The sequence below is a fragment of the Sorex araneus genome, chromosome 5, assembly GCF_027595985.1.
Source record: "Sorex araneus isolate mSorAra2 chromosome 5, mSorAra2.pri, whole genome shotgun sequence".
NCBI classification, from domain to species: domain Eukaryota; kingdom Metazoa; phylum Chordata; class Mammalia; order Eulipotyphla; family Soricidae; genus Sorex; species Sorex araneus.
Genome location: NC_073306.1, coordinates 33,829,771 through 33,972,506, shown reverse-complemented (window position 1 = coordinate 33,972,506; position 142,736 = coordinate 33,829,771). Strand labels below are relative to the sequence as shown.

Here is a 142,736-nt window from a genome sequence, read left to right as displayed (position 1 = left end):
TAAGATGTCATGGGAACATGAAAGTTTATTTCCCATGTGAATCTTCTAGCAAGATAACACCAAACATTAGCCAAGCGGCACAAATGCTGGCTGAATTTGAATGCGAGTTTGGAAAGGTCGGACTGCAGCTGAATCTCACCAAAACAATGTTCATGAAAAACGAACTAGTTCCTGACATTCCATTTGCTCTCAACAGAACAAACATCTCCGAATGCAGCAGCTATGTGTACCTGGGTCAAGAAGTCAACATGAGGAACGACTTGGCGCCAGAACTGCGAAGGAGGAAGAGAGCAGCGTGGAATGCCTTCAAGAGTGTTAAATAAGTGGTTAAGAAGGCAAAGAACCCTTGGCTCCGGGCATATCTTTTTGACTCCATCCTTCTTCCTGCACTAACATATGCCTCAGAGACCTGGGCCCTATGAAAACAGGATGAGAACAGCATTTGGGTATCCCAAAGAGAGATCGAAAGCTATGCTTGGAGTCTCACATTTCACCCAAGTGAGGGAAGGAATCTGGAGTTCCGACGTCTGTTGACGATCAAGAATCAGGGACACTCTCTCGTTTGCCAAGGCATTGAAAATCAGATGGGTCAGACATGTAATGTGATTCAGAGATGACTGCTGGACTAGAGCTGTTACCGACTGAATCCCACAGGCTGTCAAAAGACCTCGTGGCCGCCCACCTATGAGATGGTCAGACTTCTTCATCAAAACCCTGAACAAATGGTTTGAGGTTAATCGTGTTCCTGGAGTGAGTAGATGCCACTGGGCTACACTAGCATGTGACAGGGAGGAATGGAGATGTTACTGGCACCTGCTCGAGCAAATCAAAGGTCAACAGGATGACAAGTGATATATATGTGTATATATATTTGAATTTGAAATTTGATTTTTTTTTGCATTTGAAAATGTGGATTTTCTATTAGCTTCTTGGAATTCCATGGTCAATTCTTTCCATAGGTTTGGGGATATCTTGCTCATTATTTCTTTGAATAGGCCTCTATCTTCCCTTCTCTCTCCCATCATTCTTTATCCTTATGTTTATATACTCCCTTATGAAGTCTGATAATATCTGAGGGGCTATCTATTTTATAAAATTCTTCTCCTTTTCTATTTGTCAATAGAAACTTATCTTGAGTATCACTTAGCTTTTCCTCTGTGATATGGTACCTGCTTGTCATGCTTTCCATGAAGTTCTCATTCCATTATTGTGTTTTATTTATCCAGACTTGGATTTTGTTGTTGTTGTAGTTCCAATCTCTATGTAAAGGAGATCTGTTCTTGCATTTCCTTTTAATTGATTGGTGCTTCATTCAGTAGGATGTGTCCTTGGTGCAGTCTGTATCTCATTGACTTTATCCATAACAATTATTTTTAACTCATCATCTGCTAGACCCTCCACTTTCATCTCATTAAGGATTTTTAAGAATTTTTTTCCCTCATTCATTGTTGGAGGATTTAGTCTTTGGGTTTTTTTTTTTTTCCAGAATGAGGTACTATGGTTCTAGTTTGGGAAATCTGGCTTGGTTTTCAGGATTTTCTGGGAAGATTTGATGTGTCAATTTGTAAAGGGTTTCTTTCAGTCACCACTGAGGATTGCAAGGTCCAGCCTAAGTATAAAGTTCTTCTCTATTCCTTATCCTCTTGTGGCCACATTAGTTTTCTGTCTGATCTCGAAGTTCATGGTTCCAGATTCATCCTCTAAAGTCCAGCCTTGGGTATCTGCCGCCATTGCCGATTTGCTCTTAAGATGATTTCCCTGGAAGAGTGGATCAGAAGTAATACAAGGACAGTGATGGAAGATCTAGGGCACTTTGGTGGTGGTGAGTAACTGTGTATATCAAAACCATAAATGTTAATTCTATTGTAACTATGTTATCTAAAATATAATAACAACAATGAAAATAACAAAACAATGAATTACTATGGTTAGAAAAAAAGGATAGACTCCCTGGATTTCCAAGATAGGAGGATGGTTCTAAACTTTCCATGTTATGCCTTGTTAGGGTTCAATGTCTGGTTACAGCACCCAGCTAAAGGGAGCCATGTGAATCTATGCTTCTTTGTGAAAGAGCTCGAGGGAGTCTTGAGGACTAGTAAGTCTCTGAAGTCCTGAGGGGGGATAGTGGGGGCTGTGACTTCAGTCTGAACGAGTATGGACAGCAGGCTTAATTTACCATACTAGATATTCCATAATTACTGGGACTTTTTGTCCGATTAGAGAACACAGCCTTGGGTGGTTGTATGACTCCTTCTCTAGTGAAGAAGCATAATTCAGTCCTGAAGACTTGCACGTTCCCAAAGTTTAGGGTTTTTCTATTTTTTTTAAAGGTTTTATTATTGAATCACTGTGAGATAGACCCTTACTGATATAGACCCTTACAAAGCTGTTCATGATTAGGTTTACACACACACACACACACACACACACACACACACACACACACACACACACCACCCCTTGGGCACTGTGGTTTTCAATACAGAAACTGAATGGTTATCTGGTTCAGCCCATTGTAATAGCAAGCTGCTTAACCTTGGAACTCTTTGCTGGAGCCGAACAGCAGGTAAGTTTCTTTACCCTCAGTTTATTGCTGCTTCCTAAAGGCTAATTTACCTCCTGACGCCAGCGAAGAGGGAGAGGGAGAGAATTTAGCCTGCCTAGCTTTAACTGTGAAAATTGCTGGGGTGACAGACCTGGTTTCAGATGGTTGGCCAAGGTTTTCTTTGCTTAGTGCTGAAGCTCACCAGGATCTTGTAGGTTAAGAGCCACCAAAGTTGTCTCTCCTCCTGCGGGTCAATAACTGACAAGCAGCTCTGTGGCTCACTGCTTTGTTAATTTTGTGGCCAGAACTCCAACTCCCTCTTTGTATCTGCAATCATCAAGAGCTTTGGACCACCCACCTCAACAAACGCAACGCTTGAATTGATCAGAGACCCTCTGGTGACAGGTTTGCGTAAGTAGCATAAGATATGTAGTTGATTTCTGGTTGTTTGAGGGTCTTTGCCCTACACAGTCTATTTTGCTGTGTTTTGTCCTACTATTCACTTTAAAAAATGATTTTTCCCTTGTTACAAAAATTGCTCCAGAATATAGAAAAAAGTAGCATGCTCCCTAGGTTTCAAGATTGATACTGTAATATACTGTAAAAGATAGTACAAAATGCAAAAACTAAGCTAGTCTTTCTCTTACAAATAATAGATGTAAATATCCATTGTAAAATATTAATTTAAATGTAGCAGTATATTAAGTAGGATTTACTGAGGATTGTAAAAAGGACCTCAAATTAGAAAATGCATTAATGCAATGCATTACCTTAGTACTTTATTAGAGAATTAAACCATATATAAGAGGAACATGTAAGATAAAGGAAAAAATAGCTTCCAATCATCACCAGCATAATTGGAAAAATACTAACATTTGTCATAATCACAAATATTTTAAATTTCATAGAAATATGCTTATTCATAAACTTTTAAGATATACATAAAATGTTATAAAACTTTCCTTAAAAATAAAGACAGGGGGCTGGAGCAATAGCACAGGGGTAGGGCATTTGCCTTGTATGCGGCCACTGGGTTCAATTCCTAGCATCCATATGGTCCCCTGAGTACCGTCAGGGGTAATTCCTGAGTGCAGAGCCAGGAGTAACCCCTGTGCATCGCTGGGTGTGACCCCCCAAAAGCAAAATAAATAAATAAATATATAAATAAATAACGACAAAAACCTCTGAATGGGAAAACTTTATTGTAATGAGGTCTTTTTTCTTTAAAATGCATCAACCCAAATCCCAATATAAGTACGCAGAATTAATTTTTAAAAATATGATAAGCAAGTTCTCATGTCCATTTGAAAAAGAAAAGACACAAAAGTAGGCAAAGGAGTCCAGGTGCCTGCCCACTGTCCCTGCAGTCACACTCTGAGCCTGTTCTCTGAGTTTATTATTGCTCCAGTTTCTTCCAGGTCTGCCTTCTGCTGTCCTCAGCACACTAGACCAGAAAAAGAGAAGCAACCTGTCCAGAATCCCTGCAGGGCTGGAAAAGGAGGAGAAACCTCAACATGAAAAAAGCTTGGCGGGGCTGGAGCGATAGCACAGCGGGTACGGCATTTGTTTTGCATGCATGGGTTTGGTTCCCAGGATCCCATGTGGTCCCTGAGCACTGCCAGGAGTAGTTCCTGAATGCATGAGCCCAGGAGTGACCCCTGTGCATTGCTGAGTGTGACCCAAAAAGGAAACAACAAACAAAGAAACGGGGCTGGAGTGATAGCACAGTGGGTAGGGTATTTGCCTTGCACGCGACTGACCTAGGTTTGATTCCCAGCATCCCATATGGTCCCCCAAGCACCATCAGGAGTAATTCCTGAGTGCATGAGCCAGGAATAACCCCTGTGCATCGCCAGGTGTGACCCAAAAAGCAAAAAAAATAAAATAAAAAAAACCTTGGCTCTGAAAACAAAGGAAAATCTGAGAACCAAGGAAAGGTGGAAAATGAACATGTTCAGGATGCAGAAAAGACAGACATAGCTTCTACTCAGGAAGACAAGAAGACGTTAGAAATTGAGATAAAAACAGGAGATGGGGAATGCTCAAAGATAAAGAAAAGCAGGAGAGTGAGGCAAAGCCAGAAATCAAGGGAAATCCAGGGAGTGAGGGGAAATCAAAAGAAGAGTCAAAAGGAGAGAACTCGGGGGTACAACCTGTACCTGCCAACCTGTACCCGCCGGGCGAGTGCATCAGCAGCCTGATGGTGCATTCAGGCTTCCTGATACCCCAAAATTGCCGCTGTGCCTCTGGCCAGACCCCCAACAACTTGGGACCGAGTTTCCCAAGAAATTAAATGGCTAAAAGTTAGGTGTGTGGGAATCATATCCACAGACCACCTCCAGCTCAGCTATACAAGCTCATTTATCAGCCTTACTTCAGAGATCCATAAATAAATTTCAAAAGAGAGCAAAAGCAGGTCACTTTAGCACATTAATTGCTTTGTTTTAGAGACTCACAAATGAATATCGGAGGAGAGCAGTACACTGCAGAGATTTTTTTCTACTCCGTGCCAGGCTGATTTCACTGGAGCACTTCGGAGTGAGACAGGTGTGTCCCTCCACCTGCCCCAAATGAACCCTGGTAGCTGCCCTACTCGCTGCCATGCTCACGGCCGACCTTCATAGACTCATCCTGGGACCTCACACATGAGAACAAACCCACTAAAAACCCAGGTATGTGGGACCAGTGACTGAAAACTCCAGGGTTCATAGAGTCAGGGATGGGCAACCTCCCCCCATTTCCCGCCCTTTTGGTTTCCTGGCAGTCACACCCAAGAACTCCCTTTTGGAGCTATTTAAGCACATTAATAGCCATGATTTAGAGAATCACAAATGAATCTCACAAGAGAGCAGCATGCTGCAGATATGTCTCCAGATCCCCAATATGTAAAAATTTTAGAATTCCAGGAGTGCATGGTCATCTTCTCAGCTGCATGATACCTCATACCATTCATAGCAAGCAACCCAAAATAAATTATTTAGCATCTACCTAAGGGGCAGGCTGGGGTGGTGGTGGGAAGGTGCAATGGTGGGAGGATTGGTGTTGAAATGTTGAATAGAAACAATTATGGTGAACAAGTTTATGAAAAGTTAAAAAAAATTTAAAAAGAAAAGTAATGTGGAGTTCATGACTACTTTAATTAACTTAATCAGTGACTGAATAAATAGCAGTACTCCTACATTTTTTAAAAAAAGATCCTATATGGTCCCCTGATAACCTCCAGGAGCAATTCCTGAGTGCAGAGCCAGGAGTAACCCCAGTGCATTGCTGGGTGTGACCCAAAAAGTGAAAAAAATTAAAAAGAGAGAGAGATCAGCCACCATCCAGAGTTGTATATCCTTCTCTCTTGGAAGGGAGTATAACATGACACTTGCCATAACTGTGTCGCCGGACCCCATACCAGGCTGTTTCATTTGGGGCGCCCTGGAGGGGGGTGGGTGAGACCCCTCCCCACCCCAAGGGACCCAGCCCTAGCATCCGAAAACCTCCAGAACTCAACCACTGCCATGCTCAGGGCTGCTCTCCACATGCTTGAATGAGCCTCACCCACGAGTGAACCTGTTCCTGGACCACATGGCTACAGAGTGGCCGCACAGCAGTTTATTTGATGGGGTTCAAAGTAGGAGGCAACCAATCTTAGAGGAAAAAAAAATATATATATATATACTTTTTTTTACATATATATATGTATGTGTATAGGCACACAAGAGTCAACCTTTTTATTTTATTTTATTTATTTATTTTTTTATTTTTTGGCTTTTTGGGTCACACCCGGCGATGCACAGCGGTTACTCCTGGCTCATGCATTTAGGAATTAACTCCTGGCGGTGCTCAGGGGACCATATGGGATGCTGGGAATCAAACCCGGGTCGGCTGCATGGAAGGCAAACACCCTATCAGCTGTGCTATCGCTCCAGCCCCCAAGAGAGTCAACCTTTCATGACATGTTCGTGATCTCTCATAGAAGGGTTTAATGGCCCTTGGGTGAAATACAACAATCTTCACACTCTTTCCCTTAAGGAAACTTTTTTGTAGCATTTTCAGCTGTTTTTCATAATAAACAATACAAAATATATTATTTATTTCTGTTCTGCTTTGGGGCAGGAGTTGGGGCTCGGGATGGAAACACCTGAAATATGGTGGTGGGAAGGTACAATAGTGGTGGTATTGGTGCTTGAATATTAAATGTAATTAAATATTGTGTACTACTTTATAAAATGGACTGGAGCGATAGCACAGTGAGTAGGGCATTTGCCTTGCATGCGGCCGACCCGGGTTTGATTCCTCCGTCCCTCTCGGAGAGCCCAGCAAGCTACCGAGAGTGTCCTACCCGCACGGCAGAGCCTGGCAAGCTACCTGTGGCGTATTCGAAATGCAAAAAAAAAAAACCAGTAACAACAAGTCTCATGATGGAGACATTACTGGTGCCCACTCGAACAAATCGATGAACAATGGGATGACAGTGCTACAGTACTACTTTATAAAAAAAATTAAAAATAAAATAAATTAAATGGCCAAAAGTTAGGTATGTGGGAGTCACGCCCACAGACCACCTCCAGCTCAGCTATACAAGCTCATTTATCAGCCTTGCTTCAGAGACCATAAATAACTCTCGGGAGATCAAAAGCAGGCCATTTAAGTGCAATAAAGGCCATGATTCAGAGACTCACAAGTGAACCTGGGAGGAGAGCAGCATGCCACAGAGATGTCTCCCCACCCCGCACCAGGCTGATTTCACTGGAGCACCTCAGAGGGGGGCAGGTGTGTTCCTTCACCTGCCCCAAATGAAGCCCGTTAGCCACAAACCTCAGAACCCAATGCTGCCACGCTCACAGCCGACCTTCACAGGCTTGTCCAGAGACCCCCATCCATGAGAATGAATCTGCTGTAAAACCCAGGTGTGCGGGACAAGTGACTGAGAACTCCAGGCTTCACAGAGTCGTGGATGGGCCGCCCGCCCTTCGGGTTTCCTGGCAATCACACCCACAAACTGCCTCTGGGCACCTTTTAAGTGTATTAACAGCCATGATTCAGAGACTCACAAATGAATCTCGAAAGACAGCAGCCTGCCACAAAGATGCCTCCAGACCCCAAATATTTAAAAAGTTAAAAATTCCAGGAGCACCTGGCCACTTTTGCGGCTGCGTGACACCTCATACTATTCATGGCAAGCAATGCAAAATAAATTATTTAGTATCTGCCTAAGGGACAGGCTGAGGTGATGGTGGGAAGATCAAAGTAGTGGTGGTGGGAAGGTGCAATGGTGGTGGGATTGGTGTTGAAATGTTCAATGGAAACAATGATTGTGAACAACTTTGTGAAAATTTTTTAAAAATTTGAAAGTTGAAAAAAAAGAAAGACTTAGTATGGTCTTTGTCCTAAGAAACAGTAATGTGTTTTCCTCCTCTATTTCTTGTGAGAGAATCATGTGTGTTTCCTTGCCCATCATACGTCTAGCAAAGGAAGACCCAAGAGAGCGGGAGAGACAGATTGCAGAGATATTTGTGCTGAGCTGTAGCAACTCTGTCTCCTCCCCACTGTGCAATTAGACAGATACATCAAGACAGACTGAGAGACTGACATGTAGTCCCTGAAGCTTCGGGGATGAATTAAACTGGTGACTTCTTCCTTCCTGGAGAAAATTACATGAATGAGGGGCGCCCGAGAACCCTGTCAGGGCAGTAGGGGGGCTGCTGCTCTTTTGCACTCAATGTTGCAAGGATGTGTACATTTTGCCATAAGCAAATCGAATGCAGTAGTCTACCCCTGCCTGTTTGGGTCATGCTTTGAAACCTGTTTCTTTAGACTCTTCCAAATAAATAGAGACCTAATTGTTAGAAGCACTGAGGTGGAATGGAGCACGACTCTGCAATCATTTCCTCAGTCTTATTTTGGTCCAGGAAGGTTTTTTTTTCGTGGAAGTAACATATGGGATCCTAACGTGTAAGTTAACTATAGAAAACTGGTGAGGTTTTTCTTCTTCCTGCCAGTAAGGAAGGGACCCATGTATACCAGACTTTTAATGCTAGAAGTTCATGAAACAGAGGGAGGGTGGCAATTAAACAGAAAACAAGGGAGGAGCAGGTGTACATGTGCCAGTCAAACCACGAGCCTTTGGAGTCATCTTGAAGTTTTGGTCTTGATCTTACGTGCACTGGGAATTTAGTAAAGCATTTAAATTGGGGCGGTCAGAGTGATAGTGGATAGGGTGCTTGTCCCCAAAGCACCCTATCCCCAAACTTGGGGATAGGGTGACTGTCCCCAAAACAAAGGGAAAAAATCATTTAAATCTGGAAATATTGTTCTGACTTTATTTATTTATTTATTTATTTATTTATCTAATTTTTGCTTTTTGGGGTCACACCTGGCAATGCACAGGGGTTACTCCTGGCTCTGCACTCAGGAATTTCTCCTGGCAATGCTCAGGGGACCATATGGGATGCTGGGAATCGAACCCGGGTCAGCCGAGTGCAAGGCAAACTCCCTACCTGCTGTGTTATTGCTCCAGCCCCCATTCTGACTTTATTTTGGATGAATCATTCTAGTTGCAATGTGGAGAACATATTATCTAATAAACTTATACAAAGATAGCTTTTTCATTAATTTTTCCTTTACAGAGTGGGACCTTTTGATCTTTGGAGTACTTGGGATCTAGAAAGTTTTCATACCATTGTATTCTGTCTTTGATCCACTTTATCACTTACAGGATGGATTGCTGTAATTCACCTTTATTCTGTAACCATAATCTTCTTTATTTCTTTCCTTGCATTCTGGGAGTATTAAAAAATTTATGTAAGCACAATAAATGCAAGTACAATTTTTTTTCATTTACTGTTTTCAGTTCAGGCTAAATATTGAATACTTGCTGAATTTTATTTTATTTCATTTAATGCATTCTTCTATTTTCTTTTTATGGTCAGTTATGTTCTTTTTGTCCCTGTCTTAAATGACAAAACAGCTACTTAAAAAAGTTTTTCTTGTCTGCTTTTGGATAAATGCTCTTCTCTGACTCTTCAAGACCATAGCTTCTTCTCATGTTAGACATTGGTGATTGTCGTATGGTTAATTAATGGGCCCGTTTAAAACCCTGAAGAGGGTATTTATAATAATGACACTCATGATGATGACAGTGAGGTGATGAGTTGGGTGGTATATTGCGAATGACATTAGATTAGGGAAAGGATATTTGAGTGTGATGGGTGAGAGCAATGAGAATACTAATAGGATGGTGAATTTATGGTGATGTAACAAATGATGAAAAGAAGCACAGATGGTGGTAGTGAAAGGGAAGGTGCCTAGGGTATGATATTAGTAGCTAGTGTACACACTTGGGATAAAGTTAGGTGAAAGTTAAAACAAATTTCTGAAGATGCTCTGGGGGAGACTAAGTTATCTCTGCTCTTCCTACTTAGCTGCCGGTGTTGACCCAGCTGCCTAATAAGTTAAAGTTCTTAATGATGTTCATTCCATATTCTTAAGGGCAGAACTTAATGAGTCTCCAAGGGTATCTGACTTCAGAACAACTCAACTGAGGCTTAATTGGGCCAGAGCAGGAAGGAGGGCTCCTGGGACAGAGGGACCCAAGGTATCTCCCAGTATCTGGGGACTAAACTTAAAAACTCAAAGCAGGAGGGGGAAAGAGGAAGCATGATCAAGAGAGCACTTCTACCTTAATTGGGAGCAGAAGAGCGCATCTCCTGTCTCATTGACAGTTCTTACATCCTCCTGGGAGCAGTCTCACTAATGCTGGGTGTGCAGGGAATCCTCCGTAGCTCAAAGATTGGAGAATAAGATTGCATCTGGGAGGGCCCATCACAGCCCTAAGCAGAGGCTGGGATTCTGGTGGTACAGCCTTCCTGAGAACTTTTTCTCCACTTTAAAGTAACCTTGACATGCAAGTGAGTTACTGAAGAGCGGAGTTAAGATGATGAGTTAAGATGAGGAGTCTTAACGGCGACAGTGACAACCTGGCTACACTGGATAGTCTAATGGTTTTTATGGCTATTAATGATAACTGCTTTTATTTTTCCTCTAATTGTACCATTTAATAATATACTCATTATAAACTTTTGAATGATACATAAAGTAAAAGTACAATTTGACCCTCTTTTCATTTATTTATATATATATTTTATAATATAGGAGTACTGCTATTTATTCAGCCATAGATTAAGCTGATTGAATTGGGCATGAACTCCACATTACTTTTTAAAAATTCTATTCTGGATGTTAATTTTATTTTATTATTTTATTATTATTATTCCCCCCTTTTTTGATTCACTGTGAGATACAGTTACAAAGCTTTCATGTTTGAGCTTCGATCATACAATCATCAAACACTCATCCCTTCACCAATGCACATTTTCCACCACCAAAATCCCCAGTATCCCCCCTACCAACCCTTCCCCGGCCTGTGTGGCAGACAATTTCCCCCATACTCTCTCTACTTTGGTTACATTCTATATTTCGACACCAGTCTCACCACCACTCAAACCCACTGAAAAGGCAATGCTAGATGATTTATTTTGTATTGGTTGTTATGGATAGAATATAATGTCCAGGAAATTTTGTGTTCTCTTCTGGGAGCTTTAATTTATAGTCTCTTGGTCTTGGCTGTTGATGAGATCACATGGTGCTGGAGGCAGTTTGTGGGTGTGACTACCAAGTTTCTGGAAAACTGGGGACCTGGGGGAAGGAGGCCCAGTCCCAATCCAAGCGGGTTTGGAGATCTCAGTTGTGGGTTCCCACATACCTGGATTTTCCTGCCAGTCCACTCTCGGTGAGGTTCATCCCATCTTGTTGAGCCTCTCTTTAATGCCAGTTATCATTCCAGAGGTTAAGTCTGCTTCCATACATACATAACATAGATAAATATATAGAAATATAATACTTTGTTCTGTTTCTTTTGCTAAAGTGTAGAGGTATAATGATACCACAATATAAACATAACAAGGATATGAACTGTACTCCCATTGTTCATTGACTTGCTTGAGCGGGCACCAGTAACGTCTCCATTGTGAGACTTGTTACTGTTTTTGGCATATCAAATATGCCATGGGTAGCTTTCCAGGCTCTGCCATGCGGGTGGGATACTCTAGGTAGCCTTCCAGGCTCTCCAAGAGGGATGGAGGAATCAAACCCGGGTCGGTCGCGTGCAAGGTAAACACCCTACCCACTGCGCTATCGCTCCAGTCCGACAATGATATAAATGATATTATTCTTACTGTTAGGTCAAAATATAGTGATATCAATGTATTTGAATATACTTAATTTAAAAGTTTCAGACTGGGCTGAAGAGATAGTATAGAGGTAAGGCACTTGCCTTTGATGATTCTGACCCAGGTTGATCCCTGGCACTACATATGGTCCCCAAAGCACCACCAGGAGTGATCCCTGAGAAGAGAACTAGGTGTAAGCTCTAAGAATCATTGGGTGTGTCTGCCAAACAAACAAATAAATAAAAGTTTCAGCTATTATGCTAACTTTATTGACATAGAAAGTTGAAAGATTTTTAAAGTATACATTTTTTGTGATTTGATGTAAGTATATGTTGTAGATAGATTTTCTTCACCTAGTAAATTAATACATTGTTCACATTAATATATATATATATATACATATATATATAATGAGAGTTCTACAAGCAAATTTCAGCTCTAGAATGCAGTGTTAAGAATCCTAGTTGCAGGGCTGGAGCAATAGCATGGCGGGTAGGGCGTTTGCCTTGCACATGGCCAACCCGGGTTCAATTCCCAGCATCCCATATTGTCTACTGAGCACCGCCAGAAGTAATTCCTGAGTGCATGAGCCAGGAATGACCCCTGTGCAATGCTGGGTATGACCCAAAAAGAAAAAAAAACCCTAGTTGCCTTGGGGCTGGAGCGATAGCATAGTGGGTAGGGCGTTTGCCATGCACGCGGCCAACCTGAGTTCGAATCCCAGCATCCCATATGGTCCCCTGAGCACCGCCAGGAGTAATTCCTGAGTGCAAAGCCAGGAGTAACCCCTGTGCATCGCCGGGTGTGACCCAAAAAGAAAAAAAATTCCTAGTTGCCTTGTTTCACATAGTCCTCATACCTTATGTATCTTAAAGTGAAAATGTTGAAAGTTGGTTCATTAAACACTTTTTCCTCTCTTAAAATTTTTTAATTGTTATTTTTGGTGCACAGTCAGGGAATGAAGCCAAGTCTTCACTTGTACAAAGTGAGTGCTCTACCTCTGAGATACATCCCCAATCTCAAATTTGGAAGATTATTAGAAACTGTTTTATTTTCCTCATCTCAATTCTTAGCAGTCACTTTTGTATACTGTTTCTATATGCTTAGCTTTTCATTGCACTTCATTTAAAAAAAGATTTCATACACAGGTGATATGATGCAGTATTTGTCTTATTCACTTAGTGTAATGTCTTCAAGTGTCAGCCAAGTCACAAATGGCAGGAATTCCTTTTGCCTTATAACTGAATAATATTGAATTATATATATGTATACATGTATAGGACTATATACATATATATTCTTTTTTTTTTTTTTTGCCTTTTGGGTCACACCTGGCGATGCACAGGGGTTACTCCTGGCTCTGCACTCAGGAATGACTCCTGGCGGTGCTCAGGGGACCATATGGGATGCTGGGAATCGAACCCGGGTCGGCCGCGTGCAAGGCAAACGCCCTACCCGCTGTGCTATTGCTCCAGCCCCTATATTCTTAAATATGTTATGTCTTCATTGTTCATTCATTCATTGATGGGCACTTAGATTGTTTTCATATCTTGGTCATTGCGAACAGTACTGCAAAGAACATAGAACTGCAGATTTCTTACAATATCTTATTCTCACTTTCCTTGCATGTGTATCTAAATTTGGGATAACTTGTCCTACTGGTAATTCAATTTTTAATTTATTTAATCTCCTTCACACAGATCCTAGAATAAGAATCATCATTTATATTCTTACAAATAGTATCAAGGTTCCCTTTTTTCCACATACTTGTTAGCTCTTAACTTTTTGATAATGGTCAACAGGCATGAGGAACTGGATTTCTTATTGTGGTTTTGATTTGTATTTTCCTAACTGTCAATGATGTTGACCAACTTTTCATGTTCTTGTTGGCCATCTGCATATCTCTGGTAAAGGGTTTATTCAGCTCCTCTTTTCATTTTAAAATTACATTGTGTTCTTTTTTTTTTTATAAAGTTCTTTTAATATTTTGAATACTAATCCCTTATCAACCATTCCATTAGTTGCCTTTTCACCTGGGTATAGTTTCCCTTTCGTTTGCTGTGTAGCCACTTTTGTTGGTTTTGTTGCCTTTGCTTTTGGTTGCATATCTAGAAAATTGCCACAACTGATGTCAAGGAGCTTATCTTCTATGTTGTTGTTTTGTAGAAGTTTTATGTTTTTAGGTCTTATTTTGAAGTGCTTAATTCTGTCCAGTCTTTTCCAATAGCATTTATTGAAGGGACTATCCTTTCTCTCTCTGTGTGTGTGTGTGTGTGTGTGTGTGTGTGTGTGTATACTTATATTTTTTAGAGAAAAATATTACTCTAGCTTTAAAACCAAAACAGTAGGATTGAAGTGTTTCCACTAGCAGTGTGTTTGATATTCTTTTAAATAGCAAATTAATTAACTATTAATCAACTAAATTACCATAAATTAATTGCATGAAAATATTTCTGGGATTTCTATTCATTCCACTCACGTCTATGTCTGTTTTTATGATAGTATCATACTATTTTGATTATTTTCATTGCTTACACTGAAAATAAAATACAAAAAAATGACATAGAATTGGCAAGTTGTTTGATTTTCAATAATATTGAACATTGTTTCAAACATTTATGAACCAGATTAAATTTTATTTTTTGCAAGTTATTCAATCATTAGTACATTTTTCCTATTTAATGTTTCGAACATAAAAACACTAATGGTTTTGGGGGCTGGAGCGATAGTACAGAGGGTAGGGCGTTTGCCTTACACACAGCTGACTCGGGTTCAAATCCCAGCATCCCATATGGTCCCCTGAGCACCGCCAGGAGTAATTCCTGAGTGCAGAGCCAGGAGTAACCCCTGTGCATTGCCGGGTGTGACCCAGAAAGCAAAAAAAAAGTTTTGTATAGAAATCTTATGTCCTTAATATATTATTTGTATTATGCACATTTAAAATATGTATATATCTATATATTCTTTGTGGATTATGTATTTTGAAAACATTTTTTTCTCAGTTTTAAAATTGTTTTCTTTGGAATTATTTTCAAATCAGTCTTTGATCTTATGACCATATGTATGTGGTCTTACTTTGGACTGCAATGAACATTCTCAAATTTAAAAAATACCTTACCAGAGTAATAGTATAGCAGGTAGAGCTCTTACCTTGCATGAGGCTGACTTGAGTTTCATCCTGAACATGCCTTATGGTCCTCTGAGCAATGCCAGGTATGGCCCCAAGACAAACAAATACTCTGAATATTTTATATGTGGTTTTTGCTCTTGTTTGTTTGTCTGGTTTTTGGACACACCTAGTTGTGTTCAGCCACTCCCTGTTCTACTCTATGGGGTTGCTCCCTATGGGACTTTGCCAACCACGACCACGGAGTGCTGGAGATAGAATCCAGCTCTCTAACATGAAAAGTATGTACTTTTTTTTTTTAAAAAAAAAGGAAGGTCTGGGGGTTGGAGCGATAGCACAGCGGGTAGGGCGTTTGCCTTGCACATGGCTGACCCGGGTTCTAATCCCAGTGTCCCATATGGTCCCCTGAGCACTGCCAGGGGTAATTCCTGAGTGAAGAGCCAGGAGTAACCCTGTGCATCGCCGGGTGTGACCCAAAAACCAAAAAAAAAAAAAAATAAATAAAGGAAGGGCTGGAGCAATAGCACAGCAGGTAGGGCGTATGCCTTGCACTTGGCCAACCCAAGTTCGATTAGCAGCATCCCATATGGTCCCCTGAGCACCACCAGGAGTAATTCCTGAGTGCAAAGCCAGGAGTAGCTCCCGTGCATCGCCGGGTATGACCCAAAAAGCAAAAAAAAAAAAAAAAAGGAAAGAAAATATGTACTCCTGCTCTTTGGACTACCTCTTACACATGCACTGTACTTTTTGAATCTATCAATAGTTAATTTTTGTTGTGATGTGAGATCTAATATTTATATTTTTCTGAGTGCAAAGATAATTGTCCAATAATAATCACTGACCAGTATATTCTTTGCACCACTGATTTAAAATCCTGTAACAATATATTACATATCGCCATGTTATTATGAATTTATTTTGAACTCCATTCTTTTATTGATTTGTTCATCAATATATTTCATTATTTGCTAAGGCAAGTTTTCGGTTATGTCTTTTCCTTTGCCTATTTCTTTGGCTCTGCAAACTGTTTCCTTTTTAATTTTATAATGCACCATAAACATTTTTTTCATGCAAAGGATGAACATCAGCTTGAATCAAAGATGGCTGTAATGGGAAGACAGAATGACACCTAAATTATCTGCATAAGGTTATGTAGCCCAGGGCCCAGTGAAAGCCTGCTTGGGGCCCTATACAAAGCCCCTTTGTGGGACCCTGCAGTCACCCCTAACTTCCCTTGGGCACTTTGGGTGGAAGGGGTCCTTGTAAACTTTTGCATCTACATAAATCCATTTTTTTTGTCATTTTATTTATTTTTGCAAAGTTGTTCGTGATGATTAGTTACAGACTTTGAATATTCCAAGACCAATCCCACCACCATTGCAACCCACCCAATTCCTGTCTGATTTTCTTTACCTCATCCTCCATCCTAGCATCTCTTCAAATTCTTTTATCATCCCCTCATTGCTGAAATGCATACCATGCAAGGCCTCCTTATGTTCCTCGAGACACTGAACCAGCTCCTTGTTGGTTTTTCGTTTGGCTTCCCTGGATACTTCATCTTCCGCTGGACTCTTTCTGGCTGGTTCACTGGCTGGCTTTTCTTTTTCCCCTTACTATCTTGGACTTCCTCACTCTCTCGCTTTCCCTGTATTAACCCAAAGCCCAATATAAGTACCCAGACTTAATTATTTTTAATTGATAAGGCAAGTTCTCTCTTTTCTAATTTTTTTTCGATTATGAGCTTTATTTTCAAATGATAGACCCCATTTTCAAATGACAGACCCCAGAGCCTTGTCCAGGCAAGTCAGCATGATCCAGAGAGGCAGGTTCTTGCCAACAAAATAAATATCTCAACTGAACCCCATTAGACAGGGCTCCCAGGGGGGCTGGGGAGGGTGGTATGCAGGTGCCATCAACAATGTACAGAGTAAAGGGAAAGCCAAAGGGATAGATGCCTGGAGAACACCAGAACCAAAAGCTGAATCCTAACTCTTTTTTTTTTTTTTTTTTTGCTTTTTGGGTCACACCTGGCAATGCACAGGGGTTACTCCTGGCTCTGCACTCAAGAATCACCCCTGGCGGTGCTCAGGGGACCATATGGGATGCTGGGAATCGAACCCGGGTCAGCCATGTGCAAGGCAAACGCCCTACCCGCTGTGCTATTGCTCCAACCCCTGAATCCTAACTCGTGGGTGAGGCTTGACCTGAGCATTTGGAGAACGGCGGTGAGCATGGTATGGTTGAGTTACGGAGGTTTTCAGCTGCCTGGGCTGGGTCCCTAGGGGTGGGGAGGGGTCTCACCTGCCCCCCTCAGGGTGCCCTGAATGAAACAGCTGTTGTCTGTTTAATTTCTCAGCAAACTTGGTCCCAAGTTGTTGGGGTGGGACCAGAGGCACAGTGGCAATTTTGGGGCGTCAGGAAGTCTGAGGCACCATCAGGCTGCTGATCCATTCGCCCCACAGGTACAGGTTGACCTGCTTGAGCCACCATACCCCCTACTGAACCTTTCTATTTAAGGAACCTCTTTTTTTCCACATTAAATCTTTTTATAGTCTACTGATGAGGTAATGATGACAGGATTTTTTTTTTTAGTCATCCTGAAATTATAGTTATTCATGATTGGGTTTCAGGTATACAATGTTTCAATATCAGCTTTTACAAGTGGTGCTTAGCTTTGTTATATATATTTGCAATGGGTTTCACAGTACTTTTGCCAATAGGGCTTCATACACAACAATTTACCATCTTTCAGCACCACCTCCTACCGGTTTAATTCTTTTTCTAACAATTTATTTAAGCTCTTGGAAATGCAAGTCTTTGGTAGAACTTTTCACATGACAGGAAAAGTCCTAGTTAATATTCTGTTATGACTATTCTGAAACTACTGAAAGAGAAAATGTAAAGGGAATCAAACATAGTATCACTTGTCTAAAACCAATGACTTTTTTTTTTCTATTTTTTTTTAAATTTATTTATTTTTAATTAGAGAATCACCGTGAGGGTACAGTTACAGATTTATACACTTTTGTGCTTATACTTCCCTCATACAAAGTTTGGAACCCATCCCTTCACCAGTGCCCATTCTCCACCACCAGTAAACCCAGTGTCCCTCCCACCCTCCCCAATCCCATCTCCCCCCCACCCCACCCTGCCACTGTGGCAAGGCATTCCCTTCTGTTTTCTCTCTCTAATTAGCTGTTGTGGTTTGCAATAAAGGTGTTGAGTGGCCGCTGTGCTCAGTCTCTAGCCCTCATTCAGCCCGCAACTCCCTTCCCCCACATGGCCTTCGACTACAATGTAGTTGGTGATCGCTTCTCTGAGTTGACCTTTCCCCGGAACGTGAGGCCAGCCTCGAAGCCATGGAGTCAACCTCCTGGTACTTATTTCTACAGTTCTTTAAAACCAATGACTTTTTAAGTGTGTTTTCTTCCACTGTTTCGCCAAGTACATATTTTTGTATTAACTTGTATTTACTGTGTACTTATCATTTTGTAAACTGGTTTTTCTCCACTTCATTGCTTCAAGATGCCCCACATTCAATATATCTATTATGCTAAACTAATGCATAGTAATATACAATTTGACAAAACTTTATAACAATGCTAATATGAATATTTTGCACATGTAGACCTCTCCATCCTTGAACTAAGTTCTTAGCAATGATTGCCAAAATTGGCATTATGGAGTATGATATTAGACATTTCATTTTGGAGTCAGTATCTGTTTTTTACTGCCTCTAGTAATAACACCCTGAAGCTTTTTTTCTTACAAAGCTTATACAAGTCCATACATTTTATCATACTGAGTAGACTCTAATTTTCTACATAAGCAATCATGTGTCAGATAATAAAGACTATCTTTCTCCTTTTTCCAGTGGATGCCTTTATTCCTTTATTGCACTGATTAGATTCTCCAATACAAGGTTGAATAAAAGTAGTAAAAGCAGGCTTCCTTGTTTTATTCCTCATTTTAGAACAAAATTATATATTTCACCAGTGGGCACAATTTTAGATAGTTTTTATAAATGAACTTTATCAAGTTAAAAAAAATTTCTTTTATTCCAACTTAGCTAACAGTTCTACAATAAACTCTTATAAAAATTTGTTATGTGGTATATTAAGTCAAAACTTTCTGTAATTTGTATGGATCATATAGTTTTAAATGTGTTAATATGATGAAATATGGTGATTTTCTAATGTCAAGTTAGCAACGTTACATCCTTGTGGTAATCTAAGTCATAATAAATTTTACGATTTAATTTGTTAAGATTTGTTTAGAGCTTTGTTTTATTTTGTTTTGGGGTACTACACCCAGCTATGCTCAGAAATTATGCCTGTTGGGGCTGGAGCAATAGCACAGCGGGTAGGGCATTTGCCTTGCAAGTGGCCAACCCAGGTTCGATTCCCAGCATCCCATATGGTCCCCTGAGCATTGCCAGGAGAAATTCCTGAGTGCAGAGCCAGGAGTAACCCCTGTGCATTGCCAGGTGTGACCCAAAAAGCAAAAAGAAAAGAAAAAAGAAAAAAAAAGAAATTATGCCTGTCTCTACTTCTAGGGATATGAGTTCAGGGATTACTCTTGGAGGTCTTTGGGGTACCACATGGGGTGTCAGGGATTGAACCTGGGTTGATCACATGCAAGGCAAGCACCCTATTCACTGATTGCCACACTATCCCCACGTTTAGAGCTTTGAATTTATGTTACTAAGAAACCATTTGGCCTATAGTTCCACCTTTGGTTTTGGTATTGGGGTAAAATTGGTCTCATTCTCTTCTTTTCAATATCTTGGAGGAGTTTATGTTCTTTTGATGTTATTTCCTCCTTAAGTATTTGGTGATTTCACCAATGAAGCTCTCTGGATTAAGTTTTCTTTGTGATAGTGTTTTTAAGTAGATATTCAATGTAATTATCAAAGGACTATTATAGTTTTCTATTTCTTTTTGAGTGAATAATGTTCTTGGAGAATAATTTGTCCCTATTTTATTGTTTTCTGCTTTATTAATATCTGCTGGTACTATTTTATTCTAAACAGATGACATTTTAATTTTGAGTTTAATTTGCTCTCATGTTTCTAATTGAAGTGAAAGTAAGAGTCGTTGATTTAAGATCTTCTTTTACGACATAGGGATTTTATTTAAATAAAATATGTTTCTTCTACTACTTTAGCAAATCTCACAAATTTTTATATGTGATGCTTGTATTTCCATTTAGCTAAAAATACTTTTTAATTTACTATGCTGATTTCTTCTTTGGCCCCTGTTACTGAGAAAAGTGAATGTTCTTTTGTTTACAAGTACTTACAGGTTTTCTAGAAATGTGTCACTGATTTGTAATTTAACTTCATAATGACCAGAGAATATACCCAGTAGTATCTGAATACTTTTCAATTTATTGAAATTTATAATCCAGATGATAAACCTAATTAGCTAAGTGCTCCCCATAAAAATAAATGCTTGTAAGGTTTTACTTTACTATTGCTAGATAACATATCCTATAACTCAATTTGGTCAAGTTGGTTGGTAGTGTTGTTAAAGAATCTGCTGTTCTTCTGAAGTTTATTTATTATAGTGACTACTGGGTTAATACTTTATTGACAATTCTATTAATTATTGACTACAACTATTGACTAATATGATCCTAACTACAATTGTGAATTTATCTATTTCTCCTTGGAGACCTCTCAGTTTTGCTTCATGTATTTTGAAGGTTCTACTTACTAGACTACTTTCTTTTTTTAATTTAATTTAATTTTTTTTTAATTTTTTAAATTTTATTTTATTAGTTCACCATGTGGAAAGTTACAAAGCTTTCAGGTTAAGTCTCAGTTATAGACTACTTTCTTAATCCACCGTTTTCCCACCCAGGGGCCTCATCAAACTATACCTACACTAATCACAGTAACCGAAGGAGTGGGGGTTGGGGAATGGCAGAACCTCCTTGTAGGGGATAGAAGCACTCTTAAACCAACCTACCAGACTGTCATATTCTCTAGCTCTGTGTCTCCCAGGTAACCATGATGGAGTAAGCTTTGGAAAATGGAGCCAAAGAAAAGGCCAAAGTGGGAAAAGTGCTCCTCCCTGTCTGAAGGAAGGTGAGCTTCAATGAGTGTAAAGGTCTGCACACCCAATGTTGAGGTTCAGCAGGATCAGATCAATGGAACCAATGCAGCACTGAGTACTGTCTCTTTTTGGAGACAGCTTGCAGTTAGAGTTCTCATTGTCACCGCATCACTATCAGATGTCCCTGTCGATTCTTTCTTTTTTTTTTTTTTTTTATTGAATCACCAAGTGGAGGGTTACAAAGTTCTCAGGATTATGTCAGTTATACAATATTCAAATACCCCTTCCTTCACCAGTGCCCATCTTACATTCCCAACCCCCCCAGTCTATCTGCCGCCCCCTCCCACCTCCCTAGTCCCCACCCTTATACGTGATAGGTTTCACTTCATTTGCGCTTATCTCGATTACATTCCATGTTTCAACACACAACTCACTACCGTTGCTGGGGTTTCCCCCCAAAAAGAAAAAGACAGTCCTATTGCCAATGAGGCATTTGATAATTCTCCATTACTAAGCATATAGAGATATTAAGTCCTGCTGTTTGTTACATAACTTTTCTTTTTCCCCCTTGCCCCGCGCCACCGAGTTCACGCCTGTTTAGTAATCGCCACGCTGTCTGACAAAGGGAAAAAAAAAACCGAAGAGGATGGTTATTTCCCGTCATCAGCCGGCGTGGGGCTCTGGCTTAGTTGATAGTCTAGTAGAGTGTCTGGAAGCAGTTTCTGGAACCAAAGCTCTTGCGCTGATATCGGCTCCGGCTCGAGATACCACCAGCGTCCCGCTGGTCCATGTACCTAATTTTTCCCCTTATTTCCCATTCCCACGCCACCAGGTCTGTTTGCTTAATGGACATCACACTATGTTTGACACCACGCCACGTTTCTTCCCGAGAAAGAAGGATATTTCTTCTCAGCCAGCGTGGAGATATAGCTTAGTTCAGTCTAGAGAGATGGCTACCATTTTGATTGCCTTCAATATTTCAACAAAATACTTACTATTCTTGTTAGGATCACCCACAAAAGTCCGACCCATTAAGAAGGAACCATTACATACTGCTGATACTAAGATGACATTAAGTCGCGCGGCCGTTTTGGGTTTCTGTCTAAAGTCCAGGGAGAAAGTTGAAGGAGAGAGAGAGAGAGATTTCCGCACGGGGGACCTGGCGGAAACTCTCAAGTCACATACTGCAGGTTGCTGGTGGGCTGCCGGTGTCCCAAGCAGCTCCGTCCTCTTCGTCAGTCATTCTGGGGGTGCGGGCGCGGAGAAATGGGAAAGCCCACGTGGCTGCACTCTCTTTAAGTGTCCGATGTGGGCGGAGACCGGTACTTCCCCGCCCTCGATCCCCCACCAGCCGCGCCGCGCACTTGGGTGCGTCTCTCCATTTTGTGCTCAGAAGTGGGATAGATGCTGTGCTGTGCCCAGAGGTTGAGGGGAAGAGAGATAGATTAAAGAAAAAAAAAAGAGAAACGCCAGGCCCCCGCTTGGGGGACCTGGCGGAAACTCTCAAGTCACATACTGCAGGTTGCTGGTGGGCTGCCGGTGTCCCAAGCAGCTCCGTCCTCTTCGTCAGTCATTCTGGGGGTGCGGGCGCGGAGAAATGGGAAAGCCCACGTGGCTGCACTCTCTTTAAGTGTCCGATGTGGGCGGAGACCGGTACTTCCCCGCCCTCGATCCCCCGCCAGCCGCGCCGCGCACTTGGGTGCGTCTCTCCATTTTGTGCTCAGAAGTGGGATAGATGCTGTGCTGTGCCCAGAGGTTGAGGGGAAGAGAGATAGATTAAAGAAAAAAAAAAAAAAGAGAAACGCCAGGCCCCCGCTCGGGGGACCTGGCGGAAACTCTCAAGTCACATACTGCAGGTTGCTGGTGAGCTGCCGGTGTCCCAAGCAGCTCCGTCCTCTTCGTCAGTCATTCTGGGGGTGCGGGCGCGGAGAAATGGGAAAGCCCACGTGGCTGCACTCTCTTTAAGTGTCCGATGTGGGCGGAGACCGGTACTTCCCTGCCCTCGATCCCCCGCCAGCCGCGCCGCGCACTTGGGTGCGTCTCTCCATTTTGTGCTCAGAAGTGGGATAGATGCTGTGCTGTGCCCAGAGGTTGAGGGGAAGAGAGATAGATTAAAGAAAAAAAAAAAGAGAAACGCCAGGCCCCCGCTCGGGGGACCTGGCAGAAACTCTCAAGTCACATACTGCAGGTTGCTGGTGGGCTGCCGGTGTCCCAAGCAGCTCCGTCCTCTTCGTCAGTCATTCTGGGGGTGCGGGCGCGGAGAAATGGGGGTTGTCGATTCTTTCAACATGGCTGTTCAGCAACTCAATCAGGAGCCAAAGAGCAGACCTTGAATATTTTTTATGAAGGAGAATGCTGGTAGTAGATTCCTCTGTGTTATTCCCAACCACAAAGGAAAAATAATCAACATTTTTTTATATCATAGGAGTAGGTGGGCTTCCAAACAATCAGGGGCCACATGATTTTCTGCTAATAAGGCAAGAGAATTAAATGCTAGCACCAAGGATGTGATGTTGTTCAGGTCCTCTGGTGCTGGAGACAAGTAGGGGTCTCCAGGGGTCTCCAGGGCCAACAGCAGATGCTACTGGGCCCTTTGCTTTGACTCAGACAGGGCTCCCACACATGCAGGCAAGCAACCAAATCCCTGGACGATCCCTACAGTACTTGCCATAGGTTTTTTGGTTTGGTTTGAATTTTGGGCCACACCTTGGAGTTACTTATAGCTTATTCCTGGCACTACCTCAGGTATCAATCCTGGTGGGTTTCTGGGGACCATATGTGGTCCTGGGGATCAAACCCAGGTTGGCTGTGTACAAAGCAGGCACTCTAACCCCTGTACGATCGTTCTGGCGCTGACATATGTTTTTATAGATTTTTTTAAAAAAATCAGATTAAAGAAGTTATTTTCTGTTTCTAAGTTTTGCCCTTTTAGAGTGCACAGTGCCCAGGGGACTGGGAGCGACTCCCAGGGCTAGTGGGCCTGACAGTTCAGTACTTGATTTCCAAGACGCAGTGCTGCGCTGCTCCATTTCAGTCACAGGGGAGTCATCATGGTTCCATCTGGTGGGGCAAGGAGTCAAATCCAGTTCCTCACTCTTATAAGACTTGCATCCTGCCCTTTGAGCAATCTCTCTGGCCTTTCTTTTTTTCTTTTTGGGCCACACCTGGCAATGCTCAGTGGTTACTCCTGGCTCTGCACTCAAGAATTACAGCTGGTGGTGCTTGGGAGGCCATATGGGATGCTGAGAACGGAACCCAGACCAGCCACATACAAGGCAAATGCCCTATCTGATGTGCTATTGCTCTGGCCCCACGGCTTTCTATTTCCAAGTTTTTAAGAGTTTATCACAAATCGATGAGTAGTTGGACTTTATTAAACATTTTTTCTTCACCTATCAAAATGGCAATGACTTTTTGTTAGTATCTTGCTGAAATAAATCAATATTAATTGAATCTCAAGTGTTAAAACCATCTTAAAGTCTTAAATGATTCAACATGGTCCTGAGGGAATAGCTTTTGTGTTAGGCTTAAATTACTTAATACTTTGTTAAGAATTTTTACATCTTTGTTTAAAATTAATATTTCCCTGTAATTTACCATTTTTGTAATATCATTGATAGGCTTTTGGTTAACATGGCCTTAGAAGATTAATTATGAAAAGGTCTATATGAAAAGAAACTGAGATCTTCTGGAAATAGCCAACAAAGGAACTCAAATTTCTCATCAACAGCCATCTTGGAAGTGAATCCACAAGCCGTAAAGTGTTAGGAATTGTTGTCTTAAAAAGGCATATTAGGAAAAGAACACAGTGCCGCGGAATCATCCTAGGTACACCAGTCTGGGTTGAGGACTCTGAGGCCTTCTCAGAACGGAGGCAGGCAGATTCCCCTTTCTGCCTGAAGTCCCAGAAACGCCTCACCCCTACCTGATACCTTCCAGCATAAAAACAGCACAGTTCCACAATTAATCTCAAAAGAACGCCAGGCAGGTAAATTGTCCCAGGTGGAACATTCTCCAGGCTGAGAACCCTAGGGGTGGGCAGGTCCCCTCCACCAGCACCCACCTTCTCCCATCCTTCCGCCAAAACCCCAGCATCCCCTGCCCACATCCAACATCCTCCAGCATAGAAATGGCCCAGTTCCACAATTTAGAAAAGAACATGATGATGATGAATCATCAAGATTGAGAACTCCGGGGTCTTTTTGGAATGAGAGAGAAGGCAGATCCCCTTTCTGCCTGAAAGCCCAACAGTGCCAGCCACCCCCCCCCCTCACTCAACACCCTCCAGCATAAAAGCAGTTCAGCTCCACAATTGAATGTCATCAAGCAATCAGGCCACCAAACCAGTTCCATAGCTCCTGAAGTGCACACATACACAGCTGCATGACCCCTCAAGATTCTATAATGCTGACAGGCCAGTGAGAGCACAGCTGCTTTGATGGAAAAGTTGCTTAGAAGACCACTAAGCTCCAGGAGTGAAAACAATAACCTAGAAGGCTCAACTAGCACCAACCAGATCAGACAGTGACTTTAGTAACACCATTGTGAGAGGCAACAATGCTCACACATTTTTATGGTGTGTTTGATAATTTCATTTGCCTTTTTATTATAACAATGAATATGTAGTAAATTTGGTTGTGCCTTCTGAGGAGGCAGGCCTGAATGGTGGGTGGGAAAGTAGGAATATTGGTGGAAGGTCACACTGGTGGTGGGATTGGTATTAGAACATTGAATGTGTGAAACCACTGTATCATAAACAACTTTGTAAATCACAGTGTTAATTTTTTTTTCTTTTAGGGTCACACCCAGCAATACACAGGGTGCACAGAGGTTACTCCTGGCTCTGCACTCAGGAATTACTCCTGGTGGTGCTGGGGGGGGGGGGGCAGATGGGATGCTGGGAATCAACCCAGATCGGCCCCATGCAAGGCAAACACCTTACCCACTATATCACTCCAGTCCTGTTAATATTTTTTAAATAAGCACAGTCAGTGACACTAAAATTATAAGACCCAAACTTTGACGAACAAACTTTAAAAGGTGCCTGTCAAGATGACAGGCTTGGAATGAGGGAGTAAGGGTGGGCCCTGGGAATATTGGTGGAGGGATTGGTGCTAGACCATTGTATGTCTAACTTAGCTATGAATAACTTTGTAAATCACAATGCTTTAATCTAAAAAAAATTTAAAAAGTAGAAGCCTCCATGTAATGACGCTGACCCAGGGTGTAGGGATTATGTTTTGGTGCTCCGTGGCAGTCTTACAGGTTTTCTTGGGCCTCATAGTGTTGGAGCCATCAGGGTTATACCCACCGGTCCTCAAGGGTCATGAGGTGCCAGGAAGTCCACACGAGGTATGTGCTCCACCCCAATACTTTTTGTTATCTTTATTCCTTATTTTGTTTCTTTGTACCACGAAAGAAGGGTTGGTAAGTCAGTTTGAGGGTTCATTTTATGGTGAAAGCTAGAACTGAACTTTCGGTGGCAAATAGTATAGTATATACAGATGCTGATTTATAATAATGGATACCTGAAACTCATCTAATGTTATAACTGAGGATAATTTCAATAATTTTTAATATTTTCAGATTTTGTTTTTGAGTCACATCTGGCAATGCTCAGGGATTACTCCTGTCTCTGCACTCAGTTACTCCTGATAGTGCTCTGAAGGCCATATAAGATGCTGAGATTGAACCCAGGTCAGCCACAAGCAAGGCAAATGCCATACACTGTTCTATGGACCAAATAATTTTCTTTTTGGTCCATAGAACCATAAAATAATCTTTTTAAAAGATTTTTTAATTATAGGGAATTTAGAGGATTAAAATCCAAGCACTTTCTATTTTGTTACTTTTGTCCAGTGTTTTGTTTCACTTCAGTTGATATATTCCCTAAGTTCGTTTTTTTTTTTAATTATCACAAAATGAGTCTAGATTTGCCTACATTTACCAGTTTCTTTGATTTCTCATTGTCGCATCTGTTGCCAACTTATTTCTGTTCATCTCCAAGCACTCTCTGGATAGCTTCATTTTGTGATTCTGCCTCTGGACCTTGCAAACATTTCTCTTTTGCCCCCACCATAATGTAACATTAAGGTTTGTAGAAGGCACACACTGCAAAGGGTGGCATGCCTTCTGGTGCCAGTGTATGTCACTTTCCTAACTAGAATAACAAAAGGACTGCCAGGAATAGGCATGCATCTTGCAACAAATTTTGCTATATAGAAGTCTCGGTACTTTCCCATTGTAACCTATGGGCCTCTTGCTCTGTGACCATGTTGATTTTCTTTCTCTATTGTTTCTCTGAGCTCATCAAACATCCTAATAATGGTGTCCCTAGACTCTTTATCTGAGAGGCTCTAGAACTGGTTGGTGCTGGTAGTCTCCTGAGTTCTTATCTTCACTCTTTGGGCTTAGTGGGCTTTTCTGCAGTTTCTTCACTGTGTTTGCAGTTCTTCAGGGTAAATGTTCATACTTCACTCCCAAGAGGATGCTCTGATTTGGCCTCTAGAGGCAGTAGGGAGTGCTCTAGTATTGGGGGTATTGGTATCTTCAGAGTGGAGTTGGAGGAGTAGAGTTTGAGGCAATGTGGTTCAGAATATGGGCAGTGGAGGGTGCGGCTACTAACCTTTTTGAGCTTTTAGGCAGTGTTGGGGGTGGTATGATGACATGCAGGCAGTTGACACCCAGGACTTCTCCAATCCCGTTAATTTTCACATCAAAGATCTTTTCTTCCTTATCCTTCTCTCTAGTTTCTTTTTGTTTTGTTTAGAGGCCACACTCAGTGGTACTCTGTGCTCAGAAGTGACTCCTTCCAGTGCGGGGGGGATCATGTAGTACCAGGGGTTGACCCAGACCTCCCAGATACCAAGAATGTAGTATGTGCACAACTCATTCAGTTACCTTTCCAACTCTAATTTATCCTTCTTACACTCTTATTAGACATATACTGGACTTTAAACTCTATTTTATCTTCCACCCTTCCTTTCTTAACAATTTATTTGAATCACCATAAAACATTTCTCCAACACTAGCTGACGATCCTATCATCCAATTCCATTCTGACCCTGTCTACCCAGAAAGAATATCAGATACCACAACACAATAGACTGTTCTCTACTTCTGACCGAATGGTTCCTAGAGTCAATTCATTTGCTAGAGCAATTCTGAGAAACAACATTCTTGCTAGATTACCAGGTTGTTATAAAGAGATATGACTCAGGAACATCCAGATGGAGGAGATTCACGGGGCAAGGGATATGGGAAAGCCCCTGTCACACTTCCCACACCACTACAAGTCGACCACCAAGAAGCTTTGTGAACTCCATCCTTTTCTCTTTGTATACAGGCTTCATTATACAGGCATTATTGATCAAATCAATGGCCTTTGATTAATTGATTTTGTACCCCTCTACCCACCTCAGAGGTCAGTGGGGTGGCACTGAAAACTCTAACCTTCTAACCAAGTGGTTGGTTTCCCAGGAAGGGATTTCCTCCTCCTCAGATGCTTTCAAGAGTCACCTTATTCAGTCCCTCAGTGGTGGAAAGAACATCCTGAATAATGAAGCACCCATTTTACTTTTGTGGATCTGAAGCAATTTCAGAAATTGTGGGCAAGAGATAAAATATTCCAAGAAAAAGAGTCTTCCATTGCTCATATTGTTTCAGTACGTTTTTATTGTAGTATCATTGATTTATTGTATTATGCATTTCCGGTGTACAGCATTATAATTCCACATCTGAATACATTACATCACCAATAAAAGTCTCATTTCCATCAAAGATTCAAACAAAACAGAACGAGAATTCATTGTTCTTACTATTCAGGAAATATCCAAGGATTTGGGGACTGTGAATCAGCAAATATACAGAGACAAAACTCAAATGTATATGAGGAATATATTTTTGTCATTGGATTACCAAGCATATATTTTTATAAGTCACAATAAGACACATTTATTATCTCATTGTACCATCTCTTGATAATTTCTTTATCCATTTTCCCCTTTGTTATTGAATCACCATGAGATAAAGTTATAAAGTTGTACATAATTGGGCTTTAGTCATGCAATTTTTTCTTCAAAAAATTTTTTTAATCGATCATCATGAGATACAGTTACAGACTTACAAACTTTCATGATTACATTTCAGCCATACAATGATCGAGTACCCATCCCTACCCCAGTGCCCATTCTCCACCACCAATGTTCCCAGTGTCCCTCCCGCCACTTATCTTTATCCTCTCTCTCTCAATAACATTCAATGTCAGGTTTATCCCATTCATTGAGGATTTGTTGTTACTTTTTCAAGGCCATATTTTTTATTTATATATTAAAAAGTGGTTTAGCATGGTTTATCCATATGCAGTGATTTTATTGTTGGTCTTTTACTAATATCAAATGACCATATTTTTCCTTTTTTTAAACTTTTTTATTGAATCACTGTGAGACCCTAGAAAGCTGTTCATGATTAGATTTCAGTCATACTGAATACTGGATTTCAGTATTCCAACACCGATCCCTCCACCAGTGTATATTTCCCAGCGCCAGTGTCCCTAGGTTCCCTCCCATCAGCCCCCACCCCTCACCTGCCTCTATGGCAAGCGCTTTTCTTCTCTGTCTCTGTCTGTCTGTCTGTCTCTCTCTCTCTCTTGTGGGCATTTGATTTGCAATATTGATACTGAAAGGTTATTAAGAATATCCCTTTACCTACTTTTAACCCTCAGATCTTGTCCAGCGTGATAATTCCCAGTTATTATTGTCATACTGAAATAACCATATTTTTTATTCTGGAATTTTTGGCCATCTGTTACTAGTGTCCTGTTGTTAGAATTTCAAGTTTTTATTTTGTGCCTTTTAAGAAATCTTTGATAAAATATAAATATGCAATTACTTAATGAAATTCCACATGAGACTTGTTTGCTCATGTGTTCTAGAATTTTTTAGCTTATCATCATCTAGTCTTTCCTGAGAGAAGTTCTTATAGTCTGAATTCAGGCAATGTTTCTATAGAGTAAAATTTGCATCTTTCAATCACCTCAGATTTAACATTAGCCTAAAATCAATTTAATTGTTGGCTATGAGTTTCTATAATATATGGTTTAAATTTTAGAATGAAAATCAACACAACAGATTCCAGTATCTCAAGAGAAACTATTTTAACACCAATCTCAATCTCTGACTTTGTCATTCTCTGTGGTGATAAGTAGTTGTTTTGGTTTTTGTTTGTGTCAGGTTTCATGTGGAGAGTCAGTAAAACTTACGCTCCTAAGCAATGACTAAATTCAATAATCCTCCATAGTACCACAAGTACTTAACTCTTTATCATATGAAATTTTTTTTTTCTTTTTGGGTCACACCTGGCGATGCACAGGGGTTAGTCCTGGCTCTGCACTCAGGAATAACCCCTGGCCGTGCTCAGGGGACCATGTGGGATGCTGGGATTTGAACCCGGGTCGGCCGCGTGCAAGGCAAACGCCCTACCTGCTGTGCTATCTCCAGCCCCTATCATATGAAAATTTTAATATTTTATTTTTATTTTATTGTTCCTGCATCATAACTTACCTAAACAATTAATTACAAACACTTAGATTGTTTCAAAATTTTACCTTAATAACATTGACATGAACATTTTCGTAGGTTTTGAGTATTGTGGGTATTATTTAGTAGAGAGGTTAAACCATTACTTTAGTACCAATCTTCTGGGTCATACAATGTTTTTCTCCAGCATCATACATTTCACAGGGAAGTCACAGACCAAAAATCAACCAAGTTGGAGATCTCCTAAGAAACACCAGGAAAGTATTCAAGTTTTTTTTGTTTTGTTTTTTGTTTTCTTTTTGGGTCACACCTGGCGATGCACAGGGGTTAGTTACTCCTGGCTCTGCACTCAGGAATTACTCCTGGTGGTGCTCAGGGGACCATATGAGATACTGGGAATCCAACCCGGGTCGGCCACGTGCAAGGCAAACGCCCTACCTGCTGTGCTATCGCTCCAGCCTCATCAAGAAATATTTTAACAAGAAAGTTTAGAACTAAAGTAAAATTTAAAAAAACACCAAAATTATGAATCATATCTTCTATCTTCAGTAAAAAAGTTTTTGAGCTATAAAGGTGGTTGTTTTATTTAAGTGGAAGTCATTGACTTGGAGGTCCCAGAGAAGGGGAGGGGACATGCCTGTACCCGACGAGGAAAGCTAAACCTCTTAAGGCTTCTATAGGTAGGAGAAGGGTTTCTAGGAACAGGAATGAACAAAGACAATGCCCCAGGCCTCCTGGAAGCAGCACACATTCTCACATGAGTACTCTCTGCCTAGAAACCCAGTAACTAATGTAGGGTAGAAAAACAAAACAAAATTGAAATGAGAGAGGAGAGAGCGAGAGTGAGCGAGAGCGAGAGAGAGTGAGCGAGTGAGAGAGAGAGAGAGAGAGAGACAGAGAGAGAGAGAGAGGAGAGAGAGAGAGAGGAGGAGAGGGGCGAGAAAGAGAGGGGGGGAGATGTCTGCCACAGAGGTGGGTGGGGGGCAGGGACAGGAGGGAAACTGGGACACTGGTGGTGGGAAATGTACACTGGTGAAGGGATGGGTGTTGAAGCATTATATAACAAATTCAATCATGAACAGCCTTATAACTGTGTATCTCACTGATTCAACAACAAAAATTTTAATACTGAGTAAATTTAAGAAGTGGAAACAGCTGAAGAGACTGGAAGTTTACATCCGAACACGGGACTGAGTGCACATGCCTGGAAATGCTTGAGGAATGAGCTCAGGTTTGAGGCACAGGGAGGACTACGGAGCTCAGCAGAAAAGTCCAGCAGACAGAAGGTTCCAGCATCCCAGAAGATAAGCACAGATGCTCCTGTTTATGACCAGGACCCAGAAAACAGGGGGGAAGCAAACTGCTTATCTAGCCATTAAGACCTTGGGGTGAGCAGTGGTACCACTGTTAAGGTTTAGAGTCAGGAAACAAACCAACGAACTCCAGACCAAGAAGACAGCCAAGCTGGCAAGAGTTTTCCCGCCTGGAAGTAAGGGAAGGGGCCAAAGTGAGTCAGAACCAGGTGCCAATTTGTGCCCACTCTGTGTGGCTCACTGCCACTGTGGACCCAAAATCCCAATTTCATTTCTTCTACCCTTCTGAAGGACTTCCCACTCTTCCTTCTGAATCCTGGACACAGTCATGTTACCTCCTCTCAATTCACCTAAGGAGTAACAGAATGATGGGCTGAAGCTTGGGATTTGCAGTAATATACACGGAAGGAGGGGCTAACCATTACCAGGCCTGCTTGTACCTCAGCAGTCTTCCCCTAGGTCCCTTTGCCTAACCTGTCCCACCTATAGGTAGGGCATAACACACTGACCACTGGGTGGCACAACTACAAGCTGTTCCAAGGCACATGTATGCCAGTCCAAACGTTTCTGCTCTCAGCTACATCTCGTGATCACTCTGAAGCAGAAAACCTACCCAGGCTGCTGTCAGACCTCTCCCAGGGGAGGGAGGGAGGAAGTCATAATGGGCGTGAGAGTCACAAGATGATGTCACAGAGAGAAAGGGACATCAAGCAGGCGCAGGGCCAACTCAGGCTCATTCGCTCCTGTGCACAAGAGTGTCTAGCCAAAGCCTCTTTGGAAATGTCCGGGAAGCTTCCTCGCATTGTCCCCAACCTTCCCCAGCTTCTCTCTCCTCTTTTAGTTCCTCCTGTCACTCCTCCGACCCACTTTCCTCAGCTTCCTCCCCAAACTGCGAAACCTCAGCCTCCTCAGACTCCTCCTGGGAACCCCACACCTGGTTCAGATTCCCAGTCTACCCACTTTCCTGAACTCTCAAGCTCTTTGGTTTCGCGTGACTCCGGCCCCGGGACTGACCGTCCCAAAACTTCCTCCCATCTTCCCAGACCACCCTCTCGCCCGCCTACTCATCTGCCTCCCCTTGAGCCCTTCTCCCACAGTTTGACCAGGAACCCCCGACCTCCCCCTCCTTACTAGGTTCCTCTCCCTCCACCCTCTGCAAATTCCCAGTCTACCCACTTTCCTGAAATCTCAAGCTCTTTGGTTTCACGTGACTCCGGCCCCGGGACTGTCTGTCCCAAAACTTCCATCTTCCCGGACCACCCTCTCGCCCGCCTATTCATCTGCCTCCCCTTGAGCCCTTCTCCCACGGATTGACCAGGAGCCCTCGACCTCCCCCTCCTTACTGGTTCCTCTCCCTCCACCCTCTGGTGACTCTGCTGCTCAACCAGACCAGGGTGAGTCAAACCGAAACCAGTAGCGGGAGTCGGATGCAGGTTGCTTGCCAGGATCTAGGGGAGCCAAGTGTCTATTGAGCTGGTGGTCCTAGTGGTCGGCAGGCTGAGGCCAAACCACAGCAAAGGCTGCTGCACACAGGCTCCCTTGCCTTGACCGGGTTCGGACCACATCACTTCTTGGTCTCACTTCCTTCCCATGCTTGCTCTTCATCCCAGGTCTGAGGCCACGCCAGGAGCCAGAAATCCCCCTTGAGCCGGTCCTTGCTGAGCCTCAGCGTTTCAGCTCCTGCCAGGTCCCTCTGTATATGCAGCCCGACGGAGTCACACAGGACTCTCTTCTGGCCAGTCACCAGTGTCCATTGTGAAACAACAGTGTGAGGGACAGAGGAGCGAGAGGAGGAGGAAGAGTCAGAAGCGTGAATCTAAACTGCTTCTGTGGAGGGTAAGTCCAGGTCACATGCTCCAGGTAAAAGGAGCACACAACAGTAGGTAGGGGAAAGGAATCACAGTGCTCCAGACACCCAGAGAGAGAAGATATACAAGTTTCTGTATGTTTACTGGCTCCTCAAAGATTCCCTCTTTGTGCTTCGTCCTCAAGGCCTTGCCTGGCTTACGTTGTCTTGAGACTCCTGCCCACAGAGAGGGGCCCTCCTTACTGATCCCTTCCAAGGAGCCCTGAAGCTTGAGCCCATCTCAAACTGCTGCTGAACCAAGAGGACCAGTATAATAATGCAAAGGTTAAGAGGGACACGGTCCTGATTCTACCCAGAGGTAGAATTATTCCTAATAGCTCTTATTATTCCTAACCTAATAAGAGAGGATGAATATTCTGGAAAAGTGCCTTCCTCTACTGATACGTAGATTCAGTACAATTTCAAAATCTTAACAGACAAGCTAAAATCATTTACTTTATATGGGTAAGACACCTTGTTTGAACCCAGAACTGCCAAACAAATGATAGTCTAACATTTTGAGAAAAGCCTGGTCATAATTTAAATATTATGTTAAATAGCCACTCATAACCCAGACTTTTAGGTTAGGAATAATAGCTGTTAGGAATAATTCCTGCATGATCTGAGAACATTTTACAACAGTCACTACAGTTAACATAATACTGGGGCAAACAAAGACCAGTATAGACTATAGTACAGGGAAAGTCAACATTTTTATGCTGAATCTTTTTTTTTTTTTTTTTTGCTTTTTGCTTTTTGGGTCACACCCGGTGATGCACAGGTCTTACTCCTGGTTCATACACTCAGGAATTACTCCTGGCAGTGCTCGGGGGACCATATGGGATTCTGGGAATCAAACCCAGGTTGGCCGCGTGCAAGGCAAACACCCTACCCGCTGTGCTATCTCTCCAGCCCTTTATGTAGATTCTTGATTTAAATCGGCATCACAGCAAGAAAAACAATGGAATTCTTTTTCTTTTTCTTTTTGGGTCACACCCAGCGATGCTCAGGGGTTACTCCTGGCTTTGCACTCAGGAATTACTCCTGGCGGTGCTGGGGGACCATATGGGATGCCGGGGATCGAACCCGGGTCGGCCGCGTGCAAGGCAAACACCCTACCTGCTATGCTATCGCTCCGGCCCCTGGAATTCATTTTTGAATAAATAGGTTTATGACAATGGACATGCCAAGAAATGAAGCTAGTCCTATTTGAGACTATGTCAAAAAGCAAACTGCAGTGCCAGAGATAGAATACAGGGGGGAGGGTGCATGTCTTTCGTATGGTCCACCCTGCATTGACCCTCTAGCCCCATGGTCCCTTGTCATACTGGGATACAGTCCTGCACATGCCCAGTACCACCAGGGGGCTTGAGTGTCCCAGTACCGAAAAGCCCTGAATAGCACCATTTTCAAGGCTCAAATATTGCTTTCTAGCTCCCACAAATACCCTAGAATTACAGGTGGAACACAGATCGAAGTGTAAGAGGGTAAAACAACTATTATGAATTGCTTGAGTTGTGCATGGCATTTGTGTTCTTGAGATGTGCTATCAAACTATAGAGAAAGTTGATTGATTTTTTTTCTTTTTAAAAAGAGAAAGTCATTGAATTGGATGACCCAGTAAGGGGACTACTTGACAGTGTTCTGCTGAGGAAGCCCAAATGCAAGAGGTTTTGCAAGGAAGAGGAACCTGGGTTTCAAGGAGCAGGAAGGAACAAAGATGATGGCACAGTCTGCAGTTTCACACCAGGAGCACTCTGCCTTAGGAACCCAGTTACCATTTCTGCCAAAGAGGCAGGGGAAGGGTTGGGGTAGGGGTGGATATTGGGGACATTGGTGGTGGAAAATGTGCACTGGTGGAGGGATGGGTGTTCAATCATTGTATGACTGAAACTCAAACATGGAAGCTTTGTAACTGTATCTCATGGTGATTCAATAATAATGATGAAAAAAGGTTAGACCAAAGGAGGAACAGAAAATTGTGACAGCCTTAGGGACTGGAAGTTTCTGCCAGGATTCTGGACTGAGATGCATGCCTGCAAGTGTTGGGAGGGATGGAGACACAGGTGTGGGGTCTAGGGAGAGCTCAGAGCTCAAAGGCTCAGCAGGAAAGCCAGGGAGAGACTAGCCTCTCTCCCACACAGGAGACTCGGCAGAGACCCTTTAAAGTCTCTCACATGGACCAAGGTCTCTGGAGGGGAAGCATTTTCCTAATTCAGCTACTAAGAGCTTGGTGGGAAAGCCGTTTCCTCTGCATAGTTCAAGGGCAGAGTCACAAGCTACCAAAGAGCCCCATGGCGAGAAGACAAGCTGCCGAAAGTGTTGTGTCTGGAAACAAGGGAGGGGGACAAGGCCAAGTCAGTCGGGTGCCAGTTTGTGCTCCACCCACCTGACCCTGCACACCCTATGTGGCCCCAGATCCAGTCCCATTTTCCTTTCTTCTACCACCACTGCCTCCGGAGAACGTCCCTCTCTGCCTTCAGAGTCCCAGACACGGTCATAGTATCTCCTCAGGTCACATGTGAGGTAACAAGAGGGTTGGGCTGGAACCTCGGGAACTGCAGTAAGGTGAAAGGAGTGTGACTACTCCCAGACCCGTTCCTGCCTCAGCTGCCTTGCCTAGGTCCCATTTCTCCAACCATTTCGGGCTATAAACCCAGTGACCACTGAGGTACATACAGAGAGAGCATTCCAACACACACCGGGGCATTTGTCCCAGTCCTGTTTCTGCTCTCGGCTACTTCCTCTGACCATACTGAGCAGATACCCCCTACCCAGGCTAGCATCACACCTGGCCCTGGGGCAGCAGAGGAAAGTCATAATGGACAACAGAGACACAGGAAGAAGTCACAGGGACAAAGGGACATCAAGCAGGTGCAGGGCCAGTTCAGGATCATTCGCTCTTGTGCATGAGAGGAGTGCCTAGCCATAGCCTCTTTGGAAATGTCCAGGAAGCTTCCTCGCATTGTCCCCAATCTTCCCCGACTTCTCTCTCCTCTTTTTGTTTGTCCTGTCATTCCTGTAACCCTCTTTCCTCTGCTGCGTCCCCAAAATGTGAAATCTCAGCCTCAGCCTCCTCCCAAGACCCCACACCTGGTTCAGGTTCCCAGTCTACCCACTTTCCTGATATCTCAAAGTCTTCACTTTCCGGGTACTCCGGCCACAGGATTAACCATACAAAACGTCCTCCCATCTCTCCAGACCACCTTCTCACCACCATACTCGTCTGCTGTCCCTTGAACCCTATCCCACGGATTGACCAGGAACCCTCCAAAACCACCTCCTTAACTCCAGAGGACTAGAGAATCCGCTGCTAAACCAGACTTGGATGAGTCGAACGGTAGCCACTAGAGGTACACACTGGTGAGGCTATCACAGCAAAGAGTGCAGCACACAGGACCCCTTGCCATGACTGGGTCTGACCGCCTCACACTTTGATCCCACCTTTCCCTGCTTGCTGTTCACCCCAAGTCTGAGGCCATGCCAGGTGCCAGAGATGCCCCTTAAGCAGGTAGCTGGAAAAGCCTGAGCTTCCCAGCTCCTGCCCAAACAGTCAGCCTGAGGGAGCCACACAGGACTCTCCTCCCACCAGTCCTCAGTATCCACTGTGGAACAACAGTGTGATGGACAGAGGAGTGAGGGAAGCCGGAGGAGTCAGAAGCGCCCATCTAATCTGCTTCTGTGGAGGGTAAGTCTAGGTCACATCCTCCAGGTAAAGGGAGCACACAGTAGTAATAGCAGGGGAGGAGGAATCAGTGTTCTGGATACCCAGAGAGAAGAGACACAGGCTTGGTTGCACTTACCGGCTTGTCAAAGATATCCCCTTCTGCACCAAGCCTTTAAGGACATAGCTTGGGATTTTTTTTTTGAGACTCCTGCAAAAGAGTCAGGGACCCTTCTTACTGACCCCATTCAAGCCCTGAAGCATAGAGTGCCTCTCAGACCGAGCCAGAAAGATGACACGATCTGAATGCCAACGGCAAAGAAGGACGTGTCCTGATTCCTCCCGGAGGTGACAACTGAGGAAGAGAGGATGAATATTTAGGTTCAAGCGCTCTCTAATTGATACATAAGTGCTCTCTACATATACCTAAATTCAATGCAATCTCAAAATCCTAACAGACTAGAAAAGAAGAGCAAAAGATTTGCTTTACAAGGGTAAGACCCTCCGTTTGATCCAACAAATGAAACTTCCAAACAAATGAAACTAATGTTTTGAGGGAACCCTGATTATAATTTAAATATTATGGCAAAGCGATACTGTAAGCTATGTTCTTTTAAGAGCATCTCAGAATAATTCCTGCCTATTCTGAGAACCAGCGCCAGATAACCTCATCGGCCGCCTTCCAGGACTCACGGCTGCTTCTCCCAAAAGGGAGCATAAAATAAGACTCCTGTAACCATGCCACTGGACTCCGTGCCAGGCTGTTTTCACTTAGGCGCCCCAGAGGGGCGGGGGGTGAGAGCCCTCCCGCCCCTAGGGACCCAGCCCCAGCAGCTGACCTCCGTTACCCAACCGCTGCCATGCCAGGCCACTTGCCATGCCAGGCCACTTTACACAAGCTCGGGCCGAGCCTCACACATGAGTGAATGTATTCCTGGACCTCTCGGCCGCGCGACACATCATTGTAAAGGTAGAGCCTGGCAAACTACCGAGAATATCCCGTCTGCACGGCAGATCCTGGCAAGCTCCCTGTGGCGTATTCGATATGCCCAAAACAGTAACAATAACAGGTCTCATTCCTGTGACTCTGAAAGAACCTTCAGTCATTGGGAAAGACGAGTAAGGAGAGGCTGCTAAAATCTCAGGGCTGGGACAAATGGAGATGTAACTGGCGCCTGCTTGAGTAAATTGATGAACAATGGGATGACAGTGATACAGTGATTCTGAGAACATTTTACAGTTTATATTTTACAACAATATTGGGGCAAACAAAGACCAATATGCAGGTATAGACAAGAGTCCAGGGAAAGTCACATTTATGTGAACTCAACTTAGTGTTGTCACAGCATGATAAAGGATGGAAATCTCTTGTGAGTAAATAGGTTTATGAAAGAATGAAGCTAATTCCAGCTTAAGACTACTTAGCATTGTTGTAGCACTGTTGTCCCATTGTTCATCGATTAGCTCTAGCGGGCACCAGTAACGTCTCCATTGTGAGACTTGTTGTTACTGTTTGGTTTTTTTTTTTGTTTTTTTTTTTTGGGGGGGGTCACACCTGGCGATGCACAGGGCTTACTCCTGGCTCATGCACTCAGGAATTACTTCTGGTGGTGCTCAGAGGACCATATGGGATGCTGGGAATCGAACTCGGGTCAGCCACGTACAAGGCAAACACCCTACCTGCTGTGCTATCGCTCCAGCCCAACTTAAGACTACTTAAAAAAACAAAATGTGGTGCCAGAGATAGAGTACAGGGGCGAGGGTACATGAATTCCCTGTGACTCACCCAGCATTGATCCACCAGCCCATGGTCACTTGTCACACTTGGGTACAGTTGTGCACATATCTAGCACACTTGGTGGTTTGAGTATCCCAGAATTAAAAGATCCTTAATAGGTGGACATTCTAAGCATGATATTGCTTGCAAATTCCCAATAATAACAAAAATTAAAGGAGGAATTCAGGTTGAAATATAAAAGGGTACAAACAACTATTATGAATTGCTTGAGTTGTGCATGACATTAGTGGTCTTGAATTGTGCTCTAAAGCTATAAAGTTGATCGATGTTCTTTTTTTTTAAAAAAAAAAAAAGGTCATCTGCCCCAACAAGACCCCAAGTTGCCACCCACAAACGGCTCCTCTGGCTACTTGATAAAGCTGCTTAACGGTCATGATCCCAGAGACTCAGAAACAAATCTTGGAACCAGCGGCTTTTGGCAGAAATCCCTCCAGATTTAATTATTAAAATTTCAGAATCCCAAAATCGCGTGGCCGAGGCATATGCTATTCATAATCAGCAATAGAAAACAAATTGTCTAATGTTGCCTTTCCAGCAGATCTGAGTGTTGGGGCAAAATCCCAAATAATAATGGTGGGTCTGGTGTTGAAATATTGAATGTAATCAAAGTAGAGACAGAGTAATGTGGAAATCACCTGCCACCCAGGTAGGGGGAGGGTGTATACAGGGGTTTTCGGTGGTAGAAAATGTGCACTGGTGAAGGTACAGATGTTTCACCATTGTATAGGCAAGAAAAATCCGAAAGCTTTATAAATGCTCTCATGGTGATTCAATAAATAAATTTATTAAAAAAAAAAGTCATTGGAGGCTCCTGTAAAGGAATGACTTGACAGTGTTCTGCTGAGGAAAGTCAAATGCAGGAGTTTTTGCAAAGGAGAAGAACCTGGGTTCCTAAGGGAGGGAGGAAAAAGATGACTGCACAGCCCACCTGAGGCAGCGCAGAATCTCACATAAGGAGCAGTCTCTGCCTTAGAACCCAGTTAGCATTAGAGCTAGGCCAGAGGAGGAATGAACAACTGTGACAGCCGTAGGGACTGGAGGTTTCCACAGGCTTCTGGACTGACTGGCATGCCTGCAAGGGTTGCGAGGGACGGAGACTCAGGTGTGAGGCCTAGGGAGAGCTCAGAGCTCAGAGCTCAAAAACACACCAGGAAAGCCAGGCCGAGACACGTCTCTATCCAACAGGGAGACTCGGAGCTGACCCTCCTGAGTGTCTTGCATGGACCCAGGCCCTCGCGGGGAACAAATTCCTAATCTAGCTACTAAAAGCTGGGCGGGAAAGTCATCTGCTCTGCATTGATTCAGACCATTCACAAGCTAATGAGAAAAATTCAGAGCCAACAGATAGCCAAACTGTGAATGTCATGTCCAAAAACGAGGGAAGAGGCCAAGGCAAAGTCAGTTAAATGTCTTCCAGGTGACAACCCCACACACGGTGGCCCCAGATGGCTACTCCCATCTTCCTTCTACCAGCACTGACTGCTGGAGAAAATCCCTCCCTGCCTCAGAGTCTGCAACATGGTCGTATATCCTCAGGTCACTTCTTTGCTAACAGAGGGATGGGCTGACACCTTGGGAAATGCAGTAAGGTAAAAGGAAGGAGTCACCGACTATTCCCAGACCTGTTCCTGCCTCAGCTGCCTTGCCTAGGTCCCATTTCTCCAACCATTGATGGCTATAAATAACCTAGCGACCACTGAGGTACATACAGAGAGAGCATTCCAACACACACCGGGGCATTTGTCCCAGTCCTGTTTCTGCTCTCAGCTACTTCCTCTGACCACACTGAGCAGATACCCCTACCATGCTGGCATCACACCTGGCCCTGGGGAGGCAGAGGAAAGTCATAATGGACAACAGAGACACAGGAAGAAGTCACAGGGACAAAGATACATAAGGCAGGTACAGGGCCAGCTCAGGCTCATTCGCTCATGTGCATGAGAGGAGTATCTAGCCAAAGCCTCTTTGGAAATGTCCAGGAAGCTTCCTCACATTGTCCCCAGTCTTCCCCGCCTGCTCTCTCCTCTTTTTGTTCCTCCTGTCACTCCTCCGACCCACTTTCCTCTGATTTGTCCCCAAACTGCGAAACCTCAGCCTCAGCCTCGTCCCAGGAACCCCACACCTGATTCAGCTTCCCATTCCACCCACTATCGTGAAACTTCAAAGTCTGTGTTTTCCCTGGACTCTGGCCAAGGGACTGATCATCCCAAAACGTCCTCGCGTCTTCCAAGACCACCCTCTCGCCCGCCTACTCGTCTGCCTTCCCTTGAACCCTACTCCCGTGGGTTGACCAGGAACCCTCGACCTTCTCCTTCGTACTAGTTCCTCTCCCTCCGTCCTCTGCAGACTCTGCTGCCCAACCAGACCAGGTGAGTCAAACTGCAGACTCAGAGTGACAGTCGGTGCGGGTTGCTAATGCCTGGGTCTAGGGCAGCCAAGTGTTTACTGAACTGGGGTCCTAGAGTTGGCAGGCGGAGGACAAGTCAGCAAAGGCTGTAGCACACAGGCTCCCTGTGCTTGACCGGGTCCTGACCACCTCACTCCTTGATTACACTCTCCTTCCATGCATTCTCTTTGTCCCAGGTCTGAGGCCATGCCAGGTACAGGGACCCACCTTGAGCCGGTTCCTTAAAGTGTCTTTGCCTTTCAGCTCCTGTGCAACCGTTGGCCCGAGGGAGTCACAAAGGACTCTGCTCCGATCAGGAACATCACTGAGAGGGATACGGAAGCGAGAGAAGTCGAAGGAGTAGGAAGCACACGACTAATTGGCTTCTGTGGAGGGTAAGTCCAGGTCGCATGCTCCGGGCAAAGGGAGCACACAGCAGTGGGGGCAGGGCAGGAGGAATCACAAGCTCCAGACATGCAGAGAGAGACAGAGAGAGACAGAGACAGAGAGAGAAGAGACATAGGCTTATATATGTTTACTGGCTCCATCAAACATACCACCCGCTTCTGCGCCAGGCCTTCAAGGGACTAGCCTGAGATTTTGTTTTCTTGAGAGTCCAGCAAAAGAGGGAGGGGCCCATCTCATTCCCTATCCAAGTTCTGAAGCTGGAGTCCATTTCAGCCTGCTGCCAAACAGGAAGATGACACGTATCTGAATGCCAAAGGTAAAGAAGGACATGTCCTGATGCCACCCAGAGGTGACAAATGAAGAGAGGATGAATATTTAGGTTCAAGTGTTCTCTGATCCGGAGCAATAGCACAATGGGTAAGGCATTGCTTGCATGTGGCTGACCCGGGTTTAATTCCTCCATCCCTATTGGTGAGCCCGGCAAGCTACAAAGAGTTTCCTGCCCGAACGGCAGTGCTTGGCAAGCTCCCCGTATTCGATATGCCAAAAGCAGTAACAACAAATCTCACAATGGAGACAAAACTGGTACCCACTCGAGCAAATTGATGAACAGCAGGACAACATTGCTATAGGTCAGCTGTGCTATAAGTGCTCTCTAATTGACACATAAGCACTCTCCATTGATGCCTACATTCAATGCAATCTTAAAAGCTTAACAAGCTAGGGACAAAACTCAAAACCTTTAAGACCCTAGGTTTGTTCCAGTAAACTTCTACACAAATGAAACTAACCTTCTGAGAGAAACCTAGTTGTAATTTACATATTGTGGCAAAGAGAAACTAAATAGCAGGTTTTCTTGAGAGCATTTCAGAATATTTCCTGCCCCTTCTGAGAACATTTTACCATATTGCTGTAGTTAAAAAAGAGGAGCAAACAAAGACAAATATATAGGTGTGGACTAGAGTCCAGAGAAAGTCACATTATTGTGACTGAAATCCACATCACAGCATGACAAAGGATGGCACTCTGGGAATAATCACATTTATGAGAACGGACACTCGTACAAAAGAGTGAAGCTAGTCCTACTAGAGCGTACATCAAAATCCGAATAGCAGTGCCAGAGTGAGAGTACAGGGTAAGTGTATATGTCTTCCATGTGGCCCACCCTGCATGGATCCCACTACCCCATGGTCATTGTCATATTTGGGTGCAGTCCCGCACATACCCAGTATCAAGGGGCTTGAGGATCCCAGCACCCAAAGGCCGTTAATAGCGGAACATTCTAGGCACAATATTGCTTGCAGGTTTCCACAAATACTCAAAATTACAGGCGAACCACAGATTGAAATGCAAAGGGTAAAAAAAAATTATGAATTATTTCACTTATACATGACATTTGTGTTCTTGAATTGTGCGCTAAAGCTATAAAGTTGATTGATGTTTATTTTTTAAAGAAGTAGTCACTGAATAGAAAGATTAATAAAGGAATCACTTGACAAGTGTCCTGCTGAGGGAAGCTAAATGTAGGAGGTTTTGCAAAGGATAGGTACATGGGATTTAAGGGCAGGGAGGAACAAAGATGACTGCACAGTCCACCTGAGGCAGCGCAGACTCTCACAAATGGAGCAGCTAGCCTAGAAATCAGCCACCATTAGAGTTAGGCCAGAGGAGGAACGAACAGTTGTGACAGCCTTAGGAACTGGAGGTTTCCACAGGATTCTGGACTGAGTGGCATGCCTGCAAGGGTTGTGAGGGACAGAGACACAGGTGTGAGGCCTGGGATCATCTCAGAGCTCAGAGCTCAAAAACACACCAGGAAGCCAGGCCGAGACCTCTATCCATACGGAGATCGGAGCTGACCCTCCTAAGTCCCTCACATGGATACAGGACCTCTCAGGGAAACAAACTCTTACTTTTAGCTACTATGTGCTTGCAGAAAACCATCAGCTTTGCTTTAATACAAGACTGAGACAAAAGCTTACAGAAAAAAAAACCAGGGTAAAATTTGTTAGCCAAGGTGCCAACAAGTGCCATGTCTGGAAATGAGAAAAGAGGCCAAGGCAAAACCAGAGTCGAGGATTGGTCTGTGCTTCCTGTGTGTCACCCTACCCCCCATGGCCCCAGCTCTGCCTATCCCATTTGCCTATCTTCACCACCCCACCTGCAAGAACGTCCCTCTCTGCCTTCAGTTACAGACACAGTAAAATTATCTTCTCAGGTCAATGATGAGGTAACAGAAATATGGCTGAAGTCTTGGGAAATGCAGTAAGGTAAAAGGAAGGAGTCACTATTGCCTGACCACTTCCTGTCTCAGCTGCCTTGCCTAGGTCCCATTTCTCCAACCATTGATGGCTATAAATAACCTAGCGACCACTGAGGTACATAGAGAGAGCATTCTGACACACAGGGGCAACGTCCAGCCCCGATTCTGCTCTCAGCCACTTCCTCTGAGCCCTCTAGCCGACACCCTACCCAGGCGGGGCATCATTCCTGTCCCTAGGGCAGCAGAGGTAAGTCATAAAGGACAACAGAGACACAGTATGATGTCACAGAGACAAAGGGACATAAAGCAGGTGCAGGGCCAACTCAGGCTCATTCCCTCCTTGGAATACGACCTACGACAAAATGTCTAGGAAGTTACCTCGCCTTGTCCGTAATCTTCCCCGCCTCCTCACTCCTGGGATTTCTGCTACTATAACGACCATCACCCGCCTTCCTCATGCCAATTCCCAATCTTCCCAACTTCAGCCTCGGCCTCCTCCCAAGAACCTCAAACCTTCAACATCCCAGACTACCCGCTTGCCAAAAATTGTGAACACGTCCTCTTCCAAAGATTCTTCCCACAAGACTCACCGTCCCAAAACTTCCTCCCATCAACAAAAACCGCCCTCTCGCTCGCCTACTCGTCTGCCTTCCCTTGAGCCCTACTCCCATGGACTGACAAGAAACCCTCGACCTCTCCCTCCTTACTATCCCCCTCGCCGTTAATTGCTCTCAACCCCTCCTCTGGCAACTCAGCTACTCAAGACCAGGGTGAGTCAAACTACAGAGCTAAAGTCAGTGCGGGTTGCTAATGCCAGAATCCTGGGAAGCCAAGTGTTTACTGACCCCAAGGTCCCAGTGTGGGCTGACTGAGGCCAGAAGAGCAAAGGCTGAGCACACGGGCTCCCTTTGCTTGATGGGTCCTGACCTCCTCACACCTACTCATCCCTTGTTCTCACTCTTCTTTCTGTTTGTTCTCTGTGTCCCAGGTCTGAGGCCACGCCTGGTGCCGGTGACCCACCTTGAGCCGGTTCCTTAGAGTGTCTGAGCTTTCTGAAAGCTCCTGTGCAAACGGTCGGCCCGACGGAGCCACCAAGGACTCTGCTCCGACCACTCCTCAGCATCCCCTGAGGAAATCACTGAGGGACAGGGAGCGAGAGAAGTCGGACGAGTAGGAAGGACACAACAAATAGGCCTCTTTGGAGGTAAGTCCAGGTCACAAGTTCCTGGAAAAGGGAGCACACAGCATGGGGGCAGGGCAGGAGGAATCACAGAGCTCCAGACACTGGAGAGAGAGAATTTATATAAGTGGTGTGTGATTACGGGCTCCTGCGAAACTCCCCCTCTGTGCATTGTCTCAAGGACCTTGCCTGGGATTTTGGCTCCTACTCTCACTTCTTTGAGCCCCTATGCTCGGTAACATCCCCGTAAAACTGCAAAACCTCGGCCTCCTCTCAAGACCCAAAACCTTTGCTTGACTGGGTCCTGACCTCCTCACACCTCCTCATTCCTTGTTCTCACTCTTGTTTGTTTGTTCACTTTGTCCCAGGTCTGAGGCCACACCAGGTGCCAGTGGCCCACTTGAGCCCGTTCCTTAGAGCGTCTGCTCCGTTGGCAGCTCCTGCCCAAATGGCCGGCCTGAGGGAGCCACACGGGACTCTCCTCCCACAAGTCCTCTTCATCCACTGAGGGACACAGTGAGACGGACAGGGGAGTGAGAGAAATTGGAGGAGGCAGAAGCACCCATCGATTGGGTTTCTGGGGAGGTAAGTCCAGGTCACCTGCTCCGGGTAAAGGAAGCACACAGTAGTGGGGCTAGAGGAGGACAAACTGTAGTACCGAAGAACCCAGAGAGAGAGCGGGGACACAGGCTTGTGTGTGCTTAGTGCCTCACCGAGGATATCCCCTTCTGAGCTATGCCTTTGAGGACCTAGAGTGGGATTTGATTTTCCTGAGATTCCTGCAAAAGAAGGAGGGGCCCTACTTTGACCCCATTCCACCCTAAACCTTGAGCCCCTCTCAGACTACTCAGGAACCAGGAAGATGACAAGTAGCTGAACGCAAGACTTCAAGGACATGTCCTGATTACACCTAGTGGTGACAACAGAGGAAGAGAGGATGACTATTTAGGCTCAAGTCAAGTCTAATTGATACCTAGGTGCTCTGCATTGATAACTAGATTCAAAAGGACTAGGATCAAAAACTTTAAAACCCTAGGTTTGATCCACTACACTTCCAAACACATGAAACTCTAACAATTTGAGAGAACCCTTGTTGCAATTTAATGATTTTGGCAAAGAAAAAATCAAGTAGCCAGCATATCTTAAGGGCATTTTTGAATATTTCCTGCCCCTTCTGAGAACACATTTTCCTATCTGTTGTGTTGCAATATTGGAGCAAACAAAGACCAATATGCAGGCATAGACTAGAATCACACTTTGTGACTGAAATCCACATCACAGCATGACAAAGGATGGCACTCAGGGAATAACCACGCTTATGAGAACGGACACTCCTAGAAGAGTGAAGCTAGTCCTACTAGAGCGTACATCAAAATCCGAATAGCAGTGCCAGACTGAAAGGACAGGGTGAGGGTACATGTCTTCCATGTGGCCCACCAGCATGGATCCCACTACCCCATGGTCACTTGTCATATTTGAGTGTAGTCCTGCACATGTTCAGTACCACCAAGGGGCTTGAGGATCCCAGCACCCAAAGGCCTTTAATAGCGGAACATTCTAGGCACAATACTGCTTGCAGGTTTCCACAAATACTCAAGATTACAGGCGAACCAGATTGAAATGTGAAAAAAAAAAAAGACCATATGAATTGTGAATTATACATGACATTTGTGTTCTTGAATTGTGCACTAAAGCGATAAAGTTGATCGAATTTTTTTTTTTTTAAAAAGAAGGTACTGAAGATCCAGCAAGAGAATTACTCACTAAAGAGAATAACTTGCCAGTATTCGGCTGAGGGAAGCAAAATGCAAAAGAGAGGAAGCTGGGTGTTAAAGGCAGGGAGGAACAAAGTGACTGCACGGCCCACCAGAGGCAGCGCAGACTCTCACAAAAGGAGCAGCTCTGCCTAGAACCCAGCCACCATTACAGTTAGGCCAGAGGAGGAACGAACAATTGTGACAGCCTTAGGAACTGGAGGTTTCCACAGGATTCTGGACCTAGTGGCTTGCCTGCAAGGGTTTCAAGGGACAGAGACACCTGTGTCTGAAGCCTAGAAACATCCCAGACCTCAGAGCTCAAAAACACACCAGGAAAGCCAAGCCGAGACACGTCTCTATCCAACAGGGAGACTTGGATCTGACCCTCCTGAGTTTCTCACAGGGATCCAGGTCTTCTTGGGGAACAAATTCTTAGTCTAGCTACTGTGTGCTTTGGGAAACCATCTGCTCTGCATTAATACAGGACTGAGTCCAAAGCTTATCAAAGAAATCCATGAAAAAACTTGTTAGCCAAGGTGCCAACAAGTGCCATGTCTGGAAATGAGAAAAGAGGCCAAGGCAAAGCCAGAGTCGGATTGGTCTGTGCTTCCTGTGTGTCACCCTACCCCCCTGTGGCCCCAGATCTCGTCCCATTTGCCTATCTTCACTGCCCCTCCCACACACGCACGAAGGACTCTCTCTGCCTTCAGAGTCCCAGACACAGTCATATTATATCCTCGGGTCAATGATGAGGTAACAGAGGGATGGGCTGATGCCTGGGGAAATGCAGTAAGGTAAAAGGAAGGAGTCACTGACGACTCCCTGACCCATCCCCACCTCAGCTGCCTTGCCTAGGTCCCATTTCTCCAACCATTGATGGCTATAAATAACCTAGAGACCACTGAGGTACACAGAGAGAGCATTCTGACACACAGGGGCAACGTCCAGCCCTGCTTCTGCTCTCAGCCACTTCCTGAGCCCTCTGAGCAGATACCCTACCCAGGCGGGGCAACACACCTGTTTCTGGGGCAGCAGAGGAAAGTCATAATGGACAATAGAGACACAGGATGATGTCACAGGGACAAAGGGACATCAAACAGGTGCAGGGCCAGCTCACCCCTATCTTCTCATGTGCATGGTAGGAGTGCCAGGCCAAAGCCTGTTTGGAAATGTCTAGGAAGCTAGCAAGCTTTGTTCCCAGTCTTCCCCACCCTCTCTCTCCTCATATTGCTCCTAATGTCACTACCATAAGAGACTTCATCATGTGATTACACAACCTGTGAAACTTCAGCCTCAGCCAGCTCCCAAGTACCCCAAACATGCTTCAACTTCCCAGAGTACCTGCTTTTTGAAAATTGCAAACATCTCCATTTCCCAAGATTTTCCCACAAGACTGACCGTCACAAAACTTCCTTCCATCGACCAAAACCAACCTCTCACCCGCCTACTCATCTGCCTTCCCTTGAGCCCTACTTCGACAGACTGACCAGGAACCCTCAACCTCCCCCTCCTCACTGTCCCTCTGGCTTCATTCCTCTCCCTCCCTCCTCTGGCGACTCAGCTGCGCAAGCAGACCAGGGAGTTCAAACTACAGAGCTACAGGCAGTGCGGGCTGCTAATGCCAGAATCCTGGGCAGCCAAGTGTTTACTGACCCGGGGTTCCCAGTGTGGGCTGACTGAGGCCAGACCAGCAAAGGCTGCAGCACACAGGCCCCACATTCCTTGCTCTCTCTCTTCTTTCTGTTTTTTCTTGATGTCCCAGGTCTGAGGCCACCCCAGGTGCCAGTGACCCACAGTGAGCCGGTTCTTAGAGCGTCTGAGCTTTCTGAAAGCTCCTGTGCAAACGGTCGGCCCGAGGGAGCCACCAAGGACTCTGCTCCGACCACTCCTCAGCATCCCCTGAGGAAAATCACTGAGGGACAGGGGAGCGAGAGGTGTTGGAGGAGTAGGGTGCACACGACAAATCGGCCTCTGTGGAGGGTAAGTCCACGTCACAAGTTCCGGGCTAAAGGAGCACACAGCAGTGGGAACAGGAGGAATCACAGCTCCAGATACCCAGAGGGAGAGAGAATTTATATAAGTGGTGTGTGATTACAGGCTCCTTGAAACTCCCCCTCTGTGCATTGTCTTCAAGGACCTTGCCTGGGATTTTGGCTCCTACTCTCACTTCTTTGAGCCCCTATCCTCGGTAACATCCCCAAAAAACTGCAAAACCTCGGCCTCCTCTCAAGACCCTCAAACCTGCTTCAGCATCAGGCTACCAGTTTCAAAACATTTCAAAGTCTTCATTTACCAGGATTCGGCCGCAGGACTGACTGTCCTGAAACGTCTTCCCATCTTCTCACCCCACCCTCTAACCTGCTTACCCATCTGCCTTCCCTTGAACCCTACTCACATGGACTAACCAGGAACCCCCGACCTCCCCCTGTTTACTCATTTACCTCTCCCTCCATTCTCGGCAGACTCAGCTGCACAAGCTGACCAGGGTGAGTCAAACTGCAGAGCCACATCAGGGAGGGCTGCTAAGGCCAGAATCCTGTGAAGCCAAGTGTTTACTGACCCCAAGGTCCCAGTGTGGGCAGACTGAGGCCAAATCAGCAAAGGCTGCAGCACACGGGCTCCCTATGCTTGACTGGGTCCTGACCTCCTCACACCTTCTCATTTCTTGTTCTCACTCTTCTTTCTGCTTGTTCTCTTTGTCCCAGGTCTGAGGCTGCGCCAGGTGCCGGTGGCCCACTTGAGCCCGTCCTTAGAGCGTCTGCTCCGTTGGCAGCTCCTGCCCAAATGGCCAGCCTGAGGGAGCCACACGGGACTCTCCTCCCACAAGTCCTCTACATCCACTGAGGGACGCAGTGAGACGGACAGGGGAGCGAGAGTAATTGGAGGAGGCAGAAGCACCCATCGATTGGGTTTCTGGGGAGGTAAGTCCAGGTCACATGCTCCGGGTAAAGGAAGCACACAGTAGTGGGGCTAGAGGAGGACAAATCACAGTGCCACAGAACCCAGAGAGAGGCGGGGGGGACACAGGCTTTTGTGTGCTTAGTGGCTCACTGAAGATATTTCCTTCTGAGCTTTGCCAATGAGGACCTAGAGCTGGATTTGGTTTTTCTGAGACACCTGCAAAAGAGGGAGGGGCCCTTTGAGTGCATTCAAGCCCTAAAGCTTGAGCCCCTCTCAGACTACTGAGGAACCAGAAGATGACAAGTAGCTGAACGCAGGACTTAAAAGGACATGTCCTGATTACACTAGTGGTTACAACAGAGGAAGAGAGGATGACTATTTAGGCTCAAGTTCTCTCTAATCATACCTAGGTGCTCTGCATTGATAACCAGATTCAAAAGGACTGGAATCAAAAACTTAAAAACCCTAGGTTTGATCCACTCCACTCCAAATACATGAAACTCTAACAATTTGAGAGAACCCTGGTTGTAAGTTAACGATTATGGCAAAGAAAAACACCAGGAAAGCCAAGCCGAGACCTCTATCCATACGGAGATCGGAGCTGACCCTCCTAAGTCTCTCACATAGATACAGGACCTCTCAGGGAAACAAACTCTTACTTTTAGCGACTAAGTGCTGGCAGAAAACCATCAGCTCTGCATTAATAATAATAAAAAAAAGACTTAATCAAAACCTTATCAAAAAAAACCAGGGTAAAATTTGTTAGCCAAGGTGCCAACAAGTGCCATGTCTGGAAATGAGAAAAGAGGCCAAGGCAAAGCCAGAGTCGAGGATTGGTCTGTGCTTCCTGTGTGTCACCCTACCCCCCATGGCCCCAGCTCTGATCCCATTTGCCTATCTTCACCACCCCACCTGCAAGAACGTCCCTGTCTTCAGAGTTACAGACACAGTAAAATTATCTCCTCAGGTCAATGATGAGGTAACAGAAATATGGCTGAAGTCTTGGGAAATGCAATAAGGAAAAAGGAAGGACTCAGTGACTATTGCCTGACCACTTTCTGTCTCAGCTGCCTTGCCTAGGTCCCATTTCTCCAACCATTGATGGCTATAAATAACCTAGCGACCACTGAGGTACATAGAGAGAGCATTCTGACACACAGGGGCAACGTCCAGCCCCGCTTCTGCTCTCAGCCACTTCCTCTGAGCCCTCTAGCCGACACCCTACCCAGGTGGGGCATCATTCCTGTCCCTAGGGCAGCAGAGGTAAGTCATAAAGGACAACAGAGACACAGTATGATGTCACAGAGACAAAGGGACATAAAGCAGGTGCAGGGCCAGCTCAGGCTCATTCCCTCCTTGGAATACGACCTACGACAAAATGTCTAGGAAGTTACCTCGCCTTGTCCGTAATCTTCCCCGCCTCCTCACTCCTGGGATTTCTGCTACTATAACGACCATCACCCTCCTTCCTCATGCCAATTCCCAATCTTCCCAACTTCAGCCTCGGCCTCCTCCCAAGAACCTCAAACCTTCAACGTCCCAGACTACCCGCTTGCCAAAAATTGTGAACACGTCCTCTTCCAAAGATTCTTCCCACAAGACTCACCGTCCCAAAACTTCCTCCCATCAACAAAAACCGCCCTCTCGCCCACCTACTCGTCTGCCTTCCCTTGAGCCCTACTCCCATGGACTGACAAGAAACCCTCGACCTCTCCCTCCTTACTATCCCCCTCGCCGTTAATTGCTCTCAACCCCTCCTCTGGCAACTCAGCTACTCAAGACCAGGGTGAGTCAAACTACAGAGCTACAGGCAGTGTGGGTTGCTAATGCCAGAATCCTGGGAAGCCAAGTGTTTACTGACCCCAAGGTCCCAGTGTGGGCTGACTGAGGCCAGAAGAGCAAAGGCTGAGCACACGGGCTCCCTTTGCTTGATGGGTCCTGACCTCACACCTACTCATCCCTTGTTCTCACTCTTCTTTCTGTTTGTTCTCTGTGTCCCAGGTCTGAGGCCGCGCCAGGTGCCGGTGACCCACCTTGAGCCGGTTCCTTAGAGCGTCTGAGCTTTCTGAAAGCTCCTGTGCAAACGGTCGGCCCGACGGAGCCACCAAGGACTCTGCTCCGACCACTCTTCAGCATCCCCTGAGGAAAATCACTGAGGGACAGGGAGCGAGAGAAGTCGGACGAGTAGGAAGGACACAACAAATAGGCCTCTTTGGAGGTAAGTCCAGGTCACAAGTTCCTGGAAAAGGGAGCACACAGCATGGGGGCAGGGCAGGAGGAATCACAGAGCTCCAGACACTGGAGAGAGAGAATTTATATAAGTGGTGTGTGATTACGGGCTCCTGTGAAACTCCCCCTCTGTGCATTGTCTTCAAGGACCTTGCCTGGCATTTTGGCTCCTACTGTCACTTCTTTGAGCACCTTTCCTCAGTGACATCCCCATATAACTGCAAAACCTCGGCCTCCTCCCAAGATCCAAAACCTGCTTCACTACCCAGGCTACCCAGTTTCATAACATTTCAAAGTCTTCATTTACCAGAATTCTGGCCACAGGATGACTGTCCCCAAACGTCTTCCCATCTTCTCACCCCACCCTCTCGCCTGCCTACCCATCTGCCTTCCCTTGAGCCCTACTCTCTCGGATTAACCAGGAACCCCCGACCTGCCCCTCTTTACTCACTTACCTTTCTCTCCGTCCTCGGCAGACTCAGCTGCACAAGCAGGCCAGGGTGAGTCAAACTGCAGAGCCACATCAGGGAGGGCTGCTAAGGCCAGAATCCTGTGAAGCCAAGTGTTTAATGACCCCGAGGTCCCAGTGTGGGCAGACTGAGGCCAAATCAGCAAAGGCTGCAGCACACAGGCTCCCTATGCTTGACTGGGTCCTGACCTCCTCACACCTCCTCATTCCTTGTTCTCACTCTTCTTTCTGCTTGTTCTCTTTGTCCCAGGTCTGAGGCTGCGCCAGGTGCCGTTGGCCCACTTGAGCCCATTCCATAGAGCGTCTGCTCCGTTGGCAGCTCCTGCCCAAATGGCCGGCCTGAGGGAGCCACAGGGGACTCTCCTCCCACCAGTCCTCTACATCCACTGAGGGACGCAGTGAGACGGACAGGGGAGCGAGAGTAATCGGAGGAGGCAGAAGCACCCATCGATTGGGTTTCTGGGGAGGTAAGGCCAGGTCACATGCTCTGAGTAAAGGAAGCACACAGTAGTGGGGCTAGAGGAGGACAAATCACAGTGCCACAGAACCCGGGGGGGTGGGGGGCACAGGCTCTTGTGTGCTTAGTGGCTCACCGAGGATATCCCCTTCTGAGCTTTGCCTTTGAGGACCAAGAGTGGGATTTGGTTTTCCGGAGACTCCTGTTAAAGAGCAAGGGGCCCTTCTTTGACCCCATTCAAGCCCTAGAGCTTGAGCCCCTCTGAGACTAATGAGGAACCAGAAGATAAGTAGCTGAACGCAAGACTTAAAGGACATGTCCTGATTACACCTAGTGGTGACACAGAGGAAGAGAGGATGACTATTTAGGCTCAAGTCCTCTCTGATCATACCTAAGTGCCCTGCATTGATAACTAGATTCTCAAAAGGACTAGGATCAAAAACTTTAAAACCCTAGGTTTTATCCACTACACTTCCAAACACATGTAAGTCTAACAATTTGAGAGAACCCTGATTGTAATTTAATGATTATGGCAAAGAAAAAAGTAAGTATCCAGCCCTTCGTAAGAGAATTTCAGAATATTTCCTGCCCCTTCTGAGAACATTTATTCATATCGGTAGTGTTGCAATACTGGGGCAAAGACCAATATGCAGGCATAGACTAGAATCACACTTTGTGACTGAAATCCACATCACAGCATGACAAAGGATGGCACTCAGGGAATAACCACGTTTATGAGAACGGACACTGGTACAAAAGAGTGAAGCTAGTCCTACTTGAGAGTACTTCAAAATCTGAATAACAATGCCAGAGTGACAGGACAGGGTGAGGGTATATGTATTCCATGTGGACCACCCTGCATTGATGCCCCTACCCCATGGACACTTGTCATATTTGGTTGCAGTTCTGCACATGCCCAGTACCAAGGGGCTTGAGAATCCCAGCACACAAGGCCTTTTATAGCAGAACATTCTAGCACAATATTGCTTGCAGGTTTCCAAAAATACTCAAAATTACAGGCGAACCACAGATTGAAATGTAAAAGGAAAAAAAAGTTATGAATTGTATTAGTTGTGCATGACATTTGTGTTCTTGAATTGTGCACTAAAGCGAAAAGGTTGATAGAATTTTTTTTTTAAAAGTGAGTACTGAGGATCCAGTGAGAATTACTTGCCAGTATTCAGCTAAGGGAAGCTAAATGCCCGAGGTTTTGCAAAGGAGAGGAAGCTGGGCGTTAAAGGCAGGGAGGAACAAAGATGACTGCAAGCCCACCTGAGGCAGTCATCTCCTCAGGTCAATGATGAGGTAACAGAGAAATGGGCTGATGCCTGGGGAAATGCAATAAGGTAAAAGGAAGGAGTCACAGACTACTCCCTGACCCATCCCCACCTCAGCTGCCTTGCCTAGGTCCCATTTCTCCAACCATTGATGGCTATAAATAACCTAGAGACCACTGAGGTACACAGAGAGAGCATTCTGACACACAGGGGCAACGTCCAGCCCTGCTTCTGCTCTCAGCCACTTCCTGAGCCCTCTGAGCAGAAACCCTACCCAGGCGGGGCAACACACCTGTTTCTGGGGCAGCAGAGGAAAGTCATAATGGACAATAGAGACACAGGATGATGTCACAGGGACAAAGGGACATCAAACAGGTGCAGGGCCAGCTCACCCCTATCTTCTCATGTGCATGGTAGGAGTGCCAGGCCAAAGCCTGTTTGGAAATGTCTAGGAAGCTAGCAAGCTTTGTCCCCAGTTTTCCCCACCCTCTCTCTCCTCATATTGCTCCTAATGTCACTACCATAAGAGACTTCATCATGTGATTACACAACCTGTGAAACTTCAGCCTCAGCCAGCTCCCAAGTACCCCAAACATGCTTCAACTTCCCAGAGTACCCACTTCCCGAAAATTATAAACGCCTCCACTTAACAAGATTTTCCCACAAGACTGACCTTCACAAAACTTCCTTCCATCGACCAAAACCAACCTCTCACCTGCCTACTCATCTGCCTTCCCTTGAGCCCTACTTCGACAGACTGACCAGGAACCCTCAACCTCCCCCTCCTCACTATCCCTCTGGCTTCATTCCTCTCCCTCCCTCCTCTGGCGACTCAGCTGCGCAAGCAGACCAGGGAGTTCAAACTACAGAGCTACAGGCAGTGCGGGCTGCTAATGCCAGAATCCTGGGCAGCCAAGTGTTTACTGACCCGGGGTTCCCAGTGTGGGCTGACTGAGGCCAGACCAGCAAAGGCTGCAGCACACAGGCCCCACATTCCTTGCTCTCTCTCTTCTTTCTGTTTTTTCTCGATGTCCCAGGTCTGAGGCCACCCCAGGTGCCAGTGACCCACCTTGAGCCGGTTCTTAAAGCGTCTGAGCTTTCTGAAAGCTCCTGTGCAAACGGTCGGCCCGAGGGAGCCACCAAGGACTCTGCTCCGACCACTCCTCAGCATCCCCTGAGGAAAATCACTGAGGGACAGGGAGCGAGAGGTGTTGGAGGAGTAGGGTGCACACGACAAATCGGCCTCTGTGGAGGGTAAGTCCACGTCACAAGTTCCGGGCAAAGGGAGCACAGAGCAGTGGGAACAGGAGGAATCACCGCTCCAGATACCCAGAGGGAGAGAGAATTTATATAAGTGGTGTGTGATTACAGGCTCCTTGAAACTCCCCCTCTGTGCATTGTCTTCAAGGACCTTGCCTGGGATTTTGGCTCCTACTGTCACTTATGAGCCCATTTCCTCAGTGACATCCCCATGTAACTGCAAAACCTTGGCCTCCCAAGACCCCAAAACCTGCTTCAGCTTCAGTCTACCCAGTTTCATAACATTTCAAAGTCTTCATTTACCAGGATTCGGCCGCAGGACTGACTGTCCTGAAACGTCTTCCCATCTTCTCACCCACGCTCTAACCTGCCTACCCATCTGCCTTCCCTTGAACCCTACTCACATGGACTAACCAGGAACCCCCGACCTCCCCCTCTTTACTCATTTACCTCTCCTTCCCCGACTGCCTTCCCTTGAACTCTACTCTCACGGACTAACCAGGAACCCCGGACCTCCCCCTCCTTACTCATTTACCTCTCCCTCCGTTCTCGGCCGACTCAGCTGCCCAAGCTGACCAGGGTGAGTCAAACTGCAGAGCCACATCAGGGTGGGCTGCTAAGGCCAGAATCCTGTGAAGCCAAGTGTTTACTGACCCCAAGGTCCCAGTGTGGGCAGACTGAGGCCAAATCAGCAAAGGCTGCAGCACACGGGCTCCCTATGCTTGACTGGGTCCTGACCTCCTCACACCTTCTCATTTCTTGTTCTCACTCTTCTTTCTGCTTGTTCTCTTTGTCCCAGGTCTGAGGCTGCGCCAGGTGCCGGTGGCCCACTTGAGCCCGTCCTTAGAGCGTCTGCGCCATTGGCAGCTCCTGCCCAAATGGCCGGCCCGATGGAGCCACCGGGGACTCTCCTCCCACCAGTTCTCTTCATCCACTGAGGGACATCCGTGAGGTGGACAGGGGAGCGAGAGAAATTGGAGGAGGCAGAAGCACCCATCGATTGGGTTTCTGGAGAGGGTAAGTCCAGGTCACATGCACCGGATAAAGGAAGCACACAGTAGTGGGGCTAGAGGAGGACAAATCACAGTGCCACAGAACCCAGAGAGGGTGAGAGGTTGGCACAGTCCAACCAGAGAGTACATCAAAATCCGAATAGCAGTGCCAGAGTGAAAGGAAAGGGTGAGGGTACGTTTCTTCCTAGTGGCCCACTCTGCATGGATCCCCCACCCCATGGACACTTGTCATATTTGGGTGCAGTTCTGCACATGCCTAGTACCACCAAGGGGCTTGAGGATCCCAACACACAAAGGCCTTTAATAGCAGAACATTCTAGCACAATACTGCTTGCAGGTTTCCAAAAATACTCAAAATAACAGGCGAACCAGACTGAAATGCAAAAGGAAAAAAAAACTATTATGAATATGTCAGTTGTGCATGACATTTGTGCTCTTAAGATGTGTGCTAATGCGATAGAGAAAGTTGATCAATATTTTTTATTTTTGTTTAAAAAGAGTAAGTACTGAGGATCCAGTGAGAGAATTACTTGCAAGTATTCAGCTGAGGGAAGCAAAACGAAAAAGAGAGGAAGCTGGGTGTTAAAGGAAGGGAGGAACAAAGATGACTGCACGGCCCACCTGAGGCAGCACAGAATCTCACAAAAGGAGCAGCTCTGCCTAGAACCCAGCCACCATTACAGTTAGGCCAGAGGAGGAACGAACAATTGTGACAGCCTTAGGAACTGGAGGTTTCCACAGGATTCTGGACTGACTGGCATGCCTGCAAGGGATGAGAGGGACAGAGACACAGGTGTGAGGCCTGGGATCATCTCAGAGCTCAGAGCTCAAAAACACACCAGGAAGCCAGGCCGAGACCTCTATCCATACGGAGATCGGAGCTGACCCTCCTAAGTCTCTCACATGGATACAGGACCTCTCAGGGAAACAAACTCTTACTTTTAGCTACTACGTGCTTGCAGAAAACCATCAGCTTTGCTTTAATACAAGACTGAGACAAAAGCTTACAGAAAAAAAACCAGGGTAAAATTTGTTAGCCAAGGTGCCAACAAGTGCCATGTCTGGAAATGAGAAAAGAGGCCAAGGCAAAGCCAGAGTCGAGGATTGGTCTGTGCTTCCTGTGTGTCACCCTACCCCCCATGGCCCCAGCTCTGATCCCATTTGCCTATCTTCACCACCCCACCTGCAAGAACGTCCCTCTCTGCCTTCAGAGTTACAGACAGAGTAAAATTATCTCCTCAGGTCAATGATGAGGTAACAGAAATATGGCTGAAGTCTTGGGAAATTCAGTAAGGTAAAAGGAAGGAGTCACTATTGCCTGACCACTTCCTGTCTCAGCTGCCTTGCCTAGGTCCCATTTCTCCAACCATTGATGGCTATAACCTAGCGACCACTGAGGTATATAGAGCATTCTGACACACAGAGGCATCCTTCAGCCCCGATTCTGCTCTCAGCCACTTCCTCTGAGCCCTCTAGCCGACACCCTACCTAGGCGGGGCATCATTCCTGTCCCTAGGGAAGCAGAGGTAAGTCATAAAGGACAACAGAGACACAGTATGATGTCACAGGGACAAAGGGACATAAAGCAGGTGCAGGGCCAGCTCAGGCTCATTCCCTCCTTGGAATATGACCTACGACGAAATGTCTAGGAAGTTACCTCGCCTTGTCCGTAACCTTCCCCGCCTCCTCACTCCTGGGATTTCTGCTACTATAACGACCATCACCCTCCTTCCTCATGCCAATTCCCAATCTTCCCAACTTCAGCCTCAGCCTCCTCCCAAGAACCTCAAACCTTCAACATCCCAGACTACCCGCTTGCCAAAAATTGTGAACACGTCCTCTTCCAAAGATTCTTCCCACAAGACTCACCGTCCCAAAACTTCCTCCCATCAACAAAAACCGCCCTCTCGCTCCCCTACTCGTCTGCCTTCCCTTGAACCCTACTCCCATGGACTGACAAGAAACCCTCGACCTCTCCCTCCTTACTATCCCCCTCGCCGTTAATTGCTCTCAACCCCTCCTCTGGCAACTCAGCTACTCAAGACCAGGGTGAGTCAAACTACAGAGCTAAAGTCAGTGCGGGTTGCTAATGCCAGAATCCTGGGAAGCCAAGTGTTTATTGACCCCAAGGTCCTAGTGTCAGCAGACTGAGGCCAGAAGAGCAAAGGCTGAGCACACGGGCTCCCTTTGCTTGATGGGTCCTGACCTCCTCACACCTACTCATCCCTTGTTCTCACTCTTCTGATTGTTTTCTTTGTCCCAGGTCTGAGGCCACGCCAGGTGCCAGTGACCCACCTTGAGCTGGTTCCTTAGAGCGCCTGCGCCGTTGGCAGCTCCTGCCCAAATGGCCGGCCCGATGGAGCCACCGGGGACTCTCCTCCCACCAGTCCTCTTCATCCACTGAGGGACACAGTGAGACGGACAGGGGAGCGAGAGTAATCGGAGGAGGCAGAAGCACCCATCGATTGGGTTTCTGGGGAGGTAAGTCCAGGTCACCTGCTCCGAGTAAAGGAAGCACACAGTAGTGGGGCTAGAGGAGGACAAATCATAGTGCCGCAGAACCACAGAGAGTGAGCGGGGGACACAGGCTTGTGTGTGCTTAGTGGCTCGCTGAGGATATCCCCTTCTGAGCTATGCCTTTGAGGACCTAGAGCTGGATTTGGTTTTCCTGAGACTCCTGCAAAAGAGGGAGGGGCCTTCTTTGACCCCATTCAAGCCCTAAAGCTTGAGCCCCTCTCAGACTACTGAGGAACCAGGAAGACAACAAGTAGCTGAATGCAAGACTTAAAGGTCATGTCCTGATTATACCTAGAGGTGACAACAGAGGAAGAGAGGATGACTATTTAGGCTCAAGTCCTCTCTAATCATACCTAGGTGTTTTGCATTGATAACTAGATTCAAAAGGACTAGGATCAAAAACTTTAAAACCCTAGGTTTAGGGCTGGAGGGATAGCACAGCGGGTAGGGCGTTTGCCTTGCACATGGCGGACCTGGGTTCTAATCCCAGCATCCCATATGGTCCCCTGAACACCGCCAGGGGTAATTCCTGAGTGAAGAGCCAGGAATTGGGTCACCAGGTGTGACCCACCCCCCCCAAAAAAGGAAAGAAAGACCAGTTTAAAAAAAAAAACCCTAGGCTTTATCCACTACACTTCCAAACACATGAAAGTCTAACAATTTGAGAGAACCCTGGTTATAAGTTAATGATTATTGCAAAGCAAAAAGAAAGTAGCCAGCATTTCTTAAGAGCATTTCAGAATATTTCCTGCCCCTTCTTAGAACATTTTTTTCATATCGGTGTTTGCAATATTGGGGCAAACAAAACCAATATTCAGGCTTAGACTGGAGTCACATTTTGTGACTGAAATCCACATCATGGCATGACAAAGCATGGCACTCAGGGAATAACCACGCTTATGAGAACGGACACTTGTACAAAAGAGTGAAGCTAGTCCTACTAGAGCGTACATCAAAATCCGAATAGCTGTGCCAGACGGAAAGGACAGGGTCAAGGTACATGTCTTCCATGTGGCCCACCCTGCATGGATCCCCCTACCCCATGGTCACTGTCACATTTGGGTGCAGTCCTGCAGATGCCCAGTACTACCAAGGGGCTTGAGGATTCCAGCACCCAAAGCCTTTAATAGCAGAACATTCTAGGCACAAAATTGCTTCCAGATTTCCACAAAAACTCAAAATTACAGGCGAACCACAGATTGAATTGTAAAAGGAAAAAAAAAAAGCTCTCTCCTCTTTATTTCCTTCTGACACTTCTCTAACCCACTTTCCTCCGCTTAGTCCCCAAATTACGAAAGCTCAGCCTCCGGGTCCTCCCAATACCCCCAAGCCTACTTCAGCTTCCCAGTGTACCCACTTTCCCGAAATTTCAGTCTTCGCTTTCCTAGGACTCTGGCCACGGGACTGACCATCCCAAAACATCCTCCCATCTTCCCAGACCACCCTCACACCCGCCCATTCTTCTGCCTTCCCTTGAACCCTACTCCTGCCAATTGACCAGGAACCCTCGACCTTCCCCTCCCTTACTAGCTCTTCCCTCCATCTTCTGCAGACTCTGCTGCTCAAGCAGGCCAGGTGAGTCAAGCTGCAACCACTAGTGGGACAATCGGGTGTAGGTTGCTTGCTTTATTGAACTGGTGGTCTTAGCCGTCAGCAGGCTGAGGCCAGTATCACAGCAAGGGCTGCAGCACACAGGTCCCCCGCCCTGCCCTCCTGCTATCCACCTCACTTCTGATCTCAGCTTTTCATGCTTGCTCTTCTTCCCAAGTCTGAGGCCGAACCAGCTGCCAGAGACACCCCTTGATTTGGTTCCTGCCTGGCCGACCCTACGGAGCCACGCAGGACTCTGCTCGCACCAGTCCTCAGTGTCCACTGTGGAAGGACAGTGTGAGGGACACAGGAGCGAGGGAAGTCAGAGGAGACAAACTGTTCATCTAATTTGCCTCTGTGGAGGGTAAGTCCGGGACACATGCTCCAGGTTAAGGGAGCACAGAACAGTGGGAGCAGGGGAGGAGGAATCACAATGCTCCAGATGCCCAAGGGGGAGGAGAAGGGGAGGGAGGAGAGAGGAGACACAGGCTTGTTTGTCAAGGCCAAACCTGGGGGCTTCCCTTGAGACTCTTTCAAAAAGGGGAGGGGTCCTTACTGATCCCATTCAAGCCCTGAAGCTTAAGCCCCTCTCAGACTTCTGCTGAACTAGGAAAATGACCCGTAGCTGAATTCCAAAGGACATGTGCTGATTCTACCCAGCTGTGGCATCTGAGGAAGAGAGGAAGAATATTTAGGTTCAAGGGCTCTCTAACTGGCACATAAGTGCTCTCGATTGATACACAGACTTCATGCAATCTCAAAATCTTAACAGGCTAGGGACAAAGCTCAAAGAATTTGCTTTACTATGGTAAGACCCTAGGTTTGATCCACAACCCTTCCAAACAGTTGAATCTATAACATTTTGAGAGAACCTTGGTCATAAATAAATATCATAGCCAAGAGGCACCAATAACACAGGTTCTCAAGAATTTCAGAATAATTTCTGCCTACTCTGAGAACATTTTACAATATGTTCTCTATATATTGTACTGTAGTGAACATAATACTGGCAAACAAATTCTTGTTTATTGTTACAAAATTTTTGCTGTTACAAATTCCTGTTTGTTGTTACAACTGCAGATGATAAAAATGTCTCAAAAGGTAGATTCTATGCTGTCTTTGGCTCTTTAAAACAAAGATGTTCAAATGCTATGTCACCAAGTTAGGATGGAAAGGTGGTTTCTGTCTCTACTGCTATACTGACAGTATTAATTAAAATGTTTAATTTACTCTGAAAGCTTGGCTGCTGTGAAAGACACATGGGGCTTGGATCTGGGCCTCGAACACGGGAGACATTTTGATCTTTCTGAATCTCTCATAGGAACTGACTGGCCACTGTGAGCTTCATCAACAGTCCACCACTTCCCGGTTGCCACCAGCCACCATGTCCTTATTGGGCACTGGAGGAGGGATGTCCTGGTAACCAGGCAAGGTCTTGAGAAGCTGTGGGGGTCCTGGTGGCGGAGAAGGCCTGCCAGTAGAAGTGAGCTCTCAGTGAGTTCAGTTTTCTAGGACTTTGTTGCCTGCGCACCAAGTGGGTCTCTGTTGCCTAGAGACGACGTGAGTACAAAGCAGCTACTTAGCAACATGGGATGTTGGAGAAGGCTTCGAGGCCTGGCACCAAGCAAGCCTGGCCAGCAAGTGAGGGAGCAGGAACAGACAAAGCGGGGACGAAGCCATGGCGGGACACCCAGGAAAGGTGGTCCAGGATGAGGTTAATAAGAGTCAGATCTTGCGTGAACTCTACCTCAAGGAGCTCCGAACTCAGAAACTGTACACACAGTATCATGTGAACCCGCTTCGAAAGGGTGAGGAGCTCGGCTGGGTGGATCAGAGGGGAGAGTGGGGGAGAACAGAGGCCTGGGAACAGGCAGTTACCTGGCTATGGGAGCCTCACTATCACCCTGTTTCCCCACTTTCTAGACTTTGGGGACTAGGATTTTACAGGGTGGGGGTGGTTCCACTCCTCACACTTTACATCAACTATGTTAGAGATGATAAGGTAGACCCAAGTAGTTATTGTACTATTTTGTTATTAAAAAGTGTAGGTTTTGGGGGAGGGGTTCCAGGAATTGAACATGGTCGGAACACAGAAGGCAAGTGCCCTACCCATTATACCATCTCTCCAGCCCCAGGAGTTAGTGTTTAAATGAAATTTTGTGGTCTTATTGTTTTCCAGTTCACACAATTACTAGAAAGCCCATGTCTTGGCACGATGCCCAGGAGGAATCAGCGGATGGTAAGTCCTGGGGATGAGAAAGATTTGATGGGAAAAACCTAATCCATCCTCCAATCTCTCCTCTACCTTGCTACCTTCTTAGAGTAGAATCAGCGGGAAAACGGAGAGGTTTTTGGGTGTGGTGCTGGGGCCACAGTGCTCAGGGCTTACTCCTGGCTCTCTGCTCAGGGATCACTCCTGGTGGGCTCAGGAACCAGATGTGGGGCCGGTGATCAAACCCGGTCACCTGCATGCAAGGCAGTGCCTTACCACTGTACTATCTTCTCAGCCTCAAATTTGTGAGGGCAAATACTGAACATGAAGCCTTTCCCAGTCCTTAGTTTGTGGACTTAAAACCCACGGGGCCAAGGCTGCTACACCTCTCCGCCTCCTGTTCCTATTCCTGGGCAGAGCAGGAACTCCGGTAGCTCTTCCTGAGGGCGGCTCCTGGCTTTCCAAGAAACTGCAGACTCTTGTCAGTTGACTTGTTAGTGTTTGTATACCAGGTTCATGTACACACACACACACACACACACACACACACACACACACACACACACACACACTCTGAGATCTTAAGCTCTTGGAGAGAAAGACCTTATCTGCCTGAGTTGAGTCTAACTCCAGGGCCCAGAATGAATGAGGCTGGACAACAAAGTCTGTGTCCAGTGTCCAGGGCACTCTGCCCCTAAAGAGCAATGAGGCTGAGAAAAGACCTAGTATTCTGGTGTCCCAAAGGCTGACTAGTACTCACTCACGCTCTGCCTCCCAGCCCTGTTTCTCCAGGTCATTCATGCTGCCGAGGAAGCAAGGAAGAAACACCTGGAGACGCAGACTGAAAGCCAAGAAATCGGGTGGGAGGCCAAGCCCCTGGTAAGTGGCTCCTTTACTGAGGGGGCTCAGTCACGACCCCTTAGCCTGGATTCCAGGAATCTCACTCAGAGAGTAATTTTCAAGTGTCCTTCTGTCCCACAATCGTCCTCATCTTTATACTTCTCTTCTCTGCCACAGGCTTTCCAGCCCATCTGCCCGCCCCAGGCTGTGCCCCAGGGCTGCCTATGGAGACTGGAATAGAGGGCACAGAGCTTAGGTCTGACGGGGAAAGAGAATAACCATAGCCATTGCATCATCTTGAAGAGAAGATTGCAGAAAGAGGCAGGGAGTGGATGCCAGTAGGAGCCCCACCGCATTCACAAGGAGGGATGAGTCCAAAGGGGAGATAGGCATGATGGGAGAGAAGAGGGACAGAGTCAAAAGAGGCCAGGGGAGAGAAGAGAGACACGGGGTCTAAGTCAGCAAGCAAGGGAAGGGAGAAAAGAGCCACGCTCAGCCGGGAGTAAGAGGAGAGCATGAGAGAAGGATGGCCACGGTGAAGACAAAACACGTCCTGGTTGAAGAATTAACTTAGCAAACTGTTGCAAAACACAAATATGTCAACTGACTAGTCCACAGTTTCTTGAAGAGAAAAAGGCTGATGCTGTTTGTACTGGATCGGCTAGTGAAAATACTACATGCTTCTGGCAGGCCCCTCCCGCCCGGCCCTGCTCAGATAATTGGGTGCCCCCGTCAGCATCATTATGAAATTGCCAAAGGTCGGTGAGCATGCCAGATCTGCCCTTTCTATTATTGAGTTGTAAATGCTGTCCTCTATTTCACAAATAAGGTTCAACAAGGAAAAATCCCCGGGAGTAGTCTGATTTGTGCCCAAGTCCTTTCTTCACCCCCCAGTTCCCCTTCCCCTCCCCACCCCCTTCTCCACAAGTTACTTTTTGACACCAGTGTTCAACTCTAGGTCAACCCAAATCGAGATGACCGCAGACTGAACCACTTCCGGGTCTACCAGGACATCACTCTTTACAAGGCTAAAATGTGGAGCTTAGGAGAAACTGATTACCACAAGTAGAATTGCTAACAGTGGTATCGACAGCAGTGGTGAACAACAAATGTATCCTGCCGAGAAAAATAAAGAGACTAGATCTGACTTTTCCTGAGTTTACATGTCTCACGTCTGTACAAATCCACTTGTCATGCCCATTTTTTATAGATACCTTGGACACATAAGTGGGGAATGAGGTCATGAGTTTATTTCATCACAATGGGCCCAGGGATTGCAGTGAATAATAAGATATGGCTTATAGTCATACAACAGAAAGGAAGACGGGTATGGTGCTGCCAACAGGTCAACCTCTACCTGCGGGGCGAGTGCATCAGCACCTGACGGTGCCGTCAGGTTTCCTGATACCAAAATTGCCGCTGTGCCTTTGGCTGAACCTCAACAACTTGGAGTCAATTCAAGAAATGGTCAAAATTTAGGTCTTTGGGAGCCACGCCCACAAACCACCTCCAGCTCAGCTATGCAAGCTCCTTTACTGGCCTTATTTCAGAGACCCATAGATAATGTCTCAAAAGAGATCAACACCCACAGTTAATCTCAGACCTAAGCATGGCTGAACAGACCAGGATAAATCGGGGGTGGGGGGTGGCTTGGCCTGTGCCCCACCCAAGCAGAGCCCCTGACAGCCACTTGCTTCCATAATCCAAAATCACCACCACATTGACTCCACTATCTCAGGTCAGAACTCACCAAGATATATAAGCTGTTGAAAATTCTGGTATGCAGGTTTTGTGACTGAAATCTCCAGGCTTTCTCAGAGTTGAGATGGGCTATCTCCCCCCACTTCCTAACACATGGAAGCACTGGCAGTCACCCCCACCCCCCACCCCAAACCAACTCCAGTGCCACCATGTAAGCTTTACTACTGGCCTTGCTTCCGAGACCCATAAATCTCAAAAGAGATCGAAAGGTGCAGTTAATCTTGGACCCGCACATGGCTGAACAGACTGGGGTAAATCTGACGGGGGCAGGTTGGCCTGTGCCTGCCCAAGCAGAACCCCCAGCAGCTGCTTGCTTCCACAACACAAAATCACTGCCATACCCCTGGCCTGACTGTCTCAGGATGGAGCTCACCAAGATATAATCTGCTGAAAATTTTGGTATGCGGGTTTCTTGAGGTCGAGAAGGGTTACCTCCCCCACCTCTCTGTACTTCTGGAAGCCTTGGCAGTCACATCCATACCTCACAGCTTCCACTCAACTGAAAAGATACTTCCAGCCTTACTGTCCCAATAAAAATATCGAATGCCCTGAACAAACACCATGACCTTTTAGCATCTGTATTACAAACCATAATGCACAAAAGGAAAAGGAGAGAGCAAGAAGGAAAGTGCCCTCTGGGGGTGGGGGATGGGGATGGGGAAATGGGACATTGGTGGTAGGAAACGTACACTGGTGGAAGAATGGGTGCTCAATCACTGTATGCCTGAAACCCATTATGAACAACAGCTTTGTAATGGTATATCACACGGATATCCAACCAGAAAAAAAATTTTTAATGTAATGTGGAGTTTATGCCCAATCCAATTAGCTTAATTAATGGCTGAATAAATAGCAGTACTACATTAAAAAAGAAAGGGAGACACATATATCACAAGGGAGCAAATTATTTCCTTTCTGAGCTCCGGATCAGGATACTTTCCTAGCATAGATTGCTTTAAGTGAAACCCATGTAGTTAGGGAGCTGCAGTCAGCACACAGCTGCTCTTAAATTTCAGGCTCTGACATTGGCACTTTTAACCTTTACTTGGTCCAAAAGTACATGGATGATGTTCTAAACTATTATCTAAAATTATACTAACAAATTCAAACCCTTACTCTTATAAACTGGCTTATATTATAAACTGGTTGTAGTTTATAAACTGGAATTCCTTTAGTTAAAGATGGATGCTATTATCTTCTCTGCCTTTCCAAAGGATAATATGGGGTGGGAGGCAGAAAAGACTCAACAGAGATGAGAAACCTAGCGACCTAGAAGATGAAGGACACCTAGAAGATCTGGTGGGAGGTGAAGAAACCGAACGCTGCAAATGGAATGGTGAATACGCATCTCGCCTGAGCTCGGGAAAGAATGTGGGCTGCACATCAGGAGCCTGAGCTCAGTCACTGGAAAGGTGACTGAAGGGACCCCCACCCTCATCCCCAGAGGCATCTGCAGATTTATTTCATGGGCAAAGAGGAGAATTTAGGAACACAAACAGGGCAGGCACAAGGTATGAGGTCGAAACAGGAAAACTCAAGAAACCAAGGTTGAATTGCTAGTGTTGGCATGTCCCATTTTGTCCTGGGTTGCAAGCTGGACATTTCCCCCATGAAAAAGTGGAAGTCCCCTCAAGACTCCCACATATACCATTTTAAACTCCCCTCAGTGAAAGCCAGCTGGTGAGCATGCGAGTGCAAGGGAGAGCCAGGGGCCGACAGGGCATGAGAAGGTGTAAGAGACCTGCTGCTCCCTGCCTAGCCAGTCTCCCAAGAGCCAGAGCGCCCAGCATCAACATGCCGATGACTGCTATTTCTCCTATAGCTGGACTTGCATTTTATGCCAATTACTTTTCATTTCTTGGCTGCATTTTGATCTTTGTTGGTCACTTCCATCTTCTCCAACCCCCCACCCCCCACATTGGGGATCACAGCGGGGTGTCAGGATGGCCTGTGGGGAGTTAGCTCTTAGTCTCACACTTTGCCCTGGGTGCTTTGTAAGCCACTGAACCATCATGTGGATTAAACTGAAGGGCTGTCATGACCACCTCCCCAGAAGTGGTGGCGGGCCTGGGGTCTGAACTGCCAGGTAGGCATTTTAAGTCCCTGAACTTCCTTTCCAGGGTTCTCAAAGACCTATTTCGGTAATGCGATGAGGGCAACACAACTTCCCACTGAAAACTGTGTGACCTGAGTAATGTTTAGAGACCACTGAGGGCTGAGAAGGAAACTGGGGACACCAGTGGAGGAAAGTGGACACTGGCAATGCAATTGGCCTTGAAATATTGTATATCTGAAACTCAATCATGAATTACATTGCAACTTTGTAACTGATTCATTAAAAATACTTAAAAAAAAAGAAGTAAAATCACACATGCCAGATGGATGCAAAGAATGGCACGTATTTATTTAGGGAGCTGAGGTTTTCTCTTATCTTTTAATGCATAAAATTTTTTTAATTTTAGGCACCATGGTTTACAAAGCTGTTATTCACACATGAAACATTCTAGAATCACACACTCCACCAGAGTCCACTTCCCTCTCTCCCCCTGCCCCCATGGTAAACTACTAAAGACCAGTCCTGTTTCTGCTGTCTTTGGGCATTTGCTATTTTCCTATTGTTTCTTTATATCCCACAAGATCATTCCATCTGTCCCTCTCCTAACTTCACTCAACATGATACTCTCCAGATCCATCCACGGAGAAGCAAACTGCATGATTTCACCCTTTCTTATAGTCAAGTAGTATTCCATTGTACCCCAGTTTACATTGATTTATGTATATTAAACTATCTTCACATCTCCGGGATGAATCCCACTTGGTTACAGTGTGTGATCACTTTGATATATAGTTGGATTCAGTTTGTTAATGTTTTGTTGAAGATCTCTGCATTTATGTTTGGGATATAGGTCTATAGTTTTCCTCTTTTGTGATGTCTCTGCTTTTGTAGCAGGGTAATGTTTGTCTCACAAACTGGGAGGATTCCTGTTTCTTCAGTTTCCAAAGAGGTTCATCAACTTCCAAAAGCCTGAAAAGGATTGGGAGCAGGTCTATTTTAAAGGTTTGGAAGAAGTCACAGTGGTATTTTAAGTCACATGAGGGGTAATATTGCCAAAACCTTGACTGTGTCTTTCATGGGCTGGAATGGTCACGGAGAATGTTATAGAGTTGTATAGAGTACAACTGCAAAATTTTCTTTGGGGACCACACCCAGCTGTTTTCAGGGCTTATTCTTGGCTTTATATTCAGGAATCACTCCTGACACGAGATGCCAGGGATTAAGCCTGAGTCAGGCAAGTGCCTTACCTGATGTACTGTCTCTCCAGCCATGTATCTGTAAAATTAAGTTTTCCATTTGCAAACCTTTTTTTTTTTTTTTTGGCTTTTTGGGGTCACACCCGGCAATGCACAGAGGTTACTTCTGCTTCCGCACTCAGGATTCACTCCTGGCGGTGCTCAGGGGACCATAGGGATGCTGGGAATTAACCCAGGTCAGCCGGTGCAAGGCCAATGCCATACCCACTGTGCTATCGCTCCAGCCCCCCATTTGCAAATCTTTATGGACAAAAGGAAGGAGACAAAGTTTTCAAGCCCCAAACTTTACATTTGTAAACTAATTCTAGCCTTATACTGCTGCTAGCCTGCATTTTCTTAAAACTTATTAAATTTGGGGTCCTAAAACAAGTTCCACATGAGGGTGTGGAGGCTTCCCCATACCAAGTCAATTCTTGGATATCAACAGTTTGCCAAAGAATTCAACTCAATCCAAACACCGCTACTTAGAGATACCATCATATTTCACTGCTGAGGGCTATCTCCCAAGACTACCCTCTCCACTCAGTCACAAACCCAGGTTTTTAACTGTACTTCAGATATTGCCAAGAAATCCATCCTCGAGTTTGTTTGGTAAGTCCTGAGCACTGCTGGATGTGGCCCCAAAACCAGAGGTGGAGGGAGGGGAGTACCTGACATACACACAGTAACCATATAGCTAAGTACAGTATGGGATTTAATGGTAAAGTTCATATTGTCTAAATACATGGTTTATAATGATGCACACCTGTAATGTATGTTATACAGCACTGCTATTTTAGTAAGAAAATTATTCAACAAACAGATTTCTCACTTTCTTAGAGTAAGAAACTGGAATGAAGAGGGTGGCAGGTGAACAAGAATGAAGTCCAATATGTAATGTGACCAGCCAAGTCACATCACATTCCAGAAAACTGAATACTTCTCAACTATGTCCCACCGACGCACATCAAACATTAAGGAACGCCACCCCAGAAAATAATCAGACACAGACTCTGATGTGGTACGCAATGTTCTATACAGCCAACCCAGGTTCAAACTCCAGCACCACACACGGTCCCCCCAGCTCTGCGTGGAGTGATCCCTGAGTACAGTCGGGAGTAAGCCCTGGAAACAGCTGGGTATAGCCCAAAAGCCCCCTTCCCCACTCACAGAAAGAAAAACTTCACTTGCCCAACGTCAAATAGGAAGGAAGCATATAGCAAGTGAGGTTTCCTGTGCATCCCTGCCACTGTAATAGGCATGGCTCCCGTGTCTTTGCTTTTACATTTCTAGGCAACTGTTAAAAAATGTAAAATGACGCTGCTCTACGCCCAGATGTGACCCGAACTGCCGTACATGTGCGGCCCCTTCGTTGCTGAATGCCCATGATCCCAGAGGCCAGCTAACTACTTTTGGCACCAGCAGCTTCTTACAGAAATGCCTCTAGACTGAACTAAGCTATGGCCCCATGCTGTCCCAGGAGGGGAAAGGTTTTTCTCTCTCGGCTTTTCCTTTCCCTGGTGGCGGCATGGCAACCGCCATCTTATAAGGCCCACTAAAGAGAGGTACAAGCTTGCAGTGCCAAAATGTGCGGGAGATCTTGGGACGGAGTGGGGGAGGGCATTACTGGGGCCGCTCTCTGCCCAGATGTGACCCGAGACGCACATGTGCGGCCCCTCCGTAGATGAACATTCATGATCCCGGAGGCCACTGAACATCGGTACAAGCTTGCAATGATGTAATTTCCGGCAGAAATTTCTCTGGACTTAGTTACTAAAATACTAAAATACAGAAATCCAAAACCACTCATTTGCTCTTCATTCTCAGCAATGGAAAACAAATTATCAAATGCTGCCTTTTCAGCAGGTCTGATTTTTTTTGGAAAATTCCAAATAATAATAGTGAGTTTTCTGTTGAAATATTGAATGTAATCAAAGTAAAGAGAAAGTAACGTGAAAATCATCAGCCACACAGGCAGGGGGGTGGGGGTGGGAAGGGAGGTATACTGGGGTTCTTGGTGGTGGAACATGTGCACTGGTGAAGGGACGTGTGTTTGATCATTGTATGACTGAGACTTAAGCCTGAAAGCTTTGTAACTTTTCACATGGTAATTCAATGAAAAATAAAAAAAAAAAAATGAACAGGGTCAAATGCACAAAGAGTTTGGGGACATTCAAGGAAACAGGAGTGTTTCTTTTTAAAAAAAAGAACAAACTATAATTCGTACTCTGGGAGAGATGGTTAGACTGGGCATAAATATGTGTAGGGCTCAGGATATAACTCAGCAGAGAGCTGGAGATGCATTCCTGAAGGCCTGGTTTCAGAAAGGGAAGGGTGGAAGGAGGAAGGAAAGAAATAGAAAATACAGAGAATAAAGAACTCACAGGAAAGAGAAATGAACTAAAAGGTTTAATAAAATGATTAGAAAAAAGAGATCTATAAAGAATTAAAATATGAACATAAACTTGGAAGATTATGAGATTCAAAATCTTACTAACACACATTTCAGAATCACAGCAAACAACTAGGGGAGGGTCACCAATATCTGCCAGAAATGAAGAACACGAGTTCTTCCAAATCCCTTAATAAAAGAGATCTATTCCAAGGAGTAAAATGCAGAATTTGAGATTCCCTGGAAGATTGAGAGGCAAAGTTTCAAAAACTGAGAACTGGAATGGCACCAGCCTTACCAGTGGTCACCCTCTAGGCCGCAAGGCCAAATGGCACTTGTTGTCATTTTCAGAATATCCATTGCAAAGTAAAAGCAACTCCGAAATGCAAGATCAAAACAACTATGTTTCTTTCCTTAGAAATATATTCGTGAATGGGCTGGAGCGACAGTACAGAGGTAGGGCGTTTGCCTTGCAAGTGGCCAACCCGGGTTCATTTCACCCGCCCCTCTCAGAGAACCTGGCAAGCTACTGAGAGTGTTGTGCCCGAAAGGCAGAGCATGGCAAGCTACCCATGGTGTAATCAATATGTCAAAAACAGTAACAATAAGTCTCACTATGAGACACGTTACTGGTGCCCGCTCGAGCAAATCGATGACAGTGACAGTATTTTTGGTGAATGGTACACAGCATCAAAAAAACACCACAAAAACGAAAAACCCATAAAGACAGGAAAATATAGAATTTGACCCAGGTAATGACATTAAAATTACACAGTGAATAAGACAATGGAAAGAAAGCACAGTGAAGAAAAAATCAGGTATGCAAAAAAGTACAAGGTGCTAAGGAAAATCTCATACTCTACCAAAAAGGTAAACTGATCAGAGTATTCCTAATTCTACATTAATTGCTAAACAATCATAATATATACAGAATACTGATTTATCTACAATGATGATACAACTATATGGAAGAACGAAGAAGAACTGAGGGGGTTATAAGTCTAATATTCATTTTTCATTACAAGGAGGCAATTTGGACTTAAAGTTTAAATTATTATTCATTAGAAACATTATTTCTAAATATTCAGTTTTAAATTTTAAACCAACAGTGTATTTCTTTGAAAGAGTTATTAAGTTTTTTTGACAGTTAAAAAAGAAAAGAAACCAATAGAATGGATGCCAACTATTATGAAATTCCAAGCCTTCGTCTCTTTGTCTTGGTTCTTTATATACAAGATGCTGCTTACTTAGCGTGCTCTGCTCTTCATTTTCTCTCTTGTTCTTTTTCCAGGTCTCTTCTACAGAAAAAGAAATGTCACATGTGGTCACAGAACACACTGGGCTTCTGCCCCAGGAGCAGGGTACAAGGAAAGGAAAAGGGGACAGAGTAAGAACAGGGGGTCACTGAGCCCCTCACTTACATTGGGTCCTTTCTTCCCAGGCCTCTTAAGGCCCTTGCCATGAGCTTTCTTGGCCCTGAAGCCGGATACATCATCATAACTCTCTTTCGTGTTCCACTTGGAGCCTTTCTTCTTTCCACCAAAACCAAACTTTTGATTTTTATAGCGTCGTTTGGCATTGGGACTGCAAAAGAAGCGATCTTGCAGGTTAATCTGGTACCATAAACACCGAGGAAACTGAAAGACCAACATCCCTAGTCTTCCAAATACGGTTCCCAGAAGCTCACCCGTGGCCCTGTATTCTTAGTCAACAAAGTCCCTAGGTGACGTCACCTTGTTACAGTTTTAAGCATCAGAGTAGGAAAACAAAGTTGAAACCAGGCAAGGATCCACATATCCACATACAACATGGGGCCCACTCCTTATCTTCAGAATGCTTTCTATCTTAACTTCAAAAAACATGATCATATTGATTATCATCCTCTTAATCTTCTTTATATTAGAAGGTGCCTACAGACTTCTCATTTCCATAGATGCAGAAACTAACTTAGAAAAGTCCTCCTATCGCTCGCTCAAAGCCACCCTCTGAAGGAGTATCGAGTGGGGTCTGAAGTCCAGGCCAGTACTCAGCAACTTCTACTGAGCATCCACCTGAAACATGCCAACTTCGGAAATCACCTTCCTTTAATTGTCCGCTTGATGCGGCTAAAAGGCATGTCGCAGCTCTGGGAGTCCTGGAGGCAGACCCTGCCGTAACTGTAGAATCGCCGGCCCCACATGCCCCCCAAACCAAACCCAAACCCTTCATACCCCTTCTTTGGCTGCTGGCCTTTAGTGCCCTCCTTCGGGTTCCGTGCGACAGGTTTCTGATCTCCCTCAAGGAAATCCAGTTTATCAGAGAAACCTGGGAGTGAAGATGTTCTTGGATCAGTGCCACCATATTTAAAGAGCTTAAACCTCAAAAGAAGGCTGTTATGAAATGAATCCGTTTTAAAAAATACACTGTGCTCCCAACGCCATTCCCAGAACCGAGATCCGTCTGTTCCAAACCTATAGGCTCCCAAACCTTGCGTCTGAATGGACTTTGAGGAAGTCTGTGCCAGCCAGTTCCCCTCCAGCTTGGAGAGACAAACCCACCTTTCTGGTATTTTTTAATGGTAGTCATCATATGTGCTTTCTCCCGCTGCCTCTTCTGAAGGACCTCTGTTTGCACCTATGACAGAAACAGACTGTTGTTTGCATTCTCTCGGTGACAATACCACCACTGAACGCTCACTCTGCCCAACTATGCTAAGGCACCAAGTATGTTCTCTGTTTAACTTCACAGCAACCCATGAAGCAGAAATTCTCATCACAACCAAAAATGAAGCAGAGAGGCAAAGTAACATGCCACTGTAACACAGGGACAAAGTAAAGAGCTGTGATTCTCGCACAGACCGTTGGATTCGAAACCTGTAATCTGACTCCACTGCATAAACCTGCCACAAAACTGTAGCAAACCACACCCAGGTCTGCATCCAATTCTCATCATCAGTGTGTGCGCTGATACAACAGCTGATCTAGTGTTACAAGGCATGAAACTGCCAAGGGTTCTAGAGCTGCAATTCAGGATCAAAAATATGTATTACAAAACAGACAGACAAAAATATGTACTAGTCGAGGCTAGAGCGATAGTACAGTGGGTAAGGAGTTTGCCTTGCACACAGCCACCCTGGGTTCAATTCCCAGCATCCCATATAGTTTCCCAAGCACCACCAGAGTAATTCCTGAGTGCAAAGCCAGGAATAACCCCTGTGTGTTGCCAGGTGTGACCCAAAAAGCAAATATATATATAGACAATTAGGCCTGATGCCTGTGCCTGCTCTGAACACAAAGTTTTTGGCCACCATTGCCTACATAACATAGTATGACAACTACTTACACAGTATTTACACTGTTGTGGGCATTAAAAGTAATCTAGAAATGACTCAAAACACATCAATGGAAGTGCCTGGGTTATACACAAAGCCTACGCCGCTTTTACAGATTTGAGAATCTGAGTATGCACTTGTCTGGGGGGACTTGGAACCAATAATCAAACAAGAGCTAACTGTATAAAAAAGATGACCTCCTTCAACCCCCACCAAACAAAAATGGCTTTAAGAACAAAAGATGACAAACGTACTCTAAGATAGGGTTCCTTCATATCAACCTTCAAATAGGCAGCCTGATCCTCTATTGGGAAGCGCAGAGCCTGTCCTATACTTTCTAAAATATTCAACTGCTCCACCACCCACCCAAGTTCCCCACCACCCGGCCCCACCCTACACCGTAAGCATCCTGCCTGCCAAGATATGACAACCAAAAATGTCTCCAGACGTTACCCAAGAACTAGTAACCTAAAGTTTCCTCAAATTAGAAGCAGTGGAAAGCAGGCCCGATAGAATGTATTTCTGCATCTGTTTAACAGGACGCCTAGTCCAACTGCCCGTGTCTTCAGGTTGATCTCAGTCACCCACCACCAGCTGGCCTTCTGCAGGGGACAACATGATCTCACTGCATTCCGCATGGAGCTCTCAGAAAAAACTCTAACTGGGGACAGTAGCTCAATACCCGACATCAAGGTAAGTGTGATGGCCAAACTGCCGAAAAAGTCCAGACGCCAAGCTGATCCTCCAAACTCCTTTCTTCCACAAACCCAAACTTTTCCTTGGATGTCCATAAAATAAACACAGAAACCAAGAGACATGTCATGGCCTAGCTGTCTGGTATCACATGAAAACACAGGCAGTCACAGTCCAGACCCCGGGGGTCATTCTCCTCTCAGGAACAGATAGCAGAATGATCCTTCAAGGCCTTTATAATCATCTGGGCCAGTGATTCTCTATCCTCAGCATCACCCCAGAAACCATGCAGAGGAAGGAGAGACAGATTCACAAAGATGCTGAAGCCTGGGAATCTGGGGACTGTACTGAGCTGTGAGGACAGATATAGAAGCCACACAACAGGCTTCTACTCTTCTGAAGTGTAAAGATGCAAACTAAAGCCAGAGCGGTGATTCACCTGTAGTTACCACAGTTCTGGGGCCACAAGGGTATTGAGGAAAAGAGAGACACGCAATCCCCCAAAGCATGGAACCAGATCAGCACTCCGCAGTCTAGCCTGACAAGCGCCGTCAGCCTTCTCTCCTCCCATCCATCACCCTCCTCACCTTCTTTCCATACTTCCGAAGTGCTCGCAGTTGCTTGGCCTTCTCAGATCTCTCCATGGCAGCTTGTTTAGCCTGCAGCTTCAGTCGAATCTAAAACACAGAAACGTATATTGGCTCATGTTATTGGAATCTTGGAAGCATCCTTAGGGTGCTACACTGCAGCAGGGGACAGAGAAACTCAGCTCTAGAAACTGTGGTGGAAAAGGTATAAACGGGCTTTACACCTGAGGACAGTACGCCCAAAGGCTGAGCACTTTGCACAAGATAGCAAGAGGACCAGTGGCAAAGGTGGCATTATCAAAGCCACTGTCTCTGCCTATAGACTGTTAGTTCCCTTTGATTTGTCATTTTTGTTTTTGTGTTGGGCCACACCTGGGCTTACTCCCGGCAGGGCTCAGGCTCAGGTATTTTGTCAGTACCTGGACAAAATCTGAGTCAGCTGCATGGAAGGCAAGCATCCTACCTGCCCCACTATCGCTCTGGCCCTGGATTGCTAGTTCTTTGAAACAAAAGGTCTGCTTGCTGTTTTGAAGCACAGACTAACTTCTACAACCTTTCTCCAAAATGCCACAAACACAATCATAACCCAAATAGTGTCAGGAACCTTGCCTTCCCCATCTCACACACATTTCAGTTAATGGATGGGCAAGTATGAACTGAATGTACAGCTCGGCTCTAAAATAACTTCCATAAGTTCCATTGAGACATGAGTTCACTATACTCATAGACATTCAAATATACCTGGGATTTGATGCTGGCCATTCTCTTCCCCTTAGAGAACCAAGTTCCACCAAATTTTTTTTACTTGTTTTTTGGGGGTTGTTTTTGTCTTGGAGACACACCTAGCAATGGTCTGGGCTTAATCCTGGCTCTTTGCTCTGGGATCACTCCTGGTGGGGATCAGGGGACCATATGGGATGCTGGGGATAAAACCCCAAGCAGATCGTGTGCAAAGCAAGCAAGCTCTCTACTCTCTGTATTATCATTCCGACCCCTAAACAACTCTAAACTACAGCGGACATAGACATGAACCCTTGTTTTACTGCAGAGAAAACAGAAACAAGAGAAAATAATTGCCTACAAATTTTAGCAGTCTTTTCTACACAGCAGGTCACTAGGAAACACAAAAGGCCATCCACAGTTCTTATAAAACCTTCTTCCACTTGTTCAAATTAGGAAAAAGTCAAGCTTACATTTATGTTCACTTATAGGGTCTGACATATATCTGAAATTGACAGTGGAGAAAATGACAATCCTATTATTGTCCTAAATCCCTGTTGAAAAGCTCACTTATACCTACTTCCTAAAAAGTACTCCAAGAGACAAACTGGGGGAATATACTTAAAAAACAAAGCCTCAACTTTTCAGAGACAGCCTTCATGGTTTCTTACCTTCTGCATCTGCTGGTCAGTCTTGGCCATCTCTGCAAAATAATCAGTGGGCCGCTTGGTAGGGATTTTTAGCTGATGCAGCCGGGGTAATACTGCAAGAACTGCGGCCTGGGCCTGCCGGTAGCTGAAAACAAGGAGAGATAAGTCCTTACATTCCTTCTCTCTACCTCTTTCAAGTTATTATTCAAAGTCAGGAATGCCTCAATAGCTGACCCCCACCAAGCACACATCATACTGGAACAAATCCTCATTTAGGTGCTATCCAGGAAACATGGAGTTGCATATTCTTTTTTTTTAAAGGGGATGGGAGAATTACTAAGAACAAATTAGCAGTTTGAGAGACTGCCCAGAGATATAACTCTTGACGTACAAACTAACACCAACTATAAATTTTAACACAGTCGCTACAAGTCCATACAAAAACCCTTCCATAAGCAAATTTCTGTCCGAATAATTGGATGCTCACATATCACTGTCACTGTCATCCCGTTGCTGATCAATTTGCTCGAGCGGGCCACAGTAACGTCTCCATTGTGAGACTTGTTGTTACTGTTTTTGGCATATCAAATGTGCCACGGGTAGCTTGCCAGGCTCTGCCGGGCTCTCCGAGAGGGGCGGAGGAATCGAACCAGGTCGGCCGCGTGTGAGGCAAATGTCCTACCCGCTACGCTATGGCTCCAGCCCTCTATAGGATTATTTAAATTAAAGATATTTTTAAAATTTTTTAAATCATATAAAATTATTTAAAAATCAACTGGATTCTAGCTTAGGACGATGAATCCAGGAGGTCTTCTCTTCACCAGCGACAACTGAGCCCAGCCCCTTCTAGGCCTCCTTTTCTTCCTCCAGGGCTCGCTCTGCCCAGGCTGGCACAGGCGCCTCCGACCCCTCTCCCGCCTGAAGACAAACATACAAGCTCATCTCCCGCTTAAAGTCGTCCTCCGGATCAACAGCCTTCGAATCCTTGTTCTGCGGCGTCGACGACTGGGGTTCGCTGATTTCCGGCACCGGCCCCAGGGTCACGTCCAGTCGTTCAACCCACTCCAGATCCCGCTTGAACTCGGCCAGACAATGCTTCAGGCCATTCTGGGACAAGGACGCGGCGCTCTCAGGAGGGGAAACCGCCAGCCTCTCTCCAAAAGGGTAGCCCCCAGCCCCCAGCCCCCAGCCCCCGCAGGTCCAGGGCCTTGGGCACCCTCCCTCTCGGACACGTTCCTGGCGCGCGCACCCCGTCTTCAGCCCGGGCTCACCACATCGTTCACCGCCTTCTTCGGCCCCTCCAGAACCACATTGAGGCCGGGTTTCAGCATTCCCAGGGAAAACGCATCCTGCAACTGCAGGACACAAGGACACAACCGACGGTCAATCCCGAGCCCGTCCGGGCCCCTCTCCCCCGCCCGGGCCCGCGGGCTCGGCCCAGACCCACCTCTTTGTCCGTGACAAGAGACTCTTCAGACTCCGAGTCGGAGCCAGAGAGCGGGGGAGTGTCCATCACGCTCGCTGCCCGCTGGCCGCACCGCTAGGGATCGTCTGGCCGCCGCCAGTTCACGTGGTGGCCACCAACCGCCTCAAACGTCTGCGCATCCAACGGCCCCGTCAGGACTTCCGCTTCCGGTCTGGGCCCCGCGCTTCCTGTTTGCCGTAGCCATAGCAACGGTTCCGGCGTGGAAAGCGCCCGGGTTGCTCTTGGATCTGTAGGGACAGAGGCACCGGATTAGGAGCGACCTGACTCCGAGAAAGGACGTGAAGGGTGAGCAGTAATTCCTGGGACGGCGAGGGAGAGGCGGAACCGCAGGGAGTAGGGGCGAGGGTGGGGGACGGCGGCGGAGGCGCGGGGGCGGGGCGGAGGCGTGGCCCGGGGCGGAGCTAGGCAGGCCGGGACGGGGGAAGGGGCGGGGCCTGGCAGACAGGGGCGGGACCTGGGCGGGGCCATGGTGGGTGGGCGGGGCCAGACGGGGCCAGGCGGAGCCACGAGGGTGGGGCGGGGCGGGGCGGGACTAGGTAGGGCGGGGCAAAACCAGAGTGACCCAGGCCAGGCGTTGCTCTTCCCCGCCCTCACCTGCAGCATCTTTATCTGAGAAGTCCTGGGCGAAGGACCATGTCGACCGTGGTAGCTCAGTCTCTGCATGTCTTTGGTCTTCGAGCCCATGTGACCAACAATGTCTTCTTCTTCGATGAGCAGATCGTTATATTTCCTTCAGGAAATTACTGTGTGAAGTACAATGTGGATCAGAAATGGCAAAAATTTATTCCAGGTAAAAACAACTACAAAATACTTTCCCTTACGACACAAATATTAACCCAAATGTCAAGTATAATCCCATAATCCCAATGCAAAGATGGAAAATAATGTTTTAGCTAACTTGAGTGTACATAGAAATTTATAAATGCAGAAGAAATAAATAACTGCTTGCATTTTTTAATATATATGGATTAGCTAATCGTACATTCACAGTTATGAATCATGGGTAAAATGGAGCTTGGGCGATGATACAGCGATTAGGGTGCTTGCCTTGCACATGCTCAACCGGGGGTCAGTCCCTGGCATCCCGTATGGTCCTTTGAGCACCCCTGACATCCCATATGGCCCCCTGCCCATTTCCAGGAGTGATCACTGAGTGCAGAATCAGGCATAAGCCCTGGACATTGTTGGATGTGGCACAAAAAACAAACAACACAGGTATCATAATGCTAACTTGAATATAATTTTTTTCCAGCTGTCTAATAAGAAAAAAAAGGAGGTATCGTATTTCAATACTTCCTCAGTATCAGTATCTTTTCCTCTTTAGGGTACTTTTTGAGTTAGACAGCACAGTTTTCCAATACATCGCCTTCATCACTGCATGTTTGGGGGAAAGGTGTAGATTTGGGCCATACCTAGGAAGTTGGGGTTTACTCATATCTCTGTGCTCAGAGATCTCTCCTGGCTGACTCAGGGAACCATATGTAGTGCCAAGGATAGAATTAGGGGTGGCAGCATGCAAAGCAAGTGCCCTAACCCTTGTGCTATCTCTCCAGCCCATATGATCACACATTTTAAATTCATGTCTGTTGAAGATATGAGATTTTATCCCAGGTCACAATCACTTTTTGTATGCTAGACTTATTTTGGTTCACATTAATCCTATGATTGCACTGTAGCACTGTCATCCCATCATTCATTAATTTGCTCAAGCAGGCACCAATAACATCTCCATTGTGAGACTTGTTGTTACTGTTTTTGACATATCGAATCTGCCATAGTAGCTTGCCAGGCTCTGCCGTGCAGGCGGGATACTCTCGGTAACTTTTCAGACTCTCTGAGAGGGACGAAGGAATCGGACCCGGGTTGGATGCTTGCAAGGCAAATGCCCTACCCGCTGTGCTGTTGGAGCTGGAGTGATAGCACGGCGGTCCTATGATTACCACACTTAATCACATGTTTTCTTGCCCACTTTTCATTGCCTTCACATGCTTTTTTTGTGATAAAATCATATAAAAATGTATACTATCTATATAAAATATTTAAATACCAGTGATAAAATGAAGAAATATTAACCCATGCAGTTCAAGTAATACATTAAAGATTCAGGGTTTCTCCATGGTAGCATCATTTTGTTTTGTTTTGGGATCACACTGGTAGTACTCAGGGGTTACTCCTGACGCGGGCCTCAAGAATAACTCCTGGCGGGTCTCAGAGTACATATGGGGTGCCAAGTATCAAATCTAGTTGGCAGTATCCAAGGCAAACACTCTACCCACTGTGTCATCTCTTTGGTCCAGCATTATTTTTTTTTACACACATAGTTTAGGTAAGATGGTCACAATATAATGTTAAAGGATTTGGTATTGATGTACAAAATACCTGATGTACAGTGTGTACAAAATACACCACCAAAGTATCCAAGAACCTCTTACCACTATTGCTATATGATCTTTAGTTCAATATTCCTCCTTCCTGCCCCCAGTGGTAGGTAGTCAGTTTTGTATTCCAAGACCGAAATTTGTCATTGTTCAAAATTGTCTAATCCCTTGCTTGGACTATATTCCACACATAAGGTAAATCATCCAGTGTTAATCCTTCTCCCTTTGCCTTATTTCACTTAACATAATACTCTTCAATTTTATACATGTTGCAATGAAATAGCATGATTTTATCTTTTTTATTGCTGAATAGTATTCCATCATGTGTATATCTACCACATCCTCTTTATCAATTTATGGGTTATTTGGATTGTTTCCATTTCCTAGCCCTCATAAGAAGTGCTATGATATACATGGGTATACATATACCTTTTAAAATTAAGATATTTTTCATTTTGAAAGAAGATGCCAAGAATTTATATTGGAATTCTCTTCTTACTTTTATGGGGAAAAAATCTTCTTACTGCTTTCCATAAAGGTTGAATCAACAAACATTCTCACCAAATGTGGATGAGGGTTCCTTTCTCACCACTTCCTCCTGATTGCATCATTCACACACACTCACACTCACATTCACATTCACACCCCCCCTTCTTGACTTTGTCGACATTTCCTGACTTTCCCATATAGTTTGTTCCATATACTTAATCTTATGTACCATTTAGGGTTTTTTCCCTGCAGTTTATACTAACTACACAAATTTAACCATATTACAGCTATTTCATGACTTCTTGTGTTCATCTTCTTGCTTTTGAGATTTGTGCATTTGTTATATGAAGTTCCACTGTGTGACTTTAATGTCTCATATATATGTATTCATTTTTGTATTGATGGACATTTGGGAGAAAGCAGGTGCTTTTTATTATTTTTAGCTCAATCCCATGCCACTGTAAACATTCTAGCATTCTGTGTGTTCATCTATCTACAGATAATCCCCAGGTCACACAACCAGGACAAAAACGACTGGGTAATGTGGTCATACCAAGTCATATTCCCACCAGGAAAACACTCGAGTTGATATTTCTGCACATCCTTGCAAGCCTTTGTCCAACTTCCTAACTTTTTGCTAATTTAGTAGCTGAAAAAGACTGTCTCATTGTGGTTTCGGTGTGCATTTCTCTACTGCTTGTGAGGATAAGCATCTTTCCACATGTTTATGGCCTATTCCTGTTCAATCTTCTGTGAAATGATTTTCCTAATTGTTCTGTGGTTTTTGTTGGCTGGTAATTTTCCTTTTAATTTATGGGCATGTTTTTAATATTCTGTATAATAATCTTTGGTCAGACCTGTATACTGCAGGTATTTTTTTTTCTTGTTTGGAAGTTGTGCTTTCTCCTTATTTATAGGCAGAAATTATTTATTTAAATGAAATCAGTGTGTCTTGTTAAGGCACCGTTCCTACTCAGAGATTATTCGTATATTATCTATTATGCTTTGTTCTTTGGGGAGGCTTTGAGTTGGGAGGGTGCTTGGTGTGTTAGGGAAATAGCAAGGGAACCAAAGTGGCTGGGAAGGAGTGAATGGACTAGGGGGTGTGAGAAGTAAGGCAGGAACATCATGAAAAGACACATCACTAGGACTTTGTGGGCATTGGGCTCCTTTTAGGTTTTGTTTATTTTGTTTTTGTGGGTCACACCTAGCAATGATCAGGGATTACTCCTGACTCTGCACTCAGACATTACTCCTGGCAGTGCTCAGGGGACCTTCAGGGATGCCAGGGGATCCAACCCAGGTTGGCCATGTGCCAGGCAAATGCCCTATCCTTTGTACTACTGCTCCAGCCCGTCTTGAGCTTTTATTCAGGGTTAAAGGGGGAAGGCATGGTGGGAGTGTTAGCAGAGTAAAAGGCTTGACTTACATTTCAGCACACTCATTCTAGTTGCTACATCTCTCTGAGGATGGGGAGTGAGAATAGAGACCAGTTCCAAAACTAATGCTATAGTACAGCTGAGGAAAAGGGATGTCATGGAGCAGAGTATTGGCAGGCAAAAGGGGTTTTACTAAGTGTGTTCAAATTCCAAGTGTACTTTCAGATTAGAGGTGACAGATTTCCTCCCACATAGGCTGATGGGGGGTGGAAGGAAAAGAGAAGCAGTGAGGCTTCTGACCTGTACACCGGGAAGGCTGGAGCTCTTACTCTTGAAGATGGAAAAGACTGAAAAGGGAGCCAGGTTGGGGGGGGGGGTTCGGGAGGTTCAGAAACTGAGGTATCTCAGTAAGACTGAGATGCCTGCTAGATATCCAAAGGGAGATCTTAAGTAAGGAACTTAATTTAAGGTCTGGATTTAAGGGTGAGAGAAGTCCAGGCTGGTGATAGAAACGTGAGGGTTATCAGCTGAAATGTAAACTTCGGGGAAGGGGATTCCACACTTGTTTGTACTCAGGGCTTACTCCTGGCTGTGTGCAGAGTGATTACTCCTGGCAGTGTTTGGGAGATTATATAGGATGGCAGGGATCGAATGAGGGTTGGCTGCATGCAAGACAAGTTTCTCACCCACATACTCTCTCTGTCTCTCTCTCTGTCTCTGTCTCTGTCTCTGTCTCTGTCTCTCTCTCTCTCTCTCTCTCTCTCTCTCTCTCTCTCTCTCTCTCTCCCTCTCCCCTGACTGCTCATGTTTTAAAACAACCCACCAACTTTATCTCTCCAGGATAGTACTCCTTGCATACAAGAGGACTCTTCCCTGAGACCTTTCATAAACTCACTCTGAGCATGCAGAATAATGAGGTCTGGGTTGCAAGAGAGGATTTAGTTTTCACATCTGTCTCAACATCATTCACACATCAAACACCCACATAACATGCTGGAAAGATTAAACATTTTTAATGCAGGAGTGTCCACTAAAATCAAAACTCAGCCTACATTAAATATAGCCACTTCGGGGTGGGGGCTGGAGGGGTGAGGAGGGAGGTATACCATGATTCTTGGTTTCTTGGTGGTGGAATATGTGCACTAGAGAAGGGATGGGTGTTTGAGCATCGTATAACTGAGACTTAAACCTGAAAGCTTTGTAACTTTCCACATGGTGATTCAATAAAAATAAATAAATAAATAAATAAATAAATAAATAAATAAATAAAGCCACTTGACTTTTTGCCTCCTCTTCTGCTATTGAGAGGACCGAGATTTTATTTGCCTGCTTCTTGCCTCGTGGTTGCAAAATGACTGCTATAGCTCCAGACAGCACCTTTCCCTTCTAGTTAAAGAACTAGGGAAGCTGAATGAAAGCGCAAGCTTTGTCCCTATAGCCAGTGCATCAGATCTCTGCATTGTCTCCTGGCCTAAGCGTCTTATGGGTCACCTAGCTGTGAGGAAGAACACGTCACCTGCAGTTAGCAGGCCCACCATGAAGGAGGAAGATGGTCAAGCTGCCGCCCTGTAGGTCATAAAGGTCTTGGTGACCAGCTGCTCTGCCACTCCTCTGGGCTTGTCTTTGGCCATCCCTGGTTCAGATGTGCTGCTCCAGCGGTGGTCTCCCACCATTGACAGTTCTCCCACATGCTCTACCCTTCCTTCTCTCCACCCCCAGCCTTTCCTGCCACCAGCCCAACGCACACCCTGTCCCAGAGGTCCTCCTGCCAGAATTGTCCCCTGACATCTCCCCACACAAGGTGGAGTTTTGTCCAAACCATTGTCATCAACGTGCAGCCTTGGATGACTCAAGGGACCGCAGTGCCCAGCAGATGCCCGTGGGCACCAGGGACTCCTGATGTGCCAGTGGCAGTATTACTTCCAGGTCTGGCTCCTCTCAAATCGTGGTGCAATGTGATTGACCCTCACTCTCCCTTTCCCCCCTCTGTTGGCAGGCTCAGACAGGAGTCAGGGCATGTTGGCCCTGGCCATAAGTCCCAATCGGCGGTACCTGGCTATCTCCGAGATGGTGCAAGAAAAACCCCTCATCACCATTTATGAGCTGTCGACCGTTCCATGCCGGAAGCGTAAGGTCCTCAATACTTTTGACTTCCCAGTTCAGAAGTTTACGACCATGGCTTTTTCTCCAGACTCCAAGTACCTCTTGACTCAGACCTCGCCTCCAGAGTCCAACCTGGTCTACTGGCTGTGGGAGAAGCAGAAAGTAATGGCCATTCTTAGAGTCGATTCTCAGCACAACCCTGTCTACCAGGTACCGGAATAACCAGCATCGTGTCACTCAGCAGAACACATTAGCACTCTCTTCCGGGGGCCCATTTCTACTTGTAAGAAGAGTGCCAATTTTTTTTCTTTTTTGTGGCGGAGGGCACACACCCAGTGATGCTCAGGACTTATCCTGGCTCTGAGCTTAGGGATCACTCCTGGCAGGACTCTGGCACAACATGTGGTGCAGGGAATAGAACCCGAGTCAGCCATGTACAAGGCAAGTGCTCTATCCACTGCACACTCTCTCCAGCCCCAGAGTACTGATTTTTTTTTTTTACCAGGATTTGAATTTTAGTTTCTATCAGAACCACATGGGGAATGCAGTGTTATCATTACCCCCATTGCACAGATGAGGGGTCTGAGGCTCTGGGAAACTAAGTCATTCAGTCAAAATCATAGCTCGACTAGAGACCCTGCTTCCATTGTCCCTTTTCTTTACTTTGCTCCAGAACTGTTTTCTGATCGCAGGTTGAAAACAGAGATGGATTGATCCAACTTGCTCCTCCCTGGTCCTGACCACATCCCCTCTGCCTTTCTGGGCAGTGCAAAGACTTCAGGAATGTAATGTGAAGAGGCAGACTTTAGGAAGCTGCTCACGACATCGCAGCTAAGCAGGGGGCAGGAGATTCTGCTGCAGCTTAAGAACAAAGGGAGCTGTTCCCATTAGAAGGTTGATGGACCACACAGGCTGGGGTGAGGGTGGGGGGGTTCCCCAGGAGGCCCTGTCTTGGCCAGTGACACCAACCTGGGATCTAGGACTCAGGGTTTTTGTTTTAAAAAAAAGCAAAATTTATTTTTAATGATAAAAACAAATTTAATAAAACCAATTTAATAAAAGTAAATTATTTAAAAATTTTAATTACAGCAAAAATATAAATATAAGTAACACATTTTATAATATATAACCTGAGCATTATATATATAATATACCATGATTAAAATAGAAATTAAGTTACCAGTCTGAGATCTGCAATTGATAGCTTTAAAATTTAAAACCAGGGAAATATTTATATTTTTCTAAAATACAATTCTTAGTGGGAAATTAGTTTCTGTGTGTGTTTGTTTCAACCACACATGGAGATCTTAGGATTGACTCCTGACTCTGTGCTCAGGGGTAGGACTCAGTTGTTTTTTTTTTTTTTTTGGTTTTTTTTGGGGGGAGGGGTCACACCCAGCGATGCACAGGGGTCACTCCTGGTTCATGCACTCAGGAATTACTCCTGGCGGTGCTCGGGGGACCATATGGGATGCTGGGATTCGAACCCGGGTTGGCCGCGTGCAAGGCAAACGCCCTACCCGCTGTGCTATTGCTCCAGCCCCAGGACTCAGTTTTTTAAAAGGACTCAGTTCTGGTCATACTCAGCAGTACTGCTGGTCCGTGTCTCAGGCATAAATTCAGTTATGCTCACGAGAGGATATGACCAGCACATCACATTCAGAACGCTCAGTTTTCTTCCCCAGCAGCTTTCATCCCTTGCAAGCCCGAAGAGACATAAGCCATCAGACGGCTGATTGGTCTGGAGGCCGAACCAGAAGATCGTTTCATCCATGTTCGTCCCACACCAGGGCCGGACAAACATCCCTGTTCAGGGCAGCTCTTTGCTGACAGTTTTCAGAACTCGTATCTGTGTGCCCGCCAGGAACCCAGCAGCAGGGAAGCAGAGCTGGGGAGGGCACAGCCCCTTGAGGTGCTCACGGCCTCATGGGGGCGACAGGTTAAGTGCCTGCTACTGAACATCGGGATGAAGGGCTATGGAAGGAAACTCAGCCGGGAGGAGGCCGTGTGCCGTGTCTGGCTTGTGCCTCCTCTGCTCGTAGGACACTCAGCACACGCTCATTTTTCTGCATCTCTGCTATGACAAAAGTGAACTGTCCCTATGCTGGTGGGTTCTTAAGAATTGTATGAAAGATTTGCATACAAAATTCGCAAGGTTAAGAAGTGAGGATTTATTTTACAGTTTAAGTAGCTGGGTCCGGATTCCCTCCCCAGTGTCCGGGCCTCTCCTTTGACATGTCACTCTTCCTGTCTCATGCCGCACTGTCTTCCTCCTGCTTGCCTACTGGGTACTGTGGCCTGCACTTTGTCCCTGCACCTTTTCCTCTCCAGTGTATGCTTTCCTAGACCGAACACTTGTCACTGGGCCTCCCTCGGACGGTAGCACAGTGGTTTCCTGACAGTCTCTGGCACATGGGTGAGATCCCTGACACAGGAGCCCTGCCTGGTTCTGCTTCCTGCCCTGGTGTGCAAGCCCTGCTGATTCTACAGTCTGGGCATAGGTGATGCAGGGATTGGGGGGAACAGGGGGGAGACGGGGCGGAGCCTGGCCCTGGGCTGCTTTATCTGCTGCTCCTCTCCCATCCCCAGCCATCCCGTTTTCTGTTTTGACTGGATACCTTTTCAGTGGGAGAGATTTAAAGTAACCACCTAAATGAACTAGGCACCTGGCACTCCATCCTTCCACTCGGGGTAGCCGTCTCCAGCTTTGTTCTGTGTCCTGGATGCAGAGGGCTGCTGTTGTTCAGACCTGCACACCCTTTGTGGCCTTCATAAGGTGACTTTTGTAGGTTTCCTGGCTGAAGTCTCACCGGCTTTACAAATATAATGAAGTCATGTCAGATATCTCTCTACATTGATGTCATGATGGTAAAAGACTCTTTTGAGCTACCTGAAATCAATAGTAATGGGTACAAATGGAACCGATTCATCAAGATTCTTTTTTGGGGGGTAGGATAGGGGGGCCCATACCAGGAGCCCATACTAACTCAGGGGTTAGTCCTGGCTCTGCACTCAGGAATTACTCCTGGCATTGCTTAGGGGACCACAAAGGATGCCAGGGATGGAGCCTGGGTCTGCTGCGGACACGGCAGTGTCCCTACCCGCTGGACTAGCTCTCTAGTCCCTCATCGTGGTTTTTTTTTTCATTTGCTATTGTGTGTTTTACAGGTGAGCTTCAGTCCTCAGGATAATACTCATTTGTGTATCACTGGAAGTGGGATATTTAAGACTCTACGTTTCGCTGAGGGAATTTTGAAGCAAACCAATTTTCAGAGGGGAGAACCTCAAAACTATCTAGCCCACACCTGGGTGTCTGAGGACAAGATCATTGTGGGCACAGACACGGGCAAGGTCTTCCTCTTTGAATCTGGAGACCCACGCTGGGAGACCAACATCATGGTCAAGGAAGCCAGCCTAGATAGCAAGAACCTGAAGGTGGTCAGGGAATCAGAGAGGTAATGATGCTCTGGGATGATGCCTGCACTTGTGAAAACATGCTCAGCACCCCATTAGCCTTACACAGAGAGCAGCATCCTTTAGAAACCGCTCTTAGGGCCATAGAGATAGTACAGGGGAAAGGCACTTGCCTAGCCTGCAGCCAATCCTGGCTCAATCCCTGGCATCACTTATGGTCCACACCCTGTACCCCTTGGCCTAGTGTCCCTCTCCTCCCACCCTCTCTACATCTGGAGTACCCACCCTTATCTCCTGCTGCTGTGGCTGTGTGACTTGTATGAGTCAGGTGCAGCTTCCCCTGACCCCAACCCCACAGACCACTCTCTCTCTCTCTCTCTCTCTCTCTCTCTCTCTCTCACACACACACACACACACACACACACACACACACACACACACACACTTTTATCATGTTCCCCAAGACATAGGCAAATCCCCACCGTCCTCCTGGTAGTTTTGACTGGGGCCTCGTCATCTTCATCCTCACCCCCATCCTCATCGTCTGGGTCCTAGTGGTCCTTACTTGCCCCCCTGCAGTCCCATCCCAGAGCCCCTAGGCCCTAAGCTGCTGAGGACAGGAGAGAGTGTCGTCTCAGAGCTGTCAACACAGTCCAACCCGAGCAGATCTTTGTTTGACGAAAGTAGAGGGAGCCCCAGATTCAGACCGAAGCTCTGCCGTCTGCTAGCCGTGTCATCTTAGAAAACGCTTCCCTCCTACCACCGCTGATATCTAGACTAAATCCAGATGAAAACCATCATAAAGTACAGTAATAAGTGTGAAGCCCTGAGCCGTGAGCCGGCCCGATAAAGGCGTCGGCCACCCGTCCTTCTTGGGTGTTTATTTATGTCCCAAGGCCAAGGGCAGATCGGGGCCTTGGGAAAGGGGCTCGGCAGGCGGTCTCCCCGAACGTCTTCCTCCTCCCGCCCAGAGTTCATCAAACCTTAAGCGCGCTCTTCTTTTCCAGCCTCATCCACTTTCCAGGCCTCAGCTCCCCGGAGGCCTCCGCAGAGCAGGTGATGCCCAGCGCCAGTAACCTGCAGCTGTCCCTGCCCCAGGTGTTCGCCGTGGCTTCCTACTCCAAGGGCTTCGCCTGCTCGGCGGGGCCAGGGAGAGTCCTGATGTTTGAGAAGACGGAGAAGAACTTTTATCGGGAGAGCAGGGAAATCCGGGTAAGGAGGGTGAGAGGAAGCAAACGTGGGGTCCTGCTGGCCGTTCCTTCGCAGAGCTGCAGAGTTCCAGGAACGGGAGTGATGGGGACAGGAGGCTCCGTGGACACGTCCCCTACTGTTGTCTGGGGCTGGGGGAGGTCCCTGAGCAGTGCCCCGAATAAAGTGAAGCAACCGGCAGTCCAGTCTTTGTGGTGGTGGTTGCGGTTTGGCCTGGGTTTTGTTTTATTTTGCTGTCACACTCCGTGGGTGCTCGAGGGTTACTCCTGCCTCTGGGTTCAATGAGCTCAGGGCACCCCGGCTCAGGGGTGCCAGGGATCACAGCCGGTCAGCAGCGTGCATGGCAAAAAAACGCCCTACCTGCAGTACGAGGGCTCCGGCCTCCACAAGCCACTCTGAGTCAGGTGAGATGAGCGTGGGAGACAGACGCCCCCTCAACAGGCAGCGCCGGGGCCTGGCGTCTGGCACAGGGCAGATGCTCATTTGTGCTGTTTCCCGGCTTTCTCATTGTGATTACTTCCCCTGCTGTTGTTTTCACGGAGACGTGGGAGGAGGTAACTTGCAGGAAGATGAGCGCGAGACACGGGGAGAAGGGAGCTAAGGACAAAGCGATTCCCATTCAGAGGCTGTGACAGAATGAGGTCCCAGGAGAGCACCTCAGGACAGGGGGCTGTCACCCAGCTGACACCCTTGGAGGCTGGACTGAGAGACCAGGCAGGCTGCTGCCCCCAAGAACGTTCTGGGGCTTTGGGGGAGCGAGGCCTGGGCCTCACCCCCTAACTCACAGAATTTTATTGCTGCTAGGCTCTGCTCTGAGCACTTGGGGGCAGCAGAGGGACAAAACAGACAGGAGCCCAGGGTGGACAGCCTCCCTGTGACACTGTGGCAGCAGAGAGCCAGCCTGGGTGCTGTGGGGGGCGCGGCCCCCTCACTCCAGCCCAGTGGGGGTCAGAGCAGGCTTCCCGGAGCCCTCGCTGTCCTGGCAGAGAAGGAGTTAACTAAAGGGTGATGAAGGTTTAGAAGACAGGGAATCCCCCGACCCCACCCCGGGCAGGGCAGGCGGTGTCCTGGGGCCCAGTGGGGCAGGCGTCCACTTACTGTCAAAGGCTCCACGCTGTGGGGGCTACAGGTGAGGAGCCCCGCTGGGCAGGGAGTGAAGACGTGGAGGCCGTGACGGTGTGTGTGGCATTGGCCAAGGAGAAGAACCCCAGGACAAAGCCCCTCGAATGACGTCAGCCCCACTGGGGAGCTGCAGGGTATCCCAGAGAGCAGCCCCCGAGCTGCTTGGAAGAAGGGCTCCCCTTTTCCTCTCTTCCCGAAGCACCAGGAATATCTGGCACAGGTGGGCATCCGCACTGGACTCCAGGCACGTAGGCAAAAGGGGGCTCAGAGAAACGCGAGTTTTCAGGGGGGCCCCAGATGTGTGGCTTCATCCAGTTTTGCATCTGCCACCGTCTTGTTCAGGTGCAAATGACCAAAGGCAGATACGAGCGCTCGGGTACTGCTCTGAGCGGGATGCAGCCGAGAGGGCCCAGCAGAACCCTGAGCCTCCCGGGGACATGCTGATAGGGTGGGGACACCACTAATCGCGGTCTCCCACCCCGGGCAGATTCCCGTGGACCTTCAGAGCAATGACCCGAGCCAGTCTGACAAGCAGGATATCCTCTGCATGTGCTTCAGCCCGTCTGAGGAAACCCTGGTGGCCAGCACCAACAAGAACCAGCTCTACATCATCACCATGTCGTTGACGGAGATCAGCAAAGTGAGTCTTCCCGGCAGGTTCCCTCCCGCCCAGGGACTGCTCACCCAGGGCGCACCTGCAGCCCAACCAGCCGAGCCCAGCTCCTCACAGAGGGCAGTAAACTCCCTGCTGGGGTCAGAAAGATCCTTGGTAGAAGTGCAATTGTGGCAGCCTCTTTGGAACACATGTCTGTGCATTTCAACTGTCTGTCTGCACCCTTTTCCAGGAGGGAAGAAGGGGGGGGAAGGAGGGAGGAAGGGAGGGAGGCTGGAGGGAGGGAAGGAGGGAGGAAGGGGAGGAAGGAAGAAAGTAGGTAGCTATGTTATTAGTCACATACCATACAATTTACCTATTGAGAATATAACCACAATTTAGTGGTTTTTCACTGTCTTAACAGAATTGTTCACTCATTCTCACGTTCTATTTTAGAACATTTCATCACCTAAAAATAAGCAACCTGGGGCGGGAGCAATAGCACAGCGGGTAGGACGTTTGCCTTGTATGTGGTCGACCCAGGTTCAATCCCAGCATCCCATGTGGTCCCCTGAGCACCACTAGGAGTAACTCCTGAGTGCTTGAGCCAGGAGTAATCCCTGTACATCACCAGGTGTGACCCAAAAAACAAAAAACAAGCAACTTAGGGACTGGAGAGGCCTTTGCGTTGCGTGCACCTGATCTAGCTTTGATCCCTGGCACCCCAAATGGTCCCCCAAGTTCCACCAGAAGTGATCCCAGAGTGTAGAGCCAGGAGTAAGCCCAGAGCACCATTGAGTGTGGGCCTAAAATGAGCAGACCAAAATAGATAAAATAATAATTATTAATAAACAAACTTAGGAGTCAGAGAGATAACTCAAAGCTATCAACAGATTATCTTTGAATGCAAGAAGCCCAGGTTTTGTCCCCAGCACTTTGAGGCCCCCTGAGCACTGTTGGATGTGACAAAAAGCAAAACCATGATTTTCAGATAAATCATCTTCCACTCCTTAACTATTATCTACCCATTCTCCCAAGAGCTTCCTTCCAATTTTCTGGGCAACCACTTAGTTACTTTATGTCCCTACAGATCTGTCTATTCTAACCATTACATGTAAATGGAATCATATCAATTTGTGGACTTTTTGACTGTTTTCTTTCACTTAACCTAAAGCTTTCAAGTTTCATTTATGCTGGAGCATGAATCAGTGCTGTTTTTCCATTTTTCCATATTCATATGTGTGTGTGTGTATGTGTTGCCAACAGTGGAACCCAGGTCTCACACATGTAGGTCACATAGTTTGCCACTGAGCCACATCTCCAGCCCCACATTTTTTTGCCTTATCTTAGTTGACTAAACATGTGGGTGGCTCTGAATATTGTAAAGATTGTATCTCTGAACATTAATGTACGATTTTTTTTTGCACACGCATATTTTAGTTTCCCCTGGATATAAAGCTAGGAACAGAATTGCTGGGTTGTAAAGTAACTCCATGTGTACCTAGTCAAGGAGCTTCCAGATTGTCTTCCAGAGAGACTGTGCATCATTTTATAGTCTCATCAGCTGTGATGAGGGTTATGATTTCTCCATATCTTTGCCAGAGCTTATTATCTGACTTTTGGGGTGTGACCTGGTATCTCTTTGTGGTTTTAATTTTCATTCCTCTGGTGGATCATAATGTAGAATATATTTTCATGTGTCATTGGGCCATTTGTGTATCTTCTTTGGGGGAAATGCCTAATAGGATGCTCTGCCCATTGTTTTTTGTTTGTTTGTTTGTTTTCCTTTTTGGGTCACACCCGGCGATGCACAGAAGTTACTCCTGGCTCATGCACTCAGGAATTAACTCCTGGCGGTGCTCAGGGGACCATATGGGATGCTGGGAATCGAACCCGGGTCAGCCACGTTCAAGACCCTACCCGCTGTGCTATCACTCCAGCCCCTCTGCCCATTGTTTTCAAATGTGTTGCCTTTTTATTATTGAGTTGTAGGAGTTCTTTATGTATTCCTGATATAAGTTCCTTATCAAGTATGTGGTGTATAAATATCTTCTCCCATCTTGTTGGCTGTCTTTTAACTTTCTTGTTAGTGTCCTTTAGTAAACAAAAGTTTTCTCTTTTGATAAAGTATAATTGATCTCTTTCTGCTGTTTGTGCTTTTGATGCTATATTTCAAATCTAAGGTAATGGTGATTTATCCTGTTTCTTCTAAGAGTTTTCTAGTTTTTGCTCTGACACAAATCTGATGCATTTTTAGTTAACTTGTGTGCTCGTTATGGGATGAGGCTCCAACTGCCTCCTTTTGCCTATGGTCTTCGCACCTTTGTTGAAAAACATTTGTAACGGGGGTTTATTTCTGGTATCATAATTGTATTCCATCAATATATTTCCTCTTATGACAGCACCATCATACATGGTAAGGTTTGAATTTGGGAAGTGTAGGTTCTTGAACTCTGTTTTCTCTCTCTCTCTCTTTTGGACCACACCCAGCTGTGCTCAGGACTTACTCCTGGCTCTGTGCTCAGGGATCACTCCTGGCAGTACTAGGGAACCATTTGGGCTGCTGGAGATCAAACCTGGATCAGCGGCAAGTGAGGCCAGCACCCTACCCACTGGACTGTCTCTCAGACCCTGGATCTGTTCTTTTCAAGGTGGTTTTCGGCTCTCGTGAGTCCCTTGCAGTTTCATTTGAATTTTAGGATCCATTTGTCAAGTTCTACAAAGAAGCCACCCGGGCTCCTAACAGAGATTGCACTGCGTGTGTAGACAGTGCTGCCTGGGCAGGCTTATCCCTTCCAACCCTTGAACACGAGGTGTTTTTCCATTAGGTCATCTCTTATGCCTCATTGGACCTTCTTTCTCAAAGATACCGTATAAGGATGGGGTGAGCGCAAGTCATTTTTAAAGGGGAGAGGCCAGAATTTAACAGAATTCCCATCAGTCTCGGCTTAGGAAAACACCCATGGTACGTTCGTCTCATGACATTTCCTGCTATCACTCTTCCTTCGGGTTATTCCAGGCACAAAGTTTGGAGCCTGAACAGCCGTGTAACTGAATCCATTTTATGTTAAAATCACTCTCCCGATGCTCATGGCTGTTGGTGGTAGAGTAATGGATTCTTCCGCAGAGAAATGGGGCAGTTCTTATCAAGATCCTAAAACTCCTGCCATTTTCCCCATCTTCCACCTCTGAAGGCAGACCTATTGTGTGGGTACTGGCCTTTAATGATGCTGCCCTTTCTCGGGCCTGTGTTCCCTGGACAGAGCCCCCCCCCCCCAAGCTTTTGCCCACCAGCACTGCCTTCGTGTGAGGCCTTGTGTTTCTCCTTCCATGGAAGTGTGCCCTCAGCACCAACCACCGGCACTGTGGGGAACAGACATTGTTACTCACTGGTCCTGGAGGACACGTGCCCAGGACCACACTGTCATAGATAAACAGAAGGTGCACCGGAGGCTCTGCCTGTACTAGGGGGTCAAGGGTTCTGCAGGTTCTCTCTGAGGATTTCTTGACAGCCTCGATTGGCTGGGAAAGGGAGGACCTCTCAAGGGTCACTTCTGATTTTTCCACTGGGATTCCCCTTTTGGCCAGAAGGGCAGTGTGGGTGAGCGCTGCCAGAAACATCTCGAATTCACACGGCACGGTTGAGTTTGAATTCATTTTTGGTCATCATGTATTCAGAAATCTCGTACCATTGCCAAATTTCTCATGACCCCCACATTTGGTGATGCAACCTATGAAGTTATGCCCGCCCCCAACTTAAGAAAATAGATTGTACAGGGGTTTCCAAGAGAGGATCTTCAACAGGATGGGGGTGGGGGAGCCAGTGGCTCTAGGAGCTGTGTCATGAGGCTGTGCCCATTCAGGGTGGGGGTCCTTTGAAACGGGAGCCTTGATAGTCCAAAGGTTTCACTTTGTTGAGAAACTGGATGTCAGAGACGTGCTCTGCAGGGTCCCAAGGAACTAATCAAAGAGCCCCCCCGCCCAAAGACTTTGAGGCAAGAATATCCAGTCTAGTGTTTTTCTTAAATAACAAAAATTGGTGCTCCCTTAAGCATTCAGCTCAGGAAAGGAATGACTGAAATAAATTCTGCTCTATCCGCAGAGTGCAGTATTTTATATGGCCATTAAAGTAATGCTTCAAAATGACAGTGGCATAGGAAAATGTGCATACGAGGAAAACCATTTGCCCAACCTGGCTTCTGTGCACCCAGGCCAATTAAGGTTCCTGGGTATAATGAAAACTGAAGTGCAGGGCCAGCCTTTTGCTGACGTTGCCGGACCTCCTTCTGTGTGATTTCTCCAGGGGGAGCCTGCTCACTTCGAGTATCTGCTGTACCCATTACACTCAGCATCCATCACCGGTCTTGCTACTTGCATCCGCAAACCCCTCATTGCTACCTGCTCCCTGGATCGATCCGTACGCATCTGGAATTATGACTCCAAGTAAGGAATGAAAGACTTTGCTGTCACAGTGTACAGGATCTCAGATGTTAAAGTTGTTCATGTGAATTACTTTAATTAGAGAGCTTTGCATTTTAATTACTTGGGAGATTTTCCTGGCAAAGGAATTTTTTTTTTTTTTAATCAAGTCAGTCAACCTACCTGTTTGCCTTCTCTTTCCACTCTTGCTTGGGCTAGAAAATTACTTGGAGCTTCATTTGTTATTAAATGCCTACCACACGCCACTCCGCTAGACACTCAGGATGGAAAGATAGCACCCCAGTGACTCACTTCTTACATAACTCCCATGTCCTCCCAACACCCCTGTCCCTCCACCCTCGCCGGAGTGCTTTTTTTTTTTTGCCTCATGGATTTCTCCCCACCATTTATTTCTCCTTTCTCTCCTCCTCCTCCTCCTCCTCACTGCCCTCAACCCCCCTCCGCCCCCCCACACCCCCTGGTGCTTTACCCTCCTCTCTCAGCTTTCCCCGAGCGTCTCCAACCTCGATCAGCCGCATCCGATAATGTCTTTGCACTTATCTGAAATGGCTGGGATGGCCGGAAGCAAAGACTTGTGCCTTGCTTCCAATTTGAAGACTCGAGCTGGAGCTGTGCCTTTGACATCACCGGACTGTCCCTTGATGATTCTCCCTTATTTCCATCCTCCTGGCTAGCTCCTGTCCTCACACTACCCAAATCTAGAAAAGAGGGGAACAGTCTTTGCAGGAAATCATGAATCTGCTAGGAGTAAAATATGTGCCAGCCACAATGGGGGGGAGGCGGGGGTCGCGACTGATTGAGAGTGCCCATCCTGACTGCGTCTCTTCTCTTCTTCACAGTACTCTGGAGCTCTACAGGGAGTACCAGGAAGAGGCATACGCCATCGGCCTCCACCCCTCGGGCCACTTCGTCGTCGTAGGGTTTGCGGACAAACTGCGTCTCATGAACCTGCTCATTGATGACATCCGTTCTTTCAAAGAATACTCTGTCCGAGGGTGCAGAGAGGTAGGGGGATGCTCAGGGCAGCAGCAGGCCTTTTCCTGGGACACCGTCAAGGCTGAAATGTCAATAACCTCACTCAGTCATTCGCCGTCTGTCCTAGAGAACGTTCCCTTCAAAGAAAAAAAAAATACAACTCTTCTTCCTCCAAATTTAATAGAAAATATGGCTCTCATCGCAGCCCTTTTTTCCTTTTCTTTCTGTTTCATTTCAGTTGGGGGCCACCCCTGCCAGGGCTCAAGGCTTACTCTTGGCTCTGGCTCAGGAATCACTTCCGGTGGGGTTTAGGGGATTTACTGTCGAACCTGGGATTGAACCTGGGTCAGCTTCAAGCAAGTTAAGGGCCCTCTCTGCAGTATTCTCTCTTTGGTCCTTTATTCGCCTCTACCTGCTTTATTTTTTTTTTCCCACCTATTTCATTGGAATCCCAAAATCTCGTGATAGCCCACCTGTGATGGGCCCTCTCCGCTAATGGAGAGAAGGTGCCGGAAAGGAAACATTCATCAGACTCAGAGTCACAAACCAGCCAGGGCCAGGGCTGGAGGACGTAAGCTGGAACAAGATGATGCAGAAACAAGACCGCGGTTTCAGGAACTGCTTTTCCCCTCGGAATTTTGCTTCTCTGCCAATATCTCCTCCATGATCTAAGCAGCTCAAACGCAGCAGCGTCAGCCCCGGGGCCAGGATGGGCTCCGGCACCGCACAAGAGCCGGAAGAGGGCAGCCAGCCCGCCCCCGCCCCCACACCTTTCAGCCTGACCCCTTTAGGCAATGGTGCGGGTGACCGCGACCTTCACCTGGACGGCTCATTTCTCTCACTCCTCCTCTCGCTGTGTTTCCTCCTAGTGCGCCTTCAGCAACGGCGGCCACCTGTTTGCCGCCGTCAGTGGAAATGTGATTCTCATTTTCACCACCACCAGCCTGGAGAACATCTCAAACCTGAAAGGACACACAGGGAAGGTGAGGGGAAACAAGAGAGCCGAGCATCCTGCAAGCCAGCGGGATGCAGGGAACAAAAGCAAAGACAGCCCTGTCTTCTCGAAGCCCACACTCTCCTGGGGGGACAAAGGCAGTCAGACGCACGCACAGACAAACCGGGGCTGCTAATTTGCAAGTCACGCAGTGACAGAGAGACGGGGGTTCTGCGAGGCCCTGTGGAAGGGGTTGGCATGACGAAGATGGCAGCCTTCACAAAGGCTTGCCCCTCAAGGAGGGAGGCAGAATGAAGCAGATGGGGCGGGCGGAGATAATCATTGCAGCGCTGGAGTTGCGTGTTTTGTTCTCCGAGTAGTTCAGTCGGTGTAGTAGTAATTCTGGATATTTACCCTCCAGGTGTGTGTGTTGGGGGCAGTGGGGGGACGGTTGGATCGGGGGCTCTTGTTGAGGTTGGGTGATTGCTCTGATCGACAGGCATGGCTGAAAGAAGTCCCCCTCACGCACCCCTCCATCCCCGCAGCCTGCAGCTTCTTACATCCCTGCTCAGATGTTTTTCCCTTTTTATCTTTCAGCCTGGCGACCAAGCCGTTACCCCTGGGCTAACCTAAGCAGCTTATTCATCGTAGGCTGGGCTCAGGCTCACTTAGCCAGTTGGACTCTTACCCTTTCCTCTTGGATTTGTGTGTCGCTCGGAGGCGGCTGTCACACCTCATGGGATTCGCATTTTCTGCTCTCTGCTCAGCCCTCGATGGAGTCGATCGAGGCTCTTTCTGTGAGGGGGCATACAGCCCTTTGCAGGCACGCAGGCTTGGGGGCTGTCAGGCATGCGTGTGATTTGATTTCAGCCTGGCTTCCTTGGAGCTGCCCCTGGGTGAGAGGCGCTTAACATGCAGTGTGTTTGGCCAGATGCTGTGTTTAAAGCCCCCGTGTGTGGCTTCCGTGTAACCTTAATGGGGCTTTGTGTAGCTTGGGAGATGGTTTCCCATCTTCTCCATCCTGCCCTGGTTGCTCTCTTTCTTGCCTTCCTGTTCTTGTTCTTTATTTTCTTTTCATTTTCATAAATTTGTTCAAAATTATGGATGACATTCAATGTTTCAACACCACCATTATTTTGAATTTTCCCGCCACCACTCAATCCTGCCAAAAAGGCAGATGCAAGGTCATTTATTTTGTATTGCTTGTTACGAATAGCACAAGATCTCTCAGCCACATGTTCCTGGAATTCTAAAATGTTAGATAATTAGGGTCTGGAGAAATCTCTGCAGTGAGCTGCTTGCTTCCACGATTCTTTTATGTATTTCTGAATCGTGGCCCTTAAGGAGCTTAAGTAGCAGCCTGAGGCAGTTTGTGGGCATGACCTCCAGGGTCCCACAGGGACGGGAGATGAGAAGGACTGGCCCATCCCCTATCCCTTGAAGCCTGTAGTTTTCCGTCATTGCTCCCGAGTACCTGGGCTTCTCACTGGGTTCTGGAAGTTGGCGGCTGCTGGGATTCCGAGGGGCAGCTGGAGGGACGACGCCTGCTCCGTCTGAGGCACCCTGGGAAATTGGCCTGGTGCAAAGGCTGGGGGCATCTCTGCAGCAAGCTGCTTGGTCCCGAGGTTCTTTGTGTGTCTCTCCCTGTTCTTGTTCTTGTTGCCTTTGTTAGAGTGTGTGCTTGGGGGTGCGGAGGTGTGAGTCACATATGTGTTGTGTGGCCAAGGATAACAGCAGCAGTGCAGGGAATCGCGCTTGGCCCTGTGGGGCGTCGGTGTAAGGCTGGGGCCCAGACTCAGCCTCACGTGTACCGTGCAGGCACTTTTCTGTTGAGCTGCAGCCCAGGTCCAGGCCTGGCTGCTCTCCCCAGGGTGTAGCCCAGCACGTCCGCAGCCTCCCCGGCCCCCAGAGTTGTCCCTGGCCCAAAGAGGCCCCAGCTCTGGGTTTCTCTTGTTCCCTGGGGATAGCCTGTGCTCTGCCATTTTGCTGGTACAGTGGAGCTCCCAGCCCCTCTCCAGAGTGCTCCCCCAAGATTGCCGCTGGGTTAGACAGTGCGCCCTGGCTGCGCCGTGGAGCTCTTGTCTTGGGGCCCCTTTCTCCACTGCACGGAGGAGGAGAGGGGCTTCTTTTCTGGGAGGGGCCTCCCCACTCCGGGGGCCACTTGCAGGGCCGGAGGGTGGGAATTCCCTGAGGGCATGGATCATCCACCTCTTGAACAATCTGGGGCAAAGCCATTAGGGCCCCACTATCTCTCCCACCCGTGGGGGTTGCGGGGTCTGACTGGGGAAGAGGAGGCGAGGGCTTCTGGGCCATGGCTACCTGAACTGAGCTTTCCGAGGGGGACAGGAAACCCAAAGGCAGGGAAAGCACAGCCAAAGGCCGAGCGTGCCAGGCACTGCAGAGGGCAGAGCCTCTCGGAGCCAGGGAGGGTCTCGGTGCCAGTGGTCAAGCCTCAGCGGTACTTTCGGTCGTTGTCGGGTATTCCATCTTCATACAAGACCTAAAATAACTGCAGTGATAGTCTTCTGCATACCTCGTCTGACACCACACCCAGCACCCGACCGCCCCCTTCCCTCCGGCATTGTTCCGGGGACCCCTCCCAGCCCCTCCAGGGGTGCTGGGGACCCAGACCCCCTGGACCCATCACCATAGGCAGCTCTCGGATCTGTACCCTCTGTCCAGTCCCTATACATCTTTAAGGAAGTGGCTCAGACTGTTCTTACTGAGTCGAGGAACCGATTTGTATGTGTGTTTGTTTGCAGGGATGGGAGGACCACACCCTCTAGTGCTCAGGGCTTACTCCTGGCTCTGTGCTTAGGGATCACTCCTGGCTATGGAAGATCACACATCATGCCAGGGATCGGACTGGACCCAGATGTTTGCAGAAACCTTAAGCCCTGTACATTCTCTCCTCTCTCTCTTTCTCTCTCTCTCTCTCTCTCTCTCTCTCTCTCTCTCTCTCTCTCTCCCTCTCCCTCTCCCTCTCCCTCTCTGTCTCTCTCCTTCTCTCTCCCTCTCTCTCTCTCTTTCTCTCTCCCCCTCTCTTTCTCTCTCTCTATCTCTGTCTCTCACTCTCTCTCCTTGGAGGAATATTTCTGCATTTCCTTTTGGCCTTAGGATAACTTCTAGAGACTAGGAAGAAGTTTTATAATTTTTAACAGTTTGTGTATTATGTGAAATGGCTAAGGTCCTTACTCTGCCAGTTCTCTTCGTTCTAATTTCGCATCGTCTCATGAACATAGAATCATTTCAAAATTAAGAGTTAAAAGCATATCAATAATCATATAGGTAGCATGTAGGAACCTTTACATTTCAGCCTTTCCATTCACAAAGTGGATGGGAACTGAGAGTGTTTCCTCTTCAGTACCTTCCAAGCATCTTGGAAGGCAGTAAGATTCCCAAGAAGCTGTGTTTGGTGCTTGTCTCCATCCAGGGGAAGGCGGATTGGGGTGCGGAATGCCCCCTCCTTTTACATGGTGTCCCGTGTGTATGCACATGCGTGCTCGTTCTGACCTGGCCCGTCTTCATCCTCCGCAGATCCGTTCGATCGTGTGGAGCACCGATGACAGCAAGCTGATTTCCTGCGGCACCGACGGCGCTGTCTATGAGTGGAACTTGTCCGCCGGGAAGAGAGAGACAGAATGTGTGCTCAAGTCCTGCAGCTACTACTCCGTCACCGTCTCCCCCGATGGCAAGAGCATCTTCGCTGTTGGAAGCGACCAGACCCTCAAGGAGATTGCCGATTCCTTGGTCAGTCTGTGCCTGCGCCACTGGGGGGGGGGGGAGAGTGCCACCCTCTTCCCAGCCTCCGTGTTCACAGTGGAAAGGGTGATGGAACAACAGACGAGAGATGGAACCAGGGCCCCTACTCCCATAGGACAGCATCCGGTGCCTCGTTCTTTTGGGGTCAACTCAGGTTTCATCACTTGGGAGCTTCCTGCCCTGGGTCCTCCCCGACTAGGTGACATTGTGGTGCCCTCCCGGACAGGGTGCAGCCTTGAGGTCCTCCAAGCACTGCCAGGGTGGCTCAGGTTTAATCCCTGGCACTGCAGGGCTGAACAGCACCCACACCCTCAGGCCCTCTCGTGGAACTGCCTGATTGGCTGAGAGTCACTGGAGAGGACCCAGGGCTCCTGAGAGCACTACTGGGGCAAGGCGGGGTGGGGGCGGGTCCTAAAAAAATTGTGGGGCTCTTTTTCACCTCTGTTTTGCTTGCTGCCTGTGACTTCCACCCTCCATGCCTGGAGGTCAGCGGCTCGCTCACCTGCCTCTCACCCTTACCCACTCTCCCTGCCCTGCCCTAAAGACACAGCTGGAGTCTCTGCTGCCACCGAGGCTTCTCTGTCTGGAGGGTGGGGGCAGGGTGATGGGAGGCATCTCTGGGCTACACTGCGTGGTGTTCAGTGGCTCTTCCTGGCTGTGTGCTCAGGAGCGATCCCTGGAATTGCTCAGGGAATCACATGCGGTGCCAGGGACTGCACCCCGATCAGCTGCATGCAAGGGAAGTGTCTCTGGTCTGGATGATCTCTCCAGCCCCACCTCTGCATTCGTTTAAGTTCCCAAATGTGTTCAAACTCAGGGATGCTCCATTAGTACCTATTCCGATAGTACAGCAAGTAGGGCACTTGCCTTGCATACGGCCCACTGAGGTTCAATCCCTGGCACCCCCTAAGGTGCCCTGAGCCCATCAGAGTGATCCTTGAGTGCAGAGCCAGGTATCAACTCTGAACACTACTGGGTCTGGGAAAAACCAAAATTTGTAGGATCTCTGGCACTTCAAGGTCCCCTAAGCACTGATGGGAGTGCCAAGCATAAGCCAGCAGTAGCCCCCAGCACCACTGGGTATGGCCCCAACTTACAAGTTAAATAAATAACTTCTTAAATTCTGACATTTTAGCACAATTACATTTGGCTCCAAATTTTTTTTAATTGAATCACAGTGAGATACAGTTACAAAGTTGTTCACGATTGGGCTTCAGTCATGAACGTTCCAGCACCCATCCCTTCACCAGTGCACATTCCCTGGCACCAATGCCCCCAGTCTCACTCCACCACCCCCTTCTCCCCACCTTTTCCTTCTCCCTCTCCATCTCTCTCTCTCCTTCCCCACCCCTCTCTCGCTCCCTCCTTCCCTCCCTCTCTCCCTTCCCTTCAAATTGTTGAAGGAGGAAAGACTCAGCAGTACCCTGCATCCTTGTCCTGGAGCCCCAGGCTCACTGAGCTTGGCTGGTTTCTCTAGCGTTTCTCTTGGTGTTTGTCACTCCCCTGGACATGGTGCCAGGACTGGCAGAGCTGCCACTGCAGCAGAATAACCAGAGCAGACTTCCCCACAACACAAACGTTTTAGAGAGTGTTCATCCTAAATATCTTCATCCTAAATATGGGCCGGGGGCAGCTTTTACTGTGCTATGACCAAACAAAGTTCCTTTAGGAAAATGCATCATTCACTGTTGCTACCAGCTTATCACCTGGCCCACAGGAAACATTCACTAAATGTCTTATGGATAGGTGGATGGGTAGGTAGGTGGGTGGGTAGATGAGCAGATGGGTGGATGAATGAATGAGTAGATGGGTGGATGAGTGGGCAGGTGAGTGGATAGGTGGGTAAACAGGTGGGTGGATGGATGGATGAATAGATGGATGGATGGATGGATGGATGGATGGATGGATGGATGGATGGATGGATGGATGGATGGACAGATGGTAGAAGGGGTAGGTGGGTGGGTGGATGGACAGATTGGTAGGTGGTTGGGTAGGTGGATGGATGGATGGATAGGTAGATTGGTAGGTGGGTGGATAGATAGATGACTGGATGGATGAATGAATGGGTGAGTGGGTAAATGGATGGGTGGGTGGATGGATGGATGCATGGATGGGTAGATGGGTAGGTTATGGGTAGATGGGAGGGTGGGTGGATGATGGGATAATCAGATAAGAAAATCAATGAGTAAAGAAGTGAAGGATTCTTGATCGCATAGTTTCTTTATTCAATGAACATTAATAAGGTTTTGCTGAATACATTTATGAATCAATATCCCATTATCAGTCTGAGATGAATGGTAGCATGCAATCAGATGCTAGAGCCTGGCTACCACTTACTAGCTGGCAGAGTTGAGGCAAATTGCTTATCTTCTGTATGACTTTCAGCAGCTTTAAAAGCAACTGCATCCCCAGACTCTTGTGAGAACTGAATGAATAAGATGTGTAAAAGCCCCAGTAGGTGCTTCTCAAAGGTTACCTTCTCAGCTGTGTCCTTCCCAACTTCTGGAACTGTTTCTTTTTTCTTTTTTTAAATTTTTCATTAGTGAATCATTGCGAGGTACAGTTACAAACTTACGAACTTTCGTGTTTGCATTTCAGTCATACAGTGATTGTTTACATCCCTCCACCAGTGCCCATTCTCCTCCACCAGTGTTCCCAGTATCCCTCCCACCACCCCCACCCCAACCCCCACCATCCCACCCTGCCTCTGCGGCAGGGCATTCCCTTTTGTTCTCTCTCCTTTTGGGTGTTGTAGTTTGCAATAGAGGTATTGAATAGAGGTATTGCAATAGAGGTTTGCAACAGAGGTATAGACCATCATGTTGGGTCTATAGTCTATTTTCAGCACGCATCTTTCAACTCGAATGGGTCCTCCCAACATCGTCTACTAGGTGTTCCCTTCTCTATCGGAGCTGCCTTTTCCCCCAGCCTGTGAGGCCAGTTTCCAAGCTGTGGGGCCGACCTCCTGGTTATTATCTCTACTGCTCTTGGGTGCTAGTCTCCCTTTCTGTGGAACTGTTTCTTAATCAAACAGCCAGCCCAGAAACATCCAGTCTATTTTTCTGTGCAAGTTCCTCTGCCAGCTGCTAGAAGGAATAGAAAAGTGGTTTTCTAGGCCTTGCTTTAGGTTTCCAGTAGAGACAAGGAAAAGGGTGGCTGGGACCCCTGGTCTCATGGCTCAGCCCTTCCCCTTAAACAGAGCTGTCCATGCTGCAGGTCCTTCGAGAGATACCCGCATTCGACGTCACGTACACAGCCATTGCCATCTCCCATTCTGGCCGCATGATGTTCGTCGGCACCTCGGTGGGGACCATTCGTGCCATGAAGTACCCTCTGCCTTTGCAGAAAGAGTTCAACGAGTACCAGGCCCACGCAGGAGCCATCACCAAGGTGAGCAGGGAACCTCTTCCCAATGGCCGAGGCCCAGAACAAGCTCTGGAGAGAGCTAATTACTCCTTCGTAGACTTTCATCCCTCCAACCCCACAAGCATCTTTTTTTTAATCTCTTCTTAGTAATTATCCAGTCATCTGATCACTGAACATTAGCTACTGATATTTGCTGAAATGACTCCTAGGACTAAACTAGCGAAGAACTTGCACCTAAAGACTGAAGTGCAAGGTCTCTCACCAAATATCCTGCCTGATAATGGGGCATTTAAAAATGCCGAGGGAAAAAATAAATAAAAAATAAAAATGCCAAGGGATGCCTGCCCAGTCTCCTGGCTGCTTCACCCCCATCTCCCGGCTGCCAGTTAGTGGAAGTTGCCTAGGACTCCTGCCCTCCTCTCCATCCCAGACCCTTGAATCCAAGTTCTAGCCCAGGAGGTGAGCCCCTGCATCCTCTTAGGGATATAAGAGACCTTCCCTGAGGATAGTAACACGAGCCCACATTTGTGAACTGTTCTTGCACGTCCCCGCGTTGTGTCAGTGTTTACGTGGAATCCTAGAGAATGGGGGGAAATGCCTACCTCCTCTTCCTTTCTCCCGGTCTTATTCCACGTTGGACCTGGCCAGCACAGCCTTAATTATGTCCCCGACTCTTTCTTGATTTGCCTGCTGACACTACCTTATTGCAAAAGGGATTACCAAGGTGAACTCGAACCTTCCTGTCCTGAGGATCCTGTCTTGGATCCGAAGTTAGTTATTATTACCTTTTCTCTCATTTCCCTGGAGTCTGCTAAGGTTTTGTGAATGTTTATTTTTCTGATTATAATAACAGTGTATATTTAGTTAAGAAATTGTTCTTATAATAGCTTTATCTTTGATATTTTGATGCATTTTTCTTCTATTAGATGTGTATAAATTCTCCTACGTATGTTCCTTTTTTGTTTTTTTTACATAATGTTATAGTACACATTTCCCCCATCAAATTAAATATTCCCCCAGAGCATGGTTTTAGTACCTACACAGATATTTTATGATATGGTGAACAGTAACTGGTTTAACTCTTCCCTTGCACTCAGGGATTTAAGTTAACATTCAAGCAATAATGAATACCCTAGTCTACAAGTTTACATGCACATCTCTGATTATTTTCTAAGGCAAAATTCCTAAATCAACAGTTCCAGAGTGCAAGAACAATGCCATTTTAGGGTTTTATTTTTTGGGTTTTTATGGAGGAGTTGAATTTTGGGTCACACCAGTAGTGCTCAGGGCTTACTTCTTGTTCTGCACCCAGCAATTACACCTGGAAGTACTCAGGCACCATCTGGGGTACTGGGGATTGAACCTGGGTCCACCATGTGGAAGGAAAGCACCCTACCTGCTGTACTAGCGCTTTGTCCCCTGGATATTTTGACACAGGACTGCTGTTTATGTCATTTTTTAAAAAAAATCGTTTTTCTCATTTTCTCTTTTTATTCTGAAGTAATTGGAGAGTCATAGGAAAATTTAAAAAGCATAGAAGTCCTGAGCCTTCCCCCTGTTCTTCTGCCCCAAATTGTATCTTAAGTAACTACAATAGGTGTCAGACCAGAAATGTTCCTTGGAACATGGTGTGTTTGTGGCTCTGTGTCACTTTCCCATGTCCAACATCCCCTGGTATGGCCAACATCACAGTCAGACACGGCCACTGCCACAGCCCCACCAGGCACATGTGTTTGTTTTCCATTTCTAAAAGTTTTGTCATTTTAATCACTTTAAATAGGACCGGAACAAGAGTAGAGCAGGTAAGGAGCTTGCCTTGCACACGGCCAACCCTAGGTTTGACCCCCAGCATCACAGATGGTCCCCTGAGCCCATCAGGAGTGATCCCTGAGCATAGAGTTAAGAGTAAGCCCTGAGCACTGCCAGATGTGATCTAAAACCCTTCCCCCAACATGTGTTCATATAAATGAAATCATATATTATGTGACTTTCTAGTAATGGCTTTTTGACAGCTTTATTTCCTGTTAGGGCTTTAGTCAACCTAGACTTTTTGTTGCTCTCATTATCTGGCACCCTTACCTGGCAGTGCTTGCAGGCTACTCCCTAGCTCAGTGCTCAGCATTCACTGCTGGTGGGGCCGGGGGGACTATACAGTGCCCAGGATTAAACCAGGGCCTCAGCATGAGGAGCCTGTGCTGTAGTCCATTGAGCTTTCTGTCCAGTCCTGATAAGGACAATTTTTTCCTCAGCATCATCCCCTTGAGAGCCATCCAGGTTATTTCATGTGGCAGTATTTTATTCCTTTTCACTGCTTAGTAATATTCCCTGGTGAGGAGAGACCACAAGTTGTTTGCCTATTAGGGGATTTTGATTCCATCCCCCCCTCATGTTTTTGGCTCTTGCAGATAGAGCTATTGTCAGCAGTCAGCTGTAGGCTTTGTGCCAGCCTACATCTTTGTTTCTTTGGGATAAAAGCCCAGGAGTACAATTGCTAGCTCATGTGACAGGTGCATGTTTAAGTTTCTCTTTTAGAAACTGCTGAGCTATTTCCCATCCCACTAGCCATGCACGGGAGAGCCAGCTCCTCCACACTGTTGCCAGCATTCAGCATTCAAACTGCTGTTTGTTTCAGCCCTTCTTACAGGTGTGTGGTGCCAGATCACCGGAATTCCGTTTGCCATCCCTAGCAGCTGTCACTGGTGGGCAGCTTTTCCTGGGCTGTTCTGCCATCTGTAGATGCCTCTGTTGTCTTTTCCCGCTTTCTCAGTCAATGCTTCATTTGTGGTTGTTTTTTTAAACCATTGAGTTTTTGAGAGTTTCTTCTTGGGTCTGGATAAGAATCAGAGCCCAGGGGCCAGAGAGAAAGTTCAGTGGGCAAGGTCCCTCGTATGATCCCCTGAACACCTCCAGGAGTGACCCATGAGCACAGAGCCAGGAATAAGCCTAAGCACCATCGGGTGTGGGTCCTTCCCCCCAACCCCCAAATAAAGGAATTGAGCTTGAATCGGGGATGTAGCTCAGTAGTAGAGCCCTTGCCTGGCATGTGTGAGGCTGTGGGTTTGCTCCCCAGCACTGCAACAGTTAATGAATCAAATAACCCACGTAAGAGCTGAGCCTAAAGACTCTGGATGCACAGCATGTGATGGGGTTGCGCACTGCGGTCATTAACAGGGGGCTCGGTGGCTCCTGACCCCTTTCCCAGGAGCAGGCTGGGAGAGTCCTCTTCCCCGGGATCCTGTCCAAGGACGTCGGGCACAGCAGCAGCCTCGGTCCAGTCCCCCGGGGTCTCTGAGAGCCTCCCCTGCGTGGCCTCTTCACCCACAGATGCTGCTCACCTTCGACGACCAGTTCCTGCTGACCACAGCCGAGGACGGCTGCCTCTTCACCTGGAAGGTCTTTGATAAGGAAGGCCGGGGCATCAAGCGAGAGAGGGAGGTGGGCTTTGCCGAAGAGGTGCTCGTGACGAAAACGGACATGGAAGAGAAGGTAAGAGAGGGACCCGAGAAAGAGGGATCTACCGCCTGCTCTTTCAGGCCGTGCTCTCCCTTGAGCACGTGCTCCTCGCTTCCTCTCCCCCACGTCTTTGTAAGCAAATTTCATTCAGTAAGAACTCTCTTGCTTTACTAAAAATAAAAAGGTCAGTTAAATAGAGAGGGACACCCATCCTGACCAGGGGCATTGGACACCTGTCCCCACCCCTTGCCCCCAACCCCCACCCCCAGCAGCCCAGCTGGGCCCTGGGCCCCTTGTGGAGACCTTCTTCACCCACAGACTGAGCTGCCTTGGCTGCCCCCTGCCCGCCTGCCCCCTGCCCACCTGCCCCATGCTTGCCCATGTCCACATACTGGGCACATGGAAGGCAATGGACAGTGACTCACGAATTGCCCTGGCCAATCTGCTGTCATCCCGGGGAGGATGTGTAGCTGCTAGTGTGTGGAGCCTGCTTGAAAAAGCACCACAGAAGCACTTCGAGTACCTTCCTGAGGCCCGTTCCTCTCAATAATAAGACAGTTAAAGTGATCGCGCCCAATACCAACACTTTTTCTTATTTTTTCAGGCTTGCCATGAACTCATTCTGTGCTCATTATTTAAGTATTTTCTCACTCAAGTCTCATGTCTCTAAAATGTTTCAAGAAGTGGGTTGGGAAAGATTGGTGACAGGTCTGAAATCATGAGAAAGTAAACCCTGAGTTCTGATCCAGATTTAATCGAGAGGGATTTAATTGAACCGTGTTCATAGTTGCTGCTCGAAAGAGCTTCCCCCCACCCCCCAATAATGCAGCAAACGTTGATTCATGCAGTAACTATTTAGAGGAAGAGATCAAGTAGAAGATACCGAAGGCTGACTCCTGGCCCCGTTCAGCCAACCCCCAAGCTGGAAATGTATGCACACACACACACACACACACACACACACACACACACATGCACGCATGTTCTGTTTCCTTCTGAAGCCCCCTTCCCCTCAGCCTCTGTGAGACCTTACTCTCTTCTTTCCTTGTAAGCCTCTGACAGCTTCTCCCTCGCCCCCTCCCTCCCCCTTCCTCCACTTGTCCTTTAAAACTTGTGTTCCCAGGGTCCAGAGTGATAGTGCAGTGACGTGTGGGGCATTTGCCTTGCACATGGTAGACCCAGGTTCCATCCCCAGCACCCCATCTGGTCCCCTGAGCACCACTAGGAGTAATCCCTGAGCAGAGAGCCAGAAGTGAACCCTGAGCACCACCTGGTGTGTCCCCCCCACCACCCCACAAAAAATTTTAAAGTATGTTTCTGTCAAGGGATATAGCTCAGATGAGATGCACTTACCTTGCAAGTGTGGAGTCATAGGCTCAATTCCTGGAAATACAAAGTAATAATAATAATTTTCTTTAATTGAATCACCATGAGGAAAGTTACAAAGCTTTCAGGCTTAAGTTTCAGTCATACAATGATCAAACACCCATCCCTTTACCAGTGCATGTGTTCCACCACCAAGAACCCCAATATACCTCCCATCCCACCCCCCATCTGTCTGTGTAGCTGATGATTTTCACTTTACTCTCTCTTTACTTTGATTACATTCAATATTTCAACAGAAAACTCACTATTATTATTTGGAATTTCCCACCAACAATCAGACCTTCCAAAAAGGCATAATTTGATAATTTGTTTTCCATTGCTGAGAATAAAGAGCATATGAGGTTTTGGATTTCTGGTATTTTAGTAATTAAGTCCAAAGAAATTTCTGCCAGAAGTTGTGTCACTGCAAGCTTGTACCTCTGTTTAGTGGGCTCTGAAAGACGGTGGTCACCACGCCGCTGCCACCGCCGCCAAAAGGAAAGGCCAAGGGACAAAACCTTTCCCCTCCTGGGGCGGCACGGGGCTGTAGCTTAGTTCACAGTTTAGAGGCATTTCTGCAAGAAGCCGTTGGGTTCCGAAAGTATTTAGTGGGCCTCTGGGATCATGGCCGCTCAGGAGTGGAGGAGCCGTTCGTATGGGGTCGCTCGGGGTCTCATCTCAATAATAATAAATTTTAAGTAATAAATGCCACGCCCCCCCAGTTCTCTTTTCCTCTCCATTCTACGTCATCTGAAGAAACCATCTCTCAGCCCGTGGTTTACTTGCTCATTTTATCCTGCATTTATTCCTTCACTCAGCTAGTGTGACAGAGAAGCCGTGCCCTGTGCTAGACCCTATGCCCAGTCTGTGGTCAGGGGAGTGAAAGACAGAGAAGGTTCCTTGAGGATGTAGCCTGGGAAGAGACATGGGTAACATTAAAGGGGAGTGGGGTGCAGGACAGGAGTGATGTAATAACAGTGCCAGGAGTCTGGGCAGAGAACCCTGACCAGTCAGGTAGTGCCAGAGGCAGGGAGCCTTGTCAAACCTCCTAGAACAATGAGAAAGGGAGGGGCGTGTATTGCAGGCGTATGAGAAGGGGTGCTCAGGGGAGGGTGCAGAATAGGATGTGCTAGCTAGCAGTGTGACCGTGAAGCTAGAGAGAGACCACGAGGTGCCTCTCCGGCCGTGTTCCAGACTGGGGGATCATCCCGTGGGACCCACTTACACTTCCTGTTAGGACACGGCTTGCTCTGCAGTCCTTCCATAACAGCGTGGACAATGAGTCAAGGAAGGACGATCATCAAGTGTCTCAAAGGCTCGTTCTCTCGGTATCTGTATTGCAAACCATGGTGCTCAAAAGTAGAGAGAGAGTAAGAAGGAAATGTCTGCCACAGAAGCAGGGGGTGGGGTGGGGTGGGGTGGGGGTGGCGGGAGGGATACTGGGGACATTGGTGGTGGGAAATGAGCACTGGTGGAGGGTTGGATGTTGGATCATTGTATGACCAAAACGCAACCATGAAAGCTTTGTATCTCACGTGATTCAATAAAAAAAGAAAAGAAAAGAAAAGAAAAAAGAAAAGAAAAGAAAAGAAAAGAAAAGAAAAGAAAAGAAAAGAAAAGAAAAGAAAAGAAATGGTCTCGCTCCCCCAATGAACCCTTTGGCCGAGGAGGACCCCTAGGTCATTTACTCAGCTCGTAGACACCAGGGCTGGCTGTGCCGTGGGCCTAAGCTCAGCTCCCAGGAAGCAGCAGTGGGGCAGAGGCCAGAGCTGCGGCCCACGGGGGAAAGCAGAATCTGAGTTTGCTCCCCAGCACATTCAGGAACGACCCTGTCGGTCCCCGAGCACTGCCCCTGTGGCTCACAAGGCTCTGAAGCAGTAAGGCCATGCGGTGAGTGCAGGAGACAGTCGTCAGCCCAGCCCCGCTGTCCCTCACACCCAGCCAGACCCCACGTTCCCTCCGTCACCACCTCGCTCTTCAGTCCTTCCATCCTGCTTTGCTCCGCCCCCCTCCTCCACGAAGCCCTCACCACCCCCCTCCTGCACTCTGCCGTTCCCCCAGCCCAGCACCCACCTTCCCTCCTTTTCTCACACCACAGCGGCTCACTCAGCTTAGCCGAGGACTTGACCCTCTGGGATAAGCATCTAATGTCGGAGCACGGCCTACCGGCACTGGAGGGTCTGAGTCCCTCTCGCCCTCCCCCCCCCCACACACCCTATCACAAGGCAGTGCCCAGACTCTGGACTTGGGATTTGTGTTCACCCCTCGACTCAGCACTTCCCGAGTGCCAGATTCATGCCAGTCCCCTGACCTGTGATCAAGTCATTCTACAAGATGGTAGGGGACACAGGATGCCTGGGGTGGAAACACAGAAGAAAACACCCGTGTCCTCCCCTACTCTGGCATCGACAGAAACTTTTTAGGAAATAAATTTTATTATTTTTTTTACAGAATTTCTGAGGAAATGTTGGCATACATGCATACAATTAATTGGAGGGAGAAGACATTAGACACAGGATTAGACATCAGACACAAGTAGGCAGGAGGAGCTAGGATCTGAGTTAAAGTGACAGCAGGAAGCCAAGAGAAGCATGACAGACATGGGGAGGGACGGACTGACAGTCCTGGGATCTGCTGGCTTTGGACACTAAGTGTCGCTTGTAATGGTAACCTTTGGCTGCCTCCGTAGACTGGGTCAGGAGGCACTGTTCAACAAATATTTTTCAAGTGCATGCTATGCTTTAGGCTCTTTTCTAGGTTCTTGGCTACCTTCGTAGCCCAAGTATGCACCCAACAAAAATTTGTTTCTTGGGAGAAGGAGATGAAGACAAATAAAATAATGAGTAAGTGATCAAATATGAGATAATGTGTCCATATCTAAAGAAATAATAAAAAGTGGGGGGCCAGAGTGATAGCACAGTGCATAGCATGTTTGCTGGGCACACAACCAACCCAGGTTCAATCCCCAGCCTCCCATATGGTCCCCTGAGCATGGCCATTCGTAATTCCTGAGTGCAGAGCCAGGAGTAATCCCTGAGCATCACTGGGTGAGGCAGCAAAATAGAACAAACAGACACAAAAAGAAATAATAAAAAGTAGAGCAGAGTGAGAGAAGACATACGTGCTGGAAAATGGAAGCAGAAGTGGGTAGGAACCAGGTGGAGACCGTGGAGTGGGTTATAAGCATCCTACCTTATACCCTGCAGGGTGCACGGATTCTATTTTGCAAGGCTGGAGGAAGAACTATGTAGGGAGAGTTGACCCTAGTTGACCCTCATGGGACTGACCTTGACTCTTGTCCTTCCCCCAAAGGCTCAGGTTATGTTGGAGCTGAAGACGCGTGTGGAAGAATTAAAAATGGAGAGCGAGTATCAGCTGCGACTGAAGGATATGAACTACTCAGAGAAGATTAAGGAGCTCACAGACAAGTTCCTCCAGGAAATGGAGACCTTGAAGACGAAAAACCAGGTCTGTGTGGGAGATGAGCAGGCAACCACCACCGATCCCACAGAACATGCAGTTCACTCAGGAATAGAACTGGCCCATGCGCAGTCAGACAAGGGCCAGACTGCGGTTTCAAAGCATAGTTGGGACCTTACCTCCCAAATGCCGATAGCCAAACCTCATGTCTGAGAAGCAGAATAGGAAACTCTATAATAAATAATATTCTTTAAGTAAAAAACACACATGGGGCAATTAAAAAAAATTAATTAGCTACTAGTGTGATTATCCTGAGAAGTTGAGATTATGGGTCATTTAAATTCTGTTCTTTATGTTTATCTATAATTGACTAATTGTCTACAGTAATAATCTGACACACTTGTCATCAAAACAAACTAATTTTATGGGGCTGGAGCAATAGCACAGCGGGTAGGGTGTTTGCCTTGCACGCAGCCGACCCGGGTTTGATTCCCAGCATCCCATATGGTCCCCTGAGCACCGCCAGGAGTAATTCCTGGGTGCAGAGCCAGGAGTAACCCCTGTGCATCGACAGGTGTGACCCAAAAAGCAAAAGAAAACAAAAAAAAACAGCCTAATTTTAAAACAAAATTCAAAGGTAACAAGAAAACCAAAATATAAAATGGGAAGTGCTAGCAGAACATTGATCTCTGTATTGTCCAGAAATTCAATAAAATTCCTATAATGATAGCATGGGATTGGGCCCAGGGTGCTTTCAGAACAATTTTTTCTCTCTGCCCAGTTTCTACCTCACCTTTCAACCAAAATCCCCAATTTTTTGCTCAAGAGGTGTTTGTTCTTTTATGATATTTTCCTAGGTCAGTTAATTTGGCCCAAAAAAAATGAAAAAATAAACCAAACCAACCAAAAACCCCAACAAAACAAAACAAAACAAAGAAATCTGGTTGGTTGTATTAATGTTGGCTGTGTTATTTCATTTGTTTTAATCAACACTTACTACAGGGAGCAGTTCTTGTGAAGCAGACACAGGGACATTGCCAAGGGTCTTACTGACACCCAGTGAACGTATGACAGAGGATTGGGGTGAACTCTTTCTCTTTCGTCCCAAAGCTTCTTGGCTACAAAACCGCTCTCATTCCTGACCAGACCCCCTTAGCAGAAAGAAGGTAACTAGAGAGCAAGTAGAACACGTAGAACTTTCAGAGCAGAGTAAGAGGGGAGTCAAGACGAAGGATGATGATGTGCTACTGCCCACGGAACAGTGCTCGGCGCAAACTAGGAAATGTTGGCGTGGAGGAGGGCGTGGGTCAGGGCCCTCCTGGCCACGGCAGTGTGGGGGGCAGAGGGTGGAGATGAGGACGCTGGGCTGTGTTTCAGGTCTTAAGGACAGAGAAGGAAAGACAGGACGTGCTCCATCAGGAGCACATGGACGAGCTCCTGGAGAAGCAGAACCGGGAACTGCAGGACCTAGGTGAGAGCCCCACAGGGGCCCCTGGCTGGGCACAAGGCCTAAGTAGACGGTGCTCATCCCCTCAAACTCTCCGTGGCTTTCCTTGCCGCATACTTGCTCGTGGAACTCCCACGGCATGCCTGGAGGAGAGATGGGAAAGTCTTGGTTTGGAGGCTTGGATCCCAAACTCACCACATCCCGGTTGGGAGCGCCAGGAAGTGGCTCCAGTCCTCACTCTACTCTTCTGAGCAATGGGTTCCTAGTACTGGCTATCAGTTTTGCTCACCCAGGATCATCTTCCTGGCCCTGCATCTGCAAACCCCCCTCTGCACTTAGCGGGGAAACTTTTCCTCCAGAGTGCCGGCGGGGCGGGTGTTGGGGTGGGGGGAGTGGGGTGCCAGGGGAGGAAGAAGGATAAGCATCTGGACCTTGGCCCTGAAGAGAGCTGCTTGTGCTTCTGGAAGGGGCCGCCCCTGCGCCAGTGCTCCTGCCCTCCCCCCGCACTCCCCCCTTGCTTCTCTGCAGAGAGTTGCAACAACCAGAAGCTGCTGCTGGAATACGAGAAGTACCAGGAGTTGCAGCTCAAATCCCAGAGGATGCAGGAGGATTACGAGAAACAGCTTCGGGATAACGACGAGAACAAGAACCAGGCCCTGGAGGAGCTCACGGAGTTTTACGAGGCCAAGCTGCAAGAGAAGAGCACCCTTCTGGAGGAGGTGCCGAGGGGCCCCGCCTGTGCTGGAGCAGTCCAGAACGCACCGCCCTGCTTATTCTGCGGTGCCCTGCAGGGGTGGCACTCTCGGGGCGGGGGTGCGGGGGGAAGACAGGGGCTTCCGTCCCCGAGACGGGAGGTCCTGGGGTAGACTGAGTTCACATCCATCGTTCTATCCCAACTGTACCCCCAGCTGCTCTCCACTGGAGAGACCTTTCCCGGGGAGCCTGGCCAACTGTGCAATAGGCTCCCCTGGACCTGGGCGTGGGAAGAAGGGGGACACGTGACCAGGGGAGTAAGAAGGGGCGGCCTGGGCAGTGGTGGAGGCTGGAGAGAGAGAGCGATGCACAGTACAGCGGGAGGTGAGGTCACACTCAGGGGCCCGCAGGGAGCCCAGGGGTCCTGGGGGGGGGCTGATTGGCAGGTACACATACAGCCACGTAATTTCACACACACACAACACCACGCTGTGTCCAGGGCAGTGAGGGGGAGACAGGAAGCCTCAGTGTCCCCCTGATACCCAGAGTCCCGCCAGGTTCGGGGTGGTGGAGAGTGGGGAGTGGGGGGTAGCAAGGGAGCCTGGTGCGAGGGCAGAGTGGGAAGGGACAGCAGAGACAGCAGGGGGAAGAAAGCAAGGGGTCACAGGCCCTCTGCCTTGACTTCCAGTCCTGCAAAAACTCCCAGTCAGCCATCCCCAACACCACACCCCAAAAAAGTTCACATCTGTGTGTGTATGTGTGTGTGAGAGAGAGAGAGAGAGAGAGAATGAGTGCGTCTAAATGTATATGAGAGTGTGTTGTGTATATGCTCTCATGCCAATAAGAGCACATGTGAGTGTGTCTCTGTGTGTCTGTGTGCATATGCATGCATGTGTGAGCGGTTGTGTGTGCATATGCAGCAGTATGTGAGGGTATGTGAGCAGGTGTGTGTATAGGAGTGTGTGCTTGGGTGAGAGGGTGTGTGAGAATGTGTGTGTGTGTGTAAAGGATTGTGTGAGTGTGTGTTTGCGTGCATGTGTGAAGGAATGTGTGAGAGTTTTGTGTGTGTGTGTGTGTGTGTGTGTGTGTGTACACACGTGTAAGCGCATTCAGGAATATGCGTTCCCCCCACGCTCTCCCTTCCTCCGAGCCAGGCCCAGGAGGATGTCAGGCAGCAGCTTCGGGAGTTTGAGGAGACCAAGAAGCAGATCGAAGAAGACGAAGACCGAGAAATCCAAGACATCAAAACCAAGTATGAGAAGAAGCTTCGAGATGAGAAGGAAGCAAATCTGCGCCTCAAGGGAGAAACCGGCATCATGAGGAAGAAGGTGGCAGCTGCTGGGGATCGGGCAAGGGCAGCACTGGGAGAAGATGGGTGGGCCCAGAGCCACGTCCCCAGGTCGACAGGCAGGGCCCGGGAGGCAGAGTGGGGACGGGGCTCTCTGCTCTTCCTTCTGTGGATAGTGACGTGCTCTGTGACTCTGGTGAACTCTCTGCACTGCCTTTACTGGCTCACAGAAACTAGTCCAAGTTGTCAGAGTGAAACCTCAAGTCAGAATGGAAATGTGGGCCAGAGAGATAGTACAGTGGGCAGGGTGCTTGCCTTGCACACGGCTGACCTGAGTATCCAAGTTTGATCCCGGGCATCCCATATGGTCCCGAGACCACCAGGAATGATTCCTGAGTGCAGAGCCAGGAGAAACCCTGAGCATCGCCAGACATTCCCGCCGCCCCCCACACATACACCCACAAAGCAAGTGAGATCTTCTGAAGGGAATGCACTGACGCGTGTGCCTCTGGAGGGCCCTCACCCTCCTGGGACAGGAGACAGGCGACTGGGGGCGGGCAGGCCAGCACGAGGGGCATGGGGAGACACAGGAGGCAGCTACTGGAGTTCAGAAGGTGGTGCGGATGCTTTTAGCTGCTGGTGGGCGGGGTGGGCAATGATTTGATTCATAGATCCTTGTAGAATGCCCCAGCTTCCCCAACGCAGCCTGAAAGGAGCCGAGTGCAGAGCAAACTCATGTGCCTTCCTGGCAGAAATCCTGTACGGGAGATGTGGCTCGGTGCTCAAGCACATGCCTTACATGCACAGATCTGGGTTCCATCCCTGACACCCCCCAAAAGAAGAAAAACAAGGGGCTGGAGTGATAGCACAGCGGGTAGGGCGTTTGCCTTGCACTCTGCCAACCCGGGTTCGATTCCCAGCATCCCATATGGTCCCCTGAGCACAGCCAGGAGTAACTCCTGAGTGCAAAGCCAGGAGTAAACCCTGTGCATTGCCGGGTGTGACCCAAAAAGCAAAAAAAAAAAAAAAAAAGAAAAAAAAATCACACTACTTTTGAACATGGCACAGATGGCTTGTCATTGTCAGTTAGGGCCCCGTCTTGGTGACCTTGACGGGGCCTGAAAGCCAAGGCTTCAAGGTCAGCACTGGGTCCTTCTGGGTAGTTGTGCACTGGACCCTGGACACAGACACTGTCCTCACATGGGGCGGGTGCTGTGCCCTAACCCCCCCCCCCATACACACACCCCTTTCCTGGCTGACCCAGGGAACTGTCCCTCGTCCCGCTGGGCAGCCCGAGCGCCTGCCGCCAGCTGGGAGCTGTGCTGTGCTCAGGCCGTGTGTTCTGTGTGGTTCCCCTGCGTCTTTAGTTCAACACCCTGCAGAAGGAGATCGAGGAACGGACCAACGACATCGACCTGATGAAGGGGGAGCAGGTGAAGCTGCAAGGGGTCATCAAGTCCCTGGAGAAGGACATCCAAGGCCTCAAGCGGGAGATCCAGGAGAGAGACGACACCATTCAGGAAAAGGTGGGAGCCCTTCACCAGGCCCAGCACGGAGTGGGGTCCCGGCTCCCCGACTCCCCCGGCTGAGCTCCTGGGCCCGGTGGGGGTGAGCGTTTGGTGATGAGGCCGCAGGAAACCCCACTGGTCTGTATCCCCAGGAGCCCGGCTCAGAGGGGAGGGGGTCCAGCAGGCCGCGTGTTTGTCCAAGGTCAACTTACCTAGAGGTGACAGATATGGGGGGTGAGAGAGATAGGCCCAGTGGGTAGGGCACTTGCCTTGCATTTGCCAACCTGGGTTCAGTTCCCCAGAGCTCCATATGGTCCCCTGAGCCCTGCCAGGAGTGATCTCTGAGCACAGAGTCAGGAGCAAGCCCTAAGCACTGTCGAGTGTGGCTCCCCAAAAACAAAGCAAAAATAGGCAACTGGTTAAGAATGTGCAGACGGCTGGAAGATGGCTGAGAAGTCAGTGCACATGCAGGGGTAAGTGAGTGGGGGAGTCAGTGAGTAGGTGGGTGAGTGAGTGGGGGAGTGAGTGAGTGGGGGAGTGCATGGGGGAGTGAGTGAGTGGGTAAGTGGGTGATTGTAGGTGAGTGAGTGGGTGAGTGAATGAGTGAGTTGGTGAGTGAGTTAAGTGGGTGAGTGAGTGAGTTGGGTGTGTGAGTAAGTGGGTGAGTGGGTGATTGGGTGAGTGAGTGGGTGATTGGGTGAGTAAGTGGGTGATTGAGTGAGTGAGTGAGTGAGTGAGCGAGTGAGTGGGTGAGTGGGTGATTGGGTGGCTGAGTTGGAAGGTGAGTGAGTGGGTGGGTGAGTTGAGTGGGTGAATGAGTGAGTGAGTGATTGGGTGAGTGAATGAGTGAATGATTGGGTGAGTGAGTGAGTGATTGGGTGAATGAGTGGGTGATTGGGTGGCTGAGTTGGAAGGTGAGTGAGTGGGTGGGTAAGTGAATGAGTGAGTGGGTGAGTTGAGTGGGTCAATGGGTGAATGAGTGAGTGAGTGAGTGAGTGAGTGAGTGAGTGAGTGAGTGAGTGAGTGAGTGAGTGAGTGAGTGAGTGAGATGGGCAGGCCCCAGTGTGGAGACCTTCTCGGCATTGTGGCCTCAAAGCAGAGGTTGGGAACGTGGTTATTTTTAATGTCCTTTGCGGGGCCAAATGACACGGGCAGACTTCAGGAAACACGGCGTGACAGGCCATAATTCTGCAGGCCTTCAAGGTTGCCCATGCCTGACCTCCAGGAATTCCCATGTCCCGAGGCCTCCCATTGTCCTGCTCACCTCCTCTCTCATCCGTCCCCAGGAGAAGCGAATCTATGAGCTGAAGAAGAAGAACCAAGAGCTAGAGAAATTCAAGTTTGTGCTGGACTACAAAATAAAGGAGCTGAAGAAGCAGATAGAACCTCGGGAGAATGAGATCAAAGTGATGAAGGACCAGATTCAGGAGGTGAGCAGCCGCCGGCCACGCCCGGGCGCTCTCTGGCAGGAGTGCTCTGCCATTTGGCGGGCGCGGGGCCCCTGGGACTGGGCAGGGCCCGGCCCTCCCGCTCCGGCCACGTGTGCGGGGCGCGCGCGAGAGAAACGGCGGCTGTCCCGCGTGCAGCCGCCAGGGGGCGGTGTGTACCCAGCCACGAGGCGGGTCCCCCCCAAAGCCGGTTCAACCTTTTTTTCTCAGACTGGAAATATTGGTTGGGGCCAGGCATACTCTCGCTGTTTGGACTGCATCTGATAAGGGACGGAAAGTCATCAGAGGCTCTCAGGCAGGAGAGAGGCGTAATTGTGCTTCCTGGGAGGCAAACAGGATGGAGCAGAGAGGAGATCAAGTGCAGGAGGGCTTCTGGGAGTGGGGGGAGGTGCACGTGGGCCCCTGGGCGTTTCCCCATGCCCTCCTCACACACATACACGCACACACACACACACACACACGCACACGCACACGCGCACGCACACGCACACACACACGCACACACATCCCCCTTTCTCCCTGACATGTTTGCCCGTCAGCCTACCCCTCACCGGGCAGAGGCTGACTGTGTCCATGGTTGATCCAAAGCTGAATTCCCAATGTCTCCCCACCCCCATCTGCCTGAATAGAGCCAGACCCCAGCCAGGTGCTGAGGGGAGTGTCCTGTCTCTGAGGGCTGTGTATCTCTGAGGGAGAAAGTTTCCTGTCTGAGGGTAGACTATCATGTCTCTGAAGGTAGAGTAGAGTGTCCTGTCTCTGAGAGGAAGTCTCTTGTCTCTGAGGGGAGTTTTGTGTCTCTGGGGGGAGAGTTTCGTGTCTCTGAGGGTAGTGTCCTATCTCCTAGGGGAGAGTATCATGTCTCTGAGGCGAGTTTTGTGTCTCTGAGGGGAGAGTTTTGTGTCTCTTGAGGGTAGTGTCGTGTCTCTGAGGGGAGAGTGTGCTGTCTCTGAGGGTGGAATCCTGTCTCTGAGGGGAGTGTCCTGCCTCTAAGGGTAGAGTCCTGTCTCTGAGGAGAGAGCATCATGTCTCTGAGGGTAGTGTCCTGTCTCTCTTTCCTTCTTTTTTGGGGGAGGTGTGGCCTCCCCAACAGTGCTGGGAGGCCCCCAGGGCCTCTCCTGGTGAGCTTGGCCCCGTGTCGTGGCTGAGGCCCCGCAGTCCAGGGCCCCCAGAGCCACACCTGGCAGTGCTCAGGAGCCAGAGGGTGCGGAACCAACCCTGAGCCTGGAGCACGGCGGGCACCCTCGAGCCCAGTGAGCCTCTCCCCGGCCCACAGCCGTCTCGATTCTCCCGTCTCTTATGTGTCTGGGCCATTTCTAGAACTATCCCCCAACCCAGCCTCCTCCCCTCTGCCACTGTCGCCTTATCCCAGACCCCACCAACTCGTGGTGGGCCATGACTCCAGTCTGGTCTCCAGGCCGGAGCAACCCCCAGGGTGCCCCTTCCCACGGGAATAAAACCCAAACTTCCCGCATGACCTGGCCTCCGCCTGCCTCTTCAGCCTCGTCTCCAGACCCCGCTGTCCACCACACAGGCTTTCAGACGGTTCCAGAACCAGAACAAGCCCAAAGTTCCCCTCCACATACACATTCTCTGCCCAGAAGGCTCCAGATCTCTCGGCATCTTCCAGCTCTCCCGGGACCCTGCCCTGACCACTCCGTCCACTCGGGCTCCTGCTGCCCTTCCTTACTCGCCCCGTCCTGAGCAAGGACGGTGAGACAGAGGGCGGCAGACGGCCCTGCTGTTCCCTGGTGCCGTGGCCCTAAGAGCAGGGGTGGCAGAAGACAAAGCTCCCAGCAGAGAGGCCGGGGCGTGGCCGGCCTCCAGGAGCACTGCCCGTAGCTGACTGCACAGCTGCTGCCTCCGGCCATTCCCGAACAACTTAAGGACTCACAGTGGCCACCTCAGAGAGGGAGAGAGCAGCATCTCCCCGACCCCCCAACCCGGAAATCCCGCCCACCCCTCCCTCTTCCTTGGCCCACCCGCCCGGCCAGCCTGTGCTCCTGCATGCACTGAGGGCCTCTCCCCCCTGGGTCAGTCACAGGCTGGCCCGGGTGCTCAGGGGACTGGAGCACCTGAGAAGGATTCAGATAGGGCCAGGTCTGGGGTCCATCACTGCCAGGGCACGGCCTGGGCCTGATTCCTGGTAGGGAAAGTGGGGGGGGGGGCTCTGGCCGGGAGTCACCCCCTATCCCTAGTCTCCTGCTAAGGAAGCAGCCAGCACCATGGCGGCTGGAGCAGTAACCCCCCCACCCCTCCCCCAGATCCAGTGTCCACCTGGCCTCTGTGATGAGGAACCATCCTTGCTCTCTGAAGGGGCGCTTTGCAGAACGCTTGACTTCACACCTTCCCACCCAGTGTGGGGTTTCTGGGCCCTGGGCATGTAGGGGTGAGTGTCCTTGTGACGGTGGGTGGGGTCTGTCCCGGGCATGGAAGGATGTTTAGTCGCATGCCCTGGTCTTGGCCAATAAGCAGCGTTCCAAGAGGAAGCTCATCCCGCCCCCCGCCGTAAAAAGTGTCTTCTAGGTGTATTGCCCAATCCCCACCCCACCAACTGGGAGGCGGGGGAGATGGGTGCTGCCTCTCCACCGCCCTTCCGGTGAGTCACTTCGGGACGAGGACAGTCAGAGACAGCAGGTGGACGGCACACAGCACATGCAGGGAACGGCCGCTGGCTCCGTGCTCAGCTGGGCTGCCCCAGGGTGGCGCGCCTAACCATTCCCCTGCAGAGTAGGTCGTTGTGGGGCTCTGCCCGGGTCGAGGCTGTGCCTGTGCTGCTTCCTGTCTGGCCTAATCTGGCACTCCTGATCTCGAGAGTGTCAAGAGGCTCCTCAGGCAGCAGGTGTCCGGCCCCGCCCCTGCAGCCCATGTCTCTTGCAGCTGCCCCAATCAGGGACGCGGGCCTCTCGCCCGGCCCACAGGGGCAAGTCGCCAGTGGGCACCCCCGGCCGGCCGCCAGGCTTGCTCTCACTGGGCCTTTGGGGGTGCGAGTCAGACAGTGGCAGCCCTTGGTTCCCGCGGGTGGGTTTCCTTCCACTTAGGGCCAGGTACAGGCGGCACTTTCCCTCCCTGCACGCCTCTGTCCCCAGCTCCCGCCTGGCCCGGCTCTGCTGACCTCTGCAGCCCCTCTCTGCAACGACACTGGACCCCTCAAAGCCTCAGAAGTGGGGGCTGGAGCAATAGCACAGCGGGTAGGGCGTTTGCCTTGCATGCGGCCGACCCGGGTTTGATCCCCAGCATCCCATATGGTCCCCTGAGCACCGCCAGGAGTAATTCCTGAGTGCAGAGCCAGGAGTAACCCCTGTGCATCGCTGGATGTGACCCAAAAAAGAAAAAAAAAACTCAGAAGTGCCCCACGCTGCCTGTGCCTCTGTCCCTCTCTGCCGATGATGCAGGAATTCTCCTTCTGCAGTTTGCCCTCCGGTACCCGCCCCTCTGAGGGAGCCGCTTCCCTGGCCCGCCCACCTCGCCCCTGTGCAGGCAGGTGCAGAGACCGCTTCTCCCTCAGCCGTGCCCACCTTTCTCCCACGCCTCCTCGCCTTCTGACCGGCTTCTCGTCCTCCTGACCAGGACAGGACAGGAGCCGCCCCTCTCCCCTTGGCTTTCCTCCCTCTTCCTTGGCCTCTCTCGCACACTTGGCTGCAGAGCCTCAGAGATGGGGCCCTTTGTTGTCACGCCGGGGGTCCCCAACAGCAGAGCCAGTGGGGTGGCACTCGGTGCATGCAGGGTGGTGCCAGGGTTGAACTCAAGGCCTCCCGCTGGCAAGGCAGGAGCTCCGCCCTGTGCCCCCCGGGACCACCTCTTTCTTTTCATTTCTCTCTTGCTGTCGATGTCCACCCCATGCCCCCAGCCAGTCCCCCTCTCAGGGGGCTCTGCTGCCCGCCGTGCGTGTGCTGTGCGCCCGGGCTCCGTCCTCTCCCCCAGGCTGACTGCGCCCGTCACAGCACTGCTCTGTCCCTGCAGTGGAGCCAGGTATGGGGGCGGCAGCCCCTGACAACTGTCCCTTTGTGTCCAGAACATGGATGCAGCTCGGGGCCGGAGCGATAGCATAGCGGGTAGGGCGTTTGCCTTGCACGCGGCCGACCCGGGTTCGATCCCCGGCATCCCATATGGTCCCCCAAGCACCGCCAGGAGTAATTCCTGAGTGCAAAGCCAGGAGTAACCCCTGAGCATCGCTGGGTGTGACCCAAAAAGAAAAAAAAAAGAACATGGATGCAGCTCAGTGGGGCACCCCCCAAAAGCTGACCAAAACCTTGAAAAAATCTGACCAGAGGGGGTTACTCCAGCCAGCCATGGAAACCCCCCTGTGGACTTCCCTACCTCCCGAGAATCCTTGGGCCTCCGTGGACAGGCCAGTGTCCACCCAGTTTCGTGTGAGAGATGTTACCCCTGCACCCGGGCAGCTGGGGTCTCGTCCCATTCAGTTGCTGCAAAGACCAAAAAGTCCACCCGGATGGGCCAGGGCGGGAGGCGAGGCCCCGTGTCCCAACCCCTCAGCCTCCCTGCCTCTCACGCCCTCCCACAGAGTGGCGGCAAGGTCCCTCCTCCACCTCCGCTTTGCTGTCCTGTGCCTCAGACCCCGGAGAGGCGGGGTGCGGGACCCCCAAACTCTGCTGCGCTGGAGTCGACTCTGAAGACCAGCAGGGTCGGGCCAACTCCTCTAGGGGAGACCAGTAGCAGTGAGCCCGAGGGGCTGGAGGGTAGCCGTGCCAGAGGGGTTCACGAGGGAGGCCGAGGGTGGGGCTGAGACGGCCGGAGAGCACCCCAGAGACACGGGATGCAGGACAAGACGGGCATCTCGTAGGAGAAAGGAGCCACGCCTCATCCCAGAGCCGGAGCTGGAGCCCAGTGCCCTGCGAGCAGGGAAGCAGCCCACTCAGACTTCAGTGCTCAGCTGGCCGGGGCATCCCTCCCTTTCTCAGTCCCGCGCCCTCTCCCTCACGCCCTGTAGATGGAAAACGAGCTGGAGCGTTTCCATAAGCAAAACACGCAGCTGGGGCTGAACATCACGGAGCTGTGGCAGAAGCTGAGAGCCAGTGACAAGGAGCTGCGCCGGGAGCAGCAGAAGGTGGGAGGCGCCCAGCGCCCAGCAGCTGCCGGAGTCCCGGAGTCCCCGCCTGGCTTCCGGGGGACCCAGGTGTTGGCACGCCCAGCCTTCCCCGCAGCCCTGCACGGCCCGCCGGGTCCGTCGGAAACCAGAGCCGGGACTCCGGGTACTGGGATGCAGGAGGGGGAGCCGGTGCCCCAGAAACACCCAGACCGTGCCCAGGCTGGGAGCAGCAGCGGCCCGAGAAGTCATGGGCTGCCCGTGGCTAAAGGCTTCAGCTCCCAAGATAAATGCTGGTTGGGGGGACCTCGGAGATGACCTACACCAGGCTCTGGGGGTTACCAATGAGGGCAGTGTGGCTCGAGGGATGAGTACCCACCCCCGGCTGGTTGGTCCCTACAGAGCCAGTACTACTGGGGACTAGATCTCCTGGCACCAGCCAGGGCACAGGCGCACACCTTCAGCTCCTGGTACCGGGCACTCAGCTAGAATGTCCTTGTCCCCAACACAAAGCGCTGAGTCTACATGAGCAGACACAGAGCCTGCTTGCCCCAACACCGGTGGATGGGGACATATGTATGACATGTGCACAATCATTGCCACAAAGGGTTATGCAAAGGACTCTGGGAGCTGAGAGGAAGGACTAGACCAGGGCAGGGGGCAGGGGCCCCAGAAAAAGCCTGAGGGGGAGGAGGAGAGAGCTTGCTCAAGTTGGCAGAAGAACCAATGTCACAATTTTGTCCCTTTCCTCCCTCCATCGTCACAGCAGCCCGCTTGGGTAGCCACCGGCTGAGCTTATAAGAGAAATTGTGACCCCAGATATCCCAGAGGGCGTGACTATGTTCCCCTCTTGGCTCAGAAAAAAAGGGGGGGCATTTTGTGTCCTCTTTCATCTTTAAGACCTTTGGGTCCTGAAGCAATCCAACGTCAATAAAGAAGTCAGGCCAGGGGCCAAAGCCGTAGTACTGCAGGCAGGACACTTGCCCTGTCAGTGGCTGCCCCAGGTTTGATCCTGGCACTCGTATGGTTCCCCCAGCACCGCTAGGAGTAGTTCCAGAGTGCAGAGCCAGGAGCAAGCCCTGAGTGTCGCCAAGCAAGGTCCTCCCTCCCACAAAAAATGGGGCGGGGGGAAGGTGCACCCCCAACCCCAGGTATCCAGGGTTCTATCAGCTCCACTTCCCGGGCCCGGTGCCTGTTGGCTGTGGATAGTCAGCAGTCAGGCTCCCGTGAGGGGTCTCTGTCCCTTCCTCCTGCCCGCAGCCCCTGACCTCTGCTTGCAGCAGCGGGATACGGAGGCGCTGGTCAGGCGCTTCAAGACGGACCTTCACAACTGCGTGGCCTACATCCAGGAGCCCCGGCTGCTCAAGGAGAAGGTCCGAGAGCTGTTTGAGATGCACGTGCAGCGGGCAGACATGGTGAGCCCCAGCTTCCTGCCCCCAGCCCCAGCCCGGCTGCGGGGTCCCCGCCCTCACAGGAACACCCCCCACCGCAGGTGGAGATCGCAGGGCTAAACGCAGACCTGCAGCAGGAGTATGCCCGGCAGCGGGAGCATCTGGAGCGCAACCTGGCCACACTCCGCAAGAAGGTGGCCAAGGAGAACGAACTGCACCGCTCTGACTACGTCCGCATCATGCAGGTACCAGGCCCCGCGCAGGCGCACGGGCACTACGGCCACTGGGCCACGGGTACCAGGCACCGTGTGGGCACATGGGCACTATGGCCACTGGGCCATGGATACCAGGCACCGCGCGGGCACATGGGCACTATGGCCACTGGGCCATGGATACCAGGCACCGCGCGGGCACATGGGCACTATAGCCACTGGACCACAGATACCAGGCACTGTGCGAGCTCATGGGCACTACATCCACGGAGCCACGATACCAGGCACCGCGAAGGCGCATGGGCACTATGGCCACTGGGCCACGGATACTAGGCACCACGCGGGCACATGGGCACTATGGCCACCAGGCCACAGATACCAGGCACCGCCCGGGCACATGGGCACTATGGCCACTGGGCCATGGATACCAGGCACTGTGCAGGCGCATGGGCACTACATCCACGGAGCCACGATACCAGGCACCATGTGGGCACACGGGCACGGCGTCCATGGAGCCACAGATACCAGGCACTGCACAGGCACATGGACACTGTATCTACTGGGCCATGGATACCAGGCACCGCATAGGCACATGGGCACTATGTCTACCGGGCCATGGGTACCAGGCACCGCGCGGACACACAGGCACTATGTCCATGGAGCCACAGATACCAGGCACTGCATGGGCAAATGGGCACTGTGTCTACCAGGCCACGGGTACCAGGCACCGTGCGGGCACACGGGCACTATGTCCACCAGACCACGGATAGCAGGCACTGCATGGGTGCACGGGCACTATGTCCACCAGACCACAAGTACCCGGCACCGTGCAGGCTCCCGTGCTTCACGTGCCCAGGCCCGCAGGCTCGCCCAGTGTCCAGGGATCCACTCATTTTCCTAAAACTTTCGTACTCTGTTAGCCCAGACACCCCCTTTCTTTCCTCTGCCCCATCAGGGTCCAGAGCCCTCCCAGGCCAACTTCTTTCTCTCACTGACCCTTGTCCTCCGCAGGATTGTCGCCCTGTGATTTGAGCTCTCTGGAGTCTCTCACCCTCGCTCCTCCTGCCCGACTCTCGTCTCACCTCCTCTGGCTCTGCTCTGTGTGTGGTGTGGCCCCGCGGGCCGAGTGCTCTCCTCCACCACACGCCCGCCTCCCCCAGCTTCCCTGACTCCTCGGGCCTCTGAGCTCACCGCACCCACGGCAAGAGCCGCACTTAGCCTGATCAGCTGCCCACAGCCACTTCCCGGGATCCTGCGTTGACCAGACCCGAGAGCCCGACCCCATTACCGCTGCCTCCACTTAAGCGTGTTATCAGGACGGCCAGCCAGGGTGCTGCTGCCAGACCTCTGTTTGGGCATCAGTGTCACCCGAGTGGGTTAATGGGAGTTAGTGTCGGGAAAGAACATCATCAGAACACCCAGTATAAAGCACAGCCTTTCTGTGTTCGGCAGGGGCATTGGGGCCACCCCTGGCAGTGCTCACACTTTCTTCTTGACTCTGCCTTTGGAGGTCACTCTGGGGGGCCCGAGGGACCATATGTGAGGATCAAATCCAGATTAGCCTCATGTAAAGCAAATGCCTTACCGGGGCTGGAGCAATAGCACAGCGGGTAGGCGTTTGCCTTGCATGCGACCGACCTGGGTTCGATTCCCAGCATCCTATATGGTCCCCTGAGCATCACTATGGGTAATTCCTGAGTGCAGAGCCAGGAGTGACCCCTGTGCATTGCCAGGTGTGACCCAAAAGGAAAAAAAAAATCTTAAAAAAAAAAAAAGCAAATGCCTTACCTGTTGTACCATCACTCCAATCCTACGTCTGTATTTTCCTAATGCCATTATGTAAATACCTGGAGGGGGTGGAGTACTAGTACAGTGTGGGTACAGGGTGCTTTGCAAGCAGTGGACCTGGGTTTGATCCCTGCCACCCCATATGGTTCCCCAAACCCACCAGAGTAAGCCTGAGCACAGCCAGCTGTGCCCCATCACCACCCAAACCCCCCCAAAACAAACCACTAAATAAATACTGGAAGGGGGCTGGGTTGATGGTGGATTGGAACAAGACCATCTCCACTTGGATCTAGCAGCCCAGACACGGCTGAGCAGAGCCAGCGGGCCTCGGGTCAGACCCCAGCTCAGGGGTCTCCTGCCTTCACCCCAGACCCTGCGGAAAAACAGCTCTCAGGATCCAATCCCTGCCCTTCTCCGGCAGCCTGAGGCCCAGAGGGGGAAGTGAAGCCAGCTGCTGGGCCCCCAAGGACCCGGCCCGAGGACAGCGCACGGGCAGGGCGAGAGGCCCCAGAGCCTGCAGGAGCCGTTGTGAGATTGCTGAATTTTCCAGCACTGCCCCCAGAACCTGGGCCTGCGGCGGCCTGCAGGGGCCAGGCACCTCCCACAAGGCCGAGCGACACCCAGGGCAGAGAAGGAAAGAGAAAGTGACGACCACAGGCTCACCTATGGGGCAAGGTCTACGCGCGGCTGCTGGGGCCAGGCGTGAGGGTCCCTTCTGCACCCCCACGCCCCAGAGGTGGCCATGCCTTCCTGAGCGTGGACAGAGAGAGGGAGCTGGGAGCCACGTGGAGCCCCCGGAAGCGTGTTTTCCCATGGGCCGTGGATCCAGGCACGGGGTGCCCAGGGAGACCCCTTGCTTCTGATGTGGACTTTGTGGTGGACAGCCTGACTGGTCCCGGACACTTGCGGAAGCACCGCCCCAGGCCCTCAGGAGGGTTTCTTTCCTGGAGCTGCAGCGGAAGGCGCAGGGCGGGGGCCCAGGCGGACTGTGCTCAGAACAACAGAGTTCTGAGTGGCCACTCTGTCCTGCCGCGCCTCTCCCTTGCGGGGGGGACCTGGAGGAGATCCCTGGCTTCCCCAGGAGTTACCCCGGGGAGGAAACAGCAGCCTCCCTCCGCAGGTGCCACGAGGACTGAGAGGGAAGTGGAGGCCACGCGTCAGGCCTGGCTGCCGTGTGTGTGACCCCGCCCTCCGTCCAGGCAAAGGCTCAGGAGCCATGGCTCGAACCCAGCCTGAGAGCAGAGGGGGGCGTGAGAGGAAGTGTGGCAGCAGGAGAGGCAGGTTCTGAGCGGCGAGCCCACGGCGAGCCCACCCCAAGAGCTGACCAAGGGGAGCACACAGGGGTGCCCTGGCAACAGCCCAGCCCTGCCAGGTTCTCAGAGGCGTCAGCTCAGGGCAGGCCATAGGGGGCGCTGTAACATTCCCGCAATCCTGGGCCCAGCCCAGGCTTCTAGTGCCCCCCACAGATCCCATGCATGGCCCCACCCCTCCGCCCCTCAACCCAAGGCTGTCTGGGCTCAGGAACTGGTTCGTGGGTGATTCTCAAAAATAATAGAACAGAACCGGGAAACGGGGCTTTGTTAAGTCCTCAGTCACACTCGACTCTGATGAGGCCCCTGGAGGCGTCCCAGGCTGAGCACGGCATCGGAAGCAGCACTGGCCCCAGGACCAGAAGTCTTAATGGTCACGGTGGGCCATGGGTATTCAAGAGTGAGGGGCAGGAGAAACGAGGGCAGGGGGTCCCCTCGGGGCCATGACGATAGCAGAGAGCGGAGATGCTAAGAGGCAGCGAGGGCAAAGGCATTAATTAACCCTGGGGCTCCGTGGCGGAGCGTCTGAGACCACACTCTCAATCCAGCACCACCCCAGGTGGTCTTCGAGGGCCTGGGATGAGGCTCAGCAGTAGAACACCTGCCTCACAGCCCCTGGATCCAACCCTCGGCGGGAAAAAGGAAAGTTACAAATGTGAAAACTTTACCCAGAGATGTTGCTCAGTGGCAAAGTGCATGCATAAGACCTGGGCCCAATCTCAGGCACCACCAAAAAAAAAAAAAAATTAAAAAAAATTGACAGGACTTGGTGACAAGGTTGATGGCCAACAAAAATTAGGATGTCACCAGAGAGGCCTGGTACTCTGGGGAAATGGCACTTTGAGTCTCGTATCTTTCTTTTTTTAATTTTTGGGGCCACACCGGGGGTGCTGAGGTGCTTAGTCCCTGCGGTGCTGGAGGGGTCACTGAGAGCCAGAATTAAACCCAGGGCTCGAATTTCAGCCCTCGGTGCCAGCTCCCTGCCCAGTGTCTCGTCCGTGTGCCCGTGACTTCCCTTATTGATAGGGCCCAGCTGCATGCACCCCGTACACGGTGTGGAGGAGCCCTGGGGAACAGCCTTGCCCATTCCGGTTCTCTTCTGGTTCTTCCGGGAGTGACCCTTAACCCCTGGGCCAGTCACTTCCTCATAGCAAGACTCTGGCCTTCGGCAGGTTGGTATCCGCAGCCTTAGTTCCTGTGGGTGTATCTGTCCATCAGAAACCTATCAAGGCTGGGTCCGAGACCTTAGAACCCAGCGAATAGGTGGTTAATTGATCGTACCCTGAGGTACGGAGAAGCTGGGAGAGGCTATGGGAGAAAGCTGGCAGAGTTTGGCTAGAGGCACACAGAAAGGCAGTGTGAGAGATCTGGTGCCAAAGCCAGTGTGGGCACAAGGGTGAAAGGTCCGATGGAAGAAGCTGCTGACTTAGAGAAAGGCAGGCACAAAGCCTGGTCTGAGGAGGAGGCCGGGCCCGAAGAGATCGCACGGCGGGGGCAGCACTTGCCTTGCAGGAAGCCAGCCCGGGTTACATCCCCAGCACCCCACACGGCCCCCGACCCCTGACAGGAGTCATTTCTGAGCACAGAGCCAGGAGCAAGCCCCAAGCACAGCCTAAGGTGGTCCAACTCCCTCCCCACAAACAAATATTTTAATTTTTGGAACAAGGAGGAGGAGAATTGGACAATTTCTGGGCCTTTCATCCAGGAGAGACGCTTTGGGTAACGAGGGCTGCTGAAGTCAGCGGAGAGTGAGCCCGACCCCGGCGGTGTGGCCTGTGAGCTGAGAGGCTCTGAGGGGAGGCGTCTGTTGGGGTGCCTCGCCTCACGCAGCCTCTCCCCGTGCAGGGGCTGGGTGAGAAGAGCCTGTGGGGCTGTCCAGTTCTGGGATGCTCGTCCGGTGCTCACCCACTAGCCGAGTGCCCCGAGGCACAGCACACGTTGCTCCTGGCGCGGTCCCAGGTGTTGATGTGGCCGACTCTGCGACTGCCTCTGGTGGGACTCACCTCAAGGGCGACTCGACCTGCTGCAGGTCAGAGTAGTGAGAGCTTGTCCTGGGAGAAGCCCTGGAAAGGCAGACCCGCGGGCTGGGGACACGGCTGAGAGGGCCAGAGCGCAGGCGTGGCACGTGGGAGCCCTGGGTGTGGTACCTGGCACTGCCCGCTCCTCTGAGCACTGCCAGGGGTGGCCCAGAGATGCGGACTCACAAAGCCCGGCTGCACCAGGCCCTCTGGTGGACTTGGTTGTTCCGTCCGATGAGAGGCTCAGCCGTCCACAGGCTGAGCGCCGAGACTGTGGGCCCTGGAGCGTGGTGGACGCTCCCTGTGGTGATGGGAACACCCAGCAGTCCCCTTGTGCTGCGTGGGACACGGAAGGCAGCGAGGTGCTGTGGGAAGAGAAGCAACAAACAGCTCAGTCCAGGACTCCAAGCCGGCCTGCTGTCCCCGGGGCCTTGCAGCCATCCTTCTCCCCAGGGGCACCGTGGGAGGGCACAGCCACTGGAAAGCCCGCCAGCACCAAGGGCAGCAGCCGGGTCTGTTCCTGCCGTCCAGATGGCACCCCCCTTTACCCGCCAAACCCCATCCTTGGCTCTTCATCCTAGGGCTCAGTTTCTAGGGATCTCCCCATGCCATTTGGCCAGGACTCAGTCCCTCCCTCTGGACCTACCCCTCCCCACCCAACCTGCACTCTGCCCAGAGCCCCCACGCTCGAGCCCCCTGAGAGCAGAAGCCAGGTTCTGCTTTGTATGGAGCTCAGGAGGTCCTACCCCACTGTGGTGTGCCCCAGTGCCCTGGTGCCTCTTAAGTGCTGAGTACCGGGTGGATGGGCGCGTGGACAGCCTCTGTCGGACAGAGAGAAATGAATTTCCGCTGGCAGGAGCAGCCACCAATTATCTGTCTACTCTTCTGTGGTCCTCACTAGAGTGTGCCTCTGGGGAAGAAATCCTGTCTTCTTTTTAACTGCATCTCTCGGACCGAGCATCTCCCCTATTAATGTCAGTCCGACAAGTGAAGGAAAAGTATTGACTAAAGGGCAGCGCAGGATTTAAGTGCCCAGAGGCCAGGCATCAAGCTGCCAGCAGCGGAATGCTGATTCCGACTCTTGCTCTATCATCTGGGCAAGGTCCAGAGCCTCCCTGGGCCTCTGTGTCCTGCTCTGTACAATTATGGCTGTGATAGCATCCACTCGCAGGATTAGGGTGCTGCTTCCAGGCACTTGGCTTGGGAAAGTGGTGTTACTGTTGATACTGGGAACCACCTGGGCAGATGGGAATGGAGGTTACGGTTTCTTCCATGGGCAGAGGTACCTGAAGGTATATTTATTACCTGGTAAGTGCCTGGAGGGGCTGAGTCGTGAGCCAGGTTAAAGATGCTCCCCCAGGAGAGTTACCCTGGGTGCAGGCCCAACCCCACCCACTCTCCAGAGTCTTGGCCCCCTGCCAGATCCTGTTCCCACCCACCAGTTATTCATCTGTACCCATTCATTTGTCCTTCTCTGCAGGAAAATGTCTCCCTGATCAAGGAGATTAATGAACTCCGCAGGGAGCTAAAGTTGACTCGATCCCAAGTCTATGATCTTGAGGCTGCTCTGAAACTAACCAAGAAATTGCGACCACCCGAGGCTCCAGAGATAGGTAAGATCACGGGTTTCCTCCTGTACCTGGGCACACCTACCCCCAGTCTTTGGCGATACACCTTGTCACCAAAGGACCTCAGAAGACCTTCCTGCATTCAACATCCCTCAGCTTAAGAGATTTTTTTTGACGGAGGGTCACACCCAGCGATGCACAGGGGTTACTCCTGGCTCTGCACTCAGGAATTACCCCTGGTGGTGCTCAGGGGACCATATGGGATGTTGGGAATCGAACCTGGGTCGGCCGCGTGCAAGGCAAAACACCCTACCTGCTGTGCTATTGCTCCAGCCCCAGCTTAAGAGATTTTTAAGAAAAAAATTTTAAGAAAAAATTTTTAAGAAAATACTTGGGATCTGCTGTGGTTTCAGAATTCAGGCAGATTTCAGAAAGAGCATCCTTAAGTACTATGTGTTACATAACACGGAAATGTGTTTTGAGGATTGATTTTAGAATTTAGAGCCAGGAAAGTAACACACTTGCTTCATCAGTATTCCTGCCCTCCAACTATTTTTTTTCCCACACCCACCATGGGTTATTCTGAGGCAAACCAAACATCATACAACTTGTCTGAAATAATTTTACTGAAGGAAGGTTTCATTTGTAACCATTGATGATGGGTTTAACCAACCATCTTTCTTTATGCACAACCTAGGCCTCACCTTTGATCTTGAATAAGGGATACCAAGACTGATTAGGGCAAAATATATACCCTAAAATTGTTCTAGAAAATCCACCCAGTTAGCTGATTTTTAATTTAATTTAATTTTTTATTATTCTTGCTCCCTTTTTGGAGTTGGGTTGATATGATGACCAGGCAGCCTATACACACACCTGGCTAAGGTCTTTGCACACATTTTTATTAGTTAGTTTTTGAAATTACTTACCTGAACAGGAGAGGTTGCCATATCCAACCTTGTATTTTAGTTTTAGCATCACTTATATATTAAATGTTCATTCACACAATCAATTAACAGCTCTCCTAGACACAGCTGCTTTTCTCAATTATTTAAATTATATCATTACAACTTCTCATAAAGATGGCTAATTAAAAACCTACCAAAGCAGCATAAATCAACCATGAGATTAAAGGAAATAAGAAACACAAACATTTGAAAGCTAAAACAATGGATAGGTGAGTGGTGAATAATAACTGAGTTCCAAGACCCAAGAACCCCACACCCCAAGCAACAGTAGGGAGCCTAGAAGAGTCTCGTGTGTACCCCGAAAGACTCAGGAGGGCTGGGGAACTCCCCTGCTCAGGAATTACTCCTGGAAGTGCTCGGGATTTTGTGCACATGCTCCTCGTGCAGGTGGCCCTGGCTCCATCCCCTGCACAGTTCCCTGAGCACTGCCAGGAGTGAGCACTCAGCACTGAGTAGAAAAAAAATTCAAAGGTTTGGGAATTAGCAAAAGCAGAACTCTTTGGAAGTTTCAGGGAAGGTGGAACTGAAAAGGGGAAAGCCTTGGGCCAAAAAGATAATACAGCGGGTGAGGCGCTCGCCGGGCACCAGCCACCCGCGGTTTGGTTCCCAGTACTGCTCATTGTCCCCTGAGCATTGCCAGGAGTAACCCCTGAGCACAGCTGGTGTGGGGGAAAAAAATTTAAGAGGTAAAATTTTAAGAAGCTAGTTAGTCTACGTAGTATCCAATAGGATGTTAGACATATCTAAATCAGATCTGTCGTTGTGGAAGGGCACGGCACCACAGCACCTGAATCTCAGTGTTCTTCCAAGCTGCTGGTGGAGATGGTGGGGATTTTGTGCAAATGACTAGAAGTTTCAAGTGCGGGACACAAAGCAACACCGAAAATCAATCTTAAACATTTACAATGAACACTCTGAAAAGGAAATTAAGAAAGCAACTCCAGTTTACAAGGGCATCAAAAAGAATGATTCGCTTAAGAATGAAGTTAATCAGGGAGGCAAGAGACTTGTGAATCAAAGACAATGAAACATTGCTTAGAGAAATAAAAAAGACTCCAATAAATGAAAACACAACTTGTATTCACGAATCGGAAGACAGTGTTGTCAATTCAATGCAATCCCTGTCAACATTCAATGATTTTTTTTTTCAGAAATAGAAAATCTTCCCTAAACTTATGGGATCTCAAATCTTAAGGTACCCTGAGTAGCCAGAACAATATCTGTGGTGGTGATGGGGGAAAGGGGGAGGTACAAAGTTGGAAGACTCACATGACTTGATTTGTTTTCTCTTTGGGGTCACACCCGGAAATGCTCAGGGGTTACTCCTAGCTCTGCACTCAGGAATTACTCCTGGAAGTGCTCGGAGGATCATATGGGATGCTGGAGATTGAACCCAGGCAGGCTGCATGCAAGGCAAATGCCCTACCCGCTTACTGTTGCTCCAGTCTCTCACACTACTTGATTTTAAAACTTACTGCAGAGCTGTCATAATCTAAACAGCATGATACTGGCATTAAGATAGATATTTAGACAAATGCAGTCAACTAGAGAGCCCAGGAGTAAACAAAATCACAGGCAGCCAAATGGTTTTCAACATGAGTGCCAAGATAAGTCAGTGGCAAAAAGGACAGTCTTTTTTAACAAGGAGGAAACTGGACATTCACATGCAAACAAACAAAACTGGACCCTAAGCTTTCACCATGAGCAGAAGTGGTCTCAAAATGGATCAGAGACCTAAGCGTAGGCATTGAAACCATAAAACTAGCAGAAGAAAATATAGAGTAAAAACCTTATAGCATTGGGCTTGGCAATGATTCCTGAGTCAGAACATCAAAAGCACAATAGAGGCCGGAGCAATAGGACAGCAGGCAGGGAGCTTGCCTTGCATGTGGCAGACCTGAGTCTAATTCTCGGCATCCTGCGTGGTGCCCCAAGCCCTGCCAGGAGTGAGCCCTGAGCACAGCGAGGTGCTGCCCAAAATTAAAACACAAGAGCACAATCACAAAGGGATAAGTAAATCCCTTGGACCACAATAACTTAAAACCTTTATGCATCAAAAGCACTTCTAAAAGACACACATACAGCCAGGGAAATAGTTGAGGACTTAACGACTTTGCTTTGCATGCAGACAACCCTGGTTTAATCCCCAGCACCCCACAGTGTCACCCAAACACTGCCAGAATTGATCTCTGGGGCATAGAGCCAGGCGTGCTCCTGATTATACTCCACACATCAAGAGAGAAAAATGTTTGTGAATCATATCATAAATATAAGAGAGTACTGATATCCAGAATCAAGAACTCCTACAACTCAGCAACCAACCAAAACTTATCAAAGACACACACAGATACCACACACACACATACTATGTATGTGTGTGTGTGTGGTGGGGGGGGGTGGGGTGTGGATGTGTGTTTTGGATGTCATACCCAGCAGTGCTCAGGGATTTCTCCTGGCAGGGCACCAGACCAGGGATTGAATTTTAATTGGCTATGTTCAAGGCAACTATCTCTGCACTATCTCTCCAGCCCTCAATAAACATATTATTAATTATTAAAGGACTTAGACATTTATGCAAAAAAATATACAAATTTCTAAAAAACATAAAAGCTGTCGTCATTAGAAGTTATTAGACCTACGCAACTTTAACCAGTGAGACAGGACTCCATACCCATTGTGATGTTTATTATAGAAAAATAAATAGTAAGTATTGGTAAGGAAGGAAGGAAGGGAGGGAGGAAGGGAGGGAGGGAGGCTGGGTATGCCTTTAAACTAGTAAGAGGAAAAATCCAGAAATTGTGAAAAGCCATTAAAAAAAAAAAAGATAAACAAAGAAGTTACCCAGACAGGAAATGCAAATAACAAGCAGGAATGGATCCATAGGTGACAGTAATCACATGCTTGTTTTCCATCACCTAAAGTCAGAACTGCAGTCAAGGCTGCGGGCAGGATGCAGTGTGGGAGACTAATGAGCTCTTGAAGGAGGCAGAGGGCACGGTGAGGAGCCAGAGGAGAGAGGCCAGGCGTGGGGGCAGGAGGCGAGCCCTGGCCCTGCACATGTGGAGCGAGGTGGAGGGGAGTGTAGCACGGCAGGAAGGAGGACCAACGGCAGCAGCCACACGCCAGACTGCGCCCAGCAATGACCAGCGATCAGGGACTCACCAGAGGGGTGGGAAGAGAAGGGAAGAAACCGAGGAAAATGCCACCCGCCGCCCCAAGAGGCTCCCAGCTGAGAGAGAGCGACAGAGCAGATGACCAGCACAGGGACCCCCACATCAGGCCCCCGGACCACCTTCCACGTGTCTCCAGGAGGCAGAGCTGTAGTCTAGCAGTGTCACCAGGCCAGGCAGGGTCCCGAGAGTGGCCAGCCGCAGCGGCCTCACCTGCATCCTGCTGCAGCTTACAGGGAGACTTCACACTACCGGGCCAGACACCTGGGCAGAGGGTCAGCGGGGTGGCCCCTGCTCCAGCGTCAGAGCAGAGAAAGGAAACTTCCACTTGTTGGAATATTCCGGGCTCCGTTCCAAGGGATACCTCCGGGGTCGTGGCCTCACAAACACAGGTTGGGCGCCCCAGGGGCGGCCAGCTGGGGACTGGGTATGTGGCTGCGAGGAGCAGTCCATGGAGAGGGCCTGAGTGCAGACAGGCTGCTCGGGAGCAGTGAGAGAGCACAGGAGACTTAACCGTCACCGCAAAGGAGGAGCAGGGCCAACAGTGCCGGTGCCAGGGACCCAGTGCCAGCCACCGCTTGACTGCCGGGCAGTCTGCAGCAGAGGGGGCATGGAGAGCCTAGGAAGTGCAGCAAAGGGGGCGAGTCAGGGACCGAGGCAGGGTGAGAAGGGCCCAGGCTCAGCTCGGGTGGTTGGCATGAGTCACCCTCTGAGGCTGCCCCCATCAGGCCGGCCAACCAGAGGCCCAAGGCAGGACTGGCTATGCTTGCTGCTGACCATATCCTCTTTGAGCCACTCCTTCCCCTTGACCTCCAACCTCAGACTCTTCCAGACTTTTCCTCCTGGGAGAGGCTGGAGAGATCTGCCAGTAGAGCATTTGCTTTACTGGCAGCCAACCCAGGCTGGATACCCAACACCATCCAAGGTCCCCTGAGCAATCCCCGGGTGATCCCTGAGCATAGATAGAGCCAGGAGTAAGCCGCGAGCTCTGCTGGGTGTGGCCCAGCCCTCCCCCTACTAGTCCAAACAACAAATGTGCAGAAGGGGTGGGCAGTGGCTGGGGGAAAGGCTCCCCCCTCCACCCCCGGGGAGGAGCTTGTGCGTGGGGAGGGAGCCCGAGACAGTTCTCAGGGAGGAGGGTGCCAATGGCAGCTATTAAAAGCACATCAGAGGATGGATTTGGAAATCATTTTGGGATTGACTCCAAAGGCAACAAAAGAGAAAAAAATAGGCAGATTGGCTAAAGAAAGAATACAGGAGGTATTTTTCTTTTGTTGACTTGCTTGCAGCCGACCCGGAGTTTAAATACGATCTGCCGAGCACAGCCAAAGGTCACTCCTAAGCACAGAAACAGCCCCCGAGCATCACCTGGGGTGGCCCAACCCAGTCCCAGTAAAAGAAAATAGGGGGGAAAAAATAGACAAGTCTGACTCCACAAAAAAATTTAATTTCTAGGGGAGGAAGAAAAGGACTAGATGAGGCACATGAACGGTGGTGAGGGATCTGGGGCATGTTGGCGGTGCAGCTGCAGTAACTTTGTTCATCAAAACCATGAACGCTAAGGAGCTAGAAAGATAGTATAGTGTACAGTAAGGCATTTGCATTGCACACAACCTAACCAGGTTTGATCCCCAGCATCCCATATGGTCCCCCGAGAATTGCCGGGAATATTTCCTGAGTTCAGAGCCAGAAGTTATCCATGAGCACTTCCGGATGTGCCCCCCAAAAGAAATCAAATAAAAAACCCCCAAACCATGAAAGTTAATACTATTGTAACTATGGTCCTAAACTACCATACCCCCAAAAAAAGAAATAAATAAAATATAATTTTTAAAACAATTGTGTCCTAAAGGACACAGTCAGAGTAGAAGGGAAGCCTGTGGAATGGGAGAAAATATTTCCAAAGCCTTCATCTGAGAGGGTTTATGTCTGGAGTGTCTAAAGAACCCTACAACTCAGCAACCAAGAACCTAACAAACTTACTTAAAAACAGGCAAGGGACTTGAATAGAAATTTCTCCAAAGAAGAGACACGAAGGGCCAACAAGCACATGGAAAGATGTTCATCACTAGTGTTTGACAAAATGAAATCAAAACCACAGTGAGATTCCACCTTATCTTCATTAGGATGGCTGCTGTTCAATTAAACACACACACACACACACACACACACACACAGAGTAAACGTCAGCAAGATAGTGTAGTAAAAGCAGTCCTGACACTGTCAAACAGTGCTACCTTTCTGGAAAACTCTGTGTCAGTGCCTATAGTTTTTAGGAAAACTAAGACTAGAGGGGCCAGAGTGATAGTACAACGGGCGGGGTGTTTGTCTTGCATCTGGCCGACCCAGGTTCAATCCCTGGCATCCTATATGGTCCCCCAAGCCCACCAGGAGTGATACCTGAGTGTAGAGTCAGGACTAACCCCTAGCACTGCTGGGTATGGCCTTCAAACAAAAACTAAGACTAAAACTAGAATCACCATGTAATCCAGAAATTTCACTTCTGAGTATTTACCCTAAAGAATTGAAAGCTGAGAGATAGTTGAGTGTGTAGGGCACTTGCCTAGAATGCAGCTCACTGGAATTTGATTCTTTGACACCCCATGTGGTCCCCAAACCCCATCAGTACTGATCCCTGGGCAGAGCCAGGAGTATGCCCTGAGCACCTGGGTGTAGACCAACCCCCCTTCCACCACTACCACCACCACAAAAGAAAGAAGAGGGAAGGGAAGGAAGGAAGAAAGGAAGAAAGGAAGGAAGGAAGGAAGGAAGGAAGGAAGGAAGGAAGGAAGGAAGGAAGGAAGGAAGGAAGGAAGGAAGGAAGGAAGGAAGAGGGAAGGGGGGAAGGAAGAGGGAAGGGGGGAAGGGAAGGGGGAAGGGAGAAAGGGAGGGAGGGAGGGAGGGAGGGAGGGAGGGAGGGAGGGAGGGAGGGAGGGAAGGAGGGAACGGAAGGAAGGGAGGGAGGGAGGGAGGGAGGGGAGTAGGCAGGGCATGTGGCTCTGCGGTGGAGCTCCTGCCTCATATATGCGCAGTCCTGAGTTCGAATTCATTTCCCTTCACTGCTGTTGTTACTGTTGTCAGGATAACAGGATAGCCAGGGCCTGGTGCATGTGCTGGCTGTGGTGCTGACTGGGGTCACATGCCAGGCTGGCACATCTGCCCGTGGTGCTTATACATTTTCTAGTTGCAAGATAGCTGCAGCAGTGAGCTTCCAGCCCTCGGCGTCATTCACCCTCACCTGACTGTCGTATGGCCAGACACTGCTTGTGACACTGGGAACCTGAGACAGCAGAGCTACCAAGTATCTTGCTTGACACATGTGGGACACCGAGTTTTTGAACCCATGCCCATATGCTTGCAAGACTCTGAAACCCTGTGGGACACCCTGGGCCTTACGTTACGTATCTTTTCCTATCTGTTCACCACAATTTTCAGGGGAGGTAGAATTTGAAGCTGCTGCTATGGGAGCTGAATATTTGCCCGACAAGAAGTCCGGCTGGGGGTTGGACATCAAGAATTCTAATGTCACGTGTTGCATAGCACGTAGCAGGCCTGGTGTTGAAGTGGGGACGCTGGGTGGCTGGATGGCCTGGGCTTTGGACCGCACAGGTTTCATGGGGCAGAGGAGATGGGAACTAGAAAATTAGGGGTGCCCATGAAGAAAGTGGCTGGAGGAACCCCCTGGGTATGGCTGCATGCACAGAGGGGGCCGTGCGTCTCCCAGGTGAGTGAAGGTTTAAAAATCAATGACGTGTAGGTATCTGGGGGCCGGAGTGAGAGCACAGCAGGGAGGTGCCTCGCCCGGGTTCAGTCCCTGGCACTGCGTGTGGTCCCTGAGCCCTGCCAGGAGTGAGCCCTGAGCCAGAGCCAGGAGTACTGCCACATGTGGCCCCAACATGAATGAAAGAGCAGGTGTCTTGAGCGGAAGGAAGTAACAGAGGTGACGGGAGACTGGAGATGAGGGAAAAGATTTTCCAGAAGCAGCATCCCAGGTGTGACCCAAGAGGGGCCGCCTCAGGAGCAGGCGGCAACATGGCACCAGGGCCAGAGACATTTGTTGGAGCAAGTTCAGCCTTGAGAGGCCAGGGACTACTAGGGTGGTCCCCGGGAGAGGTGCTGAACTCAGGCACTGAGAACAGAAGTGTATGTGTGTGCGTGTATGCGTTGCATGTGCGTGCATGTGTGTGTGCATATGCATGTGCATGTGTGTGTGCATATGCATGTGCATGTGTGTGCATGTGTGTGTGCATATGCATGTGCATGTGTGTGTTCATATGTGATGTGTGTGCGTGTGTGATATGTGCGTGTGTGCGTGTGTGTGCGTGTGTGTGTGTATGTGTGTGTGTGTGTCTGTGTCCCTTCATTGTGTGCAGAAGCAGGGAACCAGGTGGTGGGAAAGGCAACAAGACCTACAGGAGGGACCCACCAGGCTCTGGGCTTGTGGAACGGGAGGACGGTGGCCTCACAGCGCCCTTGGGACAGACAGAGCTAAGGTCATGCCCAGCTTCCATCTCCTTGCTGCGCAGTGCACCTCAGGGTGTCTCCTCTGCTGCCCCGTGAAATACGGGGTGTCTCTCCCTGCCCTCGCAGGAGATGCTCACCTACCCTCTGAGGGGCAGGCAGGGCGGGCGGGCAGGGAGGCTGGCCTCCGTGACCGCCCGCATGGGCTGCTCTGCCCCTCACAGGGCCCAGCGAGGATGTGCCCAGCATGCCGCCCACCAAGAGACTGAATGAGCAGGAAGAAACGGGGAGGATCATCGAGATGCAGCGCCTGGAAATCCGCCGCCTGCGAGACCAGATCCAAGAGCAGGAGCAGGTCCCGGGCTTCCAAGCCATCTCTGGCATCCGGCTCCCGTCCATCAACAGCACCAGACTGGACAGTGAGGACTGAGAAGCGACCCTGCGGGCGGGCGGCCGGCCCTCGCCTCCCCAGCCCCGGGCAGGGGTCCTGCAATGCTGACCACACGCAGCCTGCAGAACTCTGGTCAGAATAAAGGTGTTTGGGCACAACCGCACCCGCCTTTGAGCAAGGGAGCCCCAAGGGGAAGGTGCACGGAGGTCTCTCAGGCCAGGAGATAGTGCAGCGGGCAGGGCACTTGCCTGCACACAGCTGGCCTGAGTTCAATCCCCAACATCCCGTAGGGTCCCCTGAACCCGGCCAGGAGTGATCCCTGAGCTCGGAGCAGGAGTAAGCCCCGAGCAGTGCTGGCTGTGGCCCCCAAACAACAACAACAACAATGTCAGGGGCCCTCCAGCTCATCCGAAGCCACGGTGCTTATGTGGCAGGGTCAGGCAGACTGGGCCCTGGTCCCTGCTGCGCCCCTTTCCCCTCTGGGCCTCCGGAGGGGCTCCCTACCCGACCCCCTACCACCTTCTAGACTCAGTGCCTGTCGATTCCAACCTGGCTTCCAACCCCACCTTTGCCTTTCTGAACAAGGACTGTGCCCCCCGGAAAAGCCGGGGGCGAAGGCAGAGCAAACACTGAGCACCAAAGGGAGAGAGACACCCGGCTCCACCCACCATGGCCCCACTGGGGCTGGAAGCGACCTTGGCTCTGCAACCCTCACCCCCGGCCCCCAGACTGGCCCTCTCGGCTCTGGGTCTCACCTGCTCCGCCATTGCTGGAGGCCCCTCTGCCTCTGAGCCCTGTGCTGAGTCACCTGCCGCCCTCACCACAGAGCACAGAACTGCACAGATGCCCGTGCTCCTGCTCACGGGGACAGATGG

At 48.7% G+C, this 142,736-nt stretch overlaps 3 protein-coding genes across 4 annotated transcripts; 2 read left to right on the top strand and 1 right to left on the bottom strand.

Annotated features, from left to right (window-relative positions):
- The first annotated feature begins 59,800 nt into the window (after nucleotides 1-59,800).
- Nucleotides 59,801-68,367, top strand: CFAP144 (cilia and flagella associated protein 144). 2 transcript variants are annotated; one of them, XM_055138421.1, is made up of 4 exons: nucleotides 59,801-62,621; nucleotides 62,993-63,052; nucleotides 63,804-63,904; nucleotides 64,824-68,367. In XM_055138421.1, the coding sequence occupies exons 1-4, from the start codon at nucleotides 62,492-62,494 to the stop codon at nucleotides 64,932-64,934; spliced, it is 402 nt and encodes a 133-aa protein (XP_054994396.1). In that variant the 5' UTR covers nucleotides 59,801-62,491; the 3' UTR covers nucleotides 64,935-68,367. The 2 variants fall into 2 exon arrangements, with proteins under 2 accessions (XP_054994396.1, XP_054994397.1); XM_055138422.1 differs by having other exon boundaries at nucleotides 64,043-68,367.
- Nucleotides 68,368-68,504: 137 nt separating this feature from the next.
- EBNA1BP2 (EBNA1 binding protein 2) lies at nucleotides 68,505-78,918 on the bottom strand. The gene is made up of 10 exons (XM_055138420.1): nucleotides 78,717-78,918; nucleotides 78,541-78,624; nucleotides 78,204-78,376; nucleotides 77,291-77,414; nucleotides 75,900-75,989; nucleotides 73,847-73,922; nucleotides 73,520-73,613; nucleotides 72,731-72,893; nucleotides 72,557-72,607; nucleotides 68,505-68,651 (listed from the first exon to the last, which is right to left on the bottom strand). Exons 1-9 carry the CDS (start codon nucleotides 78,780-78,782, stop codon nucleotides 72,557-72,559), a joined length of 921 nt encoding a protein of 306 aa, XP_054994395.1. The 5' UTR covers nucleotides 78,783-78,918; the 3' UTR covers nucleotides 68,505-68,651.
- Nucleotides 78,919-78,942: 24 nt separating this feature from the next.
- On the top strand, nucleotides 78,943-127,250 carry CFAP57 (cilia and flagella associated protein 57). Its single transcript, XM_055138419.1, has 22 exons — nucleotides 78,943-79,040; nucleotides 79,356-79,545; nucleotides 84,998-85,314; nucleotides 88,273-88,559; nucleotides 89,526-89,730; nucleotides 91,337-91,489; nucleotides 95,745-95,884; nucleotides 96,721-96,886; nucleotides 97,726-97,839; nucleotides 101,328-101,540; nucleotides 104,769-104,942; nucleotides 108,243-108,404; nucleotides 113,049-113,204; nucleotides 114,534-114,627; nucleotides 115,132-115,322; nucleotides 116,451-116,624; nucleotides 117,952-118,110; nucleotides 119,379-119,522; nucleotides 124,489-124,605; nucleotides 125,865-125,999; nucleotides 126,077-126,220; nucleotides 127,199-127,250. The coding sequence occupies exons 2-22, from the start codon at nucleotides 79,389-79,391 to the stop codon at nucleotides 127,217-127,219; spliced, it is 3,423 nt and encodes a 1,140-aa protein (XP_054994394.1). The 5' UTR covers nucleotides 78,943-79,040; nucleotides 79,356-79,388; the 3' UTR covers nucleotides 127,220-127,250.
- Nucleotides 127,251-142,736: the final 15,486 nt, after the last annotated feature.

What these genes read in the sequence shown, in the direction of transcription:
- CFAP57 (XM_055138419.1), top strand. Translation starts at nt 79,389, where the DNA reads ATGTCGACCGTGGTAGCTCAGTCTCTGCATGTCTTTGGTCTTCGAGCC. An exon ending in CCGGGAACTGCAGGACCTAG is followed by an intron (nt 114,628 to 115,131) that starts GTGAGAGCCCCA and finishes GCTTCTCTGCAG; the next exon opens with AGAGTTGCAACAACCAGAAG. An exon ending in ACTACGTCCGCATCATGCAG is followed by an intron (nt 126,221 to 127,198) that starts GTACCAGGCCCC and finishes TGTCCTCCGCAG; the next exon opens with GATTGTCGCCCTGTGATTTG.
- CFAP144 (XM_055138421.1), top strand. Translation starts at nt 62,492, where the DNA reads ATGGCGGGACACCCAGGAAAGGTGGTCCAGGATGAGGTTAATAAGAGT. An exon ending in TGTGAACCCGCTTCGAAAGG is followed by an intron (nt 62,622 to 62,992) that starts GTGAGGAGCTCG and finishes ATTGTTTTCCAG; the next exon opens with TTCACACAATTACTAGAAAG. An exon ending in CCAGGAGGAATCAGCGGATG is followed by an intron (nt 63,053 to 63,803) that starts GTAAGTCCTGGG and finishes TCTGCCTCCCAG; the next exon opens with CCCTGTTTCTCCAGGTCATT.
- EBNA1BP2 (XM_055138420.1), bottom strand. Translation starts at nt 78,782, where the DNA reads ATGGACACTCCCCCGCTCTCTGGCTCCGACTCGGAGTCTGAAGAGTCT. An exon ending in TTTAAGCGGGAGATGAGCTT is followed by an intron (nt 77,415 to 78,203) that starts GTATGTTTGTCT and finishes CCTTGTTTTCAG; the next exon opens with CTACCGGCAGGCCCAGGCCG. An exon ending in CTGACCAGCAGATGCAGAAG is followed by an intron (nt 75,990 to 77,290) that starts GTAAGAAACCAT and finishes TCTGTGTTTTAG; the next exon opens with ATTCGACTGAAGCTGCAGGC.